The sequence below is a fragment of the Helicoverpa zea genome, chromosome 31 (assembly GCF_022581195.2).
Source record: "Helicoverpa zea isolate HzStark_Cry1AcR chromosome 31, ilHelZeax1.1, whole genome shotgun sequence".
NCBI classification, from domain to species: domain Eukaryota; kingdom Metazoa; phylum Arthropoda; class Insecta; order Lepidoptera; family Noctuidae; genus Helicoverpa; species Helicoverpa zea.
In genome coordinates, this window is record NC_061482.1 from 2,859,105 (window position 1) to 2,979,745 (window position 120,641).

The following is a 120,641-nucleotide window of genomic DNA, read 5'->3' on the forward strand; positions in this document are numbered from 1 at the left end:
TTAGTTGATAAATAATCCATTTGAAGGCCAGCTAGTCTAGTAAAACTAACTAGTTAGTCGCTCCAAAGGACTGGCTTTTAGTAGGTCGACAGTTTAATTGGGCTCTTTATATCATCATCTCCCGAGCCCTTTCCCAAATATGTTCGGGGTCGGCTTCCAGTCTAACCGGATGCAGCTGAGTACCAGTGTTTTACAAGGAACGGTTGCCTATCTAACCTCCTTAAACGTTACCCGAGCAACCCCATCATAAGATTGGTAGTCAAACTTACTGGTTGCTTACTTCCCGTAACGATTGCTTAAGATGTTCAATAACTTTAAATAAAATCAAAAATAGTCATCATCCTCAGAGCCTTTTTTTCCAACTATGTTGGGGTCGGCTTCCAGTCTAACCGGATGTAGCTGACCGGATGAATGACAAAAAAATTAAGAAACCCGTTTTTCAATTCCACTGTTTATGGAAATCAATAAAAATTATCTCACGATCGCTGTAATAAAATCTTATAAACGGCACAAGTCTGATGATTGAGTCATTGATTGATTTTTATGGGAATAATTGCATTTGAAGTTATGAATACATCTCAGATTCATCTTAGACTGAATGGTCTACATCTGATGATCTGGTGTATTTTTTTCCGATTCTCAGGGAATCTTGATTTACAATAGAATGTTAAGAGTGTAAATAACATCTACGGACCTGTAACTATACCTACGAGTAGGTGTATTTATGAATCATCATAGTTCTTTGCCTATAGACCTGTTAGATCTCTAAGACGGGAGCTGCATGTTGCTAATGGCAGATGCAACTGCTGTTGTCGCCTGTAGCGACATTTAGACGGCGCGCAATCAGTTAAAAAAGTGTTTAGTAAAAATCATCATTATTAATATTTTAAAATTATTGTAATTTTATATTTCATTAGTATAATTTTTATTCAATACTAGCTTCTGCCCGCGACTTCGTACGCGGATCCTGTCCCTTATGCCAGCGACTACGGGGTCAGCAAAATCAAAGATCTGAATCGACTGATATTGGATTTTAATTCAATATTAATTGCTCTCAATTGTAGTAGTATTTAAGTTTTCTGTAACTGGGGAAGGAATTGTTTCCTGAGATACAGGCTAACCACCTAGTTCAGGGGACAGCGCTTCTGTGTATTGTGTCATATTGTGGGTTCAGTAAAGAGTTTAAAAAAAATTGCAGCAGTAGCCAGCTGTGTCCACCATTTTTCCAATTGTCAGTCGACTGCAAATATTTCAAGAGTGTATATGCATCGCAGATTTTCGGAATGAGTTCCATTAACGAAATAGAGTTGATACTGAACTGCTAACTGCAGCAGTTAATTATAAATTGAATAATTATCGTAATTAACAATAAAAATAGAGCATAGATGACGGTTTATGATGAAGTTGTGAGTGATTTTGGCAACTATATAATCCAATTTTATTACTGACAGAGAGAGCTGACGACGACTGCCACTGATCTTCGAAGTTATAATGTTGATGGCAGCCGTTGACGCGTCAATGGATGCAGTCAGCGCGTCGACAGCCGCAGTTATCTCTACTGTTAGCAACATACCGTTGTGTGTTAGAGATCTAGTAGATCTTAGTATCTTTCCTATGTAGGCTTTTACCTTTCCACTGAGCTGAGTCCGATTCAAACTCACTGATTTAAGCCCACCCATATTCCTTATCTGGAAGGCCTTTCTGATTCAAGTCCCGGTAACTCTTCTAACAATCCAGCAGGCCCGTCATAATGTGGGTTTAGTGGTACCTTCAATTATGTTTAAATATGGCAAAAACTGATAACTAGTGAAACATCGATGCTCCATCATTTTCATCCCGTGAGGACGAGACATTGACTCAGAGCCCTTAGGGACTACACACACTTATTCAGCTCTATTCGCGTTTCGCTGAACGGTTTTGGTCACACTTATTCAGTTCTACTTCTATCAGCGGCGTACAGCGGCGTAAGAGTGTTATCGCCGCTAAAAGCTTCTATCTACTACGTACGGCGCTGCATATGCTGCGAAGACGGTCAGCTACTCAATTAGTATTGTGCCCTCAACATGGACAGTTCTATGTGCGATATTTTTGTCGTTTCGTTACTTGTAGAAGACATAGAAAAAAATAAGCGTAAAAAATTAAAACGCAAACGACAGTGGGTCGACCCACTTTGGGTAAATAGAAATTTGGTTGGAGAATACGCGACATTGGTACCCCAATTAAAACAAAATAATACTAAATTCAAAGAGAATGATACTCATAATAATTACGTAATAATAAATCAAATCTATCCAGGAGATATGCAGGTTGCAACTTGTCGACAAGGAGTTGAGAACCATACGTGTGCAGCGCTGTTCCGCCCCATTCAGCGTCGAACGCGGCGGAACAGCGCTGAATGCGGCAGATCAGCGCTGATCTCCATCTAAAGCACTCGCATGATAAACACATTTGTTCTCATTTTATACTTGTTTGCCGCGAAAGCTGAATACACGCGGAAAACTGAATGGATGCGTACGCGTCTCCATACAAAATCGTTGTTTTCTATGGACATAAGCTGAATAGAGCTGAATAAGTGTGAGTAGTCCCTTAGACGTTCCTTTACTAATATATGTAAGTTAAGGCTTGGACCAATTTAGGCTCCGAAAGGTCGCTGCCTTCGACTGCCGACTCCCACTCGGAGCAAGCATCGTGTCATACACAGAGATAACACCCGGGCGTTTCCTGCGGCCCGGTCTGATGCAAGTAGGTAGTCCGAAGTCATTGAGTCCGATGAGGACCAGTGGTAATAAGGATTAACGGCGCCATGGCTCTTCCAAGTCCCCAAAGATAATTATTGTAGCATTACCCCATTTGAATAGTATTTAATAGGTTTTAATTATTTATTTTAAAAAACATTGTCTAAGTAGGTATTTTGTATTTCAATATTTTTTAATAAAACACTTTCTCTAAACAAATGTAATGCCTAGTATTTAATTTCACTTTCAGACATTTCCGATTTCCACAATGTTACTTAGAAATTACTTAGGTATAATATTTATTTATGACTTCTGATTGCCCCCTTATCTTATGCACAGAATCCTGATTAACGCCCAGCTTTAACATAAAAAATAAAGGAACTCACCGCGCATGTTAGGGTGTTCATCCAACCGCTCTGACATTGACTGCTTCAATTTATCTAAGTCTAATTTCACATTTCTTAGGGCTTTCTCCAGCATTTCAGAAGACGATGCCTTTATCATTCTTAACATCTCCGACAAATATTTAAGAATGCTGTTAGTTCGTTCATGGAATGTGGTATCCAAGTGGTTCATCTTGCGTTCCACTGATTCTATCATTTTCAAATATCTTTCACTGGACATCAGAGTTTCAACAAATTTTTCAACGACAGCATCTCCCACTGCAGATCGACCAGTGGTGGTTTGTACAAATTTATTATCAACTCTTTTCTTCATATGAAATCCTTCCTCCTCTTGGTCCTCGCTGGGCCTGTCTCGAAGAAATTCCGCCCTTTTAGCAGTCGTTATAACTAACAAGAAAACGACCACAAATAAATTGCACCACATGATGTCGACCCCTGCGTCCTGGGCTACACCACTAATTGTAATGACCAGTTTGGATGGCGCGGTTGTTTAACTTAAAGTCGACTTATTATAAAACATGCAGCATCCATTGTGCAGATAACAATATTATGTATTATGCCTTCAATGTAACCAAGCATATACGGAGCGCATTGTGAATTAAAATTGTGCTTTGCGTTGCATAACATTTAGGTAGGATTGAAAAGGTAAGAATTTATTTATACTTGAGGCAGACAATTGTTGGATTCTCATGTAGGTTGAACGAAGCAGTCGAACTATATTGGTGTTCAGGTGAGATGGGTGGACTTGATTTTAATAGAAATATCATTATAAGTAACGATAAATAGTTATTGACGCTAAAGCTGTTAAAATCGAATCTGTGTTGGTGGTGTAAATAAGAATTTCAAATCAATATTCGATACAACCACTTATTCCTGAGAACTATTATTTCATTCAGTACCTACCTGACTTTTCTGCTAATTCCAAGCTTGGGCTTGTAAACAATTGAATTTAATTACGCTGATTTTACGAATTTATCTGGGTGCCATCATTGTTTTCAATAAGTGTTGTTAAGGAAAATCTTTAACATTGTGCTAATTACATATTTCATGAAAATAAAGGATATGTTCTTAATTAAGTTACAAAAATAATCTTTTGCCCCCCCCCTTGTATTATTGTTTTACTTTTGGTCGTAATTATACAAACACAGTAGCGTTAGTAAAACTAAACATCGTTATCGAGCAGAGGAAAATTAATTTATTTAAAAAAATATAATCACGGCTCGAAGTTGCATGTGAGCTAAAAGACTTCTATTCAAAGCAAGTAAACAATCTTCTTTCGTTGATATTTGTTATCTGTTGGCCCGCGTTATATATAAACGTCACTTAACGTCGACTCGGCGCAGGAGTTTGTTTGTCTTCATGTCTCACGAATAACAAGGCCATAGTTCAATTTAGTAAGATCAAAGTCCGAAACTTTTTATTAAGTATAGTAATATAAAAATACATAAAGTATTATTGTTGGTGTAAGCAGAAAAACTCAAAATGAATCCTATTACTCAAGTAAGTGAACTTTCTTTTTGTGACCTGTTAATTGTGTAATCGATTTTTATTCGAAGTATTTTATTATATATTTTTGATTAAGTTGATTATGTTTCTAACTGTATATGTATATTTGAATAACTTATGCAGAAAGATAATTGCGACTGCGTTCAGTTACTGTGAAGTTCGAAGTCCAAAGTTCAATGAACAGTTGAACCAAAGGCGTAGACTATGTAACTACTAATATTTTTAACTTTCTACTAGATAATGTATACTTACAACATTATTTAAAAACTGTGCTCTTAGTTTTCGATATTAATTCACTTTTATATAATCGAGATACATTTTAGATTGAGGTTCCTATAAAAATGAAATTGTTGTTGATGTAATATGTTTTGCCAATGCGTTTAAGGTTAGTTATGGTCTATACCTATGCTATTTTAAATGTATACTGTATTTTAAAAATGTAGGCGTTTGGAGGGGCCTATAAACCATAACTACCAGCTACCCATAGATCATTAAAATTGAAACCACAAAACTCTTTTAAACTTATCATACCAAAAAATAATGTATTTCTTATGACACATTAACATAGAACAGTTAAGTAGGTAACTAGGCCAGCATGTTTTTGACACACTAATCTTGCAATAGGTTCACATACTTTATATTCTGATCTAGACAATGCATTGGATTACATTCAAGCTATCACAAAACCTAAATAGACTTTCAATGTCAATATCTATTTGCCTGAACGCTGACTATGGGCACATCTCAATGGCTTGGAATACGCCTTGGTCCAACAGTGGACATTTTAAGATATCAACAACAAAGGCTAATGTTTTCAAGAATAAATGCCATTTTACACATTTGGGAGTTAGAGTAGATTTTAATAAGTAGGTATATGGCATACAATAGCAATGGTTTTCAATAAACTATCGAACTGTGGACTTACTTACTAGAGATAGGAATCTATATCAAAATCTCTAGTAAGAATATATTATTTGAAATCTGCAGTAAGGGTAGATTGTTAAATAGTCCGTTAAGTTTTACAAAATCTGTCAAAGTGACATATTTTTCCAGCAGCCAACAGTTATTTTATTCATCCATAGTTATTTGAGTTACCACAATTATGCTGTAGGTATTATGCATGCATGCACAGGGTCAATAAAACCTACAATATTTGAAGTTCTGAAACTTCTTGCTGAGCGACTTATAAAATATTTGAGTAATTAAAATAATTAAAAAATAATAAATAATTGCTAAATATTTGTACTCTGATCTTTAAACCCACATGCCAAAAATTCTTCCATTGTTACCTTTGCAGCTTATTGCCTCCATAGTAAAGATAAAAAATAGATAAGATTACCTGTAAACCAAGTAGGTAAAATAAAATAAAAGAAATGAATTATGGCCGAGCTGATTATTTTTATTTTCAATTTAATCTTAACAGGCTAAATAACAGTTATGAATAAAGGAAAATGTTTTTAGTTGGTAAAAACTGGAAAAAACAACTGTATATTTTAGAGACCGGTTTTAAGTTATCTTTTTTCTTAACTGGATTGTTCTATATTTCCAAACATTATCATAATGCAATTTGTTTTAATTTTACTTGTATAAACCTAGCTGTGCTATAAACTCAATTTTGCGATTTAAATTAACTTGAATTTAAATATTTACATCTTCAATTGGATTTACTTCTTATGAAGATATGAATTTAATTTTAGTAATTGTGAATGCACATCTTCTATGCTATTATCATGCTCACACTAGACGCCTTCTTTTTTGTATTTGTGAACTATTATGCAAAAACTATGCTTCATTAAAAAATAAAAAAGCCTCTTCTACCAACTATCTGCCAGGACAGTGGGATTGTCCAAAAGAGTTACCGCAGCCTTAGTGCACAAAGGGCTTTAGAAAGAACATAGGTTGGATTTAGTTAATTGATCCCTCCCTTGAACACTCCCTTCCGTTGCAGCCATAACAGGCGTGCTTATTTGATGACATTTCAACTCATAAAATAAGCCTTCCAGCTGTCGTGCTCATGTCATGACATCCCATCTTTAAGTCTACCAGCTACCTCCAGACCAAATTCCATCTCCATCGGTTCCTGTTTGTGTAACAAGCAAACAAAGTCACTAAGATTAAATTGTCTATGAATACAATACCACTATGTTAAGACTAGCTCCAGCACTCAAGGTTGTTTTGATCCATAAGTCATTCTCAAAGGACAAAATATTTGATATATAGGATTATAGGTCATTCTATTGTTCTTGGTAATGTTTAAAAATACGTAATTGTTATCTCAGTGGGATAGATAAATGGTTTACAAACATATTACATATTAATGAAATCTGACTGTTAGAACACTTAGAACCAAAGCAAATTGGGTAGTTAACTGGGTCTAGCTAGTGAATCGGTTTTTGACGAGGTGACGCATCGCCGTATGTGTAAAATCTCAATGATCAAGTGAATCTGATTATACCAGGGATGGCTAATCGCAGATAGAAGAAAGTATCAAATCCTGCACAATTTGATATGAAAAAATTGTGACGTCATCATGTTCGCATTTTCATACGATTTGAATAAAAAGTAACCTATTTTGAATGTTAATCTTGAATTTTACTAGTTGTTTGACTAGTTCGTTAATTATTTATTGATACATCAATAAGTATCATTGGCCCCATTTAACGCAAGTTGATATCAAAACGGCGAGGTCTAATCGTATTTCAAGGAACTATTTAGAAAATAAATAAGAATATTATAACTTAAGTAATATTTAAGTACCTACCAACGTAAATCTGAAAATCCTTGTCCTTGAAAATAGATGACAATCAACATTTGAACTGTCATGACATCACATTTATTTAACATAATAACAACCTGGGAAAATCTTTTGTTCCCTGCAATCTAGATAAAATAAACACAAAAATAATACTTAGGAAATAACATCTAAAAGATGTTTTTCGAAAACTCTAAGAAACTCTATAATGTAAGAATTATTATACTAGAATTTCATAAAACTATTTTCGAGGCAACAGAATTCAGATTTTTATTTAGAAAGTTCCTTTTAAAAACACAGACTGAATAATCCATTCTATTCTAAAATATAAATTACAAGTTAAATAGGATTCAAATACTTGTATTATATAACTTTATAATTATATTCTAGTGATAATGCTGCGATTTTTTTAACGATGTGTCTTTGATATTATATTCGTGCCTATGCTATTTGCATTATTTGCTCTATACTTACAACTGCGAATGCCTAAGGATGAGTTTCACCATTTAACTATAACGATAACCAGACCATAACCAGCCGTCAGGTTGGCTATTTGACGTCTGGAATTTGTCTGGATATTGTTTAACAGCCTTCCCAATACTCTATCTGTTGTTTTTCTTACTAGAGATGGTAATTGGACAACTTGTATGGGGCTAATGTCAATTTCCTATATCTAGTCCTAAGCAAATCAATAGATAGGTAGAGTATTAGAACGGTCGTTAATATTGCAACTCGCCCTTTAAACAACCCTCTCAAGCAGGGTTTAAAATAATTTTATGACCTTTTCAGGTGATACGCGCCACCAGGCCGATCTACAGAAAGCTGTCGACCACAGCTCCCGTAGCGGCCGCAAAACCCCTGCCTACCACTGGAATGTGCTTCGGTAAGAAATTTTACTCCATACACATAAAACACAATAATATAATATGTAGGTAGGTAGGGACATGACTTACAAAACATCATCATCTGCCGAGTCGGCTTCCAGTCTGACCGGATGCAGCTAAGTACAAGTTTTTTACAAGCAGCGACTGCCTATCTGACCACCTCAACCCAGTTATCCATGCAAACCAATAGCCCTAGGTAAAGGTCTCTGCGCACAGCGGGCGCGGCGTGGCGGGACGGGACGGCGACGTGACACTGAGCAGTTGTAATGTACTAGATATTACGGACGACGTCACACAGAGCCGTCCCGCGCGACGCGACGTGACGCGTAATATCTAGTACATTACAACTGCTCAGTGTCGCGTCCCGTCCCGTCCCGCCGCGCCGCGCCCGCTGTGTGCAGAGACCTTAAGAGTGGTTATCAGACTTACTGGCTTCTGACTACCCGTACCGACTGCCAAAGATGTTCAATGTTCAAATGACATAACTTACAACACATAAAATATACGGAATATAATAAGAAAAAAAAATAAGCTCTGCGACTTGAATGGCTATTAATAAACGACCTAATACTACTGGCTGTCAACATGACAAAATAAAATATTATATTATACAACCATATACAAATATAAAGTAAGAATGTCGTAGAAAAGTTACTTAGCAGGAAAGATGATCTATGAGTGACCGCTTCATGACAAGCCATGGGTGCCTTCTTTAATTATTTCACGAATTCATTCGATACCATATCTCACACCCAGTTCTAAAAAGGGTTAATACACAGAACACTTAACTACTTTATCGTCTACAAAAGACAAAGAAAGTTGCACAGAGACGGATAAATCAGTCTTTCGTCTTTTCAAAAAAAAAAATGTAATTGGAAAATGAAAGTATTTCAACTGCGCATTTTCTAAATAAATGGAGTACGATGTGCCAATGAAACATGGCTTGACATGTTTTAAACAAGAGAAATATATGCATTAGGCTAGGTTCAGGTGACTTATTCACTACTTTCAAATGCACATATTTTACACACTGACGTACGCATAAGATTTCGCTTACAATCGCCGTTAACATTGATGTGACCCACCTATTTCAATAACAATATAAAAAACGTGATATTATGTAATTTTATAGTGTTGTGTTAACAATATCTTTTATAATCCGGATTTACTGGCACGCTTGATGATTTGAACCCAAGCGGCTTATATGTTTTACTTTTTATCGATAAGTTCTTATCGAATACTGACAATATGGATGTAACTAGATGCCAAAGTACTCCGCCACGAGATCGCGTGGTATTGATAATCTAGTATACAAAGTCCGCTACTTAGTTACTTACCTATCGATTTTATGAAGAGTCATCTCTAGTCGGCTAATTACTTATCTGCTATTTTAATGCACTGTAATTAAGCAGCACACAGGAATTTTGAAAATCTTGTCATAGCCATTCTTGTTTTGATAGATATACTTGTTCTACTAGATTTCTTTGTACCCAATGGTATGTGTGATATTTCGTCTCAAAAGTAGTTTCTGCATTGCATAACGTTATTTTATTTCATCTTACATAGATGATATTATATGTTTAAAAATATAAAATAATTGCAACGTCCCACACAGAGCTTATTGCAACGATTCCGTAATTTCATCTCATAGACTGTTTTAAATATAATATTCAACAGAGACTGCACTGTTTCCTATTTTCTGTAATACTTAGAAATTGCTAAGTCTTTATAAAAGACTTCTTGATAAATATTTTTAAAATAATTGTATTTTTCTGCTCTATTATTACTACAGCGCACAGTTTCTTTCGGTCGCGTTTTGTTTTCTAATTTTGTAAAAGACGTTAAAAGAGACTTAAAAGTATACTAAACTGGTTTTATTGTCTAAGTTTTTTTAAAGTAATTAAATTAATATTATAACAACGTCTTGCTTACTGACTTGCTTGTGACTTTGTCACAAAAAGTGAGTGCACTTTGTATTCCTAAGGTTTACATTTGTGTTAACCAATAACTGGCGTATTTCGTAAACATGATGTTTTAATATAAACAGTACTTCCAGTAGGTATAATTACCTTTAGGACAGGTCAATTTATATCTAAACGAGTTTATTGCGAAACTGTCCATGTTTGGCAAATATTTAGTTTTAATTGCACTGACTTGGCGCCGGTGGATGTAGGTTATTTTTGAATACATGTAATACAGCTTTAGAGTTCTTAGTTAAATAACACTAACCTAATGACATTTTGGTTAAGGCAAATGCACGTAAAGTAATATGTAATCTTTTGTATAGAGGTAAAGTTCTTTGGACTTTAAAAAAGACCTTGAATACTAAGTTTGTTTGACGTTTTAAAAAGACAAATAATATATATCTTCTCCAATAAAATATTTTTCTTATCTTTCGTACACAAAACGATAATGTAATGACACTGGTTCGCGATCAGACTTTGGACTCGTTAATTTACGTACATTGTTTAGTAACAATCCTATGTACGTCATGTCATGTTTGTACTTAATGTGAAGAATGTTTGCTTGTAATCATCATCTGCTTAGCCTTTTTTCAACGTCGGGGTTCGCTTTCTGTTATAAATCTTAGTACAAGTGTTTTAGATAGAGCGATTGCTTAGCCGACCTCCACATCTTGTTAAGACGGGTTTCTGACTCGTCTACCCATAATGACTAAGATACACAAATGACCATTACCCACAGCTTAATGTCTTCCAAAACGGGCTGAACACCTCCGGATTTTCGCAAGACCGATAATCAGACCGATCACTTCCTGACTAGGATTTTTCGACCGACTTTTTGTAAGACGTGTGCATCGTTCTCTTGCTATCAATATTTTTCTCCTTCAAAAAATCTGACGTGGGCGGGTAGCCACAGAGAGTTTCTACTAATAACTTTACTATTTTAATATCTTTCAGAGCTCAGCGAAGAGCAGAAGGCCTTACAAGACTTGGCTCGCAAGTTCACAAGGGAAGAGATTGTACCCGTAGCTGCACAGTACGACAAGACTGGGGAGTACCCATGGCCCATCGTCAAGAAGGCATGGGAGGTCGGCCTAATGAACGGACACATCCCCGAACACTGCGGTAATGATATCCATTTCTTTGTAGCCTAAAGAATGTAGAAGTAAAATTAGTATTTTAGGAGAGGCCCTTTATGGAGGTTTTCGCCAAGAACAACCTTTGGGGACTTTGGGGAGAAACCAAGACTTTTGGGGAATTAAAATACACTAAGAAACGATTATAATAGTTCTCAGAGGATGGTCAAGTTAATGTTGAAAGGCAAAATTAGGACGCTCCTTGTGATGGCTGTACGATACAGATTCCAGATAAAAATAAGGCAAGAAAGGGAAAAGAGACAGTCTAATGTAGGTCTATCTCCCGTTCTATTGTATATTCGACTGCAATCTAAATAGCAATTTAATGTGTAACTAAAGACATGATATTAGAATAGATTCAGATCTTAGTATTGCTGTACTATGTACTGCGCAGTATCTCGGTAAAAATGACGATCAATTTAGCAGCTGTGCAAAGGTTGAACTGGCCAAAGATTCAGTCCAAATTTCGATGTTCAAGGTCATAATATTTGTTATTTGTTTTCCTCTATAGATAGTGATGAGAACGCTTTATTATTGTCAAAACAGTTTTTTAGTATGACACCGTTGGCAGTTACCTATTTATTTTAAAACTAGCTGATCCCGCGAACTTCGTATCGTTCAAACCTTCCCTGGACCTCTACAAACATTTTAAAACCAAAATCAGCTCAATCGGCCCAGCCGTTCTCGAGTTTTAATCAGACTAACGAACAACAATTCATTTTTATTTATATAGATTTATGAAAAAAATAAGCATAAAAATAGTGATCAGGGGTTTTACAGTTTCTGGGTTAAAAAGATTATATACTTTAATAAGTTTAAAGCAATCAATTAAAAATGAGATCGCAATAACTAGGTCATATTGGAAATATGGGTCAATTTCCTGGATGGCAAGATAAAAATATACTTGAAGCTGTTACCAAGAATCTGACAGCCTGTAGGAAATCCGTGTTCAGTGAACGAGCCCGAAGGAAATTGAAAAGAAATGATAGAGAATTTTGTAGAAGAGAAATAAGATGGAGATAAAAAGTTATTTTAAATACTGTTATGAAGATAAAATAAAAAAGAAATTAACGATCAATTTACAACAAAAGTGAAGAAAATATGAATGGTTCTTCTAGATAGGTCGGCTTCAATTTTGCATTCAGTAATCAGATAGAATTTGTTGCCAAATCGTCAAGTGAACTTAAGTAGAGCTAAAATATTACACCGTTTTAAATTTCCTGCTGCTAAGTATTCATGAATTATTTCAAAGGATGTGGAAGCAAAGGTTAAACACACACTTTTCATATTTATAAAGCAAATAAGTAGATTCTGTTAGGTACTGACTTTTCTTCAGTCTTCTTACTGTCCCAGACACAGTGCAGACTAGGACATTTGGCGCTCATCGGAGGTGGCCTATGGACAACTATGGACTGCAATAGGCCTAGGTTATATTACAAAATTCCTGAAATCGCCATATTGCACTATAGTCCACCATATCGTATTGGTGAGACAAGTGTGACATCCCGAGCACTGGCCTATATACCGATATTAGTTCCGGAACTCAGCTCTAATATAATAATGATTACGGCCAGTTCTAGGGTGGTACGAACATTGTAACCTTATACATATGGGGACCATTGGTGAGCGCCGAATAGGGTTGTTTCCTTGTATTCATTTAGTTAAAATTAAATAAATGCACCGAAAGTTCACAAAACTAGAAACACGATAAGCTATATTATATTATTTATAACTGACCATATATTTTTTAATTAATTTATGAAATTTTAATTTAGAGCCTGTGACGTCACGCCATTAAAAACGACGAGAAGAGACCGATGACGTCATCCTTTCTATATTTGACAATGACAAGTATTTGACAGTGACAGATATATCGAAATAACCTCAGAATTAATGTTTTGTTTATTTGCTTCTGTGAAGTTCTGTGTGTTAATTGCATTTAAGTGATACAACTGCTAAAAAATTACGGAAAAACGATTTATGAAAGCTGATAGTTCCAATCTGCCAAGAGTAGACTCTTTTATGGTCGCTCAATTCTTTGCCAATCAATAACCAAGATTTTTATTCAGCGGTACGTGGATGAACAGTTTATTTAGAGCACTAATGGTCGTATTTCCACAGTCTCGCACAACACAAACCTTGTAGACATTCATTTAATTTAAGTTTTTTGAAAAAGCATCAAATCTTTTCGAACGCGGACACAAACATAACCTCAATATAAATAAACACAAACTTTACGTTTCTTTGCACCATTTCATTTTTCCGCGTACACAACTCAAAACATTTGAGGTATTTTATTTTTGTTCAAATGTATAAAAATAATCTATATGTATAAAATATTATAGTTTAGTAGCTATTTTATAAAAATACATTATTAAAATTAAGAAATCCATTAGTTGGTATGTTAGTTTTTTCTCGTTAGATGTGCTTTAAAATGTAAAGGAATGAACAGAGAACGTTGACGTCACAGTCACGTGATCTAGCGTTTTCTGAGCAATATTTTAAGACAAATAGAAAAACATGTAATACATAAAAAATAAAAAGATTTGAGACGAAAAATGAAAGAGAGGGTGATCTTAAAATTATTTAGAAGCTATCTAAATAGATTTCCGAAAATTGGAAACAACCCTATTGAGCCGTGCGGGAACCAAAATATTTTATATATGTCCACTTTTGACCACCTAAAAACTGTATTAGAACTGACTCCAATGATGATTCAAACCTCCCTTCCAGGAGGCATGGGGTTAGGAGTTTTCGAAACTAGTCTTATAGCTGAAGAGATGGCGTTCGGCTGCGCCGGTATAACTGCCGCAGTAACCGTCAGTTCCATAGGTGTAAGTTTAGCATGGAAACTATTTTTACAACCAAACTTACACCTGGATTGGAAGGTTTTCATGGAATAAGGCTTTAACACCTTATTATTATTATTTAACAATTCCATTTTGCGCAGTAACTTGACGTGTGTAACGTAAAAAGTTTATCTATTTTGATCTAGTCAACTTACTCCGCAGAATTTGAGTATAAGGCTGATATTTATGCAACGCTTTTAACTTGTGAAGGATGTTGGCATATATTGTTACGATGAGTTTACAGTTAGGTAGGATAGTGTGTTAGTTTTATATTTGATAGCGATGGAATACTTTACAGGGGGCTTAGGTTTAGGAATATTTGAAAGCAGCCTCGTTTGCGAAGAGTTTGCGTTCGGATGCGCGGGCATTAAGGCGGCCTTGACTATCACTGATGTTGGAGTAAGCATATTGTTCTGTGCGTGATTTTACGGTGACAGCATGAACCTTCAGATTTCTTATGGTTTGGGCAAGTTTGTCACATCTCCAAATATAGAAAGTAGACATTCAGTCATTTCAGTCATTATTTCATCGATATCAAATATCAGCTATGTTATCATGAACCAACTAGAAGGTAATTAACTAATGTTACCTATTAAGCTGGTATTCATAAGCATTCAATTCTATGTAGCTATTTTAATTGACTACTTTTTAACCTACTGTTAGACAAGACTTAGATATTCAAACAATGATACCTTCATCTATAGTTATTAAAATATTCTGTAAAAGTATTGTAATACCAGATATAATCTATTTAATATTTAACTCATCTTGTTTCTTTAGTTTTAAGCATACCACGTTGTATAATTAATGATTGCGCGATTCAAGACTTTATATAAAGTCCTATCCTTAATTATGTAACCGAAAAATGTTTAGAATAATTATGACTTTGCGAAGGTTACACTATTAAAACCTTTTTTATAAAGAGCATTAAACACTATATATCCCAAGTACGATATATTAAAGGTGTTAAGAACAATAAATATATTAAGAAATAAAATATTCATCTAGGTATTGAAACATTAATGTATTCCTGCAGAATTTTTTCGCTCAATTCTATTATACAATAGTAACGCAGGAGAAAATTTTACATCACAACATCACTGTATCATACAGTGATGAGTAACACACATATTACAAGTGAACAGTCGGTTTGAACTTCGAGAGAAATTCCAGGGGGCGTTGGCAACCTAGGCGTGGTTGAAGAATGTCTTGTAGGCGAGGAAATGGCCTTCGGATGTACTGGAATTACCACCGCCGTTGGAGGCACGAACTTAGGAGTGAGTTCTTTCTGTCAGTCACTCTTGACCAATCTGAGGTGCCATCAACGTAGGTTGTGTAGGTACTGAAAAAACTGGGTCATATATCATTCGGGTTTATAAAATAACAGGGGTACCAAAAACATAATAGGTTTTGTATAAATAAAAATTGGCTGCTCTAATGTCTATTAATAACTTAACGGTATCGAATATAAATTATTGTATGTACCTTATATTAATTACTATCATTGATGGAACTAAAAAATCATTAACTTCATATTGGCGTAACATCTCTAAAAGTCAATGTACAGCTTATAAGCGCATGATACTTAAAACGATTATTCTTCTTTCAGTCAAAATTACTAACTATAGAGTATAAAATTCTTGGCATTAATTTTTAAACAATCTATTAAGGATTCAGGATACTTATGCAAAACTAAATTAACTGCACACAAAGGTAATATGTAAGTCTGCATACCTATTGTATAAAGATGCACCAAAAAAACAAACTATAGCAAACATTATTTATTTAATGTATGAAGCTATTTTATACAGCAAACTACTTTCGGAAACATCAGAATAAGATTAGGTACTTTTATGCAGCAAAGCTCTGTGAATTTAATTCAAATTAAAAGTATTGAATCTTTTGTAGCGACGTTTAAGAAATGTAACAGAGTATGCATCTAGGTAAGGCAGATGACGAGATAAAAGTAGGCCAGTTAGGTATCATACCTGCCTAAACAGAAAAATAACAAATTACCTAATAAGTTTATATTCTCACAAAATGTTAACTTCAAATAAATTTTATATTACTTTTGTATGATACTTCTATGTATGGTAACACTAGGAAATGGTAATGGTTCTGTGTATGTTTCATGTTAAATATGCTTATGTACTTTCATAAATAGTGTTTGGATGTATTACACGTTACTCTATACTGTATTATGTCTAGTATCGTTACGCAATTAGATCGATCACATGACAACGTAGGTACTAGATACCTTCAACGAAGAAATAATAGGTCTTATGTACTTCTAAATAACTAAGTACTGAGAAACTGTGCACATGTTCGTGTAACTTAAGCATATGCTGGTATTGAAGCTGAAGTTGGAACATTTATGTTGTTCATTGTATTTTGTAGTGTCCATGAAGAACAAATTGATTAGCGGAGGTGCCATACGTAACTGAAAATCTCCTATGAGAGTAGCACTCCAATGCGGAGGACGAGGAACTCTATTGTCTTCACCATTACACGACTTTTTTGGACCCGATCCTTTTTTGTAATACCAAAAAGCGTTCACAAGTATCTGAAAGAACCCGAACGCCTCGTTAGTTCATTCGCAGCCATTTCGGTCATTCCCACCTTACGTATTTGACCTAGAAGAAGGGGCCTGACCTACATGTGACATAATGCATAATGGCATCTCCGTTCATCTCTACTCCGTGGTATCCATTCGTCATTTCGTCCCCATAACGTTGAGCTCATGAGTGTCGTTTCCTGCAGGTGGTATGAATATGGATGTTTTTGACGGGTGTATGGTAGCTGAGGAACTGGCCTACGGGTGTACTGGCATAATGACAGCAATGGAAGCCAGTGGTCTTGGAGTGAGTGGTTCTGCGCCCAGCTTTGGCTTATTTGCATGACCATATCTCCCTGGTTGCATTGTCAGACGTTAATATAGACCATGGATATTAACTTTATAATTATGTTTCTTGACACTTGAGACCATTTTCATCAAGGGTGACAAAAAAATGTTCCCAAAATGATTGATTACCTAATTAAAGTTGTTGGACTAAAATAAGGTTTTATGAAAATTCCAATCCCCTGGTTAATAGTATTCTTCTAAAATCGTTTAAGTAATCAACTATAGGTGAAAATGTGTCCAGTGTCATTTCAGCTTCATTCCTAATACCATACATCGAATTACTAATTTATTCCATGAAAACTTACAAAGTAGTGGCTATATTACAGATTAACTAATACTTATTTAATGGTATAAAGGATAATATAGACACGACAAGTTTAGCATGTTTTCGTGTGTTCGTTTGTTATATTCATTTACTAAAACACTAACCCTTATAGAAATAGTTATTAACATTTATTTTGTGTTATATTAACAATACTTTTTTTATTATACTATATTGTAGTTAACAAACCTATATGTAATGTTTATAAATAACCCTGTAGATAAAATAACTTGCTAATTTTTTTTATAAAATTTCTACGTTATGGCATCTCATTTTATGTAGTTTTTTTGTCAGTAACTGTTTTTTTTATTCCAAGTCTATGAATATATTATAATAGTTTTGTGTTCTAGCAAATGCCCGTGATCATTGCTGGTAACAAGGAACAGCAGAAGAAGTACCTCGGAAGACTCGTTGAGGAACCTATTGTTGCTGTAAGTATAAAAACAGTTCTCCAATAACAATATCAAGTTACAGCCTTTTTATCGTCCCACTGCTGGGCACAGGCCTCCTCTCACACGGAGAAGGATTGAGTGTAAATCTCCACGCTTTCTCAATGCGGGTTGCTGATTTCAAACTTTATAGTCCAGGTCTCCTCAAGATGTTTCCCTTCACCTTTTTATTAGCCATTGGTGTCCAAGATATACTTTGTATGAATGCTTAGTTGAAAAAAAGGGTGGTTTACACAATGTGACTATAACTATAACCAAATCATAACCACCCGTCAAAACGTGTTCTACGTTTCTAAGTTTCCACTATCAATACATCGCCCTACAATCTATACTATTTTTTTTATAATCCAGGCGTACTGTGTAACGGAACCGGGTGCCGGATCCGATGTCGCCGGCGTCAAAACCCGCGCCGAGAAGAAAGGAGACGAGTGGGTTATCAACGGACAGAAGATGTGGATCACTAACGGAGGAGTGGCTAACTGGTATGTCTAGATTAACAGCTGTGCTGTGCAATTTTGAAGTGATAAGTGCGAGTTGGATTAAGTACCAAGGGTTGCGTACCATCACTAAATAGTATAAAACAAAGTCGCTTTCTTTGTCCCCATGTATGCTTAAATCTCTAAAGCTAGGCAACGGATTTTGATGCGGTTTTTTTAATATATAGAATGATTGAAAAGGTAGTTTTATAGGCATTGCATGCAAGCACCCGTGCACCCGTGCGAAGCCGGGGCGGGACGCTAGTTGTTATGAAACTGCCAAAGTACCTACTCATTTGTTGAATGAGAGCCCCTTGCTAAAACATTTATTATATTTAGTTTGCAATATTTGTTATAGTGGCAACAGAAATACTTTACCTGTGAAAATTTCGAAGTTCTATTAATCACGGTTCATGGTATCAGCGAAGTCTTAGTAAAAGTTCCCATTTTACCCTTTAGATACCTAAAAGGGATCCCCAAAAACATTGCAAAAGTATGTGGTCGGGTTATGCAGATTACACGAATAAAGAATAATTTTTTATCCGTTAGTTTAGTGTTTAATAGAGCTATGTCACAAATTCAGGTACTTCGTGTTGGCACGAACCAACCCGGATCCCAAGTGCCCGGCCAGCAAGGCTTTCACCGGCTTCATCGTCGAGAGAGACTGGCCCGGAGTCTCTCCTGGACGCAAGGTAATTACATCTCTTTAAAATGGATAGTATTCTTTCAAACGAAAGTCATCATTATTATCATCTGCCTAAGCTTTTCCCAACTACATGTGTTGGTCAGCCACCATTATACTTACGAACGATAGTATTTTTTTAAATGGAAATATTGTTTAAAATTACAGTAAATTCACATATTTAGAGCTCATGTAAGCTGCAATGGCAATCCCTCTATCGCATTTTCGCACACAAACTTTACAATATGAACGCAATACACATGAAGTAACCTTGTTGTTGTTTATTCCTCAAACGTAGCTGAATTACCATTTTTTTTAATGTAGGTATATTTTATAGTTCAAATAAAGCATAATATATTTAAAATAACTGGTTTAATGACTAATAAATATACAATGAAAATTAAACTGAAAATGTGTCACACGTGGAACCGTGCAAAAAACATTCAAATTAGATTTCTATATTCTATTTCTATTATGCCTGTTTGTGGTCATATTCCAACACGTTTCAGCTTACACGAGTTCTGAGTTAATTTACTTACAGCAAGCTCCACGAGCCCTGCAGTTAATTAAATATTAAAGAAAACTAGTTCTACATAATTCAATACAGAGCGAAAAAGACCTTCTTTAAAAATATATATCAATGACGAATGTATTTATTTCCTGACCTACATAACTGATGTCTTGAACTTCCTTCTTAACCTACAACTGGAGTATAGTTTCTATGACTGAAATAACCAAGGATATGAGAGAGTTTTCAATTGTTTATTTTTCTTTTGATTGGAATTACTTATACGTAGTGTTTAATTATGCACTAGCTTCTGTCGCCGGTTTCACCCACTTTCCGAGGAAATAAGTTCCTGCCCCGGATAAAATATAGCCTATTGCACCCGGGCATAGTGTAGGACTACAACAAAGATTTTTTTATTATTCGGTTACCAAAGCAAACAAAACTGAAACAAACAACTGAAACAAACAACAGTATATAAGAAAATAAAACTACATAAATCTAATATAATTTATATTATTCATCACACAAAATATATGAGCATGTGTTATACAACTACAATAACCAATTTTCGGCACGATTTTTACCAAACATTTCTATCAATTTTCGTATCCTTAGGAACAAAACATGGGCCAACGTGCATCAGACACCCGTGGCATCACATTTGAAGATGTTCGCGTACCCAAGGAGAACGTGCTGATCGAAGAAGGTGCTGGTTTCAAGATCGCCATGGGAGCCTTCGACAAGACCCGCCCACCGGTAACGTATCTACTTCATAATGCATATTGGCACCTCAAGGGTGTCCGCGAACCTGTGTGTTTGAGGTCAGATGGGCAGTCGCTGTTTGAGGTCAGATAGGTAGTCGCTGCAATTAAATAAAATACTGGTATTTAAGTAAAAGTAAAACATTGGTGGCTCAAAATAACTATGGTGTCGAGTTCGCTGCGCTAGTAATTTAAGGTTGAAAAAACTAGACAATTATTTGTAAAATTAAAGTAATTTAATGCTACAATTAATAGTGTAAATCGAATAAAAATAAATTATCGTTAAAATGAAGTAATTTTAAATTACAACAATGTGTAAAGTCATTTCGGGAACTCGTTCAAAAGTTAAATCTTCAACAACAACCGCGGCTAAGTAGGTACCAATACTCATCGGCTAATTGGACAGATGATAATGTTCCTATAAACGAAGTTAGTATCTAACTTTTTCCCGGGAACTACTTTCCAATACCAAATAAAAACTAACCTGTAAGAATCAACAGGATACCAATTATCTCCATACCAAACACTGCAATCAATTTCAACAGTTTTCCAGTAAGAAAGACTGAAAAGTATCCATACATTCACCCTTCGCTTCCATAATTGAGTTTTCATTCGAGAAATCGATAGTTCCGTGAAGAGTTCTAGTCTGGGTTGCAATTACGCGATGTCAATGACAAATATGTCTGTCCGTGGAAAACAATATTACGACTGGAGATGTCAAAACGAAGTCTCCTAAGAAAGTGGCGAGTCGAAATGTGAGTGTATAGGGGACGAAGAAAGTTGATGGCTCCGCCCTCATAAGATTCTTTGGAATCCGCCCATTTTTTTGTAAGACCAAAAGATTTTCCTCGTTAGTTCAGTCGTATCTGATCGTTTTGATGACGCCCACCTTCAGTATTTGACGTAGGGGAAGGAGTCTGACCTACCTACCTTATGGCATCTCCGCTGTTTCGTTTCTCTGTGAGTATGACCTACCTTTTTTTAACGTCGTCAAAATCATCAAATCACCTCTCCCGCTGTGGGTTAGCAGCGGTGAGGGAGTGACAGACTCTTACTGACTAAAAACCGTCGTGTTCCGTCGTAGGCCTTTTGTATACCAGAGCCGCGGTAACTCTTTCGAACAATCCCGCAGCCCAGTCTGACCTACCTTATGGTATCTCCGGTCTTTCCTTACTCCATGATCCATACTGCATTTATTGCTTTCTGTTGTTACATTGAGGTCAAGCGATTTATTCGTCTATTTTTAGTTAGCATACATTCAAGTTGTTTTCGTATGAAATAATGTTTCACCTTGTAATAGTGAGGTAATGTTTTTGTTTGGATTTGACTGGCTCTGTCCATATTTTTGAATGTCGTTTTAGTAGCATCTGCCTAGCCATTTCTTTGTTATTATTGTTATTAATAAAAATGTGTTACATTTATTAAAAGTCGACTCGCATCTAACCTGATGCAGCCGAGTAGGTACCAGTGTTTTGTAAGAAGCGACTGAATATCCTGGCTCCTGACCTCAACCCACAGTTACCTGGGCAACCTAGACTGGTTGTCGGATTTACTGGCTTCTGTCTACCCATAACGACTGTCAGAGATGCCTAAATGAGAGCCACAACTACAACCACTTTTATTTGAAACCCTTACAGGTAGCCGCAGGTGCCACCGGCTTAGCCCAACGTGCCCTCACCGAGGCCACAAAGTACGCGCTAGAGCGCAAGACTTTCGGCGTACCCATCGCTCGTCACCAGGCCGTGGCCTTCATGCTGGCTGACATGGCCATCGGAGTTGAGACCGCTCGCCTTGCGTGGATGAGAGCCGCTTGGATGGCTGACCACGGTAATATATGCAACTTAATCAAATAATTTTGCCTAAAGTAGCTAATGACTTCTCATCAGTTTTAGGGGAATAAGAAGGGTGATTAAATAGGACTTTAGGGGGGTTAAGTTATATATATGTGTTGTAGTTAAGAGTTAGGCCACAAAGTATGCACTAGAGCGCAAGACTTTCGGCACCAATCCACGACCACGGTAATACTACGAAGATGCTATTTGAGTGCGCAACAATTCAAATCAAAATACCTAATATTTGGGCCACATTGGCATACGTATATATTATTGAATACATAGCTTGTTAGTTGTCACTTGTTAGTGTTCACTTTGTATACACTATGTCACAGTACGAAACATATTGGAGTTCAGGGGGCTTACTTTTTTGACACTAGCTTGTTAAAAAGTAGGTTACAGAGTACTCGTTACACAATTTTTGTGGAATAAATAGCGGTCCCAGAACATACACAAATAGGCCATGCAGGCAAAATTTACAAAGGTGACTTGGTGACAATGAATTATGTATTAAGAGTTTTGTATCGCAAATAAGATGAACTCACTCTGTGTTCTGTACGATTTTAAGGCTCAATTTCACTAGTTACCAACAGTACACTTTAGTTATCTGACAGTTAATGATATCTGCCAGGTAAAGACTGGGTATAATTTGTGTCAGATATCATCTGAATTCTGAAACCAAAAGTTCTAGTTTATTTGTCAGATAAGTTCCTGATAGACTATCAAAGACTGGAAATTGACCATAAAAAATCCGCTACAAATCCTAGATATCCAGTGCAGAATTAGTTAAACAAATTATACATTTACTGAAATTATGCAGTTTCTCACATTCGATGTTTGCTACAGGTATTAGGAACACAGTCCTCGCGTCGGTAGCCAAATGCCACGCTTCGGAGATCGCCAACAAGGCTGCAGCTGATGCTGTCCAGATTTTCGGAGGAAACGGCTTCAACACTGAATACCCCGTCGAGAAACTCATGAGAGACGCCAAGATCTACCAGATTTACGAAGGCACGTCACAGATCCAGAGACTTATCATTTCAAGGGAGATCATTACTAACGCCATGCAATCTAACTGAACAAAACATTGAAAACTAAAACCTCTTTTTTATTATACTACAAATGTCATCAAAAACAAATGAATAAAGAAAAAAATGAATGTTAATTGTAAGGATTCTCTATTTAAATCATGTACCTTTTTTGTTTTTTATTGGAAAAATGTTTCCTTTAAAATGTTGCATTCTATTGTTTATTGTCAAAATATGTACGAATATCGGTCGTGTTGCTGTATGTACTGTGGAAATGTATTGAAGAGCTTTTTCAAATGTAATAAATGTTAGTACGTGTTAGTGTTTTTAAGTGGTTAAGTATAACTGCGCTCAAAGAACCAAGAAATACCATCAGTTTTATATACACTTGAAAATTATACCCAATAAATATTCTTTTTATTTATAATGCCTTTTTTATTTATATATCAATGACAAGAATATATAAAAATAGTATAGTATAAATTAAATTAGAAAGCAATAAAATAAAATTGTTAGGAAGCATTGAGAATACAATATTAACGACAGCTGTTATAAATAAAGACTAGTAACTCATTAATTAATGCTCTCGATAATTGCCAACATTAAGTTATTACCCATTGCAAAGCGAAGAGAATACGACAAAAACTAGGAAAATTAATTTACCAGCAAACTGAAATCGAAGGGAGAGGGTCTTATGGATAGAAATTGGTTAATCATGATTTTCGGAAAAACTAAAAGTCCTACGCAAAAAAGTTGCATTATTCCTCCTACAAGTTTAATTTTTTTGTAGTGGGAAAAACGATAATTCTAAAAGGTAAGCCAAGCCTGTCGTTAAAATAGTTCGGGCAGCGCCAGAATTTGCACAAAAGGACTTTGTACCACTGCAGTTACAGACTGAAATAATTGAAAATCGGGATATCTTAGCAGTCGATTAAAAAAGTAAAGAATTGTATGATATCTTTTGTCCGTACTCGGATGTTACACGGTCGCCACAGCCACTACGTACTTACAGAAACGACATCTGGCGATTATCTTCAGAACTGATATTAAGTTCAAATCTAACTCCAAAAACGATGTAGATGGCGCTACTGAGCACCGGAAACACAAAAATATTTGGTTTCATTATAAATAATTCACAACAATAAAGAAATATATAATCATTATAAAGAATGCAAAAATTACTAATTTAATATATTTTAATTAACACATTATAGTTTAGCACACGTTTGTTAATAAATATATACATTGCAATCATGCTCATAAAGATTGACCTACATTCGGAGCCCTTGTGAAAGGATTGTGCAATAGAAACGGTCATTTATTACACAACACGGCATGTTCATAAGCAAACGTAGTCATTTTGCATCATTTACATGTTTTTTAAGTTTGCAGAAGTTCCTTGCAATATACGCGCAAAAAGTACCAACAATTGTTTTTCAGCATATTACACAACAAATTACATATGGAAAAATCAACTTTTTATATTTTAGGAATAAAGAAGTTATTTTGAATAAATTATTTGGGATATAGGTCATGACACAGTTTTTTTCTAATTGGGTTATTTTCTTACTGCCCTTTACCGACTTAGTTCAATGTCAGTCATGAGTACGGTAGCTCCATTGAACCTGAGTTATGTCGGTCGGAATATCAAAGTGTAAGTGAAGTGGCCTAGAGACCTACATTTTGTTTTTAAAACGTATTATCGCTGTTTATGCGTGATTTTTGAGATAAATCATATACATAAACGGCGTAGGTGAAATATTAAAAGTTCGCTGGGCGGCAATATTCTGTCGCCCTATCGAATTATTTGTGTATAATGCACGAAGACGCTCCAAAAATGAGTGTAGCGCAAAGTCTAGCCGCTTCCACGAGCCAGGCGAAGAGTGAGATCGTGACGGATGTCCCCGTGGATTATGAAATTAACTCAGTTGAACCAAAACCGATTCAAACTATTGAAATGGACTTAAAACTTGCTTATGTGAACCCCACTAGCGGTAAGTGCACCATGCTCTATCCTGTAATTACAATTTTTTGATGCTCCATTATTTAGTACCCGTCATGGAAATGTCTTATAAATGTACTCAAGCATGACAATTACTCAGCTTCGAGTTATTTTGTCACTGCTGGAAGACGAAATTCGTCTAATTTTATCTGTAAATGTAGATTATTGTTGGTTGTAATGTAATATTCTGATTATTTTTTTGTGTAAATACTGTGAATTCAAATTAGAGTCTACTAAGATTGAATTGGGGACATGAGGTCTAAGAGATGAATGCCTGTAGGGAATATGATTAGCTATTCAAAGAAGACAAGTGTTGTATAATAATACGCACATAGATTAGATGGCTACATTATGTATATGCATTGTGGAGTCTACCTGCTCGTACGCTCGGCTGCACGGTGTGGCAACGCCGCATTGGTTTTTTCGCGCTATCCTGCGATAGAGTCGGCTGTGTGAAATAGTGTTTTAAGACTTACTGAATAATAGTGGTTCACGGAACGTGTTTCGAGAATAGTTTGATTGTATAATAAACTACATCACGGTGATTGAATGTATAAGTACACTGTCAAATGGCTGTGTAGTTTTGTATTCAATGGATGGCGCGACGACGCATTTTGATTTCATTTGGTGTCAGTAGGACACACACGTTTAGTCGACAGCGGGCTGGAGTAGGCGGAGCAAGTCACACACGGTTGCTACACCATACTATATGAAATAATCATCTAGACACGATACACTTGATAGATTCCACTCATAGTGGTACCTATCCTACCTAATCACATTAACAATTTGATCTTCTCTCATCTCAGATTAATTCTGTCTGCAGATTGATTTTGTCACAATTAATCAGGTACTTCCTACTTTTACAGGTTAAGCTAATAAAAAGATATTTGGTGTCGCAAACCAAATAATTGTGGGCACTTGTTATACAACCCACGACTCTAAGATATAAAGCCCAATTCGCTCACAATTACCGTGTCTGATAGATAATAACATTTGATAGACATTTAACAACGAAAGCTTTCAATATCGTGCCTAGGTACATCTGTCCTCATAAGAAGAACAATTCATTTTCCATCCATGGTAACTACCTACAATCATTTGAATAAGTAGCTGGACTTTGACACTTGAGTTTCGGTTTATTCTCAAGGTAGTTGGTTAGGAAACACCGGTCTTATAAAAAAAAATGCTTGACGCATAACAGGGTTATTTTATGATCTTGTTGTAAATCATTATCATCATTACTCTGCCCTTATCCCAATTTATTGTTTGGGATCGGCGCAGCGTCTTTTTCTTCCAGGACTCTATCCTATCTGACGTCATCTCCCAAGTAACAGTATTTGCAATCATGTCGTCTTTTACATTCTACATCCATCTTTTCTTTAGTCGTCCTCTTCCTCTATATCCATCTTCATTCATGTACACCTTTTTGTAAAGTAAATCTGCTATTTGCCAATAAAGAAATAACCATCCCCGAAATCCGTTCCAATTCAAACCTGACCACTATTTGTTAATCACGCGTCGAAAGAAAAATGTCCATTACTCACTAAGAAAAAAAGTCATATCTTGGTCTCCGATCTAGACTAGTGATAGACAAGCAACGGCAGTCTGGTCATATATAGAACCTATTTCGACTAGGAATGGGTATATGTTTTAAATACTGCCTTTAAACTGCCATCTGAAAAGAATTAACATATTCTTGAAAAGTCTGACTATTCTGGAAAAGAGAAATAAATAATTAATGCAGGTAAATCACCTGAAGTTACTTAATCTGAGAAGGAAGGAAGCCATGACTATGAAAGAGAATTATTGAGGTTTTTCATGTTCTTCGGTCAGTTTCTTTTTCGATAATGGCTTATAATATCTACCATCCTACTCAATAAAACCGTATTCTTATAATTTCTCGAATCAAAAATAAGACCATCTATACAAAAAGCCTGAGTAATAACTGTGTTCATGAAACTGGTGTACAAAATACCATCAATCCAGTTATCAGGACGTACTTAACTATCAAATCTGTCCACAGCCGCACACCATGAACCTTTGAAAAGGTATAGAACCAAATAAACGTTTGCTAATCCTAAATAAAAGTACCTAAAGAAAACAAACTGTATTGCTTGCACAGGTGCTAAATGCGCACCTCGGCCGCTCGTTACGAATATTTAGACATGTGGCATGTGCAAATGTCCCCCTCAGTCAATTGAACAAGTGCATTATGTGGTGCATGATGGTTATCCGCTCTGAGTGCAGGGAAGGACTTTGTCACAAGTGGCTAAATCCTGTATACTCGTTTACGAGATCCATTCCAAAAACTGAAGCATGTCTGTCGAAGTTAACCTTTTAAAAGGCTTGTACGAAGAAGAACACATTGAAAAAACAATTTTAATTGTGACAAAGTTATCCCAGTGAAGAATAGGTATCAAAGATCGTGATGTCGTATTTAAGGGGATGTTCAGTTATATGAAACTAACATCCTATGTTCAAGATCTAAATATCTTCATTCAATGCTGCAACATAATAGAGACTAGCCGTTTTACTGCAGTCCCGTGGGAACTACTTACCTTATCGGGATAAGATATAGCCTATGATACTCTGAAATAGTGAAGCTTTCCTACAGTGCAAGAATTTTTCAAATAGGTTCAGTAGTTTCGGAGCCTTTACTATATTAGTATAGAAGAAAATCTGTGAAAACGGCTGTGGACCAGATGCACCAAATTCAACATGTCAGATAGACTAGGTAATTGGCGGACCCTTGCATGTTGATATATGGTAGCTTACATGATGATTTAATATTTGTGAGATTGAAAACCACATTTACACGTCAAACATTTTTTTTAAGCGAGATGAAGTGATGTTTCAGCCCTCTGAGACGAAACACCGAAACAAATTCAAAGGAACTCTCTTTTAAAGTGCACACGTATAAAACAACTCCATGGAGTAAAGATTAGTCCAATCATCTGGCGAGCATTTGTGGTTTAATTCGAGGGATACCTACAAAACAAATACAGTCTTAATTTCGAGAATAAATCAGTGTCGTAAGTCGTAAGGCTGCTGCATACGTGACTACTACTTAGCCCAAATGTTACCTGAAGTGTGAACGTGGCGATCGACTTACGTTAAAAAGCACGCATCTAACGAGTTCATGACGGCATGTCTCATACGATATTCACCCCTTCCTTACACTGCTATGCATAAATGCATGCAACGGCATTAATTACAGAGGAATTTTACATTTTCCGTCTTTAATGAAAATTGTACACCTTTGTTTTGTAAATATAATAACCTTTATTCAGGAAACTCCTTATTTCCTGTCTATGCTTTTAAGTTTAAATAGGTTTGTTTCTTTACTGAATGCTCTGTGGTTATTCCTAATCTTAGGAGTATGAAGAAATTTAATCAGTATGATGCTATCAGTAGATAAGTACAGTGGAAAATAAACTCTAGTTCTTTTCAAACTTTCAAACGCCTTAAATATAATATCAGATTCTTCAAAAGACGTATACACAGACTGAGTCATTATTATAGCTAAAGCGATTTCTTTAACCACATATAAAAAACCCACGCAGGTAAACTCAAACTACATTGCTTTAAGTAGATCCGGTTTTCTGCGCTTAAACTTTTATTTATTATTATTTAGTTCCTTATCTTTCAGAAAGTCATTTTCTGTAACAACCCCCTTTTATAAAAAAAACTATTTTAAACAGGGTCTTATAACAAGGCAAGTTAGTTTCTCTAGTCCACATGAATCTCTCGCTCTCTCCGATGTCTCGACGTAGTACATAAGAGGGAGAGAGAGGATCAAGTTATATTTCGTAATGCTACTGTATAGTGTACTTAGCACTGATCTAGGTACGTAACTATCTTCTATAAATAACACAAGATTTAGATATATTTTTTTTAACTAATGCCAACTTCTAGTACCTGATTTACGCTTTACGCAGTTTTAAAAACATTCTAGAAACTGATCTCGGAGATAAACGAACACCTGACAAAGGATTTTTGCAAAAATTTTTCAATAAATAGGAACCCAAATTATAGCTACACTTTATTTATTTAAACTTCAGTTTTTGGCATGAACAGATAAAAGGACAATGCCAGGGTCTGGGCTCAAAGTTTGCCCAGCAGTGGGAGTAGTTCCAACTGGTTCCATAGTGCACTCTGAACATGAAATCCAAATATTTTTGAAATCGGTCCCAGAGGTCCCGAGAAAAACCGGTTCAAATGTTCTCCATAGATAGTCACTTAACAAAGCCTGAGCCATTTGCCCAGTAGTAAAAGTGGTCGAAATAGGTTCTTTACTGCACTGTTAACACGAAATCTAAATATTTTGGAAATCGGTCCAAGAGGTCCCGAGAAAAACCGGTTCTAATGTTCAACTTGAACAGTCACTTTACAAAGCCCAAGCCGTTTGCCCAGTAGTGGGAATAGTTAAAATAGGTTCCTTACTTCACTCTTAACACGGAATCCAAATATTTTTGAAATCGGTCCCAGAGGTCCCGAGAAAAACCGGTTCAAATGTTCTCCATAGATAGTCACTTAACAAAGCCTGAGCCATTTGCCCAGTAGTGAAAGTGGTCGAAATAGGTTCTTTACTGCACTGTTAACACGAAATCCAAATATTTTTGAAATCGGTCCCTGAGGTCCTGAGAAAAACCGGTTCAAATGTTCTCCATAGATAGTCACTTAACAAAGCCTGAGCCATTTGCCCAGTAGTGAAAGTGGTCGAAATAGGTTCTTTACTGCACTGTTAATACGAAATCCAAATATTTTGGAAATCGGTCCCAGAGGTCCCGAGAAAAACCGGTTATAACGTTAAACTTGAACAGTCACTTTATAAAGCCCAAGCCATTTGCCCAGTAGTGGGAATGGTTAGAATAGGTTCTTTACTTCACTCTTAAGACGGAATCCAAATATTTTTGAAATCGGTCCCAGAGGTCCCGAGAAGAACCGGTTCAAATGTTCTCCATAGATAGTCACTTAACAAAGCCTGAGCCATTTGCCCAGTAGTGAAAGTGGTCGAAATAGGTTCTTTACTGCACTGTTAACACGAAATCCAAATATTTTGGAAATCGGTCCCAGAGGTCCCGAAAAAAACCGGTTATAATGTTAAACTTGAACAGTCACTTTATAAAGCCCAAGCCATTTGCCCAGTAGTGGGAATGGTTAGAATAGGTTCTTTACTTCACTCTTAAGACGGACTCCAAATATTTTTGAAATCGGTCCCAGAGGTCAAGAGAAAAACCGGTTCTCATGTTAGCCAGCCATTGTTAGCTAGCCATTTTAAGCAGCCACAAACCTAACAACCTTCTTTTCTTGAAATAACATTCAGATAGTTAGTGGTTTCACTGTTAACAGGATAAAATAACAGAAATAGACGTTTAAAGGTAATTGTTGTTTCTCTTGCTTTTCAGTCTCTATCTACTACAATCAGTCCTAAGTTCGTGTAGCGTCATGCAATTAATATCCGTAATGGCAATGGAAAAATCTTATCAGGACGAATTAAATAAGCTCGAACACGAGGTAGTAAATAGTTACCGTTGAGGAGTTCCCTCGTCTCACTGTCGTCTCCATCGGCAGGTCAGGTCTTAACCTCCACAGTTTTGTGGTGTCGGAGACATATACCCGAATGACAAGTTTTTATTCGATATGTGCTTACAATTTCCGAGAGTTCCCTATTGTTTTAAGGTTTCTATCACCAGACCCTGGACCGAATAACAAAGGAACTATTTGGAAAGTAAATCCTTTCAAACAATAAAATGATTGTTTAAATCGGTTGGTAAACGACGGAGTTAATATGCACGTACTTACGTAAAAAGAATACAAACGAACTGAGTGAGAAACTCCTCCATTTTTTGAAGTCGGTAAAAAAAATTCTCGTTCAATACCTCGTATTTGTCGATTAATATTATAATGCATTTCAATTAAGGTAATAAAAGTGGAATAGTTAAGAGTTCGTAAGGATGTTTTTCGTAATATTGAATAAGAGTCAAACCAGTTTTTCTCAGGACTCCCGGGATAGATTTCGAAATATTTCGGTCTGGGACCTATTATAAGCCTATGGAACATAATACACTATGCAGTTACTGTGGGCAACTCTTGAGCCCAACTTCCATACAAAGAATAGCATTGTCCTTTATAATGGAAATGTATGAACAGACCTCAAAATATCAATTTCGCTGGTCCTTGGATTCGTGTATTGTAAAAGAACGCATAACAATGTAAATTGCACAACCGGTGGCTATCATGTTGCCTAATACTCTAAATTGTTGATTTCAAGGCATTGTTCGTATATTTAAATTATTTTTTAAGCGTTTCTAATCGAACTTGGGAAATATTTAATGTAAAAAAAAAACTTTTAAGTAATAACTATTATTTACACATTTATATGCTGAAAGGAAACTACATAATATGATGTATCTACCGGAGTAGCATTTGTCGGACTTCAGTGACGCAAAGTGCTTATTTGTTCCGTAAAAATACTAAACAGTTAAATCCGATGGCTCAACAGCCAGGAACTAGCCAATTTTGGTGACGGTATTATGCATGAAGTAAGTGCTATTAATGTTAATATAACCAGAAACAACGCTAAACACAGCATCATAGGCGTTTGTTTGCTTAATCTGTTATTAATTCTGCCCATAGACAAAGGTAGGAAACCTTTTAAAACACCGTTAGTGTTGTAAGTAAAATGAATGATAAAATGTTTGTTACAAAATAGTTTTAATGCAACAAACACCGACTCGCACTTGGCTGTTTTTTATTTAATTGTAATCTTGAATGTGGAGCAAGGTTGGTGCGTTCGACTAACATTAAAATAGAACAAATAACTTACAGCACGCACACTTCAATGTACGGAGCGCTCGAGCTAACTACACTATTTCATTTATTTATTTATTAATCCCATTTTATTGGCGTTAAAATTGTAATTATCTTTTATGGAGGTTCGATTTTATACACGACTCAATGTTTTATCCTTTCAGAATTAATTTACCGGCAATACGATATCCGTGTTTATTTTATTGAAATTGCCTTATTGAGCTACAATTAGTTTAGTAAAAAATTGCATATTTTCATTCGAATAATGTAACTAAATGATTTAATAAGCCTTTTTTATTTTAGTTACATCACGTGTGGCAATATATTTAGTCAATGACAACACAAACATGATTCTATAAATATGATCATATTGTATAATGTGGTCAATATATTTCTGTTAGTAGGTATAAATTGTACCTATGTAGTTTGGGAAACAACAGCTCTCTACTATCAGTGGACCTCGTCTGTGACCCAGTGACCCAGTTACGCGTCAGAGTACCAATCGTTTGTATCGTCCACAAACGAACATCCAACACTGTACACGAACACACACATTCGTAATAAATACGCAATACCTACACACTCATACTGAATTTAACTACATTTATCATGCACGTATTCCACTACTACAACAAGGCAAAACACTGAGATTTCAACAAATTATACAACGAATTTACTACTAAACTATTTCGTAATTTGCTTTCGTATTATATTAAAATTTTATAAACCATAATTATAGTGAAGACGTAATTAGGTCAAGTGTTGCAATTGACGGGAAAATACCCAAGTAGAGCAGCATTATTATATTGGGGTTTGAAAATAACCATGTAAGTAAAAGCAAATTAATAAACGTGGGTTCGTTGTTGCCAGTAAAAATAATATGGATGACGACCAGCCCTCGTGACCTGGCATACATCAGTTGGCGCCAACAACTGCGACATACTTTTCATGCTGAAATTCCTAATTTACCCGAAACATGCTATTAAAACACTTTCGATGCAGGCTATAAATGAGTAGTAATCAAAATTTGCTTTGATAAATGCGAGTTACGAAACGTTACCTAATGAATAATGATTTGTTCAATGAAATGAGCAACTAGCAAAGCGCGGTTTCACCAGAGCGTCCTCAGGGATTCAGGCACTCGGATAAATGTATTGTAGTAAAGTGGTTGCAGTGTTTTCTGCTTGACAACACAAGAGTTTCTCTATCTGGATGGAGGACAGTGTCTGGCGACAACGTTTATTGTATTCAGTGATGTATTTTACATCTTAAAATAATCCTATCAAAAGGAAATTTAATTTAACGAACGGGAAAAATACACGACTTTCAATGATTTTAGGAATTCTCTGTGCTTATGCAAAACAACATGTTTAACAACTCATTTCAATCGTGCTCTAATTTCTTACAAATATGTTTTAATGCATACCTACTTACCTATTTATAACTTGGACGTTCTTATTAATAAAACTAGAACTAGCTGACCCGGCGATCTTCCTGATGAAATTGGTCGAATCTTTTTGCCCTTATCAAGTTTTCGTTGGTTGTTTAAATTTTTATTTTTGTGTACTTGGAATATGCTTACACAAAATACAAGAAAATAATAAATTCTTACATGTCCAGCATCATTTTCAAAGGAAAAATAGCCTTCAAGTTATGCGCCTGAAGGCTTCAGGTGTGTTGCCTAAAGGCGTTGTATCCCCTGTATCGTACGTTACAAAGAGCAAGTTTTACCTAGAAACAGCTTTGTAAAAGCGTCCTTTCTGTAATTCCATTTGCAAGAGATTTACACACCCCTTGGTGCAAATGGATAATCGCACTGAGATGTTCTTTGACATACATATTTCCTTTTCTCTAGAAATCCTTTTCCTTTGCGAATAGCCTGAATACATCTTTTGTCGAGTAAACTCTTTGCTGCATACTCACTGTGCTACTTATCGCCAGTTTTATAGGTCAGGTCTTATTGATAAAATGGAGTAATACCTAAGATTTCTTACTCTAATAATATTAAAATTGCTCTAAGTGATATTAAAATGTCAAGGAGTACCCACCTCTACCTAATTCCGACTGCATCTGCATTTCATAAATAAACACTGAGTAAAGTTTTAATTACAGCCATGATTAAAACTTTTGAGTTTGTGCGGGTGCAAAGTTTCAACATGATGGTAACAACAAGCGAGTTAGCAGCAAACTTATTTCATTTGGTGTCACTGAAATATTAACTGGAACTCTGGTCTATGTGACGCAAGTTTCAATACGTATGAAAGGCCTAACTTTCATAACAACCTAGGTTTGACTGAGTTGCGAGAGAATGTTCTATCTAAAATTTAATTAACTTTCTGTATATTCCGGCATCTGAATGGAAACAAATGAACGTGCAGTTTCAACAAATGATCAAAATATTTTAAAATAAAAATGAAACAATTGCAAAATAGTTGTTGTTCCCTAGCCACAGTTTGGGCCTACGTGGGTACATAACATATCAGTAAGGCTTCCCAATGAAATGGGCAGTCCACGTCCTTGATAGTTCGTAACCTGAGACTCGTGTACACCTGGTTTAGTTTCCTTAATCGTGTTCAAAAACAAGCAGTTCACTAGTATTTTGTTACATTACATCTTAGAAATGTTAGTTATGTTGTTGGTTACTTATGTTAGTTATAGCTTCTTTTCTTTTTACGCACTCTATCTGCATCTCTTTCTATTCTAACTCTCTCATAACGGGCCAGCTGGAAGAGATTTCTAATGAAATAAGCTGTGCCTTTGTACTATCTTTTCTATTTTTCTTCTTCTCTGTATTCTGTGTGTGTGTACATAAATTGTTAAATAAATAAATAAATAAATGCCTATGTCCAGCAGTGGACTGCTATAGGCTGATGATGATGATGATGATGATGATGATGACATCTTAGAAAAAGCCTGCGAAGACAACAAATATAAATGTGCGACGTATCTAAGATATAAATATTTATGATTTCCGTTATGATTATAGATTTCCGTTAAACCTTTAGACTATCTCTAGGTTTAACGGAAATCTATAAATAAGCAAGTAAACAAACAATTAGTGGCAATTTTCACAATTCTCTACGCATTAGTCAATTTGAAATAAAAGTTCAGAAAAAATATTCTGCGCTTGTAACTCGAGTACCTATATAAAAACAGTCGCATCATACCTTGAATTTCAAGTTATTTATGGAGCGAGATCCGACTCGTCACTTCTAGACCTACCTCAAGGAATACTTTTGGCCGAAGGGTCGTCTATCGGCGATTCCGGGGAAGCCTGCCTGACGCCACGAAGAGTAACACGACGCCGACACTCCATGTGTGTTAGTGATAGTTCATATAAATATTTGAGTGTAAGTTTTGTTATGTATGATATATGTATTTGTATTTTCTATAGGCTCTGGTTGCCTGAAATAAAGGAATAAATTATGTAACTTATCTGTCCAAGTGGCATACATACTGTACCTAGGTAATCTTGGTTTCTGGCCTAGAGAACGAAGGCATAGTTACTAAACAACAAATAATAGAAATATCTTGCCACAAAAACTATAAAGGAAACAACAAATCAAATGATATATTCAGACAGCTGCATTCGAATGTCTTTAGCATAAAATATTCTATCGAACAGTAACCTACATTAGATCTGCGATTCACTATTTAAATGGGGTTTGGAATCGACAAACCAAGAAAATATACAGTTCATCATGGTCATAGACATTACCGCTCTATTTATTGCCAAACAAAACTTGCCGATTACTATCAATCCATGAATATTGAAGACTGTCTTTACTTAGGGGTATATTGCATTTTTGTCAACTCAACTCTTTGTTTTTTTTTCTACCCTGTTCTTGGATTACAGCTTTATCAATTCTTGTATATTGTCTACAACATACTTATTATTAATTGCTGCCTTTAATTGATCTGCATCATAATTCGATTTATCGTCCGTCTCTTTGGCGGTTCCCTAAATCCGTGTGATAAATACTCGATAAATCGGATCGAATCGCAAAGCTTGAAATCTTCATCATCCAAGTTTTGATTTAACATATCCCCACTTGGAAGTTGAATTACGAGCCACGTCGCTTTTTGAATATCATGAAACATAAAAACGTGGGTATTGTTGGTTTAATACTATGCAGTGAATCAAGTGCGATCCATCAACCTATAACCGCGCTGACATGTCGGGTGCTTGAAACATTTATGAAGATAGACAGGCCGTGGTGCAGGTTCAATCCGGAAATACCGAGTGGTATTATGCATTTCCTCCCAACACCTTTTAAATAAAACATCAACTTTGATCCCTAGGTGTGAATGATTTGTATCTTTAATGGCAGTCACCCCACCAAATCACACTGGTAAAAATCGCGTTTGTTTTTTGCGCACCTTCGAATTGTTTAATTTGAATTGCATCTCTCTATCGTGTTTCTAGCGTGTGCTTTCGTCTAGCTCAATTTTACCATTTTATATTTTTACCGGTACCTCTTCGTATTGTTATAGATTATTTGTTATCATAGCGGGCAACCGTAATAAATAATGAACTGATACAACTTTCAGTATATCGATTCAGTCCGCGGCTAAGTGTCGGTAATCCGTTTAGTTGGCGTGAAATGGACCATCCTCTTATGTCAGCTACGCCTAACGACATTAAATGCGGGATGTCGCTCATTTTCAATTGAATCATGAAAGACCCTATATCCATTTTTTTGCTTTCATTACAATTTTATTTTTTGTTGCGTATTGCATTTGTGTTAACGGGACGGTAAACACGTTTTGGTTTCAGCAGAACGGAGCTGGTTTCTTTAAATACGTTAATTTTCGTGAAAATCACCATGAGCTTTTATCACGTCACATTAAGTATCTAGAATAGACTAAAGTGAAAAGAAGTGCATTGGGCCCCTACCGAATATTGATTTGTTCATTGCAGCTCAATTTGAAACGTAGTCAACTCATAAACAACTTTATTTGATAAATACGTGCTACAGTTTAAACCGTACCCACTCCTCTTCAAATAAATAATTTCGTTATTTTGCTTTGCTAGAGTGACAATGCAAACATCCTGGAAGAGCTTAGTAAACAAAGGAATTCTGATTTAAAATAGATTTGTGTAGGTTGCTAATGTTAAGTTAAGGACAGCAGATAATAAAGTCCGAGTGGGAAGAGCTCTATTACGAAGGTTTCCACTGAATACTTTATCATTGCAAGTTTCGGTGGGATGTAACTTAATAATATAAAAATAAAACTAAGTACCTGCAGTAAGAGTAGCCAGTTGCACAAAAAGATGATGTAAAACAGAGTCGCTTACCGTAAAATGGGTTTAAAATTACTGATTAAGCACTGGCCAGGTTATTCAACCATTTCGGATGTTATTACTAGTAGCTGCCAATAGCACGTAACTCTATTTATTTTTAAAAGAGAATACATTGATCTTAGAATTAATTAGCCAGGTTTATAAAAATATGTATTTTCACGAGTTAGGTACATTCAACATATACTAGTATTGAGCCTAATAGAACGACTACGGTACGAACCATCTCAAAATTGTTAAAATTCAAAGCAACTACCATCAAAGTGACGGCCCTTCCTCAGAAGCTAGGGTGAAAAAATCGAACTGAAGACAAATACAAATAAAGTGTAGCATAAAATGGTGGTAACTGGTGGTTAAACATTAGCAATAAGTGCAACAAGGCACACCCGTCACAGGCGCGTTGCCCTCCAAGTACCAATCAATGCATCAATTGACAAAAGATTTGCATTGCAACGACAGACGAATCAATCCTTTTTATTAATCTACTTTCTGCTCTTTTTGTACATCACTTACTCGAAGATGCTTCAAGTAATTGAAGTGATAAAAATTCATAACAACACATTCATCAATTATTCAGTATACCTAGAAAAGAGTTCCGACATAAAGCTATGTCCTTACCATAGTTTCTGATGTCATTTTATATTCTAGGGATCGATATTATGCCCTAGATTCGTGAACTTGTTATTATCTATGACTATTCATTGCCAGGCACGTGGAAAGCCCTTGTCAGACTACAAAAGTTTAAAGGTAGAAATATAAAATGAAATATGAAATCTGTCATCGTTAACATGGTGTGTCAAAAGTAACGTAATAATTTGCCAGAATGGAGTGATATTTTGAAGTTATGAGACCTACGTGTAGAATATAATATCTTACTCGTGCTAGTTACTACGAGCTATGATACTAGTTCTTACTAGTTTTTTCATACTAATATTTTTGCACTTATCCCTTACCTAACCCAAATCTGGCATATTACGCCTTTTGCTCTACAACTCCTGTAAAAATCAGAGGGGGCCACTGATTCCAAAACTATACATTTTTATGTTCAATCAAACCTCATGTAGGACGGAAAGCAACCAAACACAAATGACATGCACACTTTGCACTTGCAACTAATGCATTTCGCATATGCACTCGTTAAATTAAATTCTCTGCAGTTTTATAAAAAAATATTGCAGTCTAATCTAACATACTGACATAATTCTTTCCGCTAAATTCCGCTTTCATAGGTATGAATTTTTTTATTGTCTACATGTAGAAAAGGGAACCAATCTTACTTATCTTACTTCTTACTTATATCTTACTTCTTACTTTTATATTATAAATGTGAAAGTTTGTGAGAATGTATGGATGTATGTTTGTTATTCAATCACGCAAATACGGCTGGACCGATTTGATTGAAATTTGGTGGTAGATAGGTGATACCCTGGATTAACACATAGGCTACTTTTTATCAACACACCACGCGGGCGAAGCCACTGGCGGAAGCTAGTCTTTAATGAAGAAATTAATGTTTATAGGATGCCAGTACCATGCACCTACAGAGATATAGGGCGTTACTTAAATGATGATCACGTGTTCAGCTCAGCCAATAGGAAGCGTTTTCCGCTCGCTGCAGGTCGTAGGTAACAAAAAGCTTTTTTTTATGACCAACGAGGAGAATATCCAGTTATAGGTACCATGCGGGGTGCAGTACACTTATGATGGCATTCTTTAAAATTCACTTCACGTATTAAATACTGGCGTCATCTATGCTACAATCAAGGGACCTTTAAAAGGTACCGAAAGGGAACAGTGTATAGGGATGAATGTTAGATTTAATAAATTGCGACTAGCCGGGATGTGATGAAGAAAACTTTGTCCATATTTCATGTTGAGATTAAAGTATGTAATATCCCTGGAAGGCCAACTCGTTCCCTGTCCGTCCCTACAAATATGCTGGCGATCCATAGATAACCACGTTTAAACAGAGTGCTTTTTGCGCAACTCCGAACACGTGTAGTCTTATTTGTATGAGCTTCTTTGTCTCGTGGAGTTTGCCAATAACTTAGCATGTCTTAACCTCAATTCAAAGTAGCCATTTTTACATTGCATCTAGGGCTGCTGAACCTTAAGTAATGATGAAATTGCTTTTACATTGTACCTACATATTTAGAAAATGTAGAACTTAGTAATATCTGTTAGCTGTAGGATTCTAAGACTTTGATTTAACTAACTTCAGTGATGCAACGAATATTGAATGAAAATTGCTTTCTTTTGAAGCAAATTATGTCATGTGCAATTGCACGAATATTATACCGACTCAGAGAGCGAGTGTGACTGCAGTAACTTTAAAATAGTGAGGTGGCGTCCGGTTTTTGTGTATTCAAAACGACAGTTTGAGTGCTATCTGTGTCAAGGTGCGGATCGACTCTTGCGCAAACCGTTTTTTAATACTACGCCCGGTTGCGAGGTAATTAATTCGATTCAGTGTCGCAACGAGTGATATTCGTAGTTTTCGAGTATTTTTTTTAATAGTTTTATGTTTTGAAACATTACAAATTAATTTGATGTATCTTTTCTCGGCTTCGGTGGAAGGCATTACTCAGCTACTTGATGTCATAGCGTGCTGAAGAGATATAAATGATGACATCAGCGGCGTCGAACTTAACGCATCGACACGCTATTACTTCAAGTCTGTAACGGTATATTGCCACTGATTGCCAAGTGGCGATTACTAAACGAAATTGCCTTTACTGAGATTCTAATCGACTGTCGAATATTATAAAAGGTGTGCCTGGAAATACTGATTGTTAAATATTTGTAAAAACATTTTGAAAAGTTTTTCTCAGATCGAGATTATAACTCCAGAACATTCTGAAGCACTGAAAATAAAATTCAATCAATATTTCGATTTTGTTGATATTTAAATAAATAAGCGTTCAACAATGCGCCTTAAGAGCTCGATGGCCCTGCTCTCGATAATTCTCCTTAGATGGCTCACCAGCAGACTAGGTCGAGGAGAGCCAGTACGGTGTCAGTGTCATGATTTACTGTACGGACTCAGTCGCAGTTTCATATACATTGCTTGCTATGCTAGCTACGATCAATAACTCCTGGAAACAAAACTAACATTGAAACTCATCTCATAGAAATTGTGTCGTACTCACTTTGCAAAAAGGTAGATGGTAAACGGCACGGTGTGTGGTCAGAATGTCAGACATATATTGCGTATTTTTTATGAGTTGTTTACTTTAATGGCCTCCAAACACATCAGTACATGTCTATCCAAAATCAGTCGTTTCACTTATTTTTTGGAGGATGATGTCATTCTTACAGTAAATTTTAATGTACTGTAATTTTACTCTCAACCCTTAATAATTGGTCTATCTAGCTCTAAACATAACATTTTCTGAAAGGCTATCGCTTAATAACATCACAGATATGAAATAAAAAGTGTTTGAATACAATATAAAATTAAGTCGTCATTTTCCGACCGAGACCTTTCAATATAGATAATTTTTTATCCGATCGCCAAGAAGGACCATGTTTATGACTATTGTTAGGGACTTTACAGCTTCGCATGATAGGTCCTGAAGACGCCTATAAACATCAGAGACGAAGATTTTTCTAGAAGAAATACAAAAACCTTCACCCACTCCTTTCTTTTATAAAAGCGCAGATGTTCAATGTGATGTGATCTGAGTTCCAACACCGACTAACCTTCGCACAATCGCACCGTTTTCATTCAAGGCAAAGTTGAGCATTATTGTGTTACTGCATCTCTTGCTTGCTAAGAGATATCTATTTATGTCTACCAAGATAATAACGTTTTTTTACATATTAATTGTGGATTTCAATAACGAACGTGTCTATCTTTTGATTTACGTGTCAGTGATAGAATTTCGATATGAGATCCATACAAATAAATGTCAAATTGCTATCTCTATTATGCTAATCAGCAGATAAATATATAGGGTAATGAAATCTGCCGCAAGGCCCGATTGCGAGACGTCAATAAAAAAAGCGAATGCGGAATTTTTGTTATCAATAAAAAAAAATTATTCATTTTGAAGTCTGTTGCAATTTTTGCGGATGCATTTTACGTTAATAGAGAAAGCTATGTTACGTTTGGTACCTAAATGATTCTACATTTAGGTACAAACATAGTATATTTAGAGAGGGGGGCTGCTATCTTTGGCATAGTGTAGCCTCGAGCTCACCTGCATGTATCCCTCCCCCTCCTACGCTACACTATCATTGACTGAGGCACTCTGACTGAAGGTAGAAGCTTCTAAGTATAAATCATTCCAGAAACATCCATAGTTCGTCTTAGTACTTCATGTTTGGTTCGTTTGAGAAGGAACTCGGACTCTTTCTTACCGAAAAGGATGTTTGAAACTAAAAGTCACTAATTTTAGATTGTTTACTTCAAGAAATAAAGGTAAAAGCCCTTTTGCATTATTCATAAATTATTGACTCATCAAGGTTCTTCAATTATTTTCCAACTGTCGGTGTTCATTACAGAGCTAAAAAGTAGTTTTTTTACCAGATAAACAATACAAAACGATCACTATATATATATCACTAAGTTCGATTCATATATTGCACACAGTTTAGCTCTACGCTAGTAAAGGAACAGTTGTATTAAATGAAAACATAAGCTTGATAAAGGGCGCATATAAATTGTATAAATTGTGTGTCTAGAAAAGAAAATTAAGTTTCTAGTCTACCCTACAAAGCCTTATAAAGTGTACTGAGGAACGGAGGTAGTTTGCTCCCGACCGACCTAATTAAGTTTAAACTATGCTTTATTTTTCATTCCTTGCACCTTCGTTGAAGGTTTCTTCTGTATCCCAGCAAACAATCATAATAATAACAAAATTGAAAAAGAACAACATTTTGAAAAGTTCGCTACCTTGACGAACCTTTTATGAACCTGAGAGTGAAAACTCCCAACGCAAAAAGAGGGGTGTCACAAAATGGCGTTGTATGCGTCTGTCTGTCGTAGGTCTTCAACGATCATATTTTACTATTTGACACCGATTTACTATTTAGCAAACCATTTAAGACAAAACACGGTCAGCAGTTACAAGTTCATCACTGGAATTTGATATTGTTGTTTATGTTACTTGAGAGGTGTTCAATGGTCATACGTGCAGTATTAGAGGCACTCAGAGGCTCAACACAACAGCTTCACGCAACTACTATAGCTTATCTCTTGTCTCAAGGTATAACGTCACCATATTCACGTCGACTACAATGGCGTTTGACCTTCGCCTACTTATTCGCTCGTTCGAATCGAGCAACTGGGCGAATCTTTTCAAAACAATTATATCTGTCTCTTTCCCTCGGTTTTATTGGTGTTAAATGTTACAAAATTGTCGACACATGATATGTTTCAAAATCGGCAACGTACACATATGCTTGCGCTTGATTTACGCATAAGTATCTATCAGACAAGTAGAAACTTCATCTTTTTGCAACTAGAAGTAAATTCACTTGCAAATACAATTTGCTTTCAGGATATTATTTTATGATCGAGCATTGGTTTTCGGTTTTCAGAATCTATTTCCGAAAATTACTGATATGAAAAAATATACAGAATTAACATTTCTGTCAATTTTTGAGGTCGGATGGAAGGGATTAGTTGTCACCAAACAGTGGAATAACTTCTGCCCTCGTTGGAATCGATCGATTTCATGATGAACCACGGTTGAATAGAAACCCCATCTCCCTATACGCAAAGAATACAAGTAACTCCAACGTATATATAAATTAGTACATAAATGAAAACCACCCGCCGCCGCGCAAATGCCGTTCGCCTGCGGCTTGAACGGTTCCCCACAATCCCCACTAAGCAACCGCGGAGCGAGCAGACTTCATTATTTCGAATAAACTCACATAACTGCTGGCCTTTTATTCTATATGAAGGTGGTGGAACTGACTATCCACGTTGAACATTATTTCCCTTGAGGGACCATACGGCTGGAGGCCAGACATGCGTAAAGTCGAGCAATATGTTGGCTTACCTGAGCCACGCCTGATACCAACGCTCAGAAACCTCTCAATGATGATTCTTTGAATAACATTCTGTACGCGAATTAAGACTGCTGCCCTAAAGGAAACAATTACTTAACAATTCTGTTTTTAACTATCAGCAAAAGATTTGTATGACAAAGTTATTGAAGTATGGTACATAATAACTAAATTACCCCTTTTCTAATTAGTGCTGTGTCGAGCGGCAACTGAATATTGCATAAACAAACTACAATGAGGGGACTTTGATCGCAACTTCTAATTAATAAATTACAGGCAGTAAAAGAAAATAAAGTTGTACAAACCTGTGATAAGCTGTGTAGTTAGGGAAGAACAAGCGCAACTAAGTATAGGCGATACTTCCCCACCTCCCCGAAGGGGGGGAAAGGCAATTGTCGGGCAGTAAATAGTCTCTGGTTCTAAAGTAATAACACCATTCTGTTTGTCAAGCGCAGAACCTAATTATAGCAAATAGCATGACCATTTCTGGCCTTCTGTGTGCGTCCCATCATCAGCGGTGGATGTTACCACGCTCTACAGATTTTAGATGTGTTATTATAATAATAACCAGCATGATGTATGTATGTAGCTCCTTCCTGCTTAATTAGCGTAACCAATTTATTGCTGCACTAGACAGGGCAAGTGTTGATATTGATGATACTGCACATTGCCGCTCTATCGACTCCTCGTCAGCTGTAATTACTACAAATGCACTTTTAATAAGCGATAGCGAATTCAATTTTGTACTCCACTCGCAAGGAATCTTTTAAAGTATAATTTTGTTGATACATTACATAGGTACCTACATGTACTTACACAACGTAATGTGCCAACGCGTGCCAGAACAGTTACCCCAGTCAGTTCTACTTTGAATATGAGCAAGTATTTACCTAAGAAATACGTGTGCATGTAACACGAATGACATTACACATATTCACGTGTGTATATGTATAGTGTTGTGTGACCTACATTATACTGTCCATTGCATTTGTGTTATCCTCTGTCCTGGTTTTTATAAACTTGACCTACTTGCGGCAATATATGGATGTTTAAATGATATAAACAGTGTACATGAATGCACTATTAAGTGGTGGAAACACGATTATGCGTATGCAGTGCAAGTGCATGCGACGCATTCACGGTTACGTCAAGGGTAACACGGCTGCATAATAGCGGCCATGCCTTGCGTTGCTTATATCTATGTTTTTTTATCTAAGGCCCGATAGTGCGATTACTCACTCAGTGCATTTTAGACGTGATTGATTTGAAAATTGCAATACAGGGTCAATAAGTTGGGAAGATTTCTCTTCTTCTCTTTTCATGGTATGTCAGACTCAGAATACATTTATTAGATTCTTGACTTAAAACAGGTATAAATTCTATGACTAGCGAAGTTGAAATGAAGAATGCCTCGCCAGAAGAACATATTCAGCCTACTTGGTTACACTGTAATCAACGTGAACTGAATCGCAGGCAACAGTTGGTTGCAGAATGATTCTCAAATCTAGCAGTGCATTCATAAAATTAGCTTACACGACACGGTAGAAAGCACAAATAGCCAGTTGTATATTTAAATGTAGAGTAGTCAATGAGATTTAACTATTCTATTTAAGCTAAGCCTTGGCTGGAATAGATGGCAGAGCAAGGGCAGGGCTAAGCCCGCAGCTGGCCCCCACCCGCCCCATTCCCCGGCCGCCCGAGGGGGAAGCATGAATGCGATTCCCTCTGACCTACTTCTCAAAATGATCATGACCCGTCCGGTTGTTTCATCTGGACCGTTAAATAATTTATGTAGTACAATCGTACTTAGCACGACACACAATCAGCACACATTTGTGGAATGAAAAATAATGAACTCTTGCAAGTACACGTCAATTTATGATCACGCACATGAGACTTCAATTTCGAAACGTCAGTACAGAAATATCCGCTCAGGAACGATCGTTAACTTCTTGTTGTCTAAATCCCCCTGACCCAGTTTCGTATAAACTTGGCCCATATTCACGTCGACCCCAGAGTGCCCCAGACGTTACTCACACCGATGTTGTTATAAAATAACTAACGTGGATTTGACCAAAGTCTCAATGACTCAATTATGAAATTAATGTATTATTTCTTCAGACATAAATATAAAAAGAATAAATTTTTATATTTAAGGTTGCACAGATGGGAAAAAATATAACTCTCAAGATCGTTATATCATTAGTACGTTCTATAAATAGCAAAATTACTAAGAGAAATAATAAATTAATTCACTACGTGGTTCGCGTGGCCTACTTAAATTTTATCCTGTTCTCTACCAGGAAAGCTGCAAATAGAAACTAAATAACTAAATAATACACGTAGATTGTTCCTCTTCGTTGACATTTCTCATCGCCATTACCTCCTACAAAATACCGATAAATAATATTTTTATGTTACCTATCGTTCAGTAAGTAATTACATTTAATTAAAATCACTTTTTTCCGGCTCGGCTACTTGCAATGACAAGGCCAGATTGTTCCTTTTTTCTAAAACAATGACAAAAACAATGCAGCCTTACGTAGAAAGGTCAACTTTAAAACAATAGTAAAATTAAATAGTTAAGATCGATTGATACTATTGAATTATTTGTTTCACGGGTATTCTTAAAATAAAACGAGAAAATCCTTGGCACACTCGTCCAATGCAGAAATGTGCAGGAAGTGCATAATTATTTTCTAGTGTGGAGATAATAATATTGACGCTCTAAGTACGTGTTTAGTTTTTATGGAAAAGCATCAAGTTTAATAACGACATTAACGACATCAGTTCAATGATGGGTAAATGTTTAAGATGGAAAATTAAATCTTTGTTGTATGTTGAAAATCATTTTAGTAAAGAGCTTTCTTGCTTAAAACAATCAAGTACGTGTAACAAGTAGGTATAATACAAAGCGATTTGTAATCAATTTATGTTTCAAAGACTCAGACTCGGTCTGGATGTAAAATCATCTTATAAGGAAAAATCTGTTAGTGTTGCAGAAACTGTGTCGAGGACGTCTAAGTTAACTTGAAAAGAGATCGATCTTAATGCATATTTGAAAGCTGCACTGCTGTCCTCAAATTGGAGGTTTAAATACTTACCCAACTAATGACATTCCTCCTGAGTAGGTTAATGTAGGGAATTATTAAACACTAACGCCGCCCCGGCTTCAAAGTGATAATTTGGTTATAGTCAGATGCCAATAGAAAAGTCATTGTCCAATTAACTGTCGTCTGAAAATTTTCGCGTACAGTAATGCCTAATTGCGGTATGCCGAGACAGTAAACGTATTAAATGGAGTAGTTTAGCTACTCCAATAAAATAGCAAGAAACACTTACTAAAAGAATCGAAAATACACACAAAACGTCAATAAAAATATCGCGCTTTGTCCTCGACTCAGTCGCTTATAATATTTTGGACCCTTCAGAAAAATTATGTTCAAATAACAACGACCATAGTGTCCATGGATAGCCAGGTCTACTACCTTTCCAAGATAAACCAATTCGATTAATCCAAAAGACAAACGTAATTGGATCTTACTTTGACCGCCATTTTAATTGATGTTTCAATCACAAACAATAAGGGGTCCAGACTAAGAAAAATATTTTTTTAAGTGAAAATGCATAAAAGTGGTCAGCTTTTGCAATGGAAGCAAAAAATAATAATATGCGAATAGATACTGCCCTCCTTCTTCTTTCTTTTTGGCGAGTTAGTTAAAAAGACACCGCATTAGAAACCTAGAATTATCGGTTTTTCTTTACCAGAATTTCAAAATCCGTTTTGAAGTTTTAATCTCTTAAGCATACGCCAGTCGGACAGACAGAAAGACAAGAGGAAACCACTTAATTATATTCTATGAACATGGATCGATATAATAGGGCTGGTTGCTCTTTGCACTATATGTCATGGCAACAATCAATAAGTGGACAAACTAATGAGAACTAGATTATTGAATCATTTCGAATTGTGATATTTATTTTCTTTTCAGTCATGGCTATATTAAATGAGGCTGAGCACTATGAAAAAGTTTCAATACCTACTATTTTCAACCTCGGTTGGAAGATGGTTAGTTTTTTGGAACACTTGCTTAAATATGGGAGATTCTCTCTTGTCTATTCATCGACTTATGGATGCGTTTATTGTTGCCGTGCAAGAATTATAAACTTTATAGATATGGCGCATGTGATTGAGGTCGCGTACTGGGAGTTAATAGTACCCTTCAGTACTATTTTATGTTCATTAAACAAAAGTAGACTCATAATGAGATCAGTATACAGAAATAAAATTATTTTCTTCGTACCAGTTGCGTGGTGTTGCCAAAAGTATAAAGATTTTTTTATGATTTTAACAAGTTCCCTTACAATGTGCTTACACGCTCAACTTTAGCCTTTACTGAACTATGAACGAGGATGATCGTTATAAATTCTCTGTGATATCCGATATTCCTGGATGCGCTGCCTACAGCTTTGTTGACCTATTTTACCGAGTATCGGAATAACCCACTTTAAATTTTCTGCTTAGCCTTACGGCATTGTTTTCCAATTACAGAGAAACGGGGATTCTTGCTAGTTTTCTTTATATTAAAATAAAGACATGATATTTTATAATAAAGACATGATATTCCTATTTATAACGCTTATTATAGAAGTATTCATCTTACATTTGATGTAAGGTTTTCTCGATTTCAATTAGATAGGTACCTATATTCTGAACCTAGGAACCATAAACATAAACATTTATATGAATCATTTTTTAGCTTCTATTGAAGTATCGACTATCACGTGTCAAGGGCAAGCTGTAACTTAATTAAACCTCTAGGGATCTGTGTTTCTTGAGATAATTAGATCATCATCTAATCAATTGAGATTGTTTATCCGTGCTGACTAATTTACGTAGTCAATCTGCGGAATAATACAATGTTACAAACTCGATTTATCAGCATTCATGTTAGGTTATTTGTGTATCTCGTCAACGCAGATAAAAAAACTCCTAGGTACGTAATACACTATCAATTGAAGACGTAACAGCTTTTTTACATTCTTAGGGAGTTTTCTCTAATCATTTTGTTGAGAGACTTGGCATCGCACAAGCAGCCAATTTAGCTGTTTTAATAAGTCACGCGTTACTATTTCCAGTGAAGATGACTGACTAATATTTTATTTATTTAAAATTAATTGCCAAATACATATTCAGCAAGGTTGAAGTAACTATGTAGATTTTACCTTTCAACTATGTGCAATACAAGCAACCTTGACACAGAAATGTTTCGTCAATTAATAGAAATTGAGATTTATTTTTGTTGGTGAATTGAATTAATGTTTAATAACAGATATGAATGTAGTTGTATACTCAAGGTTGAGAACAATAACGCAACTCTATAAGGTCTTCAATTTGGCAGAATTTATGTAAATGTGTTTTGTGTGGTATATGATGCAATTTGGAGTAGATATTTACCTAATGCCCGCAATATTTTACGGGTTAAATTACAAGAAAATTCCGCATTAATTTCGCTGTGTTAATTATGGCTTCTTTTTAATATCATTTACAATTTTTGCGGCATAGGTGTGATATTTGGCAATATGGGTGATAACCTGAAAATCTCAATGTATCTCCCAGAGATTAAAACATTTAAAAAGGTTATCAGGATCTTCCAATATCAGTTTTATATGCAATTCAATGGAAGTTTATTCGTTAAAGTGCAAGCGTTTGTGGAGTTAGCTGCAAAGCTGTAGTACGCCTCAATCGGGACTGCGTTTACTATGAGCTAAGTTTATCAGTGTACCTAGCTACGTACACATAAGATTACATGTAGGTAGGACGCATCGACCTCGTCAGACCAAAAGCAGTACCACTGTCACTGGGTAAGTGTGTCAGTGTGCCAGTAGGGCGCGCGTCATCCGCGACCATGCCCCCCTCCCCTCGCTCGCTCGCCCCCCTCTCCCGCCATCCAAGGTCCTGAGAGACTGCAGCTAACATTATTTAACAAATCAATAATTTCTAAATAAGGTAAAGGGAAACAGGTTATATTAAACCCAACGTCTAGATTTTTCTATTTTTAAATGAACTTTATTTCACCGGTCAGCTATCCCTTACTATTCGATTACAATTTCATATAATTCTAAAGAGTTACGTAAATTATTAAACTCTTACAAGAGTAATACAAGACACTGGTCTTCTAATATTGTACATCTTATAGGTAATATTTCAGTGTAAAGACATCATTACACCTAATGATCTTCTGGCTGAAATATTAATGGAATACGTCCCAACTCCCAAAACGTGTTAGTATCGCGGATACAAAATGGCAGATAATAATAGGGGCATAACCATTACCGAGAATATATCCTGATAGCGATGATTAATACGGAACAAACGTGGACGCGGATACAGTCTCGTGCACTGTCAAGTCTAGTCTTACTCGGAATCAATACTTGCTTTGAGTTTTTGCACTAACTATTGCAAACTTCCCCGCGGTTAAATAACCCGTAAAGACAAGCCCCATGCATGCATTTGTCGCAGAAAATAAAATTCTATTTAATATTTCACAATATTGAAAAAGCAAAAGTGATTATTGGATTTTTCGTTATGACAAAATCTCTCCATGATTCAAATACTTTTCCTTTTGAGAAGAATTTCGAAATGAATTAGGTAACTTGGTAGTTTTCGTATTTCTCATTTCAGAGTTCTTTGTTTTAAAAACTTTACAATAAAAAAAATATATATATTTAATTCATTTCACGCGTAACTACTGTATTTTATACAACAATACTTGTATATCTGATACCTACACTGGATGCCTTTACATTTACACAACTATTTTTTTTTATCTTATATACCTACCACTGTTATATAAGGATTATCTACAAAGAGTAAAATCCGTGATTTTCACAAGTGAGTGAGTAAGGGAAGACGCGTAGAGCCACGTAAAACATTGTATGTCTCGAAACGTATTCAGCACAAAATAATTTTGCTATTTGGATCTGAGAACCCTGCCACTATTGAAAAAGTGACTGTGAAAATTACGATGAAATTCGTCTACAATCACCGCTGGAAAACAAACTCTCAAGCAAAAAAATCGCGTCCGAATCTGTCCATTCATTTAGACACAGAATCGCAGTGGTCAGACTTTAAAAACGGGACGTCGAGGTTGAATTGGACTGGGAAATGGGTTGCATACCTGAGAACTCGTTAGACCTTTAAGTACTATTTTGCGGTGGATAATGTCTCTGGCCATCTCCAACCGGATGATATTTTCTCACACGTATAAACGAAATAATGATTTATTTTTTTGACTAGTTTTGCTGGCATTTTTCATAGCTCCTGTAATACAGAACTCATTTTATATTTAAACATTTTCAGTATAATACACGTGACGACATGCTTGAGCGTTCACCTTAGCCTAATATTTTTAATAATAAGAAAAGGCTCGATAAGAGTAAGTGTAACGCTAAATTAGCGCCTGATACGAATGCATAGGTATTAGTGACGTATGGACCGACACATTATCGTGACGCTAGGGAAACGTAACATCATGACCTACATACTTACGCACTTACTCCAACATCTTTTCTAATAAAGCTAACTCCTAGATAAAACTGCACTTATACTTAGGTTGTTACAGAGAAGCCTCCCAGACCGAACCATGAATTAATTTTCTACCTAAGTGATTCACTATTGAATGTTGACCTGCGTTATCAAAGAACAAGGCTAGAAGCCCCAGTCATATTTCAATTTATATTGGAATTGATAAAACAGCAGTCTTATTGAAGTAACTTATATTGAATTGCTACCCTCGGCAGCGCGGCAAATTGCAAATCGATGCAAAAACTGCTCACCAATTACTGTGGACGTCATACATTTACATTTATTATGAACTATTTTCAGAGGCTTTACTTGCATTCTGAGTAATTATTGTATATGTCTATTAAAAAGATTCTTGTGTAGTCTGCGTTGTTAGAAATAATGATGCTCTGCTCTTGTTTAGTTTGTGCATCCTTACTGGCTGGAGATGCTTTGTTTGGCAAGAAAACATTGGCTTCATTTGGGCAAATTGGCATACATCTACGGTATCTCTGTAATAGAAGTGAACTACATTTCAACTATGATGATGACGTTATTTGGTGCCATTGTTTTGCATGGATCGTTCTTTTACATAGCCAGATAAAATTTATTTCCTAATCGATAAATGATGAATAACATAAAGTACCATTTCATGGGAGGAGTCATAATTTGTTGCAAAATACCAGCTACAATTGTCTCGTTGCATATTACGAGAAAGTAAATCATTATTCGACAAATGTAACATGCAATACTTCAGCTGATTCTAAATTGCCAGCTCAGAATTGGTACGTAGACGTACAGAGTCCATACATAACATTTGGTTACGGACTCGGCAATCCGCGTGTTGTTGCCACATGGCGCATGTTGCTTGGCGCAGGTCTTTCGACATCGTGCGACTTCGAAGCATGTGACACTGTGACGATGTGGGATGCCGCAATGCTGGAAGAGCCAGCCCCTTAAAAAAGCTTCTGCATTACAATGGAAATTTTTCTCATAAGTATTATCGTAACTTATAATGGGTGCCTATGTGAGCCTGCTTTTTTGTTAGGTTATTACAATATTTTAACAGACCTGCGTACCAAAGTAATAATTGGCAATAAAAAAGTTAATGTTCCTATTTTCTAAATACACTAATACCCCCACGCAGCATGTAGGTACATGTTAAGCATTTATATGCAATACGTCAGCATCTAATTATTGCGAAGAGATATTGATAGCAATGAATACGACAATTGATTGAACCCCAGACCATTTCTCTGAATTGGTTTTGTCAAACGACTCAAGTGTGCGTCCTGATTTAAAAGTCCTATAGTAATTACCACAGCAGACAGCGTGAACTTTTAAAGCGCACATTTAACCCTTCCATTTACTTGTTTACCTTCCATTAATTGAAAAACATACATATTTAATTTTGATTATTATGACTGAATCAAAAGCATTGAAACTCATACAAAATACTATAACAGATACAAAATACTATAACAGATCTGACTGCAAATTGTAAAACCTTCCAGCAGTTTTAAAAGAGTTTCAATATGGCGAACGACGGCGACGTGGGCTGTGCGCGTGCGTTTCTTTTCCATTTCGAAGGTTACTTGATTGTGCAAGACTTGACTCCGCGGTGCAACCAGAATATCCGAAGAACAAAGGATTTTGGTAATACGTCACTCCACGTTCGTGTTAAGTGCGCGCATGCGCCTACGGATATAAGATTTGCTAAATAACTAATTTATGGTGTGGTAAAAGGAACTAAAACGTTATTCAATGCAAAATACTTTTCTACTCGAAAATTGCGCAATATTATTAATAACTTGCACCCACACCCATTAATCACATCCCATATGTTTGGAAACCTGAGGAGGATTTGTATATCTTAGGAGCTATCATAAAAAAATTTAAGAATTTACCTCAGCGCTTACAACTGTTGCCCTTTGGCGAAATTGAATATCAATTTATCTTGATAAGTAGGACACGGCGCAGAAGCATGTTGCAATCCGCGCACCAATGAATGTGTTATGTGAGGACGTCACTGTCGTCTCGCCACAAACAAACTCTTTTACTGAACTAGGTCCCCTTTTACCCTTTGGGTATGGTACCCCTTATAACACTTGTTTCATGATTCATTACGAGTTTCGCATTGGTAAATTATAGTAAGTTTTTTTTTATAATATCATCCAGTTTGATTCAGTTGGTCAGATGTTATGCGGCATACAATTTGAAGATTCAATTTATTAGCCGACTTCCAAGAAGGGTTATGTTTTTATTCAGTTTTGAAATGATAGAGTTCATGATCTGTTGAAATGAAGGTTCGATACCATCACTGGGCCCAAATACATATTTCCATATTTGAATGACCTATCTGGTGTCTTAAGGCAGGTCAAATTAAAAAATAGCATTTATTAAAACATTTGTGCTATTTAGATTTAAGTTTCCAAACAATTGACATTGTATTCGACTATTAGCATTTTTCTGAGACTGACGTGTGTTTTACCCAATCGCTTATAATATGACCTTGCAAAGTTGGGCAACCCAACATAGAACTCACGTTTTCAATATTTTGATCACTAAGTATGTTTGTTTGTATGTATGTACGAATTAAAGAAAAGACCAAAAAATCACATAAGTTTTCCTGACCACCAAATGGTTGTTTTTTGTTTTTCAGTATGTTTTTGTGATGAGGCGATGATGGAGAGAGGTCCTCAAAATCCGTTGTAAGTGCATGAATACCAACTTCGTGTTGATTAGGTACTTATAGTCCAAGTTTCATGTCACGAAGATTTCATTAACATGGGATTTTCTGTAGCTGACTGATCCTGAAACTATTGCACTTTCATTACCCTAGCTCTTACAGGAAAAAAATGTCTGAAATAATATTGCACATCTTATTCTTTGCCTTCGTTTTATACTTCTTTTAGCTTCAAATTGCAATAACTCTCCAGATTTTGATTATTATCTCCACCTTTTCTCCTACTTGCTTGTCAATCTTTATGTGAGGAGGTAATATTTTTTTCAGATTTATCAAAAATGGTGCTTTCAGGCAAATAATTCGGTATGCGTTGTTTCCTTACAACCCGCGCAACCGTTTCTACAACCAACCTTGTGCCACTTCCACATATACTGCTCATTTATACATAATTATGTATATCTGTCTGTTGTACAGTGGTGCAATTCCTCTTTAAAATAACAAATAATAAAATAGTTGCTTTTTAGGAATTTCATCTAGTTTATGCTACATGGATACATCATTAGGAATACATTACATTATATTAAATACCATACTCTTCTGTTCTCAAGCACGAGCGAGACATACATAAACCTGAAATTAATTATTAATACCTACATCGATTTATGGATTAAGCTTTCGCAAAGATAGAGAGAGAACTACCCAGCATTTAATTAGGTTATCGTCGGGCCGGCTTCCTCTAGCTAAGTCTTGCATGAATGGAATGGCTGCTTATCTGCAGAGCTGTGCTCAACCTAGTCAGCAGATTTTATACCCCCGGTAGTATTAGTTGTGAGACCCTCTGAATTCTGATTACTCATGACTTCTGTTAAAGAATAAGCTGTATAACCCATAATTTGTCTTCCGAAAAACATTGGAAATCCCCACAAAATTATTGGTCACCCATCCGCGCTCGATATGTGCGGTTCTTATGTTTCTTAACTCCGAGCTAAGGTGGTAAGAGTAGCCACTATAATGCAGACCAGTAACTTCAAAGATAAAGATACAAAAAGCTTATCATTGGATAACCGCAGTAAAATTTCTATGAAGTACGTGTGAACTTATCTGTCAACAACAAACCTTGGTACTCCATTTCAAAGTACTTTCATAAAATCGATAAAGTTCCATGTGAAGAAGAACCTTCAGCATTTCGTATACTATCGTTCGAGTGGTTTTTAAAGTGTCTAATTTGTTAACGATTGCATTGTAGAAAGCAAGGTTACGCTGGCAGTAGAACTCACGTAGGTGTTTAACGCTGGACTCCAATTAACAGCTGTCTATAGGCGTCAATGCGTGTTCATTATGAACTGAAGTAATTACTTATACATTAAATTGTTACAAAACTTAAAAAATAAATGCCTATTTGGCCAACCAGTCAAAATGTAATATTGCATACTTCTGAAAATATTGACAACATCCTCTATATATCTCTACATATAAAACTCTTTCAGTAAATTATTACAGTGATGGCCACGTATAAGAACACAAAAAACAAAATCAGTGGTAATTTGACGTACTCACGTGACATTGATATAAGTATTTAATAAGCAAATAAAAATTTTCCGCCGCAAGCCAAACCATGCCAAGTCCAAAGAATCAATTGCTCTACGCAATTGGTTCTGTTCAAAGGTTTATAAATATGTAAGCCTGCAGGAGGTCTCTTTCCAATGCAATCACAGCTTGCTTTCAATAGGAAATTGTACTAAGCACTCAAAGTACGCAAATTGAAATTACGTTCTTATTATAAAAGTAAGCAAGCTCCGAAGGATATTATGGCGGAAAATTAATATGCCTTTTAAATGCAATGGAACTAATAATAAAATATAAGCTCTCCTACCTAAGATGATTAAATTGGTTTGCAAATTGTAAGATATTTCCCCTCAATAGAATTAAACCACGGACATCAGTTTTTAGATTACAGTATAATATTTTTGTTTGGAGCCGTGGCGTTTAGTCTGTGTGTGCGTGGTCCCCACTCCAGTGCGCGGGCGCCGCATCACTTGAGTATTTTGTAATAACGCTAAAATCGTGGTAACCAGGCCAAGGCTCCGCTTATTTACATGTATGTGAGAAATAACGTTCTCACTATTCATAAATACATATCGTTTGTAGATACAGAATAAATGTATATATGTATTTTGAATCAGATTACAAAAACGTAGCAATTACTTTTGTTTTCTGATTCAAAAGATAAACACATGGTGTATATGATTTACATGAATCCAACGTGTTATTTTCTTTTCTACCTCTAGTATATTGACACTATAATAAAGTGTGTTTAGTCCCAATTATAATTTTTATACAAAGTATACAACCACAACTTTGACAACATTTAATAAAACTGTGCATATTTCGTCCCAGCACAAGATCGCAACTAATATTCTCTATAATTATAATGCAAAAAAAAACTAAAAACCCTTAGGCCTCCTCTTTTAGCAAGACAATGGTCACACAAACGTTCTATATTAATAAAATATCAAAATAGCAATACAATGTGAGCGATTATCTATTTAAAGTTTGATAACAAACAATGTGTATAAATAAATGTTTATCTGAATCTGTTATATCGAGCGCTGTAATGTAGATCTATGTGTTGTGTGTGTGCGTTGTGTTTACGGCCGCGGCGCGCGTGTGTGCGACAATCGCCCGCGCAGCGTATCGTCGACGCGAGCTTTGATAAAAAAGTGGGTCACCGCCTAATTATGCTTAATGTCGTGCCAAGTTATGCGTATCGCTTCTGATGCATTTATGCTTAATGCATGCTGCTGGGTGATTGTATTCCAGCACTGCATTCAACGCTTACGATTCACAATAATAATGACATCAGTTGAGCCTATTTATTTATAAAGGAGTGCCGTGAATGTGCATACTTTAGTACACGGAAGTTCTAACTAATTAGTAGGAGTTTTAAAGAGAATTTTAGTTATTGTAATTTTACATTTGGACAGTGAATTGCTTTTTTTTCTTTTGTGTTTATATCTTTTTGGACTAAGACATAAAATGTATTAAATACACAAGATGAGCTCATTTTAGTTTTTGTTTCCATCATTATTCATCTGGTAAAAATGGATGGATTTTGTTCAGCAATGTCTCACTCTCCTTTCAACTTCAAGCCGAGTAGAAGAAAATCAAGCACTTTAATTTTTCCACCATTAAAATTTTATAATAATTATTCATAAAAAGTCATTCGAATAAAGAAAATTGCTATTTATTGATAAGCGGATCAATGTACGTTGACAGATAAGTTACTAGAGTATTGTATATGCGGATGGAAAAACCCAGAAAATAATATATAAAACCGCTAATTTAATGCCTAATAATTGTTCCGTGTTCCTACAAATCGCAGAACTTGCTGACCTTTAAGAATACCTACAGAGAAAATGAAAGTTGGAATATATATGAGATAATGTACTTTGTAAGAAGATATTTATTTCATTTAAGTAGAGGAATAAAACAAAAAGCCTTTAGTAAATAAAGCACATCATGAAATAAAAATATTATAGTGAAAAATAGGTTAGGATTGCTTGGAAACTGTAATCCAAACCAATAACAAAAAATTGAAATCCAGACAAATACCAACTTCTACAAAGAGTAGGTTAGGCAAGTTTGAGAATCAATTCTTTGGAAAATTTAACTGCACAGTTTGTTCGATATTCATCAATGACTATGTTACAGGCAAAGTTAAAGGTCGACGGCAAGAATAGCTTGGAAATAAGGTTTAATACCTTAGGGGGTTGTACCATAAGCAGAGAACAACTTGCTAAACAGCTTCTTTCTTTCTTTCTATAGTTCCTACGATACTGGCTTCTGGATTTTTCTTGAAGCTACAATCTATGATAAAAAAAAAACACGTCTTTATTACCAACATTTTCGAATTTATCTTCGCTTTCGCTTTGTTTCTACATTAAAATAATCGTTTATTAATTTCATTTTTACATAATACCATATGCCTGAACTAGATAGAACCTGTGTTCAGGCGTAAAAATACTTATTGCAATATTTATATGTAGTAGCAAATTAACATGTAATAGCTATATTAACAGAAAACTAGGTCACTGTGACAAACACAGTGTTATTATACAAAGCATTATTTTTAACACGCTTATTTTTCGATTATTTCTAAGTATTTTTTATTTGCGTACCTTCAATCAGAATTTCTTTGATGTAGTCATAAGACTAGCCTTGTTAATAACTAGAACATAATTTTTACAGCTATAATAATATAAATTAGAAATATTGAGTAGGTACTCTCATTAGGTTATTATGGCGTGGGGTTTTTGTAGAGCTTAAAAGTTGCAGTTTTCGGTGGTTCTACCTTTGAAGAGCAATCTTAGTAGCTTGTTCTTCTGTCCCATCGTAGCCGCAAGTAGAGGTGGCGGATTTAAAAGCCTTCAATGCGAGACCATACTGCTGACACTTGACTTATGGCTTAATTTGATTGAGGTCAAAAGGTATCATTGGTCAATATTGCAAATCTATCGTCAGATCACGAGTTGAAGACCACAGACATTCCAAATAGGTCTTCGATAAATCAAGTAACACGTATAAACACGTAAAACATACAGTCAAATTACGAACCTTCCTCTACTTGGGAAGTCGGTTGATATAACATAGTCAACATGGTCTTCAGTATTTCAGCATTAAAATTCGAAACTATATTTATCAGTTTACGTTTTGTCCTATATATTAGCAAGGCTGCATCAATTGACGTAAGTGAAATACGCAAATAAGTAGGATTCTTGTTTCACAACTTGCTACAGTAATTCATATCTAACGGTTCCATCGAATATACGGCGTGCTACATAATAGAACATCATTTACAAATGTTGTCCTATATTACGCAACGGTTTTTGCTTTCCCATAACGGTACCCGAGTTTATCGGACATAATACACGGATAAGATTTGATACCATTTGTTTGTTTCTGAACCCTAACTGTCAAACATCTTCGGATTTGCCTTGGTGTCACCGATTTCATAAATGTAAACCGCGTTCAAATAAAAAAGAGCATGAATTTCATACAATTTATAAGAAAGGGTATACATTTCCTAGGATATGTGTGTAATTAAATATGTAACGTTTGGAACAATATTTTAAGTATTTCCTGAATGGCCTCGGCATTCTAAACTTCCTAGAAATTCCTAGATTTCTACACATTTTCTGTAACGTATCGATGTCAATCTAGTTAGTTAGTTGCTGACCCTGATTGTATCCTTGCAGCGGAGTGCGGCCGTGACGCTCATGTTTATTTCCCCAGGCACTTACTATAAACCATGTAGGTAATTATTTTAATTTGTCTAAAACATAATAAAGATGATAATACGAAATTTTCATTTACATTATAAGCTAAATAATACTGAATCTATATTCACAAAAAAAAGGGAAACTTAAAACTATTAAAGAACGTCGAAAAATTGGTCCTCCTGTCAACCGGCACACGATATGATTTCTCAATTAGGTACCTAAGGATAGCTTTTTGATAGGAAGAATAATTATCAGATCTGCTGCCAAACTCGTGCGGAGGTTAAAACTTTTCGCGTTGATGATAAATCAAGTAAGGAAACGAAAGCTGATCTCTGAAAATCTAAGAGCGATAGAATCCAATTCCTGTTATAAATCATTATCATTATACCGATTAATAGTAGCAACCGATAAGTTTATAGTTATTTTTAATATCGTAAGTAGAGAATGCCCCAAATTACCTAGGTGTTCTTCAAATAATGCCATCGGGCTATTTACTGTTTTATCCCAATTACTTCACCCTTATGTTTTACAACAGTTAAGTTCTATACCCGATTTTACAGCCTTTTTTTGAAAAGAAAGCTTCCAAATGTTTACGATGGAGACAGTGCAATTGTAGAAAACCTTTGAATATTGTAGAAGCTCTAACGGTTTTTCAGAACACAATGGATACGACGTTTTATTTCCGAGTCCTTTGTCTATTTATCTGTTTTAACTTGCCGACTAATTTTGGATGGAAAGCTTTTGCTCCTATTTACATGTCCATGTAACACACGGCCATTGTGTGATTTTATAGAATCGGTTTCATTTAAAGGATTTTTGGTATCTTTGTTATACGTGATGATAAATAATTAAAAACATACTAACAAATAGCACCAACTTACCGCACTTTGTACATTATTTTATTATGGACGTCTTAAGATTTTATTAAATCGTTAGATGTAAATTACATGCAAATTAATTCTAATATTACGTTTTTTGAGTTCTATAACTTTTAGAAAATAAAATATGACCCTATTATGTGCAACGGTGCGGCGTGTTCTCATTTTTTTACCTTAGGATTAAAAAAACTTGAACAAAGTAATATTTCTGAAGACTGCAATCACTTAGATACTGTTAACATGCAAAATAATTAAACAGAGTTTATACTTACTTCTTGTCTGTGTTAAAGTTTATTTCCAAATTCCTCCTAAAATGTAGGTTTTTCTTGAAACTGGAGCAGAACATTATTCGCTCTTAGCACATGATAACATAGAATTAGCATTATCGAATTCAAAATGGCCAAACTGAAGAAATATATTTCTGTCAATCAACATTCAACCTTTTTGTCTATCTTAAAGTTAAATGATTGCGAAATGTATCTGAAATGAAGTGAAATCGTCTCATCTCAGAATCAGGTCGCCCGTTTCTTTGCAACTATTGGGTTGGGTAACCTAATTTGTTATTCCAACCATCTGTATATTGGAGCACATTATTATACATACCTACTTGTGTTTACCGGTTAAGGAACTGTTATATTTTATGCTGTGGAAATCAATTACTTGTTTGAGTCTTAACTTCAAAGGAATGGTGGTGCTTTGCAAAGCTTTCGACTCACTTCAGCTTTGTAATCACCTCTTGAAGATTATTCATGTCATCCGTTGTTTACCGTGTTGTCACCAGCTAAACATAGAGGTTAGGTAGATGATGATGAGGAAAGAAAACTTCTCGAACTGCGGCGGGACGAGACAGGGAAATCTGGGGAGCTAATCTGCTCACACACCGTAAAAAGTAAATGTGGCGTCCACTTAACTGTAACTAAACGCGTGTGTTTTAACTCTGCGAAAAACTAATATTTAGACTAGACGCCCTGCTAGTCCTACTTCGTTATTCATTCACTCTGTTGCTTATTTAGGCCGGGAATGATTCTCCCCGTCACCCTCCGTAAATGACTAATGATGATACTAAAATGGCGGATCGTGATACAAGTTGGGGAAGGAGTACAAAGATTTTAGCAACGTGTGCACTTATCAAAAAACGACGTTTAGCACATCATCTTATTTTTAAGTGATGTAAAATTGGCACAAATTAAACGAAATAGAACAACAAGCTTATGACAGAATTGGGAAAACTCTGCGGCAATAAGCTATTAATGTAACTGGGTTATCCATTGAGGTATAAGGAACAAGTGTGGCTAGGGAAAATAAAAATTGCGCTCGTTTGTGGCCAAGCGACACAGAGCATGCGCGAAGCTCTTGTGGGTGACATTCAAAGAGTGCACGCCCTTCCAGACCAGACATTGAATAATTGAAGCTCGTGTTAAATTCTGGCGTTAATTCATGAAAAATAGGAAAATATAAGTTGTGTATGCAATTGGTATCGATTGATGCTCTCAAAGAGAAATAAAAAAATAAATGCTCTGTGTAATTTGTTCTAGGCGATGCAATAGACCACGTGGTGAGTTTCCAATAGGTTGTTCAATACTAGCTGTCTGAAACGGTATTCACCGCGTCTCTATGATAATACTTTGCTCACCCTTATAAAACTATAATCTAGGATCCTCTTACCTTTGTCCATACCAAAAAAAAACGGCTCAGTCAGATTATGGAGAAAAGGCGCTCAACAAGCATGCTAAAAATTAACATACGTCAAGATTTACTTCAATTACAACACGTTGGCTCCTAACATGGTGAACTGACCTATGCCACGTTATATTTAATTACAACTCCTATTTTTCAGATATACATCGTGTTCCATAATGTTCATATTCTACTGAGTCATCTACTTACAATAAAGATGTAAGATTTTCAGTGGAATGACTCCATTTTGGACTGACAAAAAATAAGTCATCATTCGTAAGGTGATTTTAACTGTGCACTAAGTGTCTAAGTTTCAATAACATACAACGAACACTTCCATCGATTTTAAATACATAAATAACCACTTCTATTGAAACCTAATAAATATGTATTCAGGGTTGTAGTTTAAACGTATATTGTAGTAGAATTACACGAAGCGTGCACGTAATTCCAGGAACGAGAATGTTATCATTGACCTAGTGACCCAATGCACTTGGCTTCGAAACCCAAATGTTGCCCCCATTTCGGAGACTCCCCACCTCAACCTCAATACCCCCAACCCCCAACGCCCACTTTAAATTCTCATACCCTTTTATATTCGGCACGTAAATATTTTATACAATATTTTCAAAAAACACTCTACATTATTTTCAGATATTTAGATCCATATCTGCGACTGCCAAGAAGGGTTTTGTTTCTCGCGCTTATCTTGTACTATTCCTTAAAACCCCATATGTGTATGGCGTATCTTTTAAATGATGGAAATGAATGATTACTACAATCAGGGTGTCGTTGGATTTTATCGATTGCCGAAATGATTTTAGATAACACCAATGAGACGTTAAAAAAACTTGGCGACTGGGGGACGCCATAGTTTTTTAAAAATATTTTTGAATTTTTTATGTTTTCTGCAATATGGGTATCAAATTGAAGGGCTCGTCATGAGGATCCAAAATAAAACGACCCTGTGCCTTTCCAAATTCATATTTCTGCGTATATAACTGAAATAACCGTGTGTGACTATAAAAGCTGTGTGAAACTTTTCTTTCTAGAATAGGGCCCGGTATGAATCACTCTTGACTACTATAAAAGCAAATGATTCGCTGCAGTAAATTAAGCTAAGACATGACATTTCTAGACCGTGATTATCATTTAGATACTCAAATAGGATGCTTAATTAGAAAATCTATCTTAGTGTATTGTCATATAATATGTTAGTAAAAATAACGTTTCGTGGTCCTGCAGAAGGATTTGCATAAATTATTGATAAGCCGAGAACTTATTGATAGCAACTGTCCTCCAGCAGCATTGCCGCAAAATTATACGATAAGGATCAGCAGTTCAGCCTATCAAGTCCACTGTCGTTTAAAAGCCTACCCAATTTCCGCCACAACGCCTACACACAACGAATAATGAAACAAAAATCAATGTGAAAAAGTTCTCATAGATAAAACATAAACGGGTTATAGTGGCAAATCGCGGTGACACACTATAGTTCGGCCATTCAGAGAATGCGTTCCTGACACGTCGCGATTGAACTGACGACGTAACTACATTCATTGATTATTGATATAATAATGTTGTTTTAATGCTCCTCAATTGTTAAAACGGTAAACAACCAGCAAAAATATTTTTATCGTAACTGCAACGCCATTGCAAAGTTACGTCGTCAGTTCAATCGCGACGTGTCAGGAACGCATTCTCTGAATGGCCGAACTATAATGCCTGGTATAGCAATGTTATTACCGCAGTATTACGATGCGTTACATCAACATGCGTCATCGCCAGAGAAAGTGTGACGTCAGTTGCGCGCATGAAGAAAGCATTGCGCGTGCGACTCTGCGAGCACTCTTGCTTTCGTACGAGGCCGAGGCGTCTGTGCGATAGCGAAAACGGCATACTTCGGGTATACCTACCTTGCCGTTGCTTTTCATCCGGTATTCAGGTCTTGATTATGAAATCGAAACTATTGAGTCATTGTGGCTTATTATGCACGATTTGTTGTTTTATGTTTGTGAAGATATAGTTGATACATTATTTATATAAAAAAATGTGCTTGTTGAGAAGCAAGATTTGACGCTCATGTCTGTAGTGCTGTTTCAGCGTGACATACTTTATTTAGCCAAGCGTGGGTAGAATAAGACTATATTGCAAGTTAATTCCTAATTTTGAGATTTTTTTTTTTTTTTTTTCTATGGATACCGTGGACAGACTTAACACTGATATCATTCATAAGCTTGAAAGAGATGCAATAGAGTTGGTAGTGTAGTCAGGCGTCGTCCGTTTGCGATGTGTTTAGTGCTGTAGAACACGTCGAATCAAATTACATTGCGAATACAAGGCTGTCACAGACAGTCACTCGTTCGTGACCTGTTGACTGATTTTAACAAAATCCAGGTCAAGATCTTTATTTCGCTTTTGATATTGAAAGGCTATCGTTATGACTCGAAAATTACAGACCTACGTAGGTAGGCGTATTCATTTCGAATAAGTAAGTCCTTATTCAGAAATGATCCTTCCATAGGCAACGAACGGCTGTGATGATTGTATATCATGTCAAACATTTTTTACGATCATAGTTAGGGTATGTTTCATCTGAGCGGATAACTTACTTCTTCTTCACCTTGTCCTTGTTTTTTGTATGATTGTAGTTTTTCCAAAAAGAGAAAACATATGCGCGAATACTTCGTTTTTTTACTCATGAGTAAATTCTTCTTATTTCTCTTTATTCAGGATATTTACATAGAAATGGACCAAAAGATTGAGTCGAAAAGTTCTATCATCTCATCTGCTCATGTAATAGTTGTCTTGTTTAATAAATTCAAATCTAACTGAACTTAAAAATAAGAGGGATTAGCGGTTGTTTTGTAGACATTTTGTAAATTATTTATACCAACTAACTAACCATAACAAAAAAAAGCGTTTGAAAAAGATATGATGCAAATAGAACAAATATTCCCCGATTGTATGGTTTAGTAATTCTGGAATAAATCTAAATTTTAAAGAAAAGGTTAGAGGCATTTGTGCTAAATAATATATTTGAATGTACGTTCTACTGGACTATCATAATTAGAATTTGATTGTGCATTATGAATGCATCACTCTTGGTCTTGACGTTGGATAAGCAATGATATTGGCGGCGGAGGTGTTACGCTAGTATGTATTGCTGCAGTTACGTATACGTTCAGCGAACACAAGTCATAATCGAATGCAGTGCGAACGTAAACATTAGCTCGGTGTTCGCGGCAACCCTGCCCTGCTGCGGCACTGCGCGCAACTGGGTCAGTGGGCCGCCCCCCGCGCCGTCCTCCGCCCGCTCGGTGGCGCAACCGCGCGAACGCGCACTAACATAGACCTGGATCGCGGGAAAGTGGGTCACCGACTCACTTTCACTTATTACATGGGCTCCTAATCGTTTTCCATTGTGCGAGCGGGCAGGGGCCTGCGGGTGGCGGCGGGGCGCGCATGCGGGAGGCGCCGGCACGCGCGCCGTTGTCGCCGGCCGGCTACCCGCCAGTCGATCGCGGTACGTCTACCGAGCGGCACGCGTGCCGCTTGTTGTTAACTATTCTCATTGCGATCGTAACATACCACGCGCTGTCAACACATGTTCGAACAGTAGTTATAGTTTCTTTGGTGACTGACACAGACGCTTAACGCCTGTAAACTTCTTACACCGCTCGTATAGAACAAAATGTATTGGATTTATGTGCTTCCTACAATAGTGCTTGAACAGGTGCCCGCGAGCGGTAGCTAGTGTTGCGGCCAGACCGCTAGTGAACTCGGTGACTGTGTGAACGTTGTTGCGGTTGAACGCCGCCTTAGGGATTTGTAATAAACAGCCGCACTGAGCGGCCGAGCATGACGATGGACCAGCAGACAGGCCTCATGTCCCTCAATATGTCCCCATTCGATCTGAGCCCAGGCCCTGAAGGGTCTGGTTCAGGCGGGGGTCCTTCGAGTGCATCGCAACAGTACGTGCCGCAAGGCGCCGCGTATCAATGCCCCCCTGAACAGCAATCTTTCGGCTATGCCAATCTGGATGCTTCATATCTGTTTCCAACAGGCGCCGGTGGCGAACCAGGCGCCTACTTGCCTGCAGCCGGCACCGTGTGTGATCAGACAGACACCAAGGATGTAATCGAGGAACTGTGTCCCGTCTGTGGAGACAAAGTCAGCGGCTACCACTACGGGTTACTGACGTGCGAGTCCTGTAAGGGCTTCTTCAAAAGAACCGTTCAAAACAAGAAGGTGTACACGTGCGTCGCTGAACGAGCCTGCCACATAGACAAAACACAACGGAAACGCTGCCCATTTTGCCGCTTCCAAAAGTGCCTCGATGTTGGCATGAAACTCGAAGGTGAGTTACAACTTTTTCATTACTTATTAATTACAATTCATTAGCAAAAGCTGATAATACAAGCAATTTAGGTCGCCGTTCGTATAGATATTCTAGGGTGCGTCCACCGCAATTCTTGTCGGTCGATCAGTCGCAGCTATTGGCCTAAATAGGATTACATCATTTGATTTAACCCAATTTAATACAATAAACTTAAAATAGAGTCTATCTAAACAGTAATATAACGATAAATAAATAGTAGAAGAAAAGAACACGTCCTTTTCTATGCCGACCTTCACCTACTTAACAGTAGAGGTCAACCCTGTGGCGCCGCAGGGTATCTGAAACTAACGATGATAAAAGGCTGAAAACAGGGAGACAGTAGATAAAATCCCACGACTTCATGTTGAATATTTAATTGTTTAGGTTTATTTATTTCATTAAATATTTTAACCATACCGTTGACATTAATCATAGCTGCATCTGCCCTACGACTCTCGTTGGACAAGAATACATGAATTATTAAGAAATCAGACTGCAGTATGATTAATTTAAATTCACAATTACTACATCGAAAAAAAAAAAGAAAACAGTCGTTGAGAATGTGTTTATGAAATAAAGCTCTCATATGTAAGAAAACGCTTACATAAATTGCATAAAGAATCAGACGTAGAAGAATTAAAGAGACGGATGTCAGAATTAATTAAAAGGCAACGGATTGCATAGGTGACACACAGACCTGGAACAGGGCATGCAGCAACACAACTAATATAATATGTACCAATACTTTATCCATTGTAGTACCTACTTCCTAACACTACTGATTGTTAAACAAAAACCACAATTGTTTGGCACGAGACATAATAGTTATCGATTTACTAAGCCCCTTTTTGTCAACTGAACTATTAAACAATATATGGGTTAAACTTCTGATAAGTTTAGAAACGTAGTCTGACAAGAATTCACCACTTGGATAAGTTTAAATTAAAATACCTATAAAAGAATGAAATCGTGTCTAGTTCACATCCATTGGCTCTGAATAGCCTGATGCAAGGGTGCGGTTACAGGTAGATGTTTTGAAGGTAATTTATACATTAACTTGTAGTTAGGCGATCGCGTGGGGCGGAGCTTGAAGTGCGGATCGTTCTAAATTTAAAACGCGCGCGGCCGCAGAGCGCCCTGACCTACTTGCGAGCGGGGCCGCGATGCGGCGCGCGCGCTGACTGTGTTAGTGCGTACTGCTACGTAAACGCGCCTGTGTGCGTGAGCCATTCGCCATTGCGCGTTTCGCCAGATGCTGTGATGTTTGCAACATCTAATAGTCTAAAATTTATGTAAGGGAACCCAGACCTAATTAAAAATGTGTACCCATAAATTTCTTATCAATCTTAACTTCAGAAATAGTTTTTTGGGGAACCCATAGGTTTCCCAAATCAATGTTGTATTTCTAATAAGGTTGATACAATAAACGTAATAGGAACACTCTTATAAGTAGAACATTCTAGAAGAGTATTAAATTAAAATAAGTCATGTCAAAGCTTCCCAAAAACGAAGAAGACCCTAAAAACGATTCCTTATTAAAAATAACACAAAGAATCACCAGCTTCGTTTGCGAATGGATCCTATCAATTTTTATTTTGCATGAAGAGTGAATCGTATAAGTAGGACAATTTACGTATTAAAGAGTAGGTCTTCCAACGATAAAATTTGTGTATTTTCGGAACATTTTATCGCTCAATTCAAGGCACACTTTTAAGGTTTCGGAAATAAATGTTGATATAATTTTATTATGTAGAAGTAAAGAAGAAGAAAAACACAATCTTGGAGATTACAAATAGTAAAAAAAGAATATTTATCGCAAGAGTAATAGGTATGTCAGATGACACAATTCACACAAATAGTTGCCTGACCCGAATAATGGGTGTTGCGAGAGCCTCGCACCGCCTGCCCGACCTGCAGTAAGCCTTGTGCAATGTTACTGGTACGGCTCTAACAGTTGGGCTCTAAATGCTATTTTATGTATCATAACATTCATAACACTCGTTATAAGAAACAACACCAGGATATTGTTTCCGTTTGGAGTATTTGGGATCTTGTTTAGAACGTTTTGACTATTTCTATCCGCCCAAAATTAAACAATGTGAATAGTTACGCACACGGTAGTTGAAACGTAAGGTGATTGATATTGTATGGAACAATGAAACTTTAAACTTCTTTCTGTACAGTAGCAAAAAGTTTCATTGAAGTACTGAGTTTATAAAGTAACAATTCTAAGCCTTCTGGCCTACTCACCCAAAATATAAGATGTTGGTTTCTAATCAGTATCTATGCGAAATTACCTGTGGCTTACGTAAGCACCTTCTACGTATACAAGTCGAGTTGCAATGTGTTGCTTCACAGTGAAGTAACTTAAAAATAATGGCTTCAGAGCTAAGTGTATTGAAAATATTTCTAGCATTTAGCACATTCAATATTTTGGGTCTACGTTCCTTAACAAATATCCGACGATTGTAAATTGATCGTCTTTTTCGCTATTACTATACACCTGGAAAGAGTTTACAATAGGAATACAAATATGAACCATAAGCAATGTAAATCTGATTAAGAGTTACTGTCGGATTTGTGTAGTTCAGCCTAGTGGGGGTTGTGGATCGGGCGTGAGGCGGCGACTGTATCGTACGTTTCGACACAATCGACCGTCGTCGGTGGGGTACGCTGCGCAAGCGGCGTTTCACAAGACGTTCGGTCGACCTGTCGCAATGGGCTACCCAAATGTGACCTGGACACGTATCACGTTACTGATCCGTGCATACATATGCCGAATTAAATGTGTACTTGCAAGTTTATTAAAAAATATTAAAAAAAAAACCGTTTGGAAAACTTTTGATCATTTCTCTCACTTTCGGTATCACACTTTATGATATCAACTTATATGGGGTTTCACATTACTTAGTTGATATTATAAAACGTGGAATTAAATTCTCTAAGTATTAGGTGTCCCATTTTAAGCGATATATTGTTCTTCAGTTGCTTACACTATATTTGCGGACGTGGCAGTTAAAAGTAATATGCTTCAGCTTTTTGTCGGTATAGACAGTAAAATTCATACAAAAGCAGCATAGAATGCGCATTTGCGACACAAAAATTCGACACCGTTTGCCGACACATAATGCCATCAGGTTTATTTACACCGATTAGTGATTTATTTTAATTGACAACAGTCATAAAATAAATGTATACTAATCAGTTTCCCTCATTGTGATGCGACTGCGGAAGGCATGGTGCATCGGACCATGGTCAACGAATCATGGTACAACGTTGTTACACGGCCTGCTGCATTTGGTATTTTATGTAATCAAAATATAACATTTGTAATGAAAACTTGGGAAAAATTCCCAATCCAGGACGTGTATACTTCGCTTTCTTTTCTTATATCATGACTGCTACTTAGATAAGCTTTGAGGAACTTCCGATTGGAATACGACATAACATGTTAAACGTAGCGATTTTCGAGGTATGTGAACAAACATTGCTTATTCACATATGAATAAGATTACGAAAATTATGCGATACGGGATTCCGAATCCAATAGTAACCATACGTCCCCTTTTACATGGTTCAACGAATTGATCTGTTTACCCATGACGTCATAGTAGCTTTACGTTGCTGTCAGTGCCAGACTGTTGGTTGTGCTATGTCGCGATAGCAGCAAATTTTGATCATTTGTAAATACTATCATGATAACCAGGTCTCGAAACTGTTCGACTGCTTATAAGATTCCAATCAGACTGAAAATTAGCTGAAACAATATCTAGTCAAATCTTCTCAGTTTTGTCTAGTTAGTCTAAAGTATTCCGGATGTTTTGGTAATACAATTTTTTTACCTGAAATTAGATTCTGATTCGAATACAGAACTTGATTTGTGTTTATGTATTTGATTTTTTTAATACTAAACATTCTTTTATAATGATTTTACTGATAAGTTTAAAGTTGTCTGGGTAACATAGACCATGGTTATAAATGACAATATGCATACGGCGAGCGTAGAACACTAGAACACGCTGCGGAACGCTAAAACGCAGGGGTTGGACGGCCGCGGGCAGCGACAGATGTTAGATCACAATAAAAACTCGCGCGCCAGCCGACTATTTCGGCGCGCTGCCTTGACCCGAATCGAGTGTTTCGACAGAGCGGCCTCGTACACCGGGCCTTTCTATTTTTTAGGCATTACCTGTCGTATTATTACGACAGTTCTACCAGCGCCGCCATCTTGGAAGGATTTGGTGCGCAGGCGCTTCAAGTAAGCCTCCGTGGACCAAAAACCGGTTTCGGTGCTTAAAATCATGTTACAAAAGTATGCGCACAACCGCATTTCTTTAGCATATTTCTCGAGTGTTAAGTAAGAAATGATGTTATTAGGTGTTCTGTCTTATGGCTGTAGCAAATCCGAGATACAGTAAAGTCTGATCAGATTCTTACTGGTCGTACTATGCGTATTGATGAGATCTTGACACAGTTCGGTGGATCATCGCGGGTGATTTATCTAGGTTGTGTAACGATCGCCGCTGCCGCTATCTGGGCGCGCGATCGGGTGCGTGCGGGCGTTCGGATGCGATCGGCCAGTTCCGCCGGTACTCGGACGGGAGGGGAAACACGGGGGAGAGAGGGGGCATTGCCAGCCTTGACCAAGTTTCACCGAGTCGTCGGTACAAGGAGCGATCCCCACCTCTTCCCGTCCTTTCGGTACATACTATTTTTTTATCTCGTTGACACGATTACTTCATTTGACGGCCCTGACGCGTATGCCAAGGTCGATGCTTTGGAAATTACAGGTAGTTAGCTTTTGTAAGGGGTTAAATGCATCTTCATTTTGATCTGAAACATTCCCGCATCCAGATGATACTACCGAGATGATGCGTTTCCATGACCTCTTTCCCAAGGTCGACCTTGACCCATCTACAACTGGGGCAGGTCTACAAATAACTACAGAATCCGAGGTGAACTCAGACGTATGTATCTATTTCTGCACACCGGCTGTTTGTCACCGCGACGTATGTTTTTGATTTGTAAAAATGACCTTGACCTTGATCTAGTTTAGTCGTGTTATAAACGACTGACCTCGTTTACCGCATTATCGGCCGCTATACGCTATGTTCTCATTATAGTTTAACATTAGATGCTTAAACCAACGCATTTAAGTTAGTGTGCAGCCATGCCACTTGCATTCGGGTATCGTTCCAACTATTCGTATTTTTTTTTTTTGTTTTGACCTTGTCATAGTATAATGATTATGAATTATTTAATTAGCGCTTAGATAACACGCCTAGTACCTACATACCGGCAAATAAGATATATTCACTGAAACTACAAATCCCTTAATTCCGAAAGCAAGATGCATTGACGAATGAAAGTTTCCGAAAACGTCAACTCTTGAGAATAAAGACACAGAAACCTTTTCATTAAGTCTGTGAACAAAAAATGTATTAAGGTCATTTGGTTAATTGCTATAAACATGCAGGGAAGATATGAAGATCTCATTCCAAAATATTTTAAATTACTTCAACGATTTATTTTTTTCTATATAATATCTAAAAAATCAAGCGATATGTAAATATGTAACGGAGCCTGTTAGATGACGCTTTCGGAACTCGTTTACACGAATACGTTGTAATAACGAATTCGCAGGGATGACGTACAAAATCAATCTAAACTCACAAAGGCTAACTTGAAAGCGAAATTGAACAGGTCAAGGATTCAGTTATACTATTAAAATAATATATTTGTCGATGTTTACATACAAATTACGATACGTGTTAAATGGAAGACGGAGCGAGCAGACTATAAAAGACCTTCGAAGCGTGACTCTCGCGCATAATTAAGTAAAAAAGTTTGTCTGCAAGGGTAAGCTGTTGCCTTAGCTGTAATATTTAGAATGTATTTTATTATTTCAAATAAAACTCAAATATTTTTAAACAATTATAAATTGTTGCTTATTGTATCCATATCAGCAGAATTATAGTTCGGCCATTCAGAGAATGCGTTCCTGACACGTCGCGATTGAACTGACGACGTAACTACATTCATTGATTATTGATATAATAATGTTGTTTTAATGCTCCTCAATTGTTAAAACGGTAAACAACCAGCAAAAATATTTTTATCGTAACTGCAACGCCATTGCAAAGTTACGTCGTCAGTTCAATCGCGACGTGTCAGGAACGCATTCTCTGAATGGCCGAACTATAGGTGGTTAATTAAATTCCTAGACTGCACGTCTAAATTCTTGTCCTTGCAATAAGCCGTATGACTCACAAACTGCGCCTTATTTTTTGAATCCCTTAATGGAGCCAAAAATTACGTCGCACGAAATCTTTGATTTGTAAGGCTCTTGCCACCCCATGAGGTCATATTTACACCCTGCGTTCGATTTTGTTGTGCCTACTCTCTCTACTTGTAATTTAAACATTCTCTCCCCAACTTTCTTTTCCAACTTCACTTTCAGTATTGTTACTGCTTTCCAATGTTTTCCTTGTTTTCAGTCGTTACCATGGCACTTTTTTGTTAGGTGCACTGTTTGCTTGATTTAGTTCAAGGTAAAAATAACCTACATCGTTGTTTTTTTATTCATTCATTCCGAACTGTTTTGGTCTGCTTTGAAACACCTTTAAACTTAATTTTTTGGCGAAAGTCAACTGACAAATTAAATAGAAGCACGGCATGGAATCCCTGAAGGTACCTGTAAACGTTTAGGTACTCTTTGACGGTCAGACTATAGAAGAGCATATCTTCTTATTCCTGCCCTGTTCCCAAGTATTTTCCTGTCTACTGAAAACCGAAAAAAATACAGTTGAGTCTTATATGAAAAATTGTAGTCGTTTGTTTATCTATCATCCGCACACAATTTACGCATATTTGGATTGTAAACGAGGGCCACTCTAGACTAAGTTCGTAATTTGATTTCTGGAGTTACACTAGAAGCCTTACCTATGTACGAACGTTTTACAAGACATTAGTCGATACAATATCATTATAATAATTAGAGAGCGAGCAAGCACGATAAAATCAATTTCTACCAATCGAGGAAACCTGCAAGTAATAAAAATCCGATTGCTTTTTTTCCAAATGAGCTGACGATATCAGTAACTTTTAGGGATTATGTAGATAATGAAAGTCTCATTCCTGAAAACTCATACTTCCATACTTTTGATGTAATCTAAGCGTTTATGTTCACCTATTTTAATAGAATAAGGATCATTAATTTCCGTGATTTATAAAAGAATTGCATGCCTTGGAAATGAGAGCTTTACCAAGTAATTTTGACATCATGAACATGAAATGCTAAGTAAAATTCAGTAATAATAGATTTGCGTTCCATTCTTTGCGAACAAATGCATACAATCCTTTCGTGAAAGACCCAGGCTGCAATATGAAACTGATGGAATTGCACACAGTAATGCTTAAATCCGTTACGCTCACCGTCTCTTTCAACCCTTTATGAAGCCCTGTAAGTCTGTCTTTATCGCTCAGTGGCGCGTTGTCTACAATAAAAACTGGTTGTTATTTTTAACTCGTGAGTTGGGCGGACCGGCGACTTACTGAAAGCCCCTTTCCGCTCCAGGTTTAATGTTAAGTTTATAATGCAGTTTTACTATTAAATACTATAACACTATTGTGAGCAACGCTACAAAGGGTGAAAGCTTGTGAAAGGAACCCGAGAACTATTTAAAATGGCAAAGAATTAATGATAAAGTTAAAGAAATTTTATGGCAACTTCCTTGGAGGGGTGAAATCCCGGTTAGACAAGGAAGAGCTTGATATAAATTGAGTTTATCTTATAATTTACCAAAAAGTATTTGAAGTAGGTATTGATATAAAATCGAACTGAAAACTATCTAATTTAACTGAAAAAAAGAAAACAAGAATCGGATTAACTTATAAGTATACAATTTTTCGTCTAATAGATAGTCATTTCCAATTAGGCAAGATGAGCAAAAAGTGAATAAATCGAGTATCAGTATATAATGTAAAACGAAACTAATCGTTACCAATTCTACATTGTTATTATAATTTACAATTAAATAAAAATGAGTTGCAAAGGCTAGGTACGGACCGTTATTAATTAGATTTTAGTAAAAATGACAAATGATACAAAATAATATAATTTTATAATTAAAAAGAGAACTGAAGATTTTAAATATGTAGTTAATCGAAATAGGTAACTGTACCTATATTATTTTTCCCTGAGGTGTCACTAAAACAAAGAATTTGTATCTTTGGTCGCCATTTTGTTTTGCATTAGCTTCTGAGCCTGCAAAGCTAATGGAAGCGTTCTGTCCTGTGGTTTTGCCTACCTTAAATCTTTCGAAAATACCTTTCTCCGATCACGACAAGTCTTATGAGAAAGAAAATTGCACTACACTTGGCAATCAATAGTTCAAATGTCAATTTACTAATTCGAATTAAAAAATGGAGTAAAGGTTTGGAGTAGGCCCACAATAATTTGTTACCTGACTACTCTTTATGCTATTCTACGTAAAAAAGGAAAGAGTTCCCCCTAAACTGAAATTGATCGTTTCCTGAATTAGGTAGTCACAAATTCTTACTAGAAAATATATTTTCGAGGTTCTTACAATAATTAAGGTGAAAAACATATGTTTGTACTTTTAAGTATTGCAAAGAATTCTTCAGTTTGTTACCCAATGAAAATATTGAAAGGAAAAGTAGAGTCAAACGCAAGTGAGACCTATCACGAAATTGCAAATAGTAGGTCATCAATGTCGCAGCCCAGGCTTTGTCTGCAGAAAAAGTTTAATGGCTAGCCATTTCCAGAAGCTTTTCCAAATGTAATACTTTCTCCTAAAAGTGGAATTCCGTTGATGAAGAAATTTTGAAACATTTGACGTTATTTGCTCTGGGTTCTGGTATTAGTAACAATGCTGGGTACTTCTCCTGCACCCTAGAAAACTATATAAAGTTCTCAACTTTAATAGTCCAAAACAGCAGACTCGAGTTAAACATGGCACATTCACCCCGTTAAAAATTAAAAACATCTTTAGGTTAAAGTAATAAAAAACATTGATTACAAAGATGTCAGTCGGTATACAAGGAATCTGAACAAACACGAATTGGTATAGCGAAGAGCGCAGTTTGGAATTTGGAATTCAGCCAGAATCATAAAGAGTGGTCGACTAGCGTGTGTTATTAGGCCACCGTCCTAAATTTCAAGCCCAGGTTATTAAATATTTATTGAATGCCAAACAATTACAGCGGTTAACTACCAAGTGGGCAAATATCAAAACACGATAGTAAATACTGTTAGTACATATTAACATGAAGAAACAAAAGCGTTACATACTTATTGCAATGTGGTAGTTTGCCTCGGTTTCGCAGGGGTGGTTTTTCTACAAAAACCCTATAAGCCAGTAACGAGCACAATAAAACGATTATGCAATCTGGCGCAGTCTAATAAGATTGCAATAAACCTGAAATACCTATGTGGTTTTAAAACTCGTTGGAAAGTTAACTGTGTATAATCGTATGGGCAGATGTTCATAAAAACAATAATTTTCGAAATGTTAATTATACGTAGTTAGAACGAATGACGTAGATACATTGGTTCACCTAGCTTTAGTCACAGAGTCCTCACTTACGGTATCAAGATTACTGAGGATCAAAATTGTGACATTTTACCATATAGATTAAATGATTTGTGTTACTCCCACATAACACCTGTTATTACGTATACAAGAGCTATACATTAACAATGTGTCGTCTTTTGTTTCAGCTGTACGAGCTGACCGCATGCGCGGTGGTCGGAACAAGTTCGGCCCCATGTACAAACGGGATCGTGCCCGCAAACTGCAGATGATGCGGCAGCGACAAATCGCAGTGCAGACATTGCGCGGCTCACTCGGTGACAGCGGCCTCGTGCTCGGCTTCGGGTCTCCTTACGCCACAGTTCCAGTCAAGCAAGAGATACAGATCCCACAAGTGTCGTCTCTGACGTCTTCGCCCGAGTCGTCGCCAGGGCCGGCCCTACTGGCTGCCCAGCCGCAGCCACCACAGCCGCCGCCGCCGCCAGCTCACGACAAGTGGGAAGCACATTCGCCGCACTCCGCATCTCCGGACGCCTTCGCGTTCGACGCGCCAGCCACAGCAGCCGCCACACCATCCAGCACCGCCGAACCCACAAGCACTGAAACCCTGCGAGTCTCACCCATGATACGCGAATTCGTACAAACTATTGATGATCGCGAGTGGCAGAATTCGCTATTTGGGCTCTTGCAGAGTCAGACTTACAATCAGTGTGAGGTCGATCTCTTTGAGTTAATGTGCAAAGTATTGGACCAAAACTTATTTTCACAAGTGGATTGGGCGAGAAACACCGTGTTCTTTAAGTATCTAAAGGTGAATTTCCAGCTAAGTATGAAAATCCTGTCCCGAATCCCTGAACCCCATCTCCTGGTGTACACCAAATTTGCTTGCGATTGTGATGCCATTGCGCTGTTGCATTGTATATTTCATTTGAATCTATTGTAAAGCATTGCGAATGGTTATAGTGATTTGCGTACCAACAGATAGTGACTAGTTACGATGTGGTTGTGTGCGTGTAAGGGGCGCGTGTGACGCAGCGGGCGACGCGGTGCCTCTCGCAATCGATACGCCGCGCCGCCCGCGCCGCGCCACACCAACTGGGTCAAGTTCCCACGACAAGCGTGCCGCCTGCCACTGCCGTCGCACTTCAATTCCTCAAACTTAATAAACTACGGCCACTTGCTCAAGCAAAAATACATAGATTGAGTAAACGAAACATTATTCGGGAATCATTAGTTAGATAATTGAAAAAATTGAGTTAGATAGAGTTCATCCATCAGTAAAAATAGCCAGAACAAAAACAAAAAAATAGTTTCAATAAAATGAAATAGGAAACTTAGACCGTGCAATGTGTAATTACGCTAGTCGAGCGGGGTTCAATCAATCAGCAAGAGTCAATCGGCGGGAAGCGGGAGCCAGCCGCTGGTAGCGGCCGCAGCGTGGTCGTCGTACGCTTACGCAAGACCCGCAGTCGGTCATGTGGGCGAGCGACGTTGCCACTCTGCGCTCATCGCGTCGTCTCACTCCCACAGACAGCCTCCACTTCACAACTAGCAATTTTTGTTTGTGCTAAAATGACGCGACATATTTACGACCCATTCTCGGAATTAGGACGATGGTGAACGAAGATATATCGATGCTTCCGATAACAAAGGTCGTAAACACCAAAATAGCACTTTTGGTAATCAACGAAAAACAAAAAATAATTTCGTTTTTGGCTTACATCTTTTTAATTTTAAAAGTTATAAAATTGTGTTCTATACAAGAAATACGTAAAATACGATGGTGTTTCATAATATATTATTGCTATTTATGTCAAAGCTTTATTTTAAAAGTTAGCTTGGACATACACCCCAGAAAATTCAAGAAGTTGGTATTTACGACCACTAACAAATCAATGGAGAACAATTTGTCTAACGGAAGTTAGAAGTATGCACCAGTTTTTAAATACAATAGTTCTGGGTTTGGTTTTAAAAACCATATACTGAAATAAAAATGAGTGTAAACGCCACGACCTGATGCGATGGTATGTAACAAACTTGGAAATATCTGAAGCACAATTACTTGAAATCCAGTGAGTAGCGCCATTTATTTTTCAGAAAAATTAAACATTTGAATTTCTTAACGGGGTTTAAATGCAACCTATTTATACTTTTTGTGATACGACCCCTTTTTAACCGACTTCCCAAAAAGGAGGAGGTTATCAATTCGGCCGGTGTTTTTTTTCTATGTATGTACATCGATTACGCCGAGGTTTATAGACCGATTTACGTGATTCTTTTTTTGTTCGACTCGATATAGCTGCTAGTTGGTCTCATAGTCATCAGGTCAGGATCTGATGATGGAAACCCTGAAAAATCGAGGGCAACCTTCGAAAGTTGTAGGCATACATAGAGTCAAAACTTGACACTCAGGTGTATACCTGAAAGTACTATTCAACAGTGAAGATTTGAAGCTGACCTGATGATGGAGACCAGAGAAGGTCGAGGGAACTCGACAACTGAATATGTAAACTACCTCGTGTTTGGGCTTATATTATTTGTATTGACAAGATCTTTGTAACAGTGAAGGTTTGCAGCTGACCTGATGATGAAGACCATCAGAGAAGGTCGAGGGAACTCGACAACTGAATATGTAAAATACCTCGTATTTGAGCTTAAATTATTTGTATTGATGAGAACTTTCTACTTATGCGGATAATGACAGCTATTCGTATCACTGAAAAGCTGTAAATAAAAAACGTTTTTACAAAAAAAATTAACCGACTTCCAAAAACACTAAAAAGCCAGAAAAAAAATAATTTTAGGTGCATCTGCCTAGAAGTCGGTGGCAAAATTAACTTAGGAACATCCATTAGACACCGACTTCTAGGCAGATGCACCTAAAATTAGTTTTTTTGGCTTTTTAGTGTTTTTGGAAGTCGGTAAAATTTTTTTGTAAAAAAGTTTTTTTTTAGTATGAAAATTAGGAGACAACCTACATAGTTCAATTTTCAAACCAATTCTCCAAGACTAAGTGACATTACGACAATTGTTTCTCAGCAGAGCTTACGTTTTAAAAATGATTGTAGGGTGTATTTACAATTAATTATGTCTTCATGTTTTTACGACCGACAGCTGCTTGTACGTTGTATTATACGACCTGCACGGTTATTCGGTTCTAAGCAATATGAGTTATACATACCCTCTTTAAAAAAAAAAATTGATTATACTAGTAAAAATTTTGGGTGTAAAAGTATTTTTTTAGACCAATATTTTTTTCACATTTTTAGATCGACGCAGCGCCAAAAATTAAGTAGGGCTGCATTCTTAACTCATTTTCGCCAAAATGGCGTTTACGACATTTGTTGCCGGAAGCATCGATATTTCACTATATCTAGTCTACATAGTTGAACTGTTGACGGATATCCTTGTAGTCTCTTGTAGTAAATATTATGTTAGTATCTATATAAATATCCCGTAAATGTGTCAGAATAGACCTGCGTCCCTTAAATAAAATCAGGTCCATATTATCTTTAGGCTCTCTTAGGCTTCATGGCGAGAGGTTGAAAAAAGTAGGTATGTAATAGCGGGCAGCGTTGTAAGGGCGTGAAGGGGTATAACGAGCAGACGGGGAGATGTTGATGACCTAAACTTTCCCCAGACGGATGTGATGTAACGGTGCGGGTACGCGGGGCGGCAACGCTGCACTTTCGCCGCCGCACTTGACACACTGCCCCTGGCCGACTTGCTGCGAGAAAGCACTTTTTACCGCGACGCGTAACCGTCGGTAACGGAGACGTAACAAGTTCTGTGGCCTTTCTTCGCTTTCTCTTACGTAATACTAATTGCGATTAGTCACATAACAGCGCGATGAACTTGATCTACTGCGTATTTTTATAATGATATCGGACTCGCAGATATTTTTAGGTTATCGGCATCTAGTCGGTTATTAAGAATAGATTATGTATATGGGTTACCACAATAGTAGTTACACGGCTTCAACGGCGTAAATTAATTTAATTAGTCATTTTTATTATAATTAAATTATAGATACTTTTCATATAGTTTTAAAGAATACCCTTTTACTTGAAATTACGGCATCGGCTCTTTATGTCTAAAGCTTTCATAGAATCGGTTGGCTCACAATAGAAGATTTCGGTTAATCAGATAGCTAAACTGGGTTTACAGATTGTTAGCAGATATGTACGATAGCATCACGGTATTGATGAGTTTTTTTTAAAGTCAGCAGTAGGGAGATATATGAGTAGTGGAGCTTTGGTAGCTTTAATTTCGTCTTTGTTTTTTTCATGAAGTTTCCCGTATTTATGAACTCCCCCTTACACATTATACCAGTACCGAAATCAGTAATTCTTTATTCATCGTATTTGCTAATAGATATTACTCTCAGACTCAGTAAAACCAGTTTAATCGTCATTAACAGTTCTTTCATAATTGCAAAGAAATCATAAAAGTGGTCTGCATTCCAGAAAGTAAAGTAGGTTGGTGGAACTGCTTAGACTTCAATAAAAAGTAAAATGTCTAGTTGACAATCCACTACACACGTTACAAGTATACATTACGAATTCTAACTATAATCCGTAGATCCAATAAGACTCCCGACATTGGTATCTAAAGTTTTGGGCACGCGGCAATTCAAGGCGACTTTGACCTACTTTGCGCACTACCGATTACCACAACAACTCAGTTCAAGATGGCCGCCCGAAGGGAGTGTTAGCTGTACTAGATCCGAAACAGCTAATGACTCAGAGACATTCTCTGCAATTCTCTGTTCTATAGCCATGGAAATAGAATCCAATATTAAGTATACACGCGAACGAGGTTGGCGCATTATGTCGTATTTATAGGATTGGTATATAGTTTTTTTAAGCTCGTACACGAAGGAAATGTCATTTTCGATTACAAAGAACAACGTGGAAATAAAAATGGAAAGCAAAGAGCATAATATCAAAATGTTAAGTCACATCAAAAAAATATGACAGAACAAAGCCACTATTTGGCGAAAACGAATAAGTAATAAATTATAAACTTTTAGTTGCATTTCATCGATTCGATCTCGATCCATCATGTTGAGCAAGCCGCGTGCGATGTGGCAATGCTTTTGAGCTCTAAAATTCAGTTGTAACATTTCGTAAACGGCAAATTTAACGCGCTTGAGCTCCGCCCCGTGTTTTCTAATGCAACTCAATAAAATGTAGGTCACAGAACGACGTCGTCGGTTGCGACTGTCAGATAATATTTTGATTACACACGACACCTGAATTAGTTTGATACTGTGAACGCCGCGATGTAAAAACCTCACGTGGCTTTTATATCTCTTTTATTATTCGTTTCATTTGTTTCAAATATGGCAGCGCTTTAAGACAGGTTAACAATATTCGCACAGTTTAGACGACCGACACATCGTAACAGCTATCTAATATTTGTCGTCACTAATTATAGTTTACCACAATGCATTCTCTACTATTAATAGAGTTCTAATTAGAACCTATAGGGGCAGTTAATGAAATACCGATCTAATTAAACATAGCGCAGCGAAAACCACACTAATTTCTGAGCGAATTGTTATTATTAACTGCTTCTATATGTAATAAAACAGTACTAAATTAATGTATTTATTCTATTGTAGTTAAATATGATTAGTGACGACAAATTGATTCTCAACACCCAATCGCAATCTATTGCGTAAAGTTGAACATTTCGCCCTGCATGTGTAGCAATGCGGTGTTGATTTGTTGCAGGTCGATGATCAAATGAAGCTATTGCAACACTCGTGGTCTGACATGCTGGTGTTAGATCATCTACACCAGAGGATGCACAATGGCCTGCCTGATGAGACTACACTCCACAACGGACAGAAGTTCGACCTCCTCTGTTTGGGACTCCTGGGCGTTCCATCCCTGGCTGATCACTTCAACGAACTCCAGAACAAATTAGCAGAGCTTAAATTCGATGTCCCGGACTACATATGTGTTAAATTCTTGCTTCTTTTAAATCCTGGTTAGTATTTGATTATTTATATCGTTATTTGTTTCATTTTACTGTTGAAATCTTTATAATGTCTTACGGGTGCGCTTGATGCGAATGGTATTTTTCTGTTGTTGTTGTTTTATGTTAAACTATTTTTATGCCAGACCTGTACGTTTGTGTTTTTACAAAAGTTATGTACACCAATCCAACGCGATGTTGTTTTTTTTTTCTTGAAGGATTTTCTTGACGTTTCAGAGGTGAGAGGCATCGTTAATGTGAAGTGCGTCCGAGATGGTTATCAGACAGTCCAAGCCGCACTTCTGGACTATACGCTGTCCTGTTATCCTACGATACAGGTTAGTCAATTAGAAGAATTTGAATATTAGATCTTTATCACAGACACACTCCAATCTCTTTTATTTTTCGATTAGCAGTTTGTTACCAGACACAAGTCCCATTAAACACTTAAACCGGATATTTCAGGATAAATTCGGCAAATTAGTGATGGTAGTACCTGAGATCCATGCCTTAGCGGCCCGAGGAGAAGAGCACCTATACCAGCGGCACTGTGCAGGCCAGGCGCCCACACAGACACTTCTTATGGAAATGCTACACGCGAAGCGCAAGTAAGTGTCCCTATAATGTCCCCATTCAGCAAAATGTTCGTCAGTCAGCTTGCTCCAATAATTTCTATTCACGTAACGTTTTGGCCTTTCAAATCGGATAATTCAAAATTGAAGTTGCAATTTTCCAAATGAGAAACATATATTTAAGTGAAAAAGCTAGCAGATGAGAAATGGAACATATATCTCATTCTAGGCCGAACGGAGGTGAAATGGTTAACCGGAATGCCGAGCACACGTCGACACTTGACCGATTGTATGTTATTCTATGTCATATCATTAATATTATACATTTATATATACATTTACATTACAATATTTATGCAATAAACTACTGCCTCGGCTGATAATGTTGGTACTTCAACGCACAGTGTCGAAATTATCGGGTCTCTATGTGCTCATTTCAAAAACAAAATTTGAGAATTTAAATCAAATATGTTATGTGGTAAAAAAGAATAAATATACACCATAAATAAGATAAGATGCACAATATTGGTCAAAAAATACAATTACTTTCTTTCTCATTTGGGCGTAGTAAAAAACTGCTGTGAAAAAACACACTTTTTCTACTAACTAAAATAGTTTTTTTCAAGTAATCCAACCAAAAAACGGCTACCTAGAGACACGATAACTTTATTTGATGATATTATTAAATAGCGGTAATTCCAACAATATTAGCCTTTCTCTTGCATATAATATGTATTACTATTTATTATATTCGATAGGAGATGCCAATTGAAAATATTTTTAATTAGACATGATAGTTTTTGAGTTATCTTATCGACAAAAAAAAATTGGCAACTCTGTTCCATTATTTGCACTATGCTTTTGTAGTTAATCACTATCATAGATAAAGTAATATTTTTATCACGGTTAACTAGTAATAAATCTACAGTTATATACTTAAGTGAATAACTTTTTTGGACTTTATTTATTTACGTTATGTATTTACCAAAACATAGGAGCCATTGAGGTGCATTTTCACACAAATTCAGGCAAACTTTAACCGATTTCAAAGAGGAGTCGATTCTATACTCGGGAGTATATTTCTTATTTATTTGTTTTATGATACTTTGGTCAGAAAAAGATATTTTGGCACTCTTAACACATTGAAAGCAAGTAAAAAAACGCAGAAATATCATAATTGGTGATTACTTAGATAAAATGGCCTACCTAATGGATACCGGAGGCTTGAGATATGACTTCGGGCCTTTTTCCAGCGGTAAATTGCTAAATTTTCAGCCAGGACCAACATACTATAAATTGGACAATACTACATTTCTACATAAAGGAAACAAAGACTAGAAGATGCTAAGTGCGAAGTAGTGAACGCCACTAATCGAATAAAGCGGTAGCTACATAGAGGTTTTATTCAATTAGTCGGATATAAATAATGGCATGCTAGTCAATCGTAGTAAAATTTGGTTGTTAATCTAATGATTACTACCAATATTTTTGGAAAACATTCAAATTACTTCAGAATTTACCAATTTAATAAAAAAAAACATTAAAATATCTCGCAAAACTAGGCTTCTTCAGTCTTACGGAGTCTATGTGCCACTTACATATGAAACCAATCAAGAACTATTTAAAACGGTATCATTGTTTATATGCCTGAATTCGAAGCACCAATTATATGGCCAGTCCGCTATACGATAGAGTATTGTATGTTTTATAATACCCACTACTATTTTAGGCAACTTTTGAAATGCCGTGGTTATTAAAAAGAAAAATGTAGATCGAAATTTGAAAATAAGGCGCCAAAACATAACGTAGAAATTAGAAATTGTTTTAGTTTTTGTGAAGTGTTGTGTAGTCAAATTGATGTTGTGTTTTAACAACGCGGTATGCCATCTCGTGGTAAAAGAAACAGTTTCAATGAATGTTGATTGACACATTGTAGTGTGAATACCAAAAAACATACAGATCTAAAAGAGGATGGTCTCTTTAGACAAGTTGTCGTAGAGGACCATATTAATTTGTGAAGCTTGATGCTCGCAAGTCTTAGTATTAGATATAACGACCGATACATATCTTATGATGTAAGTCACAGTACCAAAAAGGTTTACGCCAGGCACCTTTTTGGTGTATCAAGTAAAGATGTGTACACTATAAGATATTGCTCTGTGTGTACCAGGTGCGGATTCCTGCCTAGCGACGCGATTGAGCAACAATCGCCAATATAGAGTAAGCATTCTAATAAACATCGAGACCATCCTCGCACTTCCAACATGCACCTTTTCAAACTTAATTATGTTTTTGGCACTTTTTTCACTGCAATTTATTATAATTTTTACTTTTAGTCTGCTGTAATTAAAAGTTTACAAGCATTTTTATGAAACAAATATAAATAGCTACTTTTATTTTTTAGTTACGCGAATTGGCATACTTCTGACAAGTTGGTTTTGTAACAAATTATTCCGGTGCTTTTCTTGTTTTTAAATCAATTGGCAGGCAAAGTTCTCAGTTACGTTGTAATGCACGCGCGATTATGGAAAGGTGACATCAGCCCTGTCGATTTTATAAATTAAAAAATATTAAGTTTCTCGACAATTTTCTGGGGATACGTCGTGTTTAATCCCAATAAGATTTGTTTGTGGCTCATATAAATTGATACCTCTTGAAGTTTTAATATAAACTAAGAGAAAGACTACAATTATTCTGGATATCAATCAAATGCCACATTTAATCAAGTGTCATTGGGTTCGCGTTCGTCCCGAAATCCATTGTAAATCGCACGCGCATTATTATTTATGCGTACATCCTCAAATATAATATCGTTGAAACAATGTGAGTTTTTGAGGTTAGTCTTTTTGGTGTAATCAGAAACGAAGAATTTTAATTGAAAAGTGTGATCTTGATGAGCATAACTTTATGAAAACCAACTTAAACTTATGCTCAGATCACCCTTCTACATACTTTAACTTAATATGTGTCCGCTTCTTAAAATATTTTCTGATATCGCTTTGAAATACTAATTCAAAAACTCACTCGTGTTTGGTATTATCCCAAAAATTACCTATTCTTTATTTTCTTTTCACTGATATTGCCTCTACCATTTTATGTTTATTTATAATCCTCAATTATTTTAGTAAGATTTTTTATATTACAAAGTCGTCGGGAGCAATGATTCTGAGTCTTATGTATCTCAAAATGTTCTTTTGAAAAAGATTTTCTTGGTTTCCTCGTTTTGTCATACAATTATTAACAAGTCGTTGTTCAGAATTAAAATAAGGCTTTGAATTATTAGGTATTAAGAATACCGAAACGTGCCTACATATCTATTGTAAACCGCTTAAAACCAGTTTTAAATAAGCTCTAGTTACATTGTTACATAATTTGAATAGTATGTATATCACGCTTCGGTAACTAAGGTTTGGGTGGGTATGTTAATTTTGTTGAAATAGTGGAGAGCAAATAGTAATGTGTGACCATTTCTGTTTTCAGATCTTGAAGTCTCAGTAAGGAGCAACAGACCACAAAAGCGCCAAGCGCTCCCGACAACACATAAGATAGAATATGCAACAAACTTTACTTATTAGTTAGTTTTAGTTTGTAACTTGGTGTGTGATTATCAAATTTAAGTTATTGCGCCGAGCGCCGGCCGGTGGTGCCGCGCGTGCCTAGTCCGATACAGATAAAACAAATATTTATCTACCTAATGTCTGTAAAATAATATACAAATATTATACACCAGTCTTGTGTAGCTATGGTTAATTTATTTAGCAGTCTATATCGTGTTACTTCAAAATTGAGTAAGTACATTATAATATTACTAGGTTCTCTTTAACTCCGGTGCGAAAGTAAAGGGAAATATTACAATACATATTTTAGGAAAGTGTCTGTGATTATAAACGAAGAAATTTGAAAACCGTTTTTAATGTTAGTTGAAATGATCATTATGTATAATATAATTATAATTGTTAGTTGTATTCAGTACCATACGTACGTACAATAATTATGTTGTGGTCGTGCAACGCAGCTTGCGATGCCCAATTTTATTTCTTTTGAAGTTACTTATTAAATTTATCGATTATCTTCTTTTTAAGACTATAAAGCACTTTATAATTGAATGTATAATAAATTTTCTTCACTAATATCTTATAAAGCGTTGTGTTCTATAAGCTTACAGCGCGGCGTGAGTGATTGTTCATGGGTGTGAAAATGTGACAACTTTATTAAGTATAGATATTGGGCTTGATTGTGTTAAGAAAGAAATTTTATCGAATGTTGATATTGGTCTTCGTGTATTATATAATGTAAAGAATAATAGTTAATCGCAATTAAATCAAATTTAAAATTTTACAGTTGTTCCTTAAAAAATGTTTATCTGAATGTTGTATAAAATTAATCAAGTATTGTAATATCGGCCATACCAGTACAAAATCAAAATATAATCCTTGTAAATAGCATAAGCACGTTTACAGTGATTTATTCGACTTATGATTGTGTAATTATGTAAAATATGTCTCAACATACGTGCAAGAAGCCTTAAAAATCATAGATTTTTAAAAATATGGGTACTAGCGTCTATCGGTTGACGGCCGAGGAAGGCGATGTATTTTTATATAAAACATATTGTTCTTTATTAACATATATAATATGTTAACTGAAAGTACATGATTTCGTATTTTTCTAACAAATAATATAGTAGCGTACGTAATCAAGTGTAAAGATCTACTTTTAAAGTGGAAGTGATTATACATAATATTGAATATAAAGTGGTATCATATACTGTATGTTAAACGGTCATAGTGACGTTACAAATTTAATTTGAAAACGTTTTAATTTTACAATGGTGTCAATTTGATAAAGATACTGCCCAGTAGATAACAGTTTGTTTTGGCATCTGATACGAGATGATAGCGATGTACGCTCGCCCACCGGCGGCAGCCGCTGAACAACACAGAGCTACATCTACGTAATATGTAACGAATGAGTTAATTAATTATTTTATAATATGGATGTTTTAATCAATATTTTTTTTACGTAATGGCAATGCACCAAGTGCGAATGTTTAGCTAGTAGGTTGCGTCAACGAGTAAATAATTATGATAAAATATAATGGTTTGTTCATTTTGGCTTAGTTTTTTTATCTAAGCTCTCATATGTACAAAAACTATGGCACCGTTATCTACAATACCGTCCAGTGAACACTCAGAAACACTGTAATTTTACTATCATGATATTGTTTTATAAATTCACGAATTAACTTTCTATAGACTTGATACTAGTTGGGATACAGTCAAGGTACAATAGGACAGTCAAGTACCTGTTTAGATGAATAAACAAACAACTTTAAAAAAAGTTCCTCGAATCGTTGTTGTGGTACAATTTTTAAAATATACACAATTCTTAAATTTCTTTAATGAGCACTGTTGAAAGTTTTATAAATATTTATTTACGACTGTAACAGTTTTAAGTTATTTGCCGTATTTAATATCAGCATGTTTAATACATTTTCATTGTAACATTTCGTCTACACTTTTATAATCGACGACCACATATTTCTATGTAAATATTTAGTACCGTTATATCAGAATCTTACATATGTGTACGTCTTGTTATAACTTAATGCATATGTTCTACTAAACTAGGTACATAAAGAAGCTCCGATAGGAAGAAACTGTTTGGAATAAGCACGTGCTGATTGTTCGTTCGGTAGTACATATTTCTTTGTAATCAGTTCAATGATTTTAATTAGATTTTGACGCACTTTTCATGTGATTGTGTTCGACATCGTCCTTAGTCCAAAGTATTCTTCGATGACGTCACTTCGATTCCGAGTCACCGACGCAACGGTGGTATAAAGTGAATTGAAGTAACTCGCAGCTTCTCAAGTTTAGGCGCTTTATTGAAGGCAAAGCTGATCTGTGATGGTATGACATAGTTAAGTACATTAGACGGCGTGGGTCATTATTTTGCTCGTAATTCCGCGAGTGCAGTGTTTAATTGTGACCAAGTTAATCAAATCACCCGTTTGTCCAGTGCAGCTTTAAAGTAGACCTTGGTTATCGACTGGGTTCAGGTTGAGAGTCGGTAATCTAAGAAATCTTAATACTATCGTTATAGACAAGTTAAAAAACATTAGCACCACTAGTTCGGAAGCCGTTTATACCTCAATGTTAGACTTCTTCAATTAGATCCGTGAATATTTTACCAAACATGTTACCATTTTAAATATTAATATTTTATCATCAGTCACATGGATATTTTTTGCTTAGATATACAGTATTATTTTGATAGATATATTATTCAAGCAAGATTCACGTTTCCAATTCAAGGAGTCGTTTCATATTGCCGCGGAGCAAATGAGTACTACATGCATACAATACACGTATAACAATAGTATAGTATTTTTACGTATTTATATTTCTTGAGACTTGTTTGCATTAGACGATAGCTTTGTGTATATCCAGTACGTTCACCTTACTTCAATACACTACCCGTTACTAAATTGTAATTGTCAGTAACTTCTTGACAATCACCAAATAATACTATTGGCACTAAGTAAATCATTAATTGCTTTCCTCAATGAAAGAGTGAATGCCTTACACAGCTGACTCATAATGGTTCATCCGATGCACGCAAACTAAATATTACTACGGATATTTTGTTGAAATATAGCGTGACGCTAAATGACCGCGATAAACTAATCCATCGTGATAATGTCATCAAAGTTTGCATATTTATTTTATCTGAAATATAGTATTTTATCAATGGCTTATAACATTATACTGTATGTATTGAGTTGTCAAGTGTATGCATAGTGACCCTTCAATTTAGTGGCGTCGGAGCGCAAATTAGACGTGTGCCATTCATTGATCGAATAGGGCCAGTCGCTGTCCTCCGATGGCGACCATCGCAGCCCCGGGGCTGTTCCGACCTACGCCGGGGTCAGTCCCGCTGCAATATCATCCACTGCCCGTACGCGATCGACCATTAAAGTACAACGTTACACTACGATATACAAAGGCTTACATTATCTCGACAATAAACGGTTCAACAATCAAGGTGCCAGTGTTCATAATCTTTAGGTTTGTTAGTTGATTCATTTGCTATTATTACCTACGACTTTTGACACCCGCTTAACATTTGATTTAATCAACTATCATTTTCATCCTTCAATATTTAATTGATTTGAATATATAAAATCTAAACCTACTATTTACATCTAAGATTAGGTTGTAATGTGCAACGTTAAGTTGTATTTTAGTGTTTATTGTAAGTAATATCTATATTTATGACTTAAAATTATAAGTATTTTAAATTTAAGGTACACGATAAGTGTTCTATGTAAATGTAAATTTTGAGTTCAAGTACATTGTAAGTGATAGATAGTAAACAAAGTGCGCAGCGGGGATCATGGCGCTGCGGTGGGCGGCGCGCCGCTCGCTCACGGGAGCGTAATGTTCGCCGCGTTCGGCACTGTTACTTCGCTCAGATTCGCTGGCAGCGATCGTCCGCGCCGGCCCGGCCGCGGCGAGCGCTTCACTTGCATCAATCGTTTCGTCATCACGTGCTTTGTTCGATAATAACATGTTGGGTGATCGGTTACTGATGACTATGTACGCGTCGCACACATTCCAAAATATCGCTAAACGTAACGCTAACTGACGCGCATACACAAGGCGTTGCAATTTGTAAGTTTACCACTTTGTTGTTCATTAACGATAAGTTAGGATTAATCTCAGTCGATGTTGTTTAACTTTAGTCTGTGTATAGTATTCTCGTGGTTAAGTTTATGTGAGGATGTGAATTTGAGCGAATCGACAGGCCTCAGCCTGAAGGGTTCATACTAGCTGTAAATTTTAAGTACCTAAGCGATAATTTCTGTTGCACCTAACTTTGTTTCGCGCGCCGTGTTAGTTCTACTTTATCAATTGTACATATAGATAGGGCGAGGTATACAGTTTTCATTCATCTTAAATGGTTATTGTTGTATCTGAAAATATGGGGCTGGCAAATACCAATGCAATACCGCATATGCTGTTGATAATAATGAGATGTAATAACTGATACCATCTTAGATGTATGGCTATTTATGTGTTACGGTTATGGAAGGCGGTGAGGTGACGAGTCGAGGGCAGGACGCGGTCACTCGCCCGCCCCGAAGCGAGCCGCCCCACGCCTCGAGTGGAACACGACCCTCGCAACTCGGTCCGCTGACCGTTGTCATAGTTATTATAAAATAAGTGCATCCACTAATGTTCAGCCACGAAGGCTTATTGTGAGGCTGCTCCTATTTTAACTGAACCAGTGTTCGCTATGTAACTTAGCTCTATTTGATCGTTAGACGTTTGGACACCACATCACTCACTGCTAACATCACTTATGAATAGTAAATAATATTTTCATTTTTTTGTAACTATAAAATGTGAACTTGTCACGGCACGACTAATTATCACACATTTCCTACTAGACATTTAATATTTACAATGAAAGACTTGTGAAATGTCACTGAATGGCAACTTCGTCGAAGTTCAGTTAGAGTGGAGCAACCGGCATTAGCTACCACAGCCACATAATTATGTACCGTGTCATTACCTCACATTTTGCGTCTTTTATACATTACGAAATAATAGTTATTGTTGTCGCTAAATCTTTAAACTTATTTTTATTGTCATTATTGTTTAGAGGTGTCATTAAGTTTAAAACACAATGATCTATTTTTAGATGGCAACATAGATGATAATGTAAGGCGGTGTGAGATGTCGCCTGAGCATCTTCAATGTATTTATTTTCATGGTGATTAATAAATATTGTGAGACGCACGTAAGCGCCGGCGGCGTGGCGCGCGCTCGCCGCCGCCCGTTATTGTAGAAATAAATGATATTTTCGTTTAAATAATCCTCATTTCATTTTTCCCCTGTAACTATGTTAAGCCTGACTAATAAACAGCTTCGTGATCAATAAACCTGTTTGACTCGTTACACTTTGCCTTCTGTAGATAGTTTACTTACTACAGTAGCTAACCCATATTGCCACCAGGGTGGTTGAAATCCTTAGATATTATATGAAACCTTATTTCAAAAAGCAATAGGTACAATAAAATCGATCAAGTGACTCATGCACAGAAGATTCCTCTAGTACGCGAGTTAAAGGGAACATAGAACTTTGGTATTTTCAGCTTTATAGGTACTTCTTCGCGTTCGTGAGAAAAAAGGGACAAAGAGGATGGCACGAAGTGATCCTGAAAACGATTTTTTTTCTTACAACCCTAAAGCCTAAACAAATAAAACAAAATGGAAAGTATCTATTCTGAAAACATTCGCAGGGTACCAAATAATGGAATCTATCGCGAAATACTATCTACAGATAATAAAATTATGCAAAACAAAGGATTCAAATAGATTACGGAAAGTTATTTCGATAATGTTTTGTTATCACACTCTAAAGTAGGTCATGTTCTTTCCTTATCGCCAAAGACGCAATACGGCTTATGATAATAGCCAAAAACATAAACGGTGTCACGATAATTTACCTAATCATGAATTTCCTCCTAACATTTTTTGGGAGTAGGTATTTCACATTTATGTTAAGCATATTAAGAACCATGGAAGCCGACCCCAACATAGTTGGCAAAAAAGGCACGGAGTATGAGGATGATTCATTAAGAACCATGCTCTCAATTATGAGTGTGGGTTCCATTCCATGTTAAGCGTTCGTCAACACTGTGAACGAACGAAACTTTTTTTTCCCGATCGTCAACAGTGTTGATGAAAGGGTGTTACCGAGCGGGAATAACCCCCCAGGACTAACATCGAAATAACCAACCCGCAGAGCAAGCGTGGTGATTAACGCCCAATAATTATCTATTTGAGAGGAGGCCTGTGCCCAGCAGTGGGACGATAAAAAGGTTGATGATGATTCATTGCTAATATATTATATATATAACTGAATAAGCAGAAATCCCGTAGAATCTTTCATCCTATCTTTTTCCAAACTATGTTAAACCCCAGCATAGTTTCTTCTAGCGTCCCGTATTGATGCAGCCAGAAACCAGTAAGAAATGTTGGGTACCAGAATAACTTGATAAGACTGGTTGTCCGCCTTTCTGGCTTCTCAATACTTGTAACGACTGTTACAGTCGCCGAAGGAGTGCAAATTAGGTACAGCCGGCACAAATAATAGAAGAATTCGTTATTACATATTATTTTAGCTTATTACGTTTTATCCACGTGGTGGCCTAGTAGGTTAAGAATCAACCCCTCAAGTATGAGTGCGTGGGCCCGATTCCAGGTCAGGCAAGTAGATAAAAATGCAACTTTTCTAAGTATGTATGTACTTTCGGATGTCAGCCAGCAGTGTGTTTACAAACACGAAAAGTGTTTGTGTGTGTGGATGTTTCATCTTCTTTCACCCAAAAACGACTGAATGGATTTTTATGAGACTTGGCAATAATATAGCTTATACACCAGAATAACAAATCGGCTACGTTTTTCGCGAGTGTGGAAAGTTGTTTAATCTGGAAGCAGGTGAAACAACTGACTGAAGCTGTTCGCTGCTTCAAGCTTTCCACTTGAGTCATAGGCATGAGGCAGTGTTTTAAATATCATCTACCTAGCCTTTTCTAAAATAAGTTGGGATCGTCTAGCTTCGAATCTTATTAAATGCAGATAAGTACCAGCGTTTTACATGGAGCTACTGCCTATCTGACCTCTTCAATCCAGTCGACGTAACGACTCCCAAAGATGTTCAATTAACAGCCGGGACTCAACAATTTTGTGCTATGATACAAATACTAATATTTAAGGTTCTTTCAAGTTACCTACTTGTTCATAATAGGAATATTAAAGTAGAATATTAAGGAACTTTGTTTCAAACACATTGAATCTTGATACGTGAAAGTTAATATGAAATAAGTTATTGGTAAATCCTCATCCCATCCTTCCACGCCTGAGATTGAAGAACTACATACTACATACAAAGATCGACTTGGTCACTTATCCATAGACAGAGTGACCGTACCAATCAAATACTTAGGGTACAATACTCGATTCTACACTACAAAAACCTACTAATAAAACTATATAAGGTAAATATAAGGTAAGTAGTAAATAGAGTAAAAATCAAAACTAAATATGCAATGTAAATAAATGTTTATTTCTCTACCATAATGGAACATGTAAAGTAACTACTGTATATTACACTTTATGTCTAATAGCCCAGATTTTTTTAAAATTGATATTCTATCTACATTTCATCAGAGTACCATACCTAAGGCTGCATCCGTAATGATCCATCGAGACGGATGGTTTCACCGTTCAGCATGGGGTTCTGAATAATGCTTTGGACGAGGAGAGCAAATTCACTGGGTGCTCCAAGCCGGGGAGGGAACGGCACCGTGGCTTCCAAACTCTTGATGGCTGGTTCAGGAAGCATCTCCATCATTGGTGTACGGAATAGACCTGGAAGAGATAAGTTTATGAAGGATTTAGGAACTTCATGCCTCATTCGGTAAATGGAAGTAAAAATTTCAGATGTAGCATTTATTTCGCAAATAATGAAAAATTAAGAAACCTAAATAACTAGATTGAGAGACTTTAAATAATAATAGTGTAAAAAATTATGAATTTGGGTTATAGTAGGTATACTTCTGAAATAGCTTCGTGTTTTTAAGAACCTTTCACGAAGCAACCTAGAAGCTTCCTAGTCTGGAAGTTGGTAATTGCTACACCCGTGTCTCTAAAAGAACGTCGATCCTGCTCCTGATCTTCACTGAACGTGTCAGATTCCATTCCATTGGGGTATGAGAGTGAAGGAACGGAGATTGCAACTGTGTCTGCGCAAGTGCTTGCACGCTATAATATGTCCTACGCAGATGGTTGATCTCCTTAGACAAAACAAGACATGGCTGATAATCGATCGAGACGCCATAATGAACCTAAGCCCTAAACATATATGTATATGAATTGCTCATAACTTATTTGCGCAAGCTTTTTATTGTGTTTATATGTACTATACAGGAATGAATTTTAAACAGTGCGCAAAAAAAACTGGTGGTTCAGAATCGATAACAGAACATCCTTCATCATCAGTAAATTTTTTTTCATATGTTTATCCACCCTAAAATCAGTAATAAAATAAAATAGCTTCTTTCTTTTTTACACACTACCTGCACCTCTTCTTATTCCAACTCTCCCATAACGGGCCTGCTGGAAGAAATTTCTCTTGAAATAAGCTGTGCCTATGTACTATGTGGTCTATCTTTCTTCTTTTCTGTATTCTGTGTGTGTATCTGTGTACATGAACTATTAAATAAATAAATAAAATATGCACACTAACTATTCTTTGCGCTTAGAGCTGCGCTTGCGTCAGTAAACAAGTTTCGAGTTGCCGGTTACTAAATAAACATCTTTCGCTATCAATAACAATTGTTTTTTGTACTAAAACATAACAAAATAAAAATATACGTATCTTTAAAACTTATTTAACTGTAGGTGGACAAAGTTTGCACACTGAATAAAATTAATTCCTGTATGAATGTGTAAATACATTATGGAATGCAATAAACGATATGATATGTACTAACCTGGTGCAATTGTGACGACTCTGATGCCCTGCTTGGCAAGATCCCTGGCTATGGGCAATGTCATGCCCACCACTCCGGCTTTCGAAGCTGAGTATGCGGCTTGACCGATCTGCAAACAAAATAGTAGTATAGTATCCTTCTGGCATTACAGTTTTTAGTCAGCGGTATTCAAAATACACAAATAGTATTCCGCACACTCTAACAATTTTCCATGTCAAATTAAGACAACATCAGCCCAGCCTTTCATGAACCATCTTGGCTGATCTTGGAGTCAGCTTCACTAACTGGGTGTGGTTGAGTAGTCTTTTACATGGAGCGACTGCATCGGACCTTCTGCACCCAGTTGCCTCTTGATAACACTTGCTGTCCACAGTTTCTGGCTTCATGCACAAATGACATTACAGCCCCAGAATTTAAAGTACATTCTGAAGGAACTCTTAATTCTTCTCTAACTACTGTTTACTGCAAATAACTTTGCCACTTTTCTGTTAGCTATTTCACGCCCCGAGCATACAGATTAGTGTTTTGTTAGTTCCAGCATTTTGACTATTAAAAACCGCATCTAAATCCGTTGCGTAGTTTTAAAGATTTAAGCATACATAGAGATATAGGGAGGACAGAGAAAGTGACTTTGTTTTAAAATATGTAGTGATTTAACTGATATTACCTGTCCATCAAAGGCAGCTACACTGGCTGTGTTCACAATGACTCCTCGTTGTCCGTCAGCATCTGGTGCATTCTTGCCAATCAGACCGGCTGATAACCGGATAACATTGAATGTTCCTATTAAGTTGACCTGGAATTAAATATAAAAAGATGATTTATGAAAATGCTAAAAACAAAACGGAGATTTTAATCGCACAATCATAAGATAAAAGTCGTGGTGGCCTAGTGGGTAAAGAACCAAACTCTCGAGTAGAAGGGTGTGGGTTCGATTCCAGGTCAGGCAAGTAAAAATGCAACTTTTCTAAGTTTGTACGTACTTTCTAAAGTATATCTTAGACACCAATGGCTGATAAAAAGGTGAAGGAAAACATCTTGAGGAAACCTGGACTATTAAGTCTGAAATCACCAACCCGCATTGAGGGAGCGTGGTGGTTAATGCTCAATCCTTCTTCGTGTGAGAGGAGGCCTGTGCCCAGCAATGGGAATATAAAAAAGGCTGTAACAGTAATCATAAGATGCAAGTGAAATTACAATACAATTGAAAAACTTTGAAGTCTATGTGGGCTGATAGCTCGAATTGAGATAAAATGTAGTAGCATGGACTGTATAATATGTTTGTATTGTAAAAAGGTAAGTTAATATTGTCCCTTGAATCATATGTGATACACACCAACCCCCTTACTTATAAAATCTCTAATCACCTTCTAAGCAACGTTTTACCTAATCACTACTTAAAGTCTTAAGCATTGATTAAATGTTCGTTAAGACATGCTTAAGCAACGTTTATAAGTAAGAATTTTCTTAAGCAGCCCTTAAGTATTACTTATATTTAATTCACCTTTATAAGTAAGGCTGCAAATGTTTAACTGTTGTGTGTATTGTGGACAAGAAGTGGTTAACATGTAAATAATTACTATTATTCTTCTAGACATTACAATACTTGAAATTCTAAACAACATTCTGTGTAATAGTAGATAATACAATTTTCTTCCAATTTGAATTTGATTTTCAGTAAAATACTGTGCAGAAATACTATGATACATGAATTTATTTCAATTAACGGGTCATTATTTTAAACACAGAATGATGCAATAATATTTGATTATTTTCAAGTAGCTTCCACAACAGGTGACATGTAATATATCGATTGTGCAAAAGTATCAAATCTAATATATAAAAATGAAACCCGCTTTCCGTTGTCATGACATAACATGAAAATCGGCTTGACCGATTTGGCTGAAAATTAGAGGGGACCTTAGACCCGGGAGAAGGTTTTAGGATAGTTTTTGTCACTATCCGGCTACGGGACGCGGGTGAAACCGCGGTCGAAGCTAGTTATTTATATCTATAGTATAAAACTGTTTACATTTACAAAACGAACTCGATTGACATGAGGGTTCTTATCATTGTTATCTCTACCACCCACTAAATAATTGAAGAAAAGGTCTTGATAAGATATAATGAGTGTAACACAACTTACGTAATTATTAGAGAGGTTATTATTTTGCAATTTTGAATCTATTAAGAACTAGCTTTCGCCCGCGGTTTCACCCGCGTCCCGTAGCCGGATGGTGACAAAAACTATCCTAAAATCTTCTCCAGGGTCTAAGTTACCTCCCCTCTAATTTTCAGCCAAATCGGTCAAGCCGTTAACAGCCGTTTTCATGTTATGTCGTGACAACGGAAAGCGCAAAAGCAGCAATTTCTAATAATCATCTCAACTACACACACCGGCACAATTAGAGGAACACAAAAAAAATACAGTTTTATTTTAAAATAATAGCTTTTAATGCAATTTTTTCACTTAATTCGAGCTTGTTTACATGTTACACGTATAACACAACTAAAACTAGGAGTAAACATTAATAAAATTGGTAAAAATACAGTAAAATAACAAATAATGAGAATCTTAAAATTTTCTAAACAATTGTAAAAATTAAATTAGTGGGGGAAATCTTTAAAAAAAACTTAATTAATACCTTGTATTGCCCCCGCGGGCTCTAATTAATGCTTGAATGCGTCTGCCCATACTCATGATGACATTCGCGATCATTTCTTGGGGTAAGTTGACCCACTCTTCGACCAGCGCCAACTTTAGCTCTTCAACATTCCTGGGAGGTGGAATTTTCGCTCTTACCCTTCGCCCAATCATGTCCCAGACATGCTCTATTGGATTCATGTCTGGTGATCGTGCTGGCCAGTTCATTTGGGTAATTCCGATTTCGCTAAGGTATTCGGTAACCACGCGTGCAGTATGGGGCCGTGCATTATCGTGCATAAACACAAAATTTTCGCCAATGAATGGGGCAAATGGCATTACATGGGGTTCTAAGATCTCTGTAATGTATCGATGTGCAGTCAGAGAACCTCCATCGATGATGACTAAAGCCGTGCGTGCGGACAAAGTAATGCCACCCCATACCATAACGGACCCTCCACCGTATGACACCGTTTCGGTAAAATTTGCTTGATGGTAGCGTTCTCCTCGATGCCTCCACATCCTTTCCCTTCCGTCGATGAAATTGACACAAAATCGGCTTTCATCAGAGAATAAAACATGACTCCATTCTTCAGACCAATTTTGGTGTTGACGAGCAAACGCTAGTCTTGCAACTCGATGGCATACCTCAAGCTTGGGCGCTTTAGCTGGCACGTATGACTTTAAACCGGCATCATTTAACCGTCTTCTTACTGTTCGTTCACTAATATGCACATTACGCACTTCTTCTAAAAGATTTCGGGTCTGAACTGCAGTTTGACGACGATTTCTCAAAGTTTGCACCCTTATAAAACGGTCATCTACGGCACTGGTTGCACGATTTCTGCCTTGTCCCCGCCTCCGCACGTAAGACCCCGTCTGCCTGTACCGTTTAACATTACGGTGGATCACAGATACGGACACACCCAACCTTCGACTCACTGAACGGTATGTGTGACCTTCCTCGATCATTGTCACAGCTCTGGCGACATCAGTTGCGGGCAAATCACTCATTTTCGATGCAATACAATGTTAATTCTCCAAGTAACAACAACAAAGTGAGCTAGGGCCACCATTGACTGCATAAACAAATTTCTTATCCAAAACACTTAAACGCCCTAATTGTCAACAAACACTTATGAGGGTCCAATTTCTGTTAAATTATTGAGGGATGTCAAAAAGTCTCAAAAGGGTATGTCATAAGAGGGTAATAAATAAAATAAAGGAGCCACTTGTAAATATTCTCATAAGAAATAAAAAAAAACGTCTTTTTTTTTTGTGTTCCTCTAATTGTGCCGGTGTGTGTATGTTAGAGTTGATGACAAGATGGTCACCCATCCATAGACCCACCGCGCCAAGCATTCCTTAACTTTATGATCGATCCGCACAGCTTTGACTTAGCCATAAGTTCTAACAATCTAGCAATTTCTAATAAATAATTATAAAATACAAGGTACCACTAGTGGTTTCACTGGCTTTCTATGGGAATTACATTGCACAGCCGGACAAAAAGGAGCCTATAGCGTACCTTGATACACGAGCTATCAAACGCAGACAAAAACTTCAAATCAGCCTAGTGCTTCTAAACAATTATAACACTTCTTAAATATCACACTTCTAAATAGCATCATCATCTCAGCCATAGGACGTCCACTGCTGAACATAGGCCTTCCCATTAGATCTCCACAGATACCTGTTGGAGGCGACCTGCATCCAGCGTCTTTTTCTAAAAAGCATCCAAGCAAGAAAGTTTTTCAGCTTTATAATTTAGTTTATGTAACCAAAATACCTCAACAGTCCTTTGGAAACTCTTCAAGTCGAAGGGCTGATCCTTTTTGAAATTGTAGACTCTTGAAGCAGTGGCTACACCAGCACAGTTCACCACCACATCTAAACGGCCGAACTTATCTACGGTTGTCTGAAGAGCATTCTTGATATCTTGCTCTGAAGTTACCTGTAATATTTTGACAATGGAGACTTAGTAATCAACGGTTGACCGAACATATTAAATACATTTTTTTTTACTATAGCACCCATTTGATTAAGATCAAATCAAGAATACCTCAATAGTAGATTTCACTTGTTTCCCAAGCCATAGACAAGGGCGAACTTAACCTGTTGTACACCAGAGTGCAGATATGCGCGAGATACAACTGTTTTATAATTAGCGGCGTATATTAGGTTAAAGGCGTTACAAATCGTTTTTACTTTTACATCCTAATAAACAGGTTTGCAAGCTTATAAGATGACTAGGGCATACCTGTGCGGTCATAAATTAATAAAAGTTAATTTGCCAGTCTACTTACATCTACTGGAACAAAGGCGACATTTTCTTTGAGCTGCTTTGCCGTTTCCTGTCCGGAACTTGAAGGGAGATCACAAATTATAACTCGTCCTCCTTGCTTCAAAAGTTGTTCAACTGTTGCGCGACCAAGTCCTGAGGCACCGCCAGTCACCAAACCAACTAGACCCTAGAGCAAAGCATGGAAATTATATTTTTTCACAGAAAAGCTTCATAAAGTCTGTGAATATTGCACGCAACCTTTATGTTATACTAAAGTAGGTACTAAAAGCTTTTTTTACACATATTGTGTCTGATAAGGCTGACAAACTCACTTAGCCATGCCAGTAAATAATCCAAAAAAAAATGTGTTAACAAAATCAGCAACACAACATTCTATTAGGTTATAAAAGCACAAATATCTGGGAGAGACTTTCAAAGGAGAAACTAATATCTTTACCTAGCCGATTTACATTAAAACAAAACTATAGAACCAACTTACTTTGAACATTTTGGCGATTTTATCGTAAAACTTTTTATTTTTAGGTTAAAACAATATAACAAGTCTAACTGGTACGAGAGTATAGTTCAAAGGTACAAAATTCTTTCAGTCACCGTCTACGTCACTATCAGATTAACTATGTATTTGAATTATATAATATCTTATAAATTATTATTTATCGCAAGTTTATCGTGCGCGCCGCTGTTTTTGACTTTTAGTCATTTTTTTTTGTTTACAATGATTTATAATCTGTGGTGGATATTTCTTTTTTAATGTTTTTAATAAAGGCCCATCCCATACGTCTTGCAAATTCTTCCCAACTATTTTTATTATTTGTTTCTTGAAATTGTTCATTATTGCAATGAATTAAATGTATTTTTATGATTATATCCACCGAATATGAGTTCAGTCCCATTTCCCAATTTTCATTTACTTAGGTATGTATTTTAGTTTCTAGTATTTTATTTCTTTTATAGAGGAAAAATTCAAACAATGAAATTTCGGACAGGTTATTTAAAATTAATGTACATTCGGCATATACATACACTTATTCGATATTGTTGTTTCGGACCAAAATTTACAAATATACTTCGCTCCTCTCATCTGTGGAAACATGCGAACCTATTAGATAGAGTTGACAAAATTATCAGGAACACCCTTACTTTAACCTCACTACCTCACTCTCACTCACTACCTATTCGCTTGGGAGGCCTCGGTGTCCGCAAAATTTCTAGTCTTAGTTTACCGGCATTCCTCTCTTCGGTCCACAGCACCGCAAGAATCACTAGAAAAATTCTATCTTCCTCACTTGGCCTCGGGCCCAGGGGCCCGATTCTCCTAAGTTAATAATGTCAAAATCGAATAGAAATCGAATCGCAATATGATCGCAATAGCAGTTTTAACCATATCAGGCATTCTGCTACTAATAAAAGACCAATCGTATTCGATTGACATTTGATTGGTGTGCGATTGGTCTGCTATTTTGGTGATTTTGGTCAATACGGTAGTTTGCTGTACAATCATTTTGCAATCGTAAATCATTTGCAGACAAAACGATTCATTATTGAATGACAGAAAAGGATAAAAACGTTTATTTCAAAGAAAAAATTGCGGAATGCCACATACGTTTCAATCGTAATCGAGTCGGGATTGGATATCAGTCGAATCGAGTCGAACGTGAATCGTATGTTGCTTAAGTAAAATTAGGAGAATCGGGCCCCTGTTTGGCCGATGCGTTGAATGCTTGTAAAATGACATGCCCAAATACGGTTTTACCCAGTGACCCCTCCTCTCAGAGATAGGTCGCTCTGCAGCATCACATGGAATGATCTTCTAAATACGTGTAATGGTGCTGTCGAGCGCGTTCGCCTGCTGGCTGTGGGAGAATGGGAATCTGGACTATGGTTACAGGTTATTCCGTCAGTCACTATATAGCCATAATATAGGCACTATGCCGGATGACAAAATACCTTCCCAAAAGCTGTCGACAGCCTCGGGCACCATGGTTTGTCATGCTGCAAAAGTGCTGGTCGTATTGCACGGCACGCCAGCATTAATTATCCATCGTGCTCCTCCACGGCAGCGGTTTTGTTCGAAAGAGTTACCGCGACTCTGGTACAAAGGTCTACGACCGAACACGATGGATTTTTTGTTAGTAAAAGTCTGACACTCCCTCACCGCTGCTGCTGCATTTGATGATTTTTGCCATCGTTAAGAAAACGCCTATAAATAATAATCAAAACATCTCTCTTGTGGACAAATCCAATAATGAATGTAAAACAAATGTTTAATAAACATAAAAAAAATTGGACTATCAAAGATGAGTGTGTATACCACCCTTTACAAAATAGTTGCGTTTAATTTTTGCACCAAACTACGCTTCCGCAACGATGTCGACAAAGTTAGAGTAAAAACTAGACGAGTAGCACACAACGAGTAGGAATCTCTGTTAGCTTTAGCAGTTTCGTTTCGTAATTTTCCTGTTCTAATTGAAAAAGAGGGCGTATTTCTCTAATTTTAATTTCAAATATTACATACTTACCTACGCTAATTATTATGTTCCATAACTTTTGGATCTATTACGTTGTTTAGCTGTCCGTAAACTAGTTTCTTCGTGTGAACTGTGTGTTAGTTTCCAGCCCAAAACTTGGTCTCTGGTAGCAAGCAATTATTATGACATGACAGCACGTCAAATCACACAGCGTCCAAGATTTTCAATTGAAAAGGGCGTGATGATTTTAACAGTAGTTTAAGATATCTGGGCTGCCCTGTACACGGGTTAGTCATACGCGTAAGTGAGCGAAGTATTCAGTAGGTTCGTCCGGTGGAAAGATAGTAGGTCGTGTAGGCGTTTCGGTATGTGGTACAACCAGGCTGTGTTATGAATGAGGAGGCACTGTTGGCACGGGCTTCCGAGGAGCGGGAGCGCATATTCCAGCGATACGAGCGGGGTCGAGAGAACCTTGTCGGCCAAATCGATCCTTGGGAGGACCCCGAGTTTGAGGAGTACCACAAAACTGATCGGTATGCCACTATTTTACGGTTTATTGCGAATTTGCATATTGCTTGCCAATTTTAAGTTAATGCTGGGCTTGCAGTACTATATTTTAAGGTTGTGTATAGCAAAATGAAATCATTTCATTAGTATATTCTTAGAGAACCCAGCTTCTCACCAAACCAGTTATTAGTTTGACATTTATACACACTTTAATTTATGCAGTTTTAGGCAGTCATTTGTGTTGTTTATTATGAAAATAATCAAGATCATAGCATCTGAACACTCATTGTTATTACATAGTAAATGTTATTATTTATGGGTCTACAACATGACACAGTTTCATGATTGTGACAATTTATCAACAGATACAATTTTGTGTGTAAGGTGTCTTGAATGTGTGGGTAAAATAATTCATATTTTAAAGAATCCTTAGAATTATTTGGTAGATTGGGCAACTGGGAAACTGCTCATTCATTCTTTTGTTTTTGTTTAATAAGTAAGAAAACAATCATGGATTATTTATCTCTGTAAGTCTTCAAAGTAAATAATATAAAATAAAATAATGTTTATTTGTATTGTGTGGCTCAGGAAGAGTTTTGCAAGAGAGGATTACTCGGATTTAAGACATTTTAATGACGTACTGAGAATACTGCTTAAAAAACATCATATTGACAAAGCATACAATCATATAAACCTATCAAAAGTTATAATGATTTTCTTATTGATTTTGAATGTTTCATATAGTCAGAAGCCAGTAAGTCTGACACCAGTCTAACCAAGGGGTATTGGATTTCCCGGGTAACTGGGTTGAGGAGGTCAGATAGGCAGTTGCTCCTTGTAAAGCACTGGTACTCAGCTGAATCTGGTTAGACTGGAAGCCGACTACAACATAGTTGGTGGAAAGGCTTGGAGGATGATGATAAGGCCCAAGAACACAGAGAACATAATCATCGGTTTTCTTAAAACTACTGTGAACTATGAATTTTCACATTGAATTTTCAAATCAAACAGTTGTTTTAAAAAACGGACATTTATGTTGTCTGTGGACTTGGGTCTAAGGCATTTACTCACATTCCAAAAATTTATAAAAAAAATTAAGAGGTGTCGATCAGGTTAAATATAATTGACCTTATGAATATATTATAATTGACTTTAGAAGGCTGATATACATTCTACTTTTGTTACTAAGTACAAAAATACTGATACCTAGCGGTTTTCCCAAGGTTCCACTTACGTCCCGTGGGAACTACTGCCCATACCATACAACAGTAAAATAATTTTTCAAATCAGTTTAGCAAAGCCTTAAAAACAAAAACATGTTTCCTCTTTATTATACACATCTTTCCATGTCTTTTAGTACAGAATAGGTATGACTAGAAAACTGTAGCATATTTAATGCATATTGCTAGCACTTGTTAGAAAATAAGCTGTGCAAAATTGCTGTGCTATAAGTTATTAAATTTAAGTTAATACTGTCAGTTGTGATTCATGATATTCAACTTCCTTTACAACTAAAAAGTAAGGCCATTACACATTTTTTAATGGAGTGACTCATAACTGAATTTTTATACATAATATTTAAGCACTCAGAATCGGAGACCTAATTTTTGAAATAGGGTGCAGTTGAATACAAAAAAAAACTACAGCTTTATGTGAAATTATCTATAGTTTATAGAGAGAGGAATTAATGGTAATCTTGTAAGAAATTACTGTGCTCAGGCAAGATTTTAAAATTATGAATAACATAAGACTACACCAGGGTTCTGCTATGCGATAGTAAATGTAACAGTTCTCAAACACCATTATCATATATTTACCAATCAAATATAATGTATTATATTAATTAATATTATCCTCATATTGTGCTGCTCGCTTCCATTTCACCTTGCATCTGCGGCTAAACTATTTCTCTTTTTTTTTCATTTTTTCTTTAAAAAAATTATTATTTCGTTGATTGAGACATGAGTTTTCATTCTTAATTACAACCATTCAGAACCTACTCCCTGAAAGTTCTAGGATGATTTTAAATACCAGAACAGTTTCCTTAACTATTTGAGTAAAAAAATAATGTTCATTCTGTAAATTAATGAAATAGTATTTTGCACTTTATTATATTCTTTATTTATTGCTCAGCATTCCAGCGCTGCTCACAGTCGCGAAACTTATTAGTAAGCAATTGCGAAGTTATGTATTTTCATACCTACCTACATAATATTTGACCAAACCATTAACATGCATTATTTTCCTACAAAACATTATTTCAAACTTTCCTTTTATATATCAATTGTATTTGCAGATATGGATTCATACACGATGAGCGCTTGCCGCAGAAAACAGGGCCCCAAAAAGTCAATATTGAAGTGGAACGGGAGAAAAAATGGGTCAAAATGCTTACTAATTGGGACTCACCAGCCACCAAAGAAAAACTCCATAGGCGAATATACAAAGGCATTCCAAATTCACTTCGAATAAAAGTATGGTGCAAGTTGATGGATGTTAATAGAATAAAATCTGCTAACCCTGGAAAATTTCAAGAAATGTTGAAACTGGCCAAGTTATGGTCCACCGATGTAAGGCAAATAGATTCCGATGTGAACAGACAGTTTCGTGAACATCAGTTTTATAGAGAACGGTACTCAGAAAAACAATGTTCATTATTCAATGTACTTTGTGCTTATAGCATGTATAACTCTGAAGTTGGTTACTGCCAAGGCATGTCTGGTCTGGCCGGAGTCCTGCTCATGTACATGGATGAAGAAGACGCCTTCTGGGCGCTGGCCGTACTGTTGTCAGATAAGAAATATGCCATGCATGGATTATACATAGAAGGATTTCCTAAACTAACACGGTTCCTTGAGCACCATGACAAAATACTCACAAAGTTTATGCCGAAACTGAAACATCATTTTGACAAGTTCGGTCTAGACGCCATTCTTTATTCCCTGAAATGGTTCTTTGTTTGTTTTGTCGAAAGAGTGCCATTTAGCCTTTGTCTCAGGGTTTGGGACATATATCTGTTAGACGGAGAGCGGGTGGTCACAGCTATGGCTTATACAATACTCAAGCTACACAAGAAAGCAATCATGAAGTTAAATGATATGGATCTTATTGTAAATTATATTCAGGTCTGCTGATTTTCTGTGTAAACCGTAATTTAGAGACAACAATCTTGTATTAATATCCAGCGGGATATTAATACAAGATTGTGTGTATTGAGAGTGAACTTGATATTAAATTTTTAGGTTAAGCTACATAAAGACTTTATGTTTGAAGACGATATAGTAATTTATCATTTGGAGAGATCGATGGAAGAGCTGAAACGAGCCAAGCTCGACTACCCAGGTCCGCCACCGCCCAACGAGCTGCCGAAGCGCCAACTTGGCATGTTTGTGGAGCCCGACAAAAAATCCAAGATTGGACAGCGGGCTGAAAATTTTTCCGAGACTGAAAAACAGGCTAGAGCAACTGTGATATTGAGGTAAGCCATACTAAATAATTGTTAATTTGTTTTTTGTTTAATATTCCTAACAGCTACATGGCTGAACCAGTTCACACGAGGAGGCTGCGGAAAGAAGTCCCTTGGAACTCGGGGAAACCGTGGGAAATGGCAAATATTTTTGCATAGATTTCTCAATTGAATCAGTACCTACATTAGGGCTGGTGACAAAAGTCCTTTTTAAAACAAAATAGCACAACATCCTCCTAATTTCAAACAAATTGTTTCAGACGCGAAAAAGCCGCAATGGAATTGCAGGAGCTTCGTGTTTCCCAGAGCGATACAGTGTCAGGTAATTTGGAAGCATCACTACCCACTTCGCGTACCACCTCGGACGAAAGCCTTGGCTCCGACCACTTCACGCATTTATAGAACTTGCTCATTTACATTGGCACACTTAAAAGCACTTTCATGAATACTTATGAACCTCAGATTTTATCTTTTTAAAGTAAATCAGTCAGTATTTTCGTTAATCTCAAGTGCTAATGTAAAAATAGCAAGGTAAAAATAGCAAGCATTTTGGGAAATTTGATTATTTATATTCGTTACTTCATTCGCTTTTATTCATACAGAAAATTATTGTCTAGATTCTGAGCTACTTTTTCGTAGCTGTAATTTTTTTTCGGCATGCTGTTGGATGCCTCATTCGATCACATTTGCATGATATTCACATTGTATGGAATTTAATCATCATGCATGCATGTTCTTGACTGATTATGCACAACCGTGAAGAGTCGTGGTCATGATAAGTTTAACACACAAATCAACATAGTCTTGGGGAAAAATCTGTTAGATTTCATAAAGCTATGCACAAAAGCAAGGTTAATTATATTCAATTTTAATTTGATTTAAAAGATAAGTATTATATTGATCTTTGCTTGAAATGGCATTTCCACATACCAGAGCAAACTTTAGCGTTAAAAAATATCTTACATTTTAGGAAAATATTTCATAGAACCTTTACACATTTCTGAAAATATCTATCCTAGACACACTACATCGTTCAATCGCGGATGGGCCGACATTAATGAGCAATGGTCCTAACCCATTCTTATCGGAATGTAGTGGGAGGCTGTACCAATAGTAATGAGCAACACTCGGCTAATAGATGATAACAGGATGATACAGTTATTTGCTTATCATTGATATAGTATTTATATTTCAAACAGTAACATTCAATGTAGATTTTTTTTATCTCTCAGTATTTTTACTCATTAATTTTAAGAGATTTTAAGGATCTCCTATTGAATCAAAATTAGTGTCCAAAATAATTTTGAATACCAACTATTTTTTTTTTTTTTTCAAAAGTCCCCCAGACGATGTTGCGTTGTGTGAATTCCAAGAAAAATATTAAGTGTACGTTTCAAGAGTCTTAAGTTCAATATGTTTAGACTGCGAATATTTTAGCAGCTAGTCATATAAAAATATCTACAATAGAAACATGAAAAAATCTCACAAAGGGTAACATTTCTTATGTCACAAATTTAGTCAAGCCCTAGGTATATCTGTCATAGTTCTAGGTAGGATTACTACTCCTAGATTGTTGAGTCAATCAATCGTGTAGTACCCTTGTCCTTAAAAGTACAAATTAATTAATTTTCATATATAACTAACAAGTCAGAGGACAGTTATAGAAATATGAGGGTTTAAATTACAAACACAAATTATTACATAAAAAATACAATCCAGAAATGTTCATCAAAATTCCTATAGGATATTCACAACTATTTTGAAAACGGTTTTACCCACCGTATTGTTTTCTCAACATTTTGTTATAGGTACATATATTAATATCTTCTACCGAAAGTAGGAGTTTTCGAAATAGTGTTCAAATCATGGTTATGTTCAAGTGTTGATAGGTTTCTTTTTTAAATTGCCTTTGCAGTACTAATGTAGGTTATAGCTTAATTTATTATACCGTATCACAGTTTAGCTAGTTGTTTGAGATTTTAAGTTTTAAAGGGCAGTGGACGAAATATTTTAAGCATTAAACGTGAATCTAACTAAAGCATCTGCATTGATGCTACCTTCTAACGTACCTACTACCTATGCGTGAGCATAATTATGATAGTAAAATTAAGAAAATTGTGACGTCATCCAAAATTTTGTAATGAATTATGTTTGAAAGTGAACGTAGTTTATGACATCCTCTAAGGCCGGCAATACAAGAACCGCTTGAAGCAGTCAGGGGGCGACAGCTTCAAGCTGTGACCGCCCGAATCAGTTGCAACTGCTCGAGCGGTTGTTTATGTGGGTGCATAGAACTCTGCAGTTCACTGTGCGGTCGCAGCTTAAAGCTATCGCCCCCTAACTGCTTCAAGAGGTCTGTGTATTGCCGGCCTAACACATTCGGTTTTGAAATTCGATCTCAAGAGAAATCCCTATATTTCGTATACGATTTTATCCATAGCCCTTCCTGCTTCAGTGATATGTAGTTGTGAATTATAATGTCTTTACGTCAGTAGGTTACATCTGCTCAAATCATTAATTCTTTTATTTGACTTATGTACTTAATTTTCTCTCGAAATACTCAAACGTTACTTTACTTTAAGTTCTACTTAAAAGTATTTCTGTCACAGTAATTTAGCTAAGTGTGACGTACGGAATGATGTTTGTGTAGTCCTTAAAATTGAGTGGCGTTTCAGTATTTGGCCGATAGTGTGCTAGACCATCAATCGAGACGTAAAGCTAAGTTTTTAACAAACCAAGTTCATTTATACCAGTAATGCTTGAATTTATTGAAATATTACGGTAATAAGTTCAAGATTGCCATTCGATGGTGATCGTGTCAGTAGATCTTTTATTTATCGTACTGTCGTACTAGTTTAGTATTTTTTATTATTTTGTTTTGTAGTTTGCCGCTCCTTTCGTTTGTATCCTTGTGGCGAGATTCCACCAGAATAGTTCTCAAATATGTGTTGTAATTTCGTGAACATTTTAGAAATATTCGCACGTAATTTGTTACTGTATGCTAGAGCGAGTGTGCTAGAAGAAACATTTGTGTGCGCTACAGCATACTGGTGGAATCTTGCCTTTTCAGCAACCAGGATTGTGAAACTCGTCGCTTGTTCAGCAACTTTTGGCAAGGCTTGATTTTATTGCATATTTTGAACTTTGATTTTTATCCACACACAGTTACAATAGGCGAGTTTGACACTACAGGCTTGCAGATTTTTATGTACCTACTTCACTGATACCCAGAATGGTGGCATTTTAGCCAACTGTGTTTTAGTTTTTGTTTTAGATATAGAAGTACTTGATTAAAACTTGTGCACTGGCATGTTACTGGTGGTATGGAGGTGGGTTTATGTCATGATTAACACGAATAAAACGACATGCATTTAACATGGCATTTCTTAAGATGTGAGGAGCTTGAGTTACACGTATTTACACTATCTATAGATATGAGTGTGTGAGGCGAGCTCCTCAGATCTTAAGACGAATCCCCGGCTTCCCGCATTGTTTGTGCTACTTCTCATAAGATAACGCTACGCCCACTATGTAATCTGTTTAATACTACTTACATTTATTAACATTTACTCTCATTATAACACCAACGTCGGGCTTGCGTTTGGCCCAAAACGCACTAAATGTAACATTTTTATGTGCCTTTAAATTACTGATTTGCAAAACTTCTACCTGGTTAAAGTCCGCTTTGAAAGAATCTCTGCTCGAAAGTTTTTGTCCATGATTTTGTTTCGCATAGTACCATATAAGGTCTTACATAAACCCACCCCTATCATCCAACGTCGATTGGGTACAGAAGTATAATTTATTTTATTATCTTTAGTTTTAAGTTAAGTAAAGAAACCTCCATAATATGACCTGAGTTTGAACTCATGGGAACAAAGCGATAAACTAATAAATTGGTTCAAAACAAATGCGTATTTTAGTGTTATGCTCCGTTACTGATATTATCCCATTGGGCGAGGTCAATGCATGTGTTGTCAATAAATCGAATAAAAAAATTAAAATCAAAGTTTTTACAATAAATATCCCAAACATATTAATACCCGAATATCTTAAAAGTATGCTTTGTGGGTAAAATGAAAGTCCCGAGAAAACATAACTTGAACGTTTTATTTTTAGTTTTGCCGCCCGTGGTGGTATGAGGAACGCCAATAATTATAAAAATCAAACAAAACACATAACAGTCTGTAATGAACGGTACGTTTTAGTCGTATATTTAGACATCACATACTGTGCATTACGTAGACACAGCACACATTTTGTTATATCTTATCAGTGTCGCTTTTAGTTGTTTTTCAAATTATCACGTTTAAAATGATTCTCTTCCGAGAACGTTATTACAGTAGATAAATGACATAAACTTGTTTTCTCAACACCAAACTATGTTTTACGCAATCCTAAACACATACATTTTTGGTGTTCAACACTTATTTATAAATGGGTAAAGTTGGACTTTGATAAAAATATATGACACTTCCATACGTGCATAATATTATCAACGCTTGAGGCAAAATTATAGTCAATATGTTTTAGGATTTAGTTGCAGCATTTCACACGCTACCACTTTTTTTAGCTATCACAGTTTAGGTAAAGCGTACTCACATTCAGTTGACCAAGAGTGTTTTTATAAATTAGACTAGACAAGATTTATACCGTGCCAACTTGCCCACAATAATAATAATAAAAAAAAACAATTTATTCAGTCAATCGATTTAAATCCTTACGCTTATGATAATGCAGTGGTAATTCAGTTAAACGTTTTTCTTCAGATCTTACTTCCCAAATCGGCGTTCCACTTCGTACGTCCCATGCGTCCATGGACATTCACCTCCAATCTCCCGCCCTGACCTCGACTCCCGTCCGCCCTACTGAACATCAGCACCACAGCTATCTTGTAAATAATAGGAGATTCAATAGAACGAGAAGACGACGACGTTGATTACCTTTAAGGTGCATCCACAACGCAGTTACTTTTATGGAGCAAATTATTTTAGATAGATAGTCAAAAAAATTTAAGAATGTTACCTAATGTTATCTAATTGCATTCTGTTGCTTCACACAGATTAACTGCGGCGTTGATCCACCTTCATACCTTCCTTTTTATTATTCCGATGTAAATATGTACCTATTCAATAAATAAGGAAGATTTATTAAGTATTATTATTGATTTTATTTAAAAAACTAAGAGCAGAGATTGTTTTGAAGCTCAGAAATATTGCATGTGCGTTTTGTGTTACACCACATTGATTTTGCTTGTCTTTATGTGCTCGGAGTAAGGTAAGCATTGATTTAATATTTCGCATGGACGTGTCGCTTTATGTTTTAAACGCTACTAGCTGACTTTTAAAAATAATTTCACTACACAGTCAAATACCCGAGAATTTGCCTTTTTTCCGGGAAGGAAAGTTGAGCAGATATGTGGGATATGACTGTTATTGTGGGGTATTTGTTAATGTGAATATTCGGTGTTAGAACACTCCGGAGTTGCGGGGGGCATTCGGTGTGACGAGTCGGTGTCAGCGCTTGGGTCGCGACGGTCCCTAGCCGACACGAGTGTGACGAGTACGGCTGACCTGAGCGTGTTCTCGAGCGGGCGCTCGCACGCTATGGATAACTCCCTGGACACGCATTCCAACGTCAGCGATGACGCTACCGGGTCAGATGGGTGAGATGTTTTGTAGATGTAGAATGCACTGTCACATGCTCTTTTTGAAAAAGCCTCTCGTATAGCGGCCTATAGGAAATTCCGTCCTTTTTTCTGATAGCTGATAAAAGCGCTGTTTTTGTACTTCTTGGCTTTTATGATTCATGAAGAGATTAGGGTATGTTAATATTTAACAAAAGAATCTTCTATGTTCTTTTTTAACCGCTATATAATTTATGTGGATGTTTTTTTTTTACATTGTGAATGTGTGCTGGCATTGAATACTGATAAAGAAGTTTATTTTTAAGGCTGGCATAATGAATACATTTTTAGATGGGATACGTAATTTTTACATTCAGTTATGCAGATAAGTAAAGTGCCTAATTTTAAAGTAAAAATCAAGGAGAAAGCTATCTCCTGTAAACAGCTATTTCTCATAATATTCATTGATAAGTATCAGCTTGATTTTCACTTAGTTTGCACAATGTGTCTTTGTACTTAAAATTCGTTATGTAGACATTTGTTTTCATGTTCGATTCAGAAGATGTATCAACCCGTGCGTTTGTAACTTAGCGACGATATCCTTATAGTTTCTAGTACAGACAGTCGTATCCAGCTACTCCAATCTGAGACTTCCCAATCAACATTGAAACTTATGCTTGAGAGATGAAGTTGAAAATTTATTAAAGCAATTTGACAGATTGTGGTAGCTTGACGTCTTGGTCTCTATACACAGTATATTAGCCACGATTTATATATATAGAATAGTATGAATTAATAACTATGAACTTGATTCCAGTTCGGGCATATGCGGGTTGAGCATCCAACGAGCGCCATCTACCGCGCATTCGACGCCTCGCGCAACTCCTCACCCGCCTTCCGTGTCACCAGTTTCTGATGACGTGGTTCGCATACACGTGACGTACAACCCTCTAGCCGGGAGCCCGCACCTCCATCCCGTCAGCCCTTCCAAGTACAAATACGACGAACACCACAAACCAGTCGCCCTAGGTTTCTATAGCAACGGATCAACAAACCTCCCATCAGACAATAGAATCCGTATACAAGTGCCATCGGAAGAGTTACTGACGCCTGTAGTCGATTCAGGACGAATTATTACGTCTCGATTCATAGAATCTCATTCGGATATCTACGATCTGAAGTAAACAATTTCTCTTTTTTGTAATGGCCAGTTATTTTTAATATTGTAATTATAGGTTATATTTAATTCAGTTATTCTCGCTATTAGTTGGACACAAAACTTTTGTACAAAGTAGGATCTGTATGGAGTATTTGTATTTATTATTTTAGATAGAAGCAATATTGTTTTAAGAGTGTGGCTTTACACGGATAGCTTGGGATTTGTTTATAGTGATTCAGTGGGTATTAGATTTACGTGTAACACGCAAAAATCTATTACGGATTCAAGTATTTTGCTGTTTAGCCAGTATGTCAAGCTGTCCGTCTAATACCTTTATCAGCTTTGTTTTACTATATACTTTTACTATACGATATTTGTTTTACTGCAGCGCATATTATTTTTAACACTTTAAAAACAAAGTCTATGCTTTTCTTTGCAAAGTATTTGCTAACAGTCACCATTATTTTTCTATTATTTTTTTGTAAGGCGTATAATGAATATCTCAATCGTTGATATTGATATGTTGCTAATATGATAGACAGATAGAGCAATGGTACAGTCAGTAACAAATGTATCTGTACTCTTTGTAATATGAAGATTTTCTTCTGTTTACTGGTACAGTCAAAACTGTACCATGTGCAGTTATTTGACATGGCAAAAGTTGCACACTCAGTATTTTTTGTAAGTATTCGTAGCAATAGCAAAGAATAAAACTAAATGTCGTAGCCTCCGCTAGATACACTACAATAGTCATTATCAATAGACAATAGTTTAAAACAAGTTATCAGAAACAATTCACTTATTTTTTTATGTTTGATTAGGGCTTGCAAAAGCCGTTCAAAAATACAAGATACGTTTTGACTTCTAGCTTACGGTTTCATGTAAATACATACAAACCAGTAGTGCAGCTGCGGTCGACTTCATGCAGTCGGCATGTGCGGTCGGCAGTCGCAGCCGACAGCAAGAGTTCAAAACGTACTTACCTTAATTCAGAAAGTCGTTAAATTTATGTCAATTGACTGTGATTAATCAATTATCCAATTACTAAGTAGTTCAGGTTTTTTTTTATTATTTTACAAAAATAACAATAAAAGCCACACATAGACAATAATATAAGGAATACATTTACCGTTCACGTTATAAAATAAATGAAGGTTTTAATATTGAAGAACCTTATTTATACAAAACTTTGCACATGCTAAGTAAGGTATTCTATGTAGGTATATGTATTATATATATTCTTCTTTTTTTGTACTTACAAACGGAGCTAATAAATATGCTTATTACGCCTACTATTATTCAATGTTCTGCAATAATTTTCAAAGTAAAGAGTCGTATTCTAAACTTCTGTTACCACGTTATGTATGTTCAAGTATTTTTGATGTTGGTACGTAGATTGCTAAATGTTTTTAGATTTGTAGAAAAATTATGTGTGAATTAAATATTTTGTTAGAAATAAAGCCAGGGAGAGGCGTCAGTCGTCTCAGTCGAAATTATTATTAATGTATAGCAAAAACTGTAAGAATCTCTAAAAAGTACGGATTTCTATGCCTAGATCTGATTTTATGCAAAGATTTAAAAGAACTTTAGCTATAAAAAGGTGTTGCCACTTAAGTAAGCTAGAATATCTCTGTAATATATCGTAGCTTTGACCACATTTTTTATTATATATACTTCTACCGTTCAAAGTATTTCAAGTTTATATAAATGTAAATATATTATACTCTTTCTCTTTAATAATTTTCTTTTGTAATCTCTGTTGTCTAAACTGTTAGATGTATAGGCAGAGTAAGTGTAGGTTTTAGATTCCCTTCAAATAACTAACCTCCAGTGAGAAACGCAATAATGTCAGTTAAATTGTTACTTGAATATTTAATATAATAGTTATAAGAGCAATACGTAACGTCTGTGTTTTTGGTCAATATACATGTATATTAGCATTATTGTACACGCTTCGAAGGTAATATTGTTGCTAACGTTTTTAATTGTCAGGTTTTAATTTTTCAAGTAAAATTTATAAAGATAGGTTTAAATAGTTCTTTAGTTAAGCTAGTTAAGGTATTTTTAGTGTCCATCGACGGCTTGCGCTGAATACATGTATGATGTAAATGTTCACTATATATTTAGTTCGAGTCCTTGTGCATTGTAAATTAATAACAATGATATTCTTAATGGGATATTATGTTAATAATAATTAAAGTATTCGCGCCAGCCTTGTTATGACGTTCTAATATTCCATAGCTGTTGAATGTTTATGCAGTTCATATTTACGCAATAATTGATATTACAGATCTTCCATATTATAACAAAAATTATTAATGACGGCGGTTGTTTTTATAGCAATTCTATAATTCAAGGATGAATCTCACAAGAGGCCTGAGACGGCCTTATTAAAGTTAATATATATTTCAAGTGTATTATATATAGGACGATAAGATCTGTAAGATCTTGTATATCCTGTGATATACCATTGTTATCTGGCACCTAAATATTACCTTTTGAAATAAAGAAATCAGTTCTCATGACCACGCGCAATTATAGAATTATAGATCAGGCGTCCAAATTAAAGATCGATAAACGATAATACTCGTGCCATTTGTAAATTAAGGATATTCATTTTTTTAGTCACTATGTTTTTGTATATGACTGTACTTCAAATAATTTTGTAAATGCTCTGTATTTTAGCATAGAATTGGCATTAGTAATTTATGTAAGCTTTTATTTTGGTATCTAATATTAAGGACAATAGACAGCGAATATTCTTAATATATAGTACTTCACTTCCACGTCTTCATTTTTATGATGACTTGATGACTTACAAATGCAATATTAATACATAATGTCAATTTGTTTTTATACTGCAATAGTGACCTGTAGGAACAATTGTATCTGTATTCGAGAAAAGTATCTGGACACACATGGTTCCGTTTTTTTTTATGACGAGATCTGCATGTATGTAGATGACCATCAGAGAAGTTTGCCCTAAGTGGTTCGGGCAAAGAATCTAATGGCGAGAGTCCACTAAAATTGTTAGCGAACGAAAAGGGTACCCGTGACCATAGATATAATATTACTAAACAAGATTGCGCACGCTCAAAATATATATTTACGAAAATGAACTCTATTCTAACGCAATAAGGTACTAAATTGGTTGCATAATACACAGAGGCAAATCCGAGCCGAGAGGGATAGTTCGAACGGAGGCTGTTTGTCTCTTTCTAACACCTTGCCAGCATAAAAAAATGTTGTGATCAAAAGTTTTGTCTTCCCAAAAACAATTGAATCACTTATATTTTTATCTTATTTTAACAATTGTAAGTCAACAAATTAATAACAATCGCATTAATTTATTCGTATTTATTATTAAAACATAAACAACATAAATTTTTATTTTGCTTTTTTTTATTTTCTAGCGGTAACCCTGAACATTCTTGGTGCGTAATCAGCATTTAAAATTTTGTTTATATTTTTTTGTATTAAATCAATTTAAACTATTAAAATGGTGAAAAAGTGTTGCGTTTCTACTTGCAAAAGTGAATCCTATGGTGGTTGCAATATATCGTTCCACAGGTTAGCTAATAATAACATTTTCGTAAACCAAACAACTAGGGTGCCCATGAATTCTTGTAACGAGTCAAAATATGGGTGATGGATTTTAAAACTGTTGTACTATTGTTATAGCATCCCAAAAATGAAGAAAGGCGACATAAATGGCTCAGCAGTCTATATATGAAGTAGAAATACAAAAAAAAACAGTCTTCACTTCGAATCTTCCTGCTTTTATACTGCTAATTTCCGCTAATTATTAAAAGCCTTTATTAGTATCTTAAGGTCACAAACTGCGTAAGTTAAAACTTCAATACTAATCTGTGTTTAATAATCTTAGCAAATTCGGATTTGTCTCACATAGCTTAATCTCATAGTCACCCTATTAGAAAGGGACAGACAGCCTCCGTACTAACTGTTTCACTCGGCTCGTTTTTTGGGTTTATATGCGCAGTCCTGTTTACTAATATTATGTCTACGCCCGTGACTGTGTCTATGGTCGCGCACAAGGATTGCAATTACGCGAAAATTATATTATAATGGTATATTATTATATTATATTATATTTTTTTTTATAATGGTATCTCGCCTTTAGCATGATAAGACTATGAGCAACCGATCGAAGACGACTACAAAATAAATAAAACAAAATGAAAGTTGCGGTTAATAATAAAATGCAATAATTTGGCTAAGTTCGTGCTCACTTCTTTATTATTTCTTGGAGCAAAACGGAATAAGTAATCTCAAATTAGACGTCCGTCCAATTATTTTCAATTTTTATAGACTGAAAGCTATTGTTCGGTTCACTTTATGAAATAAGCGCGCCATTTATTTAAATATTTATTTGCATAGTTATATAGAACTTAATTGAAAAGGATATAAAAGTCATTATGTTAAATATGTATATTTGATGTAGCAAGGAAGTCGTGGACGATTATTATTACCTAGGAAGTGCTTATATTTTAATGGTAAAGGCAATGTGTAATGTATCAGTAAAGGCGAACTCTTAAATAGTGATTTAAATTTTTTGATGGACGTGGAACTGTTAATACTACTGGAAAACATGTTAAATGAAAAAGACAGTTGGCTACGAATATGAAAAATATTATTTGAATATATACAATGCAATAAACGTACAATAACATGGTGTTAACAAAGATCTGCATACATTTAATGAAATATTCATAAGTAACTTAATTTATAAGAGTACGATATTATTTATGTCTTTTTATTATTAATTTGTAGAAATACCGTCGCACCTATTTACCCAAATAATATATTAATTACTATTTGAATTCCATTTTTAGTTAGTATATTTTATTTGGAAATATGATTTTTAGTCTTAGAGTTAAGGTCGCATAAGTTAAAAACTTCAATTAAAAGTAGACTAAAATAGTGTATTATACAATTATTAAACGCTAAGAGTCCAAAATAGAAATAATGTGTTTTTAAAAGAAAGCTTAACATTATTTTTCACTGAGTGCTTGGATCTACTTTCAGATTCAGAGCTTTTCCAAAACTATATTAAGTACCTAATTTTATTTCTTACTATACTTACTATGAATGAGTTCAAGGATAGAAAATGTATGTACCTACTTATATTTTGACCTACCTAATCATTTTTTTTATAATCAGGCAATTACCTATAGTTCGGCCATTCAGAGAATGCGTTCCTGACACGTCGCGATTGAACTGACGACGTAACTACATTCATTGATTATTGATATAATAATGTTGTTTTAATGCTCCTCAATTGTTAAAACGGTAAACAACCAGCAAAAATATTTTTATCGTAACTGCAACGCCATTGCAAAGTTACGTCGTCAGTTCAATCGCGACGTGTCAGGAACGCATTCTCTGAATGGCCGAACTATAACAATGTTTACGAACGAACGTTTGTTCTGTCACTTACTAGGTATGTAGGTGTTAGGTACTGTCAAATGTCGCAATTCTAGCATAGCAGTCGCCTAGATCTAAATATTTTAACTTACCCATCGAACGTAATCTGTAATTAAATAAAAAAATGGAATCAGGAATTGTTTTAATCTAAGAAATAAATGTTAAATGTAGCACTTTATTGTTGTATGCATAGCTGTCATTGGCAAGGAAGTTGTCACGTTTGGCGCCAAATTGGCACTAAACTCCATTGATAAAATCTTTTTTTTTTAAACCTCGACTGTGAAAGAAAATAGGTCCCACTAAAGAGTCTTTTGTCATTAAGTCACACGCCCTTTGTATATTATAGTGATGTCCCAAACGTAACAGCTTCCAAAACATGTCTATATAGAACTACAGTGAGAATAGTGCCTGCACGAATTTTGTTGTTATTCAAATTAACTTCCCTTTTAATCGTAACATAGTTGTTAGTACCTAGGATACGGTTAGCATTTTCGATATTGCCTATTGTTAACGTTTAATACCAGAAATAATTCTCGTTTGGTATATTGTACACCGAGTATTATTTTCGTATCATATTTATTTAGTGTATTCTTGACTTTAGCTGTAAGTCTATGTTTTAAAAGAGCGTAAGTAGAGTTACGTTTATATTCGTAATTGAAATGGAAGGCCTGTATAATTTTAATTATTAAGAGGTGCTGCAAACATGTCTGGGAGTGCACGGTGGGATTTAATTGTATAGTATCGAGACGCAAGCTGGATAGAAATTAGATTTGGATTTGTGACTATGCAATGGTCTCTAAATTGAGTGTTGTATATGTACGTGCATTTATTGTGTATTTGATTTGCTACGATTTTATTGAGAGTCAATAAAAGTATAATGTTAATATACGAGGTTCATTGCGTTTATTCAGACATCAATGTTGACTAACGGCCCACGCACATCTGGCGAAGTGTACCATAGAAATACATTAAAATCTAAAATCAACTACACAACTTTTTGGAAGTAGTCCGTTCGAGGCTCTTAAAGTCACTAATGTTAATTGATCTTAGCTATTATTTCAATGAGGACAATCTGGATAATACACAGTCAGCTTGACAGTTAAAATACGCTTCACGTTCGGCCATATGTGCGGCGGCCATTATGAACGATCAATGCACTAAGCTCAATGTTAAGATGTCGGTAGTTTAAATTGTTTTAGCGAAGCCTCGTGTTAATATTTATATAATTTCACATGCTATTCCCAATTCTGTGATTAATCATTTTTGAAGCAATAATATTTTGGATCATTATCATCATCATCATCTCAGCCATAGGACGTCCACTGCTGAACATAGGCCTCCCCCTTTGATCTCCACAGATACCTGTTGGAAGCGACCTGCATCCAGTGTCTTCCGGCGACCTTTGGATGAAAGTTCGTAATTAAGCTACAATTCCTGGCATATACTTATGGTGTTATTGAACATATAATAAAAATGCTATACAAGGTAATAAAACCCGTCAATCAAAGATTACCTATATTTAGTCGGAAATATGCTAAATTCATTATAATTCAATTTACTAAACCGTGATACATACAAATTAGAAAAGCGTGAACTTAGTAATTCGATCACAGTGGAATGATAGCATGTGAAAATGTGAAGTTTAGCAAGTCAAAATAAAAATTATAGCAAGTGAAATTATATTTAAAATTTTGAAAATTTATGTAGTGCGTGCACATTTGTCATTGTGTAATCCTTTGACGTGAACTGTCAACCATACGTTACCGCCTCCAAAAGTAAGTAAGTCATTCGTGTTTGTAATATACCTATCTAATTTTATTTCTCATACGAACTTGTACGTTCATAGAACTTTTTAGTTGATCGCTGTTGGAAGACGTCTATAAAATTATAACTTTATTGTTAAGCTAGCAGTGAGCTCTCTTGAGAATATTAGCGAGAATAGACACTGTTCATAATAAATATAATAATTTTCGATATTTTTGTTTTATTTACTGCCCGATTTTTATTTTCTATATTAGAGCTCGTGTTTAAATCAAAGCCGCGCTAATCTATCGCTCATAAAATGAAGTAACGCTTGGCGTGGTCGGTCACTGGCTGGATGGGTGACCCTAACCATCTTCTGTGTTTCGGAAGGCACGATAAATTGGTGAGCTGTCATTCGAACATCTTTGGTAAGTTAAAGTTAAGGGTAGTCAGAAGCCAGAAAGTCTGGCAACCAGTCCTATCAAGGGGGGGTTGAGGAGGTCGGACAGGCAGTCGCTCCTTGTAAAACACTGGTACTCAGCAGCTTTATTACTTTGAGCTCTGTCGTTCGCCTGTGCGAGGTAGCATGATCAGAAATTGGCAGTCATTTATTTTTATGTGTACGTATGCCTCTGCTAGCAAATCGAACACTATGTGCATTCAAAGAGCCCAAAACAACATCTTGAGGATCATAGCAGCTGCCCCTTGGTATATTTGGAACTCAGAAATCCACCATTACCTGGAAATGCCAACCTGGAAATGGTATCTCAGCAGATACAAGTAAAGGTTGAGCTCCCATCCAAATCCTC

The 120,641-nt window shown here is 36.1% G+C and overlaps 5 protein-coding genes across 10 annotated transcripts; 3 read left to right on the top strand and 2 right to left on the bottom strand.

Moving 5' to 3' along the window:
* Positions 1-3,095: 3,095 nt before the first annotated feature.
* Positions 3,096-3,565, bottom strand: LOC124645148. The gene has a single exon (XM_047184906.1). The coding sequence runs from the start codon at positions 3,561-3,563 to the stop codon at positions 3,096-3,098; it is 468 nt and encodes a 155-aa protein (XP_047040862.1). The 5' UTR covers positions 3,564-3,565.
* Positions 3,566-4,446: 881 nt separating this feature from the next.
* LOC124645017 (probable medium-chain specific acyl-CoA dehydrogenase, mitochondrial) lies at positions 4,447-23,614 on the top strand. Of its 4 annotated transcripts, none has more exons than XM_047184746.1 (10): positions 4,447-4,639; positions 8,187-8,280; positions 11,200-11,367; positions 14,112-14,212; positions 17,802-17,882; positions 18,252-18,382; positions 18,960-19,068; positions 20,182-20,322; positions 21,965-22,154; positions 23,006-23,614. In XM_047184746.1, the coding sequence occupies exons 1-10, from the start codon at positions 4,622-4,624 to the stop codon at positions 23,236-23,238; spliced, it is 1,266 nt and encodes a 421-aa protein (XP_047040702.1). In that variant the 5' UTR covers positions 4,447-4,621; the 3' UTR covers positions 23,239-23,614. The 4 variants fall into 4 exon arrangements, with proteins under 4 accessions (XP_047040702.1, XP_047040700.1, XP_047040701.1 ...); XM_047184744.1 differs by lacking the exon at positions 14,112-14,212 and adding an exon at positions 15,401-15,504 and having other exon boundaries at positions 4,448-4,639; XM_047184745.1 differs by lacking the exon at positions 14,112-14,212 and adding an exon at positions 16,988-17,088 and having other exon boundaries at positions 4,448-4,639.
* A 1,152-nt stretch (positions 23,615-24,766) lies between these two features.
* On the top strand, positions 24,767-90,784 carry LOC124645016 (nuclear hormone receptor FTZ-F1). Its single transcript, XM_047184743.1, is given in 10 exon segments — positions 24,767-25,181; positions 65,476-65,769; positions 75,533-76,155; positions 81,083-81,341; positions 81,567-81,667; positions 81,795-81,842; positions 81,844-81,937; positions 82,131-82,190; positions 84,072-84,121; positions 85,382-90,784. Coding segments are annotated over 10 exon segments (1,725 nt in total). The 5' UTR covers positions 24,767-25,003; the 3' UTR covers positions 85,400-90,784.
* A 2,235-nt stretch (positions 90,785-93,019) lies between these two features.
* LOC124645237 (3-hydroxyacyl-CoA dehydrogenase type-2) lies at positions 93,020-100,123 on the bottom strand. Its single transcript, XM_047185027.1, has 6 exons — positions 99,897-100,123; positions 99,420-99,584; positions 98,903-99,067; positions 95,137-95,265; positions 94,470-94,578; positions 93,020-93,345 (listed from the first exon to the last, which is right to left on the bottom strand). The coding sequence occupies exons 1-6, from the start codon at positions 99,903-99,905 to the stop codon at positions 93,155-93,157; spliced, it is 768 nt and encodes a 255-aa protein (XP_047040983.1). The 5' UTR covers positions 99,906-100,123; the 3' UTR covers positions 93,020-93,154.
* A 1,708-nt stretch (positions 100,124-101,831) lies between these two features.
* Positions 101,832-115,563, top strand: LOC124644991 (USP6 N-terminal-like protein). 3 transcript variants are annotated; one of them, XM_047184701.1, is made up of 6 exons: positions 101,832-102,419; positions 104,690-105,518; positions 105,636-105,871; positions 106,120-106,181; positions 111,332-111,524; positions 112,303-115,563. In XM_047184701.1, the coding sequence occupies exons 1-6, from the start codon at positions 102,277-102,279 to the stop codon at positions 112,667-112,669; spliced, it is 1,830 nt and encodes a 609-aa protein (XP_047040657.1). In that variant the 5' UTR covers positions 101,832-102,276; the 3' UTR covers positions 112,670-115,563. The 3 variants fall into 3 exon arrangements, with proteins under 3 accessions (XP_047040657.1, XP_047040660.1, XP_047040658.1); XM_047184704.1 differs by having other exon boundaries at positions 111,332-111,515; XM_047184702.1 differs by having other exon boundaries at positions 105,642-105,871.
* The last annotated feature ends 5,078 nt before the right edge of the window (positions 115,564-120,641 follow it).

What these genes read in the sequence shown, in the direction of transcription:
- LOC124645148 (XM_047184906.1), bottom strand. Translation starts at nt 3,563, where the DNA reads ATGTGGTGCAATTTATTTGTGGTCGTTTTCTTGTTAGTTATAACGACT.
- LOC124645237 (XM_047185027.1), bottom strand. An exon ending in TCGCCTTTGTTCCAGTAGAT is followed by an intron (nt 99,068 to 99,419) that starts GTAAGTAGACTG and finishes AAAATATTACAG; the next exon opens with GTAACTTCAGAGCAAGATAT. An exon ending in AGTCGTCACAATTGCACCAG is followed by an intron (nt 93,346 to 94,469) that starts GTTAGTACATAT and finishes TATCTCTTCCAG; the next exon opens with GTCTATTCCGTACACCAATG.
- LOC124644991 (XM_047184701.1), top strand. Translation starts at nt 102,277, where the DNA reads ATGAATGAGGAGGCACTGTTGGCACGGGCTTCCGAGGAGCGGGAGCGC. An exon ending in TTATTGTAAATTATATTCAG is followed by an intron (nt 105,519 to 105,635) that starts GTCTGCTGATTT and finishes TTAAATTTTTAG; the next exon opens with GTTAAGCTACATAAAGACTT. An exon ending in GACGCTACCGGGTCAGATGG is followed by an intron (nt 111,525 to 112,302) that starts GTGAGATGTTTT and finishes ACTTGATTCCAG; the next exon opens with TTCGGGCATATGCGGGTTGA.
- LOC124645017 (XM_047184744.1), top strand. An exon ending in ACACATCCCCGAACACTGCG is followed by an intron (nt 11,368 to 15,400) that starts GTAATGATATCC and finishes GAGAAATTCCAG; the next exon opens with GGGGCGTTGGCAACCTAGGC. An exon ending in TCGACAAGACCCGCCCACCG is followed by an intron (nt 20,323 to 21,964) that starts GTAACGTATCTA and finishes AAACCCTTACAG; the next exon opens with GTAGCCGCAGGTGCCACCGG.